General features: G+C 37.8%; 2 protein-coding genes across 2 annotated transcripts; one reads left to right on the forward strand and one right to left on the reverse strand.

Moving 5' to 3' along the window:
* Positions 1-23,463: 23,463 nt before the first annotated feature.
* On the forward strand, positions 23,464-35,608 carry AZI2 (5-azacytidine induced 2; the record flags this gene model as incomplete). The annotated part of the gene is made up of 7 exons (XM_079537948.1): positions 23,464-23,688; positions 24,465-24,590; positions 24,890-24,989; positions 25,727-25,878; positions 29,139-29,200; positions 32,442-32,557; positions 35,223-35,608. The coding sequence occupies 7 exons, from the start codon at positions 23,464-23,466 to the stop codon at positions 35,606-35,608; spliced, it is 1,167 nt and encodes a 388-aa protein (XP_079394074.1).
* Positions 35,609-42,270: 6,662 nt separating this feature from the next.
* CMC1 (C-X9-C motif containing 1) lies at positions 42,271-83,947 on the reverse strand (the record flags this gene model as incomplete). Its single annotated transcript, XM_079538110.1, has 4 exons — positions 42,271-42,385; positions 44,276-44,366; positions 74,075-74,167; positions 83,923-83,947. The coding sequence occupies 4 exons, from the start codon at positions 83,945-83,947 to the stop codon at positions 42,271-42,273; spliced, it is 324 nt and encodes a 107-aa protein (XP_079394236.1).
* Positions 83,948-144,179: the final 60,232 nt, after the last annotated feature.

Below are 144,179 nucleotides of genomic sequence, written 5' to 3' on the forward strand. Positions count from 1 at the left end.
AAAAGTGATATACTAGAGATATCACTAGATAGATATCTAGATATATCTAGATAAGTGAAATACTAAGATAAGGTCTCTTGATACCAGTCATTCCAGAAAGATGAGAGGCAGAGGGACAAGGAACCGCAGAAGTCTTTCTAGTCCTGACTGGACAGTAAAATCCAATGTAAACTCAGAACAAATTCAGTGTAAATCCAAAGCTAAAAAAGTTGTAAATCCGAAAAAGCTCAAATTCACCAGTATGACAGACCCCAAATGGAAATTTGCCACTGAAGCATGACATTAATGTTACAGCAGCTCCATAAAGACATTGGTGCAATTGGCTCAGTGCTTAGTAGCAAGAGTAAACTAGTTAATAGGATTTAAGGATGGAGCAAAAGAAAACATCAGGTCACTGTGCAATTCCACAGTGCTCACAAATCTTAGGTGCTGCATGCATTTTAAGTCCATATCACAGCTCCAGACAACAGTAATGAAAATAGAGGCAACAAGCAATTAACATACAAAATGACTTTCAAGGTAACGTAGAATTCCATAGGTTAGAAAAGGTATTGTTGACATGGTAAAATGGAAACCTACTAAATCTTGATTTGTGTCAAAAGCAAAAATGGAATTATTTCCTGTCTTCCAGCATAAGAACTAAATGGCACCAACTTCTGTGTACTGCAGTCTAAATTACCAAAGGAACATCCTTTACACAACATTACACTGATGAACACCTTGCAACATCAGATAAGAACTTACATAGGATCAAAAGCAAGAATTTCTGGAAAAGAACAAGCCTCAAAGACTTTTACATGTGGATGAAGGCTATACAGCAACAAAATGTTGAAGGCTGGGAGTGTATCCTAGGGAGTCGTTGCTGCATGTTGGCATCGCTTCCATGCTCTTTGCTAGACATTCAATATTAACTGACCAGAAAAGGGACTGTGTGCTAAGTGACACAACAGTCTGACTTTCTACAACTATTTCTACATTATATATGAGTTACATATATATTATTTTTACCACCTTCCCAAATTCATGCTTTTGAGTATTTGTCTATGCATTGCTCTGTTTATTTTTGGAAAGAGTGGAAAAATAGGAAGCCAGGAAAAATGAAAATTTTAGAAATGTGAAGAAATGGATGTACATTATACTACATGAATTAAAAACAGAACATTGATGTATTGGAGTAGCATATATAGGAAACACACTGTTTTTTCAAGAGGTAAGAAAAACTGATAGTAGAAAAGAATTGGTGGGTGAGGTAGATCAGATTTCTTTACAGAAAGAAAGCTTTGGAAAAAGTATTCTGGGTCCAGAAAGAGAATCCTGGCTTGAAGATTAACATCAGGCCTCCAAAGAACTGAGTTATTGGCAAAAGCACAGCTAAGGTAGCAGTCCTTGCAGAAATACATAATCAAAATAGAAGAAACTTCCAGAATTCCTGGTGGTATTTTTTGCTTGTTTCTAAGCTATGATGAATCCAAATCAGCATTTTTCACAAAAAGAACAGCTTAACCAGCAAGTTAGTAAATGGAAAGTAAATACTAAAGGCAACTGAAGAAATAGTTGCCATTAAAAAACTACTCCAAAGACAATATTAGAGTTCTGAAAAAAGACTTCACACGTTGATTATAAAGAAAACAATGAACGCTATTAGCCAGCGTTAGACATTCCAAAATAAGGGCATGACATCTAGTGGTCAGACATTTTAAATGCATTAAAACAATGCTGTAAGAGCACTCGCGTGTTGCACTGCTTAAAGGAAAGACCCTGAAGTCATCATCAGTGATATATATTTACAATTTGGAAACAAATACTGGAGACAGGGAGGGGAATAATAATAAAAAACAAAAAAACAAAAAAACAAAAAACAAAGGTACGTATTACTTGTATTCTGTGAATGCATACATTATTTTTCTGACATTTTAGAAGGGTGTTATTAGTGGGGCGCAGCAGATCTCAAGTCTTAAAATAGCAAGTTCTAGAGTGACGTATGAAAAAAGTAATTCCCATTTCAAATGCGGCCCCACCATTAAAACAGACATGCTTTAACACTGTTAAATAGGATACTTCAAATATGGAGGAAAGCAGACTAAATCACAACCTTTAACTGATCTCGGAAGTATGGAACACCTGGCTGACTGTAGTTCTCCCTCAGCTGTGAATGCAATAGGATTGGAGTTACACTGTGGCACTGTGCTAGCAGAGACAAGGACATAAAGAATCTGGAAGTTCAGTGCCTGGGAAATAAGCCACATCTCCTGTTTCAGAAACTCTTTGCAGAGGTACCTTCATCCTACCCCATATTTTGGCTCCGTACAACTTTCCAGAGCTATTCAGTTCAGCACTGCAGAAATAACTTTAATTTGCATGGCTTGACAGAAAGAGGTACACAGAATTTATTACATCTATAGTATGAGCTCTCAACTACTGCAGATATTTAAATTTGTATTTTTATTCATCTCCCCTTAAATTTGTGGAATGTTCAAACATTATAGAAATAAATATATTCACTAATAGATCTAGTCTAATCTAGAAATAGATTTCCTGCCAAACAATAGTTTCTTATAACCTATGTCCCTCTAGTTGACACTGTACCAGAAAGTGAAACTTCCCTGATGAATCAACTAACAAAAAAAATGTCATCTACTTAAAATCATTTAGATAATTCACCTTCCATGTACGAGTAATATATTTCTGCAAGTCAGAGTGGTTAAGCACACAGCAAAAGACAAAACAAAACAAAAAAAGCATAAACCTAATTATTGACATTACCCTGAGATTCCATGTCAGAAAAGCCATTCTGTTAAGGAACAAAGTATTACTAAGGCCATTCAAAAGTGAGCTCTTAGTTACAAGACTAAGGTAGGTGCAGAGAAGACAGAAGAAACCAGATAGGAGGCCAAAAGGAATCGTCAGTATCTGGTGTACGCTGCAATGAGACAGGAAGTGAGCAGAACCACATTGCTATTCTACAAATATTTTCCCCTGAATTCCCAGATAGAACCTTTACTTACAAAGCCAGCTAAGCTAAGTCATGACCAAGACAAGGATCAGACAAGCTTTTCTAAATTAGCTATACAGAAAAGATATTAGTAAGAGAGGGGACAAAGCATCATTAAAATAGCATTATTCAGAGTTCCAATCAAGTTTCCATTCACCTACTTTTGACAGCAAAAAAATTAGGATAACTTCTATCCAACAAGTTGCAATTCTATCTGTAGATAGATCATCTCACATTTTGAATATACCAAAATATCACAATCCACTTATCTGCTCTTGAAACCTTGAAATAAGCAGTAGAGTTGCTGATGGAGTTTTACCTCTGCTTGGTAAAGCCTGGATCAGAGTTACTTTAAAAAGCTAGATACTAATCCCAAGGAGTTACAGTGACAGTAAATATACTCCTTTACGTTCATTAAAATTCAGCTTATTTGTTTTAGATGCTAAAGATGCATTTCTTACTCAGTTCTGAAGGAAGGACAGGAGAAGGGTCAGAGCCCTAGAATCCTTACATAAAGCTGCATCACTCAACTCAACCTTCTCTGTCAGAGGTGTCTCCAACAGTGAGACCAGATGTATCTGATGATCAGACCAGATGGATGTGAAAATTGAAATAAAGTCCTGAATCGTACTGCCTTGGAGTTCTTGCTGGTGGATGGCTCTGGAGACTTTGAAGGAACACTCTACAGACATTATGTGTAATACACATTGAGTTAATTTTGCTATTAGTACTTCAAGTAATCACCTTCTCAGAAAAGTATTATGGAAAAGTACACAAAAATCATCAGGACTACTGATCATAGGAATAATTTTGCTTCTCTTGTGGGGTGGCCTGGACAGTTTCCTCATAATTGTAGCTGCAAGATACACTTCAGCCAAAGGCAAGAACACGGTAATTCTGTACAATCAATGAACATACAGATGATATAGTATATTCGAGAGCTAATAACTGATGTAGTTATTATACTAGAGCAGAAAAGGACACTCTATCCTGAACTCACGTAGGAAACTCCAGTGGAGTGGATCTCCAGAAGAGATCCTTCCCTACTGGCAGTCAGCCCTTAAATGGGTCTAGGAGAGGTGCAGCCAGGCTCCAGCCCTTCCTGCAGCACAGGAGAATCACCTTCACCTGTGCTCCATGGCTGACTCAGTGCTCGCCTCAGGTGATCAATCAGAGGTTCAGGCCGTGGTTCAGCAGCCCCATACAAATTCCTTTAAGAAAGATTCGACTTCCAAGAACATGCATGTCTTTGAGAGAGAAGGAACTGAAGTCTCTGAAAGTAACAAATACTCTTATTACTAAATCCATGAATAAGTTGGGTGAATTATCAGACGTCATATCAGGCATTTAGCGAATACTTTGTGTCCAGCAGGAAGGCCAAAAAGTTCACAGTGTCTCCATTCGCATACAATTCCTTCATCCATTCTAAATCAATTGGGAAATTATTGAAATTGTCAACACTGCTTCACACTTGAGGGCACATCTGACCACATTTTACACCTCAACTTTAATTTCCCCTATATTCAGCACTAGTGAGGCCGCACCTCGAGTACTGTGTCCAGTTTTGGGCCCCTCACTGCAAGAAAGACATCGAGGCCCTGGAACGTGTTCAGAGGAGGGCAACAAAGCTGGTGAGGGGTCTGGAACACAGGGCTGCTGAGGAGAGGCTGAAGGAGCTGGGAATGTTCAGCCTGGAGAAGAGGAGGCTCAGGGGAGACCTTATTGCTCTCTATAACTTCCTGAAGGGAGGTTGTAGTGAGCTGGGGGTCGGCCTCTTCTCTTGTGTCATTAGTGATAGGACCAGGGGGAATGGTTTCAAGCTACGCCAGGGGAGATTCAGGCTGGACATTAGGAAGTATTACTTTTCAGAAAGGGTGGCCAGGCACTGGAATGGACTGCCCAGGGAGGTGGTGGAGTCACCGAGCCTGGGGGTGTTCAAGGAAAGGCTGGATGTTGTGTTGAGGGACATGGTTTAGTGGGAGCTATTGGGAATAGGTGAACGGTTGGACTGGATGATCTTTTAGGTCTTTTCCAACCTTGGTGATTCTATGATTCTATGATCTTTTGAAGGTACAAAGATAAGTGACTGGGACAACATGTTGTTTTCCCCACCCAGGTACTTATTGGAGACACAACACAGATAGCATTTTCAAGCTTCCCTTAAAATCGTAGTCTAAAAATATTAGAAATTGAAACTTAAGAAGGATAGCTACACTTAGATTAGTTTTTAAAATATCCAGTAACATTTATATGGATTTTTCTTTCTTATTCAATTTTACTAATCTGAAACCAAACTCTGCATACAATATATTTCTCAGGTATACTTTTACTTATTTAAAAGCAACTTTTTGTAATCTCAGCTGTCAAACTTCCAGTTCACTGACACACATCCTTTTATAGTTATTTACCTACACATATGAACAAAGCTATGCTGTGTCTTGAACACTCAAAAATAGCAGCAGTGCAATAGTTTTCAGTGCACACACTGTGCATTGAGGCTTTCCAACCCTTGTGTAGCATTACATTACATTAGCACTCTGCCACTTCCATCAATAAGTAAGCACTAGCTAGACTGAGTAATATAGCAAATGCCATGAAAAGCATTACTGATTTACTGAAAATAAAGTAATAACATCTTTCAGAGAAATGCACATCTTCAAGGAAGAAGTATTAATAAACTTAACTGGAGGAAGAGAAGATTACAGTTGACAACAGACACAGAACATATTCTCAAAGTATCCATAAGTTATTTTGGAATTCTAAATGTAAAATAAGACAATATTTCGTATTTGATTTGCTCTGGCACAAATCTGCATAAACCAGAGTGCAGGACTACCCAACATGAAGTTCTTGAAAGGAAATTACACCCACAGTCTAACTCCTGGCAAGGACTCAAAAGCAGTTGAAGCAACAGTCATGCAATAGCTTTATGGTAAATATCAGACATTTTCATTAGTACAGACTGGCAAAAAAGTGCATACTAATGATCTGAATGCCTATTTAAAAAAAAGCAAAAATAGTATAATCATAAGAATTGAGAAGAAAGATTATTTGAGTTCCTCATATCATTTTTAAGATCCTTTAAGACTGCCAGCAAGGGATACTAGAAAAAAAGATAATTTTTTACTTAAAAATCAAATATTTCACATGGAAGAACTTGGTCTTCCTGTGTCAGCCACAGATCCACCTAGCGCAGCAGTTCAGAATAGTAAACAACACTGCAAAAGGAATGCTTTTTAGGGAGAACACACAAGTCCAGACTGTTTCTCCCAGCGCATTCCTACAGCATCCACTAATGCATCATGAATATCAGAAGATGCTTCTTAAACTACTTCTTGTAATTATAAAATCATCAGCTTGTTTATGACAACAATTCCATTTTGAACCAGCTACTTGAGTTTACAATCTCCAGAAAACTCCAGAAATTCAATACACAAAGCAGCATTTTGTTTTGCATTCACCTCCTACTAATTGGATTGGTGTATAGCCTTAGCAATGCATGATTTTTAAACAGTTCTGTATTCCCGTTATCCACTTCATGATGGCAGAAAAAAAAAAAAAAAAATCAGTCACTCTGCACTTTCGTCCTCCCCTTCAAAATAAAGTCACACTAGTCTATTATACAGCTGCTGTAGATATACAGATGTGTGCAGAGATATTCAAAAAAGGAGGAGATGTTGTATTGAGGGACATGGTTTAGTGAAGGAATACTGGTAGCAGGTGGACAGTTGGACTGGGTTATCTGGGAGATCGTTTCCAACCTTGATGACTCTGTGATAAATATGGCCTGTCTGAAAACATATATTAACTTCAGTTACAGAGCCTACTTTGTATTTATTCTTTTAAAAGGAGTTTGAATCCACTTCTAAAATACAGCTCAACTTCTCAACATTTGAAACAAGAGTTTGGAACAGTCATTAATGATATGTTGCAACCCAAACTCTGGAACAACTAAGGAAATTCAAAACACAGCTGTGAAACCCATACCACATAACAACTATCCATTGCCAAACTAGAGCAAAGTGAGTATCAGAACCTACCCCACAGAAAGCACACCCTCACAAGTAGACTTTTTGAGAGATCTAAGCACATTCCCATCACCATCATCTGTTAGAAGGAATGCATTAGAAAGAAGAAAAGCAATACTTACATTACTTTGAAAGCCCTAAAAATGAATGCAATATATGATAAACATAACACACACACCATCTTAATCCAAGTTTTATAGTAAATCAATGCATCAATATAAAACAATTTCAATCTGTTACATTTAAGAAGTTAATTTTTCAACATCAATTATACTCCTGCAATTACAGGACATTAACTGTTCATTTTTTTGACATCTGGAATTAGCACATTATAATTAAAAAGCAACACCAAAAATATAGACAAAGCTTAAATGATCCTCTCATGATACAATTTCTAACTGCAGTTGTCCCGATAGGCGTTCAGAAATTCTTACAATGAAACTGAAAGACAGGCTAAAATCTAATCATACTGTGATAAGTGTTAGTTACATAATTTTGCTCAACTAAGAATTACCTTGCTTCATCCAATCCTAAATAATGCCATGGAAAGCACAACAAATGAGATCTTGCTCAAACATAACAGCTGTAAAACAGAAGCAAAGACACTACTTACCTTCAGAAGGCATCAGGTATGCAAAGCTTTCCAGTGAAAGAGCCTTGCCTCCACTACCAAACTTTAAGTGAGATCTGGGAAGATCCTGACTCCATTCTTTCTGCTCACTCAGGTGCACTGCTTGCACCTGAGTGCTCCTGGGCTAGCCCTACCAGCCTACCTGCCTGGTGCTCAATCACCACTTCAAGCTGTGACTTAGCATTTCTGCTACACTCCAAAACAAGCAATGGTTACATAATTTCAATGAAAAGAACTTCCATTAGAAATAACAAACAAGATATGTGTTTTGTAATTTCAACACTCGTAATATTACTATAAAAGAAAAATTCACAAAAGAAATTAGAAAGCATTTACATTCCACAGCAAAGACCAATGCATTCTGCTAGCACTACGTTTGGCAATCAAGAGCTAACCAATACTTCAAGAAGTGCCACAGCTGTTTAGAATCAATGCAAACAGGCTTGGTAATTGTAAGGCAGGAGATACAGCCAAGCACTATAAAAAGCAGGGCTGTTGGATCTGTTTCAGAGAGCATAGCGTTTGGTGTGAGCTTCTGTGGAGCAATCAGTAGAATAACTAAGAGCACTGAATGAAGGTAGGGCAGAGTTTAGCAAATTAATCTGCAGATAAGATAACAGTGCATTTTTTCAGAGAGTAAAATAAACAGAAAGCCCAAAGGAATAGAAGACTTTATGAGAAATGAAGGGAGCAGATTTGGGTCTATGGAAAGGATATGATTGTCTTGTACACATCTACTGTTTCTTTATGCTTAAAGAACAAGACCTTCATCATTAGAGAAGTTGCGTTTGCTCAAAGGGGTGCACTAATGTTAAGAGTTTGTTGATGCAGTTTTTTGTTTGTTATTTTCCAACTCTTACTTATCGGGCTAAGGCCTACTTGGGAAAAGAACACAAAGTATTTCTACATGTATAGAGCATATCTCAAGAAGAACAAAGAAAAGCAAACTTGAATTGCGTTATCTGTAGTATTATCTTGGTCATCTGCACAATTTCAACAAAACTATTTCCTAGAGCACCTGGATGAGCGCACTCACTTCCATTGTCATGGAGTTCATCCTTTTCATAGAAACTCATCAAAAGTCAAACATTTATTCCCATATAGCTTAATATTCATACCACAATATCATGCCTGATCTATATAAACTTAGCATTTTCAGACAGAAACTACTGCCAAGTTATAAAGAGTTATATTACAAAAAATACTTAACTCCAATCCCATACTTTGTCTCGATTATCATTTTTTAGCTGAAGGAAAGTCAAGTTTTTGATAACTCTTTAAGACAAGTGTTGAACCATATTATATACTTTAAAAATCACAGTAAGTACAACAGATTTTTATAAGGAAAATTTGCTTGTTAGTAAAGTTATGTTTGAGTACTTTTTATCATTCAAAAATCATATCTTGCAGCAAAATCATTTTATCTCAACGCTAAGCAAGGATACCAAGAAACTGATAGTCACAAGTTGTATAGCAGATTGCTTCAACAACTTCTCTAAAAGCCAAAGAAAATAGAATAAGAAAAATAGCAACGTGGAAGAAAAATAGAATCATGTAAAATGTATGTCTGTTTCTTAATTTTTACATCCAAAAGAGTGTAAAATATTTATAATTTATGTTATGCAAATTCATCTAATTTGGTTTCTCATTTAAGAGAAACTGTTTCAATTTCCTGAGTTGGGAACAAAAGTTGAGCCAGAGGTAAAGTAGAACTGTTGAGAAAGAAGAGTTTTAATTGCACAGAAATGCTCTGGCCAACAGGTTCTACAGCTGTAGCAGTACGTACTGGAAGGCTTTCAATTTAGAACTGCATCCTCCTATTTCTTCAATTCATGCATGACAACAATCAGTAGTTCTGGGAAGAATAAATGTTTTGTCAGCTTTATTCAAGAAAGCTGACTTCCTTTCTTTGAAATACACTGGTCTAGATAGAACTCTACAGCTAATTTAATAATTAAAAAAAAAAAAAAAAAAAAAAACCAAAAAACAGAAACAATCTTTCAGCTTCTGAAACAGGGACAAGGACTCCAATGCCACTTTAATGCTGAGATACTCAAAATCTGGACTAAATTTCAAGAAATATAATAATATTACTACTTAAGTGCTGCAAGATAAGTCCTTAAATTCAAGCACAGAATTCCTCAGGACAGTTGAGAATGTCAGCATTATCCTTTCTCCAGATGAAAAAGATTGAACTCTTCTGATCTTCAAAACAAAGCAGCAAACTGCAAACTCTAACTTATTCATTTTGCAAGAACACAAGTATGACCTGCTGAAGAAAGCTTTATTATGGTCAAGATCTGAACATTCCTCGAAGTTTTTAAGTGCAAGATGATATTATCACCTTCACTGTTGAATTCCAGAATTATCCAAAGATAATTCTGCCCTAAAGGCATGCACTTGCATAGTATCAAGATAAAGCCACTAGAAGATATGGATGCACTCCAGAAAAAACAAACAAACAAACAAAAAAAACCAAAAAAAACTGCCCAGGCTTTTTTGTTTAAGGCTATAGATTTGCAAGTAGATCAAGTGAAAAGGCTCCCTTACACAACATGAACAAGCTGTGGACTTGTGCTGGGTAATCTAAATCTCCAGTAGGAAGAAAGAACTAAGGAATTTGCTGGACTGCAAAGCTACCAGAAGACTATCAGAACACATTTCAGCAGACCACAGACTAATCTGGCAAGTTACCTTGATTATACACTGCTCAAGAGTAACAGTGTTAGAAGTTAACTAGATCAGAGGATCATGAAAATACAGTGATGAAGGATTTAAGACATTATTTTTTGAATTTACAGAAATCAATATTTTCCAAGAGCTACAAGTCTTGAAGATTCTTACCTTGTATTTTACATTTTAATAGAAAATGGTTTAGAAAATAACAATACTCATGCAATGTAAAGACTTATCATAAGGCAGCTTCTAAATAAGATGACAGAAGATACTATACTACTTATTCACAGGTAATTAACCTACAGTAAAATTTCAAAAATAAGAAAACAGCCATACAAATTGTAACTGTGGTGTCAAGCAACAAAAAGAATGAGTTTACAATGAGAAGTTGTCAAAGCAAAATGGGATTTTCATGGACGTATCATTACCTCTTCTTCTGCAGTAATCACTGAAGCTACCAGTAGGAAAACCACAGCCTTATTTTAGGAGACACTTGGCAGACATTAAGCCAGAGTTAATACTACATTGATAATAAAAAATTGACTTCACTTGTGAATTTCTCAAACAAAACAAACATCACAACAAAATCATAAATTGTTACATTTGTTTCTTTATCATAATGAAAATATCAGACTCAGTTTTCTGAGCCATCTGCACCTAATTGAACTGCAGAAAAAAACCTGCATACATACATCAAACAGGTAAGGAAAAAAAGATAAATATTACTTAAAATGATTTGTTATGCTTTAGTTAAATTCTAAACTTAATAAGCCAGTGAAAAAACTCATATGAAATGTGTTCCTCCCCCTGTCCCCAACTCCTTTATAATATAAAACCCACTTCTCTATAAGCTGGACTAAAAGTTTCTAATTACCATATTCAGAAGAGAAGTAGTCTGTATGATCAGTGTTTCCTTCAAGACAATTTGCATTCTAAAGCAGTGTTTACCACCAAATTAGTTCTGGACAAGACCACTTCCTACCTCTTTTCATTCAAATGCATATTTGCTCCTAGCAACACTAAATACATGGAAAAAGTGACTTCTGGAAATCTTCTGAAGTCAGCTGTAGAATTGTATGAAGCTTTAAATAGTCAGTTCTTTCTAGATTTTTGATGCTTAGATCACTTGTGATGGATGCCAGTATTTTAGTTTCATAGAAAGAAAGGTTAGTGAATGTCCCTGCATGCAAATTGAGGGCAATTGTTGGTTTTAACTACCAAGGACAGTGTGAAGTAAAAACAGCTACAAAAATAGGTAAATAAAAATAAAAATTAAATACTCTTAATGTATAGAACAATTGAGCATTTTAACGCATGTAGGTATTATGAGCACAAAATAAACTTATCTCAGTTAAATCCAATCAAAGGCTTGCTATCAACTTTTCAACAATAGCAGAAAAAAAAATCCCTTAAGATATTAATGACAATGAAAGCTATAATTCACATGCTCTCCTAACATAAGTTAATTCTTCATTCACTAAAACAATTTTTTCTTACAAGGATTCAACAGTTGAACTAATAAAGCTTCTAATGCAGTAGTACTTGAACTAAGCTACACATATCGACTTCAATTAAAAACCTCTCCTCAGCCTACAGCCTGAGCAGTTTGTTGCCACGGCTAGTAAACTCATAGCAGGGCATCTTAAAAAGACAGAGGATGAAGTTATAGAAACAAAAAACAAAGAAACAAAAGCCCTCCCAAACACTACATTTTTTATGTGGAACTTCAACTTTTATTAGCTTGCTACAGTTAGGATGAAAGAAAAGATCTAAGGAAAAGAACTGTGAACAAAGCCTTGTGCCTATCTCAGGGCACTCCGCACTACGGTAAATTGCTAGAACTACAAAAGCATATGCAGTACCTGCAGTATTAACGCAGCACCACCTCAAGTAAAACAGCACCCAAGCATAAAAGGCATTGGAGATGGCTACTAGTACCTGAGGAGAGTAAGGTGAGTTGTTACTTTCTTCTCTTAGTTGCTGAGTAGCTTGTCTGTCTACTTAAGTGGCTGTTCTGCTGCCAGTCCTGAGCTTAGTAACTTCTAGCTTTCAGCCAGTTTCTTGAATGGTAGCAGGGCAACAGCTGTTAATACAAACAAGATTCAGTAACCACTTTAGAAATTAATTATAATTTTTTTCAAATATTTTCTTCAACCTCTTAGTCCTTTTGCTACTCTGGAATTAAAATGATTAATGCAGGCTGTAAGGTTCAAAAGCAGGATTTTTGTTTTCTTTTGTTTTGCAAAAGTATTTGTAAAATAATTTTCACTTGAAGCTTGTTTTCTTAAAAGCATCACTTGAGTTCACCCCGCTCTCAGTACTGCACTTTCAGGGCTTTTCTTTCCTTTAGGGATTAACAACATAGTGGAGTTAACAGTGGGAAGTGTTACTGCCTACAACTGGAAAACAAAACGGGCTTTTTTTATTCTTAGTTTTTACACAAGTTTTTGTAGCTATGAAAACATCTAGTCAGGCTTCTTAATTATAATATTTAACAGTAAATCTGACAAAGTATTGAAGTATAGGCATTCTAAATTATTTCCCTAATAACTTATCTTCTAATGTGTATTACTAACATTAAATCTTCCCTTTCGTACACTTCTCAAAATAATGCTAACAAGCTGCCTCAGTCAGCAAAAATGTGAGGATTTAGCTGCCCACATGCTCTGCTAAACCCAAGGTGCTGTTTGGACTTACCTCTCACACCTGTTAAAGGCCTTGGTTTCCTTACAGATCTATCAAAAATGAGCTGAGGAAATCAGGCATTGAGGAGAAGGGTTTAGTTTCTTTCTGCCTTTATTTTTACCCCTGAAGCCAACCCCTGAAGAAAACAAATTCACAGCGCTGAAACCCCAATTTTGCTTAGCACACCTCATGGCTGTAGTTGCCTTACCACCTCCCTCTCTGTAAAACATGCTCTACTGGCAGAACAACTTTTCTATTTCTGCAGCGCCTGAAGAATTAATGGCATGGCCTGATGTTTTGCACAGATCTGTGTATAAGCTATTTCTCTTTGAAGGACTTAAAACAGGAACTCATAGCAAATGAAGTTGAGTAGGCTCACATTTGATGAGTTAATGAAAATATTGTAGAAATAGCTTCACTGCAATGGCTGTTTCAGTAAAAACCATGCCATATTGTTGGAAACTGTTCAGTCTTCAGTTTCAGTAATTTATCTTGAAAAAGAAATGAGTGACTCTTGTAAAGGAGTTTATTATACTTAATGCAGAAGAGTAAACCCATAAGTAAAACTCAGCAAATGCCCTTTGTATTTAAAAGCTACAAATACTTTAACAACAGTTAAGAGAAATACATAGCAAGGATTTAATTTCATATATTAATGTCCTTTCTTCTGCATATTGTAATACACCCTTCTGTCTTACTGTGGTGACACAGAAGGATTGCAAAGACAACAGAAAGTCTGCTAAGGCACTGCCTTTGTGAACAACATGTTCTGTGATCTTGATACTTGACATCTGTATGATATCAAGTGCAGGGAAGCATCTGAGGAGAGTGGCTGAAGCTTATTTTTGTATTTGCAAGGATTTGCACTGAATGAAGAATAAAATTTATTTTGGAGGCTAAGCTAAACTGAATCAACAGATACAAAGCTTAAAGCATCTTTTACATTAGCAAAAGTGAATCTAAATGTTTTTATGAGCATGCTGATTTTTATAGCAAGCTTATTTTATTATAATTATAAAGAAAAACATTCTGCAGCACTCTAATTGTATGTTATTTAAATTCTACATTAATAGGAATAGTCAAGGGAATTTAATAGGGTTCAGGGAATAAGCTGTTCCAGGCAAACATTTCTAATGCATCAGTGTTGCAGTTTAGTTGTCTTCTATGTCCTTAACATTTCTTAATCTTCTATTTATCTTTTTCCTAAAGGAAAATCTGTCATGATTTAGTTTAACTTAGTTTATAGTAAACAACTGTATTTTATTGTTGATTAGTGTTTTCTCATGAAAAAAATAAAAATAATTTTATCTGTTTAAGAATTTACTGGTCTTGACGCAGTCAGAAGAAGTGATTCTCCCTCTCTATTTAGCACTGATTGGGCCTCATCTTGAACACTGTGTGCAGTTCTTGCACAGGATATTAAGGTCCTTGATTGTATCCAGAGGTGGGCAGCAAAGCTGGCAACAGGGCTGGAAGGCATGTCCTATGTGGCGAGGCTGAGGACACTCACGTTACCCACTCTGGCGCAGAAGATGCTGAGGGATGACCTCACTGTTCTCTGCAACTCCATGAGGAGGGGAAGTAGAGCGGGAGGTGCTGGGATCCTCTTCCTAGGAACATAGAATAGGGGAAGGGCACAAAGCTGTGCAATAGAGGCTCAGACTGTTTTAACTTTTGGTAAGCGTTGAAGGGACCATGACTTCAGACTAGATAATCTTTGAATACCCCTTCTTTCAAGACAGTTCTCAGCTGTGGTCTAGGCTGTTTCTTTTCAGTGGTAACAATGAAGTCCTCTTGCAACAAGACCTGAGAAAGTATGATGGTTCTGTGTGGGTTCTGAGTCGGTCGGTCGGTTTTAAGTCTGTCAGTTAGATCAATTGCTCTGAATCAGATGGATGATTGCGTCAGACAGCATTTAGGGAGTTTATAGGACTGCTCTGTATGAGTAAGAGGATTCTATGAGTCAGTCTAAGTGAGTCTGATCAAAGTCTGTTGGATAGATTCTTCTCAGTCAGTTGGTTCTGAGTTAGTTGGATCTGAATTGGTTGAGCGGTCCATTGCAGTTTGTCAGACGATGGGGTCTAGGTGAGATGGTCTGTTACAAGTCAAATGGATGGTGTTGGACAAATAGTTCTAAATTGGACTGATGGTTGTCCAGCATAGTGAATTGAATGGAAGGTTTTGTATGAGCTTGGCAGCTCTACGTGAGTCAGTCAGTTGCTTCTAGATCAGGATGCCAGTTCTGAGTGAATCAGAAGATTTTAAATCAGACAGTTCTATATCAGTCAGTCATTCAGTTCTGGGTTGGTCAGTTCAAAATGCCTCCAACAGATGGTTCCAAGTCTGTCCCTGGGAGAGTTCTATATCAGTTGGTTCTAAATGAGTCGGTTGGTTGGTTCTATGTTGGACTATTCTAAATGTGTCATTAGATTGATTCTAAGTTGGTTCTGTGTCAGCTAGTTCTGAGGGTCCTACAGCCTCTTCTGAATTGGTTGATTTTAAATGAGTCACCGGGATTACTTAGGTGAGTAGGTCACACTGTTCTAGATGAAGCATTTGTTTACTTTCTGAAGATAGCTATCAAAAGGATTTCCATTTTGATGTGTATTTAGACTTAGTGTTGTGACTCCATTGCTGTCTATTTAATATAAACAGGCTGTCACAGCTTTTATCACACTGCCTAACTGGTTTGGAGCAAACTGAATCGAATGTGATAACAGCACCATTATTCATCTTTATCTGCACTACGCAGCTCTTCATAAAGCTGCGGTCTGTGTACCTTTTTGACTGCTAGGAACAGGAAGATAAATGTGACCCACAGAGTTCCCAGACTGCTGATTTCTTCACTTCTTAGTATTGCTAAGCATACTAAGAAGAATACTAGCAAATATCCTAGTCTAATAAGGACATCTAGGCATTTAAAGAGCAAATGCACACAGAGGCAGTAGTTGTGGGTGTGGCTTTTTTCCCACAGAGGTCTGTGTCTGTCGTGCAAAGCTCTGCTCTCTGTTGAAATCACTTTTCCCTTCAACACCAGCTAGCTCCATCACGTTCATTTCTTTCACGCCAACATTCCCGCCGACTTGCTATCAAGCATAAGAAACCAAACCACCCGAGGCACCGCACTGGCGGTCCGGCAGCGCCCTTTCCGGCGCGCTCCGCGCCCCAGCTGCGGGCCGGGCTTCGCGGTCCTCCCGCACACCTCCAGCCCGTCTGCTTCCGGGGCCGGCTCCCGCGTCACGTGACGCGTGTGTTGACTTCCTGGTCGCGCTCCGGGACTTCCCCGCGGTGGCGGAGGCCGGCATTGCGGCCGGGCCGGGACGGCGAGCGAAAGCGATGGGAGCACGAGGGAACCCGAGCGGAGAGCGCGACGGCCCGCGCTGCCCCTCCGCCGAGCTGAGCGGCCGCTGCTGACCGCCTGGCTTGCCCGAGCGGGGGCCGGAGAGGTTGGTGCTGGGGAGGAAGGGCTCCTCGGGGGGAAGCATAGAATGGCCTGGGTTGGAAAGGACAACGACGGTCGTTCAGTTTCAACCCCTTGCTATATGCAGGGTCGCCAACCACCAGACCGGGCTGCCCGGAGCCACAGGGAGGTGGGAGTCGGCCTCGGGTCGGCGTTAAAGCTTGTCAGACAGCTGCCTGCAAAGCCGGGTGGGTTGTTGTGACGGTGGGTTGCGCGGGGCCCTGGGCTGCCTCGTGTGATGGGACGTCCCTGCACGCGGGATGGGGGTTGGGGCTGGATCGGCTTTAAGGTCCCTTCCAACCCCAGCCGTTCTGTGGCTTTGTTCGTACTGAGTGTACTGGTGTAGCAGCACGTAACACTGTCAACTCATGCTTCACCTGGCAGGGAAATTAACCTTCTTAAACAAGTCACTTTTCCATGCCAGGCCTGAAGAGGCCATGACCAAGTGAAGTGCTTGATCTACAGCTCAGCAGCCCTGCCTGGGCCAGGGGGCTTGGATCTTTGAGGTCCTTGAGGTCCCTTCCAGCACAAGCCATTCTATGCTTCTGTGATTCCAGCAGCCTGTGGGTGTGGTGAGCAGGTCAGGCTGAAAGCTGTCCAGTGAGCAGAGCTTTGGCATTTCTTGGAGAACACTTGTTTCCTTTTCTGTCCCATGCTGTGTGTGTGCAGTGACATCAGCATACAAGGAGCCAATTCTGGAAAAGGCAGAGTGAGGACAGAATGTTGTTATAGCTGTCTTCTCTGGGCTTTGGAGGTCAGCTGCTCCCCTGAGACAGAGATTTCTGTGGAATAAGAGAAACATTTAATTTCCTGGATATTGGTGTGCTACTACTGCTAGCAATGCCAGTTATTGGTATGTGTATGCTACAATTTTTTTTTTCAGAGAAATCAGAACAAATCTACTAGTACTACATTTAGCTCCTGAGATGATGTCCAATAGTTTTGTCTTTTGTATATTGTGATGACCAAACCAGTAACCAGTGCTTCAGATGAGGCTGCACAGAGCAGAGTGGGATGACTGCTTTCATCATCTGAAGGCAGTGCTAGGCCATTAATAGTCACATGTCATTCTTACTATAGAAAATAGTTGGTGATGATAAGATGTGACAACACATTCATGGAAGAAAAAATGATGTTTGGGAAGGGAAGTATAAGTAACTTGAATGTTGAAAGTCATCCACTTACAGCTTCCTGTTAGCAAACTGTATTCAGATGATCATGGTTGTTCAAGGTAAATGTAATGAAATGTAAACCTGAAAATGTTAGTGAATTACAGGATGACCAAGAGCTGTCAGTGCAATTCAGTTGAACTCTCCTTTTTATTGCTGCAACAGGTGAGGTGTTTCTGGTTTAGTTAATGCAGTTACACAAGGCTTTCACAATGTCTTATCTCTGAATGTGTGAACTTACCGAGTATGAATTTATCTGACAGTTCAATTGAGCAGGAGGAAACTTATGATTGGGTGCTAGTGCTCATGCTTCACAAAAGGTGACAGTTTTGGAAAGCAAAAGCAAATCGACCAAACAACAACCAAAAAAAGCAACCTTCTTAGTTTACCAAGATGTTGGTGTGTTTGTTTCCTATAAACATTTTTAAATGGGAAGGAAGGAACACCAAAAAATGTCTATTAAAATAATAGATAATGTTAGTGTGAGAACATACAATTCTCTCAGTAACCTTTGAATATATTATGTGTGGTGCTAGAAAAGTTCAACAGCCAAAACGCATATTGCCCTTTCTGGTATTCCTCTGGCGCTGTTGCTTCTGATGAATTTCAAGATGAATCTGATTGCTTAATAGACAGGATTATATGATGGAATGGCCTCAAATGTCAGAGGATAATATTAGAATACAACTCCATTTTCTTTTCCTTTTCTGATAGTTGACAGGGAAAATGGGGAGGGACGGTGTTCATGAAAAGGTGAACTGAATACGTTATGGTGAGGGTGTATAGCACCTGCAAATTAGCAGTGAAGATAATGCCAGCTGAAAACTATATTGCATCCAGATGTGGAGTCTTCAGTACGGGAGAGGTGTGGACCTGTTGAGTGCGTCCAGAGTAGGGCCACAGAAGTGATCCACAGAATGGAACACCTCCCCTACGAGGACAGGCTGAGAGAGCTGGGGCTGTTCAGCCTGGAGAAGAGAAGGCTGTGAGGTGACCTGAGAGCGGCCTTGCAGTATCGAAAGGAGGGGACGGGATCTTTAGTAGGATATGCGGTGATGGAACAAGGGAAGTGGCTTCAAGCTCAAAGAAGGTAGATAGATTTAGGTTAGATATAAGGAAAAATCTCTTTTCAGTGAGAGTGATGAGACACTGAAAGAGGTTGCCCAGTGATGTGGTTGATGCCCCGTCCCTGGAGACTTTCAAGGTGAGGCTGGATCAGGCCCTGGGCAACCTGATCTACCTGTGCGTGTCCCTGTTCATTGCAGGGGAATTGGGCTAGATGACCTTCTGAGGCCCTTCCAACTCTATGGATTCTATGACTAAGAGAAAGTAAAATTTATGGAGTGAGTGCTGTTGTTATAAAATAGGCTTTTGTTATTTCTCTTGCTCTTGTGAGAGTAGATGACTGTTTATTGTGGAAAACTTGAGATCTGAAAAAATTTCTTGTTGTTCCTGAGGAAATCTGGGTGTATGCTCGAGCTCAGGCAGATTTCATGACAGGCAAACTACAGTGATCTGGTTTGAGAGTGTACAGACGATAACTGCATTTCCTGAAGGCAGCAAAGTGAAAGTAACTGGGAGGTCTCACTTAGCTGATGTGGTTGTGAAGAGCATTGAGTGTGCTGAAACTGCAGAGCTGAGTCCTTGTCAGCACGAATTCTCGTGGAGGGCTGTGGACTTTGCCCATACAGAAGGATAAGCAGTGCCCAAAGCTAGCAGCTACTGGGACATGTATATGCAAAGGTTTTGTTTTAAAATTGAAGCAAGTGTCTGTTTAAAAAAAACAAACAAACAAACAAAAAACTGTTTCTGTAGAGCAAACTATTCAGGACTGAAATTGCAGAGAACTTGAGCTCTCAGATGTGAAATGATGGATGCCTGATCTGATGGGTTGGCAGCTCTGCCTATGGAAGGGAGTTGGAACTGAGTGAGATTTAAGGTCCCTTCTGACCCAAGCCATTCTGTGATTTATACTGCATTCATTTCCTCCTCTGTTACGGAGAGAAAGCTAATCCACTTAATTAGTACTGTGAATACACCATACTTATATTTCCATTTATTTTAGCCCTATTTGATGCGTTATTATTGTGATTGTCCTTACTCTTCTTATTTTTGGTGTTTTTATTATGACCTATACTTAATGTATTTTCATAGTTAACGTTCTGCAAGAGCAAATTGATTCTTGCTCATTTTCATTATTGAGCTTTCATTATTTTGTCTTCCTTCCCTGTTATGATACGTTAGCATTAGTAGACTGTTACTAGATTGTGAACATCCACTCTTGACAGCTACTGTTTCAGGAAGCCTTGGAAGTGGTTTCATAGGGTTTTCTTCTGCAAACAAAACTTCAGAAGAGGATTAAAACATTTCATTTTGTCCTTATGTGCCATTTTCCTGCAGAATGTTGATCACTTTGGGTGATCCTTTGTGGAGTCAGAAGTTGGACTTCATGATCCCCTTGGGTCCCCTCCAACTCCGAGTGTTTTGTGATTCTATGCTCAGGGGAGTGGAAGTCTTGCTTGTTTAAGCATATCACATACTGTGTCGAGTTTTGGTGCTAACTGCAGGAATTCTGCAGTTCTTTTTGCTGGGAATTCTTTCAAAAAGAAAAACATTACTAACCTTCCTGAAATTAAAGTAGGGGCTGCAACACACTCGTTCAGGGTTTCTGTGGATCAAATATATCTGTTGAATTAAGTGTTCTATTTTTTATGCCTATGTACACAAACACACCCTTCTATGTGAGGCAGGGTAAACCAGTACAGCAGTATAGTCTATACTGTAGTATGCATATACACAGTACAAAGTCTGGAGTCTGTTCCTAATGCCATTGTGCAGCCAAACTCCTCAAGTCTGAGAGGTAAATGGAGTAGAACAGTTCAGACTCCCAGTGGCCTAGGAAAAGACATCAGGAAAATACCGTCTTTAATTTTCTTTCATTTGACATTTGGAGATAGTTTGGAAACCATTCTGTTCCTCTTCAAAGCACAAAATGGAAATCTGTTGAAACTAGGAAGAATTTCATGTAATCCTGCTTTTACTGTTTCTCCTCCAGTTCCAAGTATGAGGTTGGGGTTTTGAACTACAGAGTCCATGCAGTGCTCTGCTTGCTATTACAGCCTTTGCATCCTAAAATTCATTTAAATGGTGTTCTTCATATATAAAACATGTTTTATATTTAACTACCTCCCATGGTGTTGATGACTAATATTTGTAAAGCTCTACAAAGAGAAGAGCTGCATTTCTGCCTACTATTAGTAAGAAATGGGAAAAGGTTCTTATTCTCAAAATATTGAACATGTTAAATCCTGAAGCTGTAATTGGGATTGTAAAGTTCCTTTAAGTAGGCTGAGATGGACATAAATTCTAATCATAAACATTAATAGCTTGATATTGCATATTTAAATATTTTAGTGGGAAATCTCCCGTGTTTATTGTTTACCATACTGCAGATTATGTCGTGCACTGGAATTCCAGACAGCTCCAAATTCACTCAAGTGCTTTGGGGTGACAGCTGTGTGGCATTTGCAGCGGTGCATACGTGTGTAGCTTTGGGCTGGAGAAACCAAACAGAATAAAAGGCAGAGGTCTGTGCTGCCACTCACCGAGCTGCTCTGCCCTGCAGATCTGGGGAGCCCTCACTTGTGGAATAACCTAATGACATGTAGTGTGTCAGAGACTCTTCTGTTACCCTCCTGCAGTTCATATTTTGTAAATAATGTAGTATAATAGTGGGGAAACCAAATTTTGATTCCTATAATTAAACAACAGAATGAAAGGCTAAGGAGAGGGATTTCCTACATACATAATCCCATTTGTATTAAGTTTTGTTTTTAAGGATTTCTCTCCACTGATTAATCACTAAGAGAACTTTTTCTCCAATTTTCTTCTTTCCCTGTGACAGCACAGCAAAGTTGTGTGAAGAGTTTCACAGTGACCTTTACAGAACTACTCATCTTACTGTTTAATAGCCAGGTTTATTCTTGTATGAGCTTGTATCTTGTTGTCCTTTGAATACGAGCTTAGCAGACACAGGAGAAATAACTTTGGGATTTGTTTTGTGTGGGTTTTTTGTTTTTTTTTTCAGAAATGCACTTTTCTTAGTTTGTTTTATAATTAGGCTTTGATAATTTATTTAGATACGTTTAGCAGTGCTGTTATAAGTTCCTACTGCAACTTCTTTCATGTCTTCATGTTGTTGGCATGACTGCAGTGCTGACTTCATTGTATGCCTTGTAAAGCTGGAACAACTGCACTTTTTTGTCACTGTAGCAGTAAGATATGAAGTGTGGATATTATGGATACTTTATTTTTCCCTGTTTCTGTTGAAGTACATTGTGAATATCTGGTGAGTTTCCATTCTTGACTGCAGCTGTTGAGCTTCCAGTCCAAAGAAGCGTCTTTTGTGATAAAGCCTCTGTTTATTAATTGAAGTTAATGGTCTAAAAATCCCACTGTTCCTTCTGAATATTCGACTTCATGCATTTAAGCATGTGCAGTGTGTGCTGCCTCTCTCCCCTCAAATTTACGTGTTGTCTGATTTCTAAGAGGATGGAAGAAATTGTCTTTCCCAGTCTCACAGGGGAACTTCTGTATGGTGGAGGCTTTGTTTTCTCTTAGCATGCCATAAGAGCAGTCAAAAATGTCTGTAGCAGCTCTTTCTGAAATGTTAAACTTATGCACTGTTGTAGAAGAGCATGTGTTTTAAACCCCTTTGATTGCTGTGGGGGTTGATTATCTGTACTGCAAATAGCTTCCAGCACCAGTTTAGAGAGGAGTATTAGAAGTCTAGAGTTCAGTAATACTGTAAGCTAAATGAGATCTCTTAAGTGAAGATCAGTGTAACTAGTTCTTCTGGTGGGCTCTGTTGAAAGGCATGCTTGGATTTATAAAATATTTGTATATGCTGAGTTTATGACTTAGTTGGAAGGCTTGCTCTTTTAGAATAAACCAGCTGGTTTCATTATGTTCATTTCTTTCATTCCATCATTTATGTTAGCTTGCTATCTAATCAGGAACCAAAGGATATGTTTGGGAGAGCGAAGGAAGTTACTTTTGATGCTGTTATCATCCTTAATTTGCGTAAGGGTTGGGGGAAATGTGCTCAAATACTGTACGGTGTTCATTAATATGGCACGTAAAGGCAAGGAATCTTGGTAACCAAATCAGTATTGAGTGTATTGAGTGGCCTTGAACTTATTTATGATAACGAGTAACATTAAGGGAAATGCTGTTGGGACTTCTGCCTTAAAGCCTGGAGTTGAAGATAGCACAGTATGTGTAATGAAAGCTCAGTGTAATGATTATTTAGTATTTTTCATCCAGGTGGGTTTGCCTAGTGATGGCTGCCAGTTTTTTTTACACAAATGTTGAGATAAATCATGCCACTATGTATGCTTTAATTCACACATTGCAGTTGTATTATAAAACTTGGGAAGAGTATGAATACTTGCATTCAAGAACAGATCTAACTTGATACCTTCCTTTTGGTGTGCCTGTTCCCAAGAAGCATAATTGATTTCCTATAACTGTAACCTTATACTATAGTTCAATACTAGCGTGCAAAAGCTCTGGTGAGACATTGCTTTTTTTTATATTTGTTAACAAAGTTTAATGGATGATGTTACATTTTAATAAAAATGAGAAGGTCGTAAATCTGATGAATGCTCAAAATATTTGTATAAAGTAACAGTGATTTTTTTTCTAAAATTATTTTAAGATATAAAATGGGTCTCAAGATTTTCTGTAGGATTGAGGTGAGACTCGAGGTGAATTTGTCTTTGTGAAAATTTTACTCACATCTGTCTTTTTAAACAGGTGTCATGGAGGAGTTGGTGGAGGATGACATCTGTATTTTGAATCATGAAAAAGCAGACAACAGTCATAAGAGAGATGGGGAGATTCCTGTTTCAGCTTACAGTGGGGATGAGTCTGTTGCTTCACACTTCGCACTTGTCACTGCATATGAAGATATCAAGAAGCGGCTAAAGGAGACAGAGAAGGAGAATTCCTTTCTAAAGAAAAGAGTGAGAATTTTAGAAGAGAAGGTAAGAAGAAAGGCAATTACTGTCTTTACCAAGAAACAAATGGGCTGTTAACCTTTCTGAGTTTCAAATTTCAAAGTGTACACAAAGTCAGAAGGTTTGGTAAGGTACATATTCTATATGAATGCCTATATTTGGAAATACTTTTTCAGGGGGCAGGGAAAAAATGAGTAGAGGGCAAAATGAGTAGTAAGTGTACTTTTGAGGGCCAGTACAAAAGTGAAGGGCAGAGATGCGCTATTCTTATGATTTGGTTTCTCATTCTTTCTTTAAATTAAGACCTAGAAGAGGAAATACTCAAGGTTTTGGTTTTGTGTTTGTCTTATAAAGCTCTTAATTTTTAAGGAAATATTTATGAATCCTTCATGAACGTCTATGGCAGTTATATTGAATGCTTTCAAATGCCTGAATACTTTTAAAACATATGCGCAGGAGAAACAAAATGCTAGTGTGATAGTCAAAACAAGAGCCTTCTACACAAGCAGGTGTGATTTGAACTTGGAAAAAATATGGTTAAGGAATTGTCAGTAATCGTGACTTGTGGAGTGCTTTCAGTACGTAGCAGTGAGCTAGCAGGCACTATGTATGGCTCAAGATACCAGAGTTCATGGATGGCTTTTGGTGTGCTTTCACATTAGAAAAATAAATAAGTAAAAATCATCCATATCAAGTTATTCCAGTAATTTCTAATTTTAAAAAAAATGTAATTACTGAATTTTGGTTTTTTTTTATGTCTAATAATAAAAACTTTTATTTCTCATCTCATCTTAAACTTGCAGTTGCTTGGCTCTCGTCTGGAGGAGGAATGCAGTTCAGTTGGACGTGAACAAGTCAATAGGGCGTACCAAGCCTACCGAGAGGCCTGCATTGACAGAGATAATCTGAAAAGCAAACTGGATAAAGTGGTATGTCTTTTTAAGTAAGGATCTAAACACAGGTGAATACAACATAGTTTGTAGATGTTATCTGTGGAATGAATTTTTATCTGTTGATTATCTGAGGTAGTTGTTTTATCACTCTTTCAGGTGTATACTTGGTGATGCTATATGTTGGAGAATTAATACTCTTAAGTATCTTTATTTTCATACAGGGCTAGACTAAAAAAAGTCAAAGCAGTATTTATTTGGCATCTAGAAAAAAAAAAAGTTGAATTGTCAGACATGATAGAAGAAAACTTTCTCTATGTTTTCTTTTCTGAAAATAGATGAAAGAAACTGCAGAATCCTTGAAAAACTTGAATGAACAGTTGCAGTCCAAAGAAGTAGAGCTCTTACAACTAAAAACTGAAGTGGAAACACAGCAAGGTACTCAGTTACTCTGTCTTGGTATACTCTGACTATTTTAGTGATTATATTACAAACCAAGGGCATTAAGAATTTTAATTCTCTATAGTGGTTAGGTAAAGAAGGTGAAATACTGTACTTTGAGTTTGTGTTGTCTTGTAAATGATGACATGCATGTTAAATTATGGGGAGACAAGGGGCTCCATGGTAAAGACCTGAGGCTATTTTGGCAATATTACAGTGCTTAAATTGCATTACTTTCCAAGCATGTGATGTACTACTTCCACTGCATGATTTTATGCAGTTGAACACTGGGGGTTTTCTTTCTGTTGTTCTGCCTTCTCTAACTAGCCATCTAAGACTGGTGAGATGCTAGGATCATGCTAGCTTGCTTCTTAATAGTAACTACCTGATATTATTTCTGTCTAATGAAGACTTATCTAACTTCTACACTGTCCTTTTCTTTTGATTGCATCTTTTGTTTTTTCTATTCGGAATTTCTTGAGATGCAAACTTGGGAAAAAAACATGGGTAAATTGTGCAACAGTATAAAGAGGAGGAGAAGAGGCTCATGTTTGCAAAGCATTGGAAGAAGTGGAAGTTGGTATATACCATATTTTTGTCATTAACTGATTTTTATATTTGCCAGGATTAGGCTGTCACACAAGGTATGGACTGGTTGAGGTGAAACCGTATGTTTATGGGAGTTCTTGAACTGGGACTAAAATCTAATTTTGTCTTTTTTTTTTTTTTTTCAGTTATGAAAAGTCTGAATTGTTGTACTCAGACCAGCTGGGAAATAGAGAAGCTGAACAGTGACCTGAAAGTGCACAGTCTGGAACAGGATCTAGAGAACCTCAAGCAAGAGTGCAATAGTCTCAGAAAGGAATTGCAGAAATATAAACAGAAGGTACTTCCATTTTTAAATATTTTTTGTATGAATAGTTTTGATTTCATTACAGCATTACTTTGAAAACCCTTTTCAAGCAAAATAAGAGGTAAATAAATAGAAGAAAAGAATCTCATCCCTAGCACATGAAATAATTTAAGGCTTTGTCTGCATGAGGAAGTCTCAGCTTGCTGGATAATCTTTTAGGTCTGGCATATCTTCAAGGGTAATTGAGCCCAGTCTTTCACAGTTACAGGGGACAAGGCTGATGCTGTAAGCTGGTTGCCCTGGATGAGGTTACGGGTGAGACCTGGATTTGGTAGCTGGAGGTCTTACCTTGAGTTGTCCATAGGAGTGGTGAAATAGAGGGCACAATAGGATCTGAACGTCTGAGGCTAGAGGAGACTGTCATAGTGCCTGAAGAAAATTAAGAATTGAAAGAACTTGAAAATCTAAAGTGCTAGAAGAGAATGGAACTGGTTGTGCAAGTAGCTGAAAAGTGAGAGAACCAGTAAAACTGTTCAGTTGCTTTGTCTTATACCTAAGAACTCATTCAGACATGGAGGCAAAGATTTGTTAAGCCTAAGATAGGATGATGAATTTAAGATGATAAAGCAGGAACTAATGGGGTGGAGTTGATAGTTTGCATAAGAAAATTAAGGAAAGATCTGAGACAGAAAAGGCAAATAGCAAGTACAGTTAAAGATAAGCATCAGTGTCTGCTCTTTCCCTCTCTTGTTCACTCCTGTTCGTCTTACGAACAGTAAAAAGGACTGCAGTAAAAAGGAGAGGAGGGGAATGGTTGTGGAAGAGGGATTGTTTGGAGAAAATGGCAAAATAAAATTTTTTACCAGTACGTTTTCCATCAGGACTTGAAATAAAATACAGGTTTTCAGAATTTTGCCACTGCCTCTTTGATGTTCTTCTCCCCTGTTTTATGGGCAGGTAGCTGTTGTGAGGAAATCACTGCATAATGTAGATGTGGTTAGGATCTCAGAAAAGAAACACTGAGTTACCCTAACAGTAATAAAATACAGTAAAGAAAATAATTCAAAAACACAAAAACTGGTGCATACTTAATACTTTACGTTTTATAGTGGCAGTCTCTAGGACTCTGCAGTCACAATGAACATATACAATAGATTTAAAGGAGTTAAATGTGATTGTTTCAAGAGGCTGGCTTATTTAGACTCCGTGATCATAAATGAATAAATTTTGTTTCACGTGGTACTTTTGAGTCATGTTCACGGTACATGAGACTTAGAAGCAGAATCCTTGCATGGCCGTTATCGTGCTTTCCAATAGGATTTGTTTTAATGTGGAAATGTTTCTTTAGCTCTTTTTCTCATGGGCACATGTACATTACTACAGAAATTTACTTCTGAAGCAAATCTCCTAATCATCACTGCCTTCTGTGCCTTGCATTATGGAGCAGCCTGGAGTATGGGAATTAGATTCCTTTTTGATGAAACTAAGAAGATGCACCCCAACTTCTTCTGGGTGTTCAAAGACGAGGCATAGCTAGATTCAATTGATGTCCTTCTCCCTTGCTGCCCTCAAAGCACGTATAGTTGGAGCACTGGATTCTCATCAGAACAAGTCTCTAAAGATCTGCTGCCATCAGCAGCTTACACAGATGCATACATACACCAGTTGTCTCAGTTTTAGTCTGTTTGTTCCACTAGGTGGGGGTAAAACATTATGTGGAAGGTATGCAAGGTGTTTCGTTAAGCTTCATTGCTGTTGGTTGTTTTCACCTAAATCTGGCATTATTTTAGATATTTTCAGTAACTTGTAAGTTCAGAAGGTGTACTTAAATTTCTGTGCACTTTTAATGTCCTCCGGTCGTTTTATAGAAATGAAGATTGTAGATTTCAGTGTAAGAATTAATGTTCCTGGAATGAACAGAGTAAAACAGCATTTGTGAGGAATACTAGACATAACTCTGAAATAATGCTTATGCTAGCAGCTTTTGTTTTAGAGAATAAACTGAAGGAAAAATCTCTCTCTTTTAATATCATTTCTACTCAATCCTTTTAACTACTTAATATAGAAACCAAAAACGTTTTCAAATGTAGGTAACATAGTATAAATGTAGTAATATAGTTTTCAAAAACTGAGTTTTTGGAATAGAATCTCTAATGAGCAGTAAGAAAGTCTTTAGAAGCAGGGAGAGGGGAAATTCTCAGGGGAAATACAGAAATATAATGGTAATCACAGGTCAGCATTTTTTTCAAAGTGAGGTGCTACTTTCCTTTTTAGTGTTTTAATTCATTAACATTTTCAGATGCTTTCTTTTCAAAGTAGATATACTGCCTATATTTTTTCTATGTAAATATTCTCATTCAGGTTTTGCATTGTGGTTGATGCAACGCGTTGTATGTCATATTGATGAGTTTCTTGAAGTTTTAATGGACTGTCATAAAACCACAGTAACTGGTGCCAGATTCATTACAGCTTTGGCTAGAAGGAATAGTAGAAAGGGAATGTGAAGAAAAGGGGTTTGAGTGAGAACTCATCTCAGATGAGCATCTAATAGAAACATAACTGATGAAGCAAGATGCACGTTTGATTTGTTAAACACTCCTGTTAACTTCCACGAGGCTGCTTGTATCGCAGATCAAAGCAGTGGTAAGGCTGGGCAGGACCCCTGGAGGTCATCAGCCCCCCTTGCTCAGTCAGTGACACCTAGACACCAGGACCGTGAATTTGTGTTATAATTTTAAGCAGTTTCAGACTTGAGGGATAAACTGTGTTTTATGATAAAAGTAATGTGTGGAACTAAATCTACACTGAAAGACTTTGCTCTGATTTCAAGGTCTTTTTATATGAATGCAAGGAAAGAAAACTAATAACTGTTCTCATATCTAGACAGCAGACTCTTTGGAAATCAAGCTTTTTTGTTAAGTCTTTCTCTTCAAAGCACAAATCCAAGGACTCAGCTGTAACAGTAAATACTGAAAGTATAGTGGTAGTTGATCTGAAGCTTTTTTTCTAGTCATGTAGAATCAGCGTGTTGTAAGATTACCTTTGCTGTTTTATTAATGAATTCATGCAGTCATGAATGAGGAATGCTGTCACATAAGTAGATTGTTTAGGCATTTTAAGTGGAAATTCTTAGTAAAACTCTTTATGCTTGCTTTGACAATTGCTGTAGCCAACACAAATGAAAACTACTTGTGATGTTTAATATTAGCTAACTTGTAGGTTTATTGCAGTATTTTCCAATAGATTTGAGCTCATCTGTTAATTTTCTTTCCTTTCTTCATTCTGTTATGCAGGACCAGGACCAAGATGAAAATCCATTAAATGGAGACATTCTTCAAAGGCAAGCTGTTCAGAGGTATGAAAATTAAGTAGCTTTCATGTTTCATGTTTAGTTTACTGAGAGACAGTTAAATGAGTGAGTAGATAGCTTACAGCCTCTTCAAATGTGTTAATTCAAACAATATAATCTAATTTAAAGTCCAGGCAATACTCGTTTAGAAAAACCATTGTCTTTTTTTTTTTTTTTTTTTCCCCTCACTGCCTGTGAAGAGTGAATGTTGTCTATGAAGTCTAGAATGATGAAAATATTTACATCTTCAGACTCTTGTGAAATGAAAATTTCTCTTGAGGAAGATGAAACTCTCTCAGATTTAAAACTCAACTTTTTAATGATTTGTTCAGTTGAGGAGTTGGTAGATTATTTTCCAAGTCTCATTTCATTTTTCAAGAATTTCTTCATTCTCTGTATGAGGAAGTTTCTATGTTTGCTTGTGTGGTGGCTTTAAATTTCTTGCTTAGTACTGGAATGTATATTTCTATTAGGAGCCATGTTAAAGGATTTTTTTAACTGAGGTGCCATTATATGAGCTACACAAAAAGAAATGGCAGCTTTCCTGGTAATTGCTAACGTAATAGAAAGCATTGTTCTTATTTTACAGCCATTTAAATAAGGAAAAATTGTGCTTATGATAGTGTCCTCTGTTATCCTGTGTTCAGTGTGTGTGCCATATTGGAAAGTAAATATATCACAGAATCTGAATCTTAGGGATTGAAAGAGACCTCTGGACACTCCAACTCCTGCTGCTAAAACAGGTTCCCTAGAATAGGTTACACAGGTGGTTTTTGAGTATCTCCACAGAAAGAGTCTCCACATCCTCTCTGGGCAGCCTGTTCCAATGCTCTGTCAATCTCACAGTAAGGAAGTTTTTCCCTGTTTGTATGGAACTTCCCGTGTTCCAGTTTGTGCCCGTTGGCCCTCGTTCTGCTGCTGGACCCTTGTACTGCTGGAAGGAGCATGGCCCCAGTCTCTTGTCTTCTGCTCTTTAGATATTTATGAGCATAGATAAGATGCCACATCAGTCTCCACCAGTCTAAACAGTCCCATGTCTCTCAGCCATTCCTAATAAGGGACATGCTCCAGGCCTTGCACCATTTTTGTGGTCCTTTCTCTGGAAGTTCCCTGTCTTTCTGGAACCGAGGAGTCCAGAACTGGATGTGGTAATACCCTTTATGCAAACAAACAAATGACTGCCTGGAAGTTTCCAGGTATTCTGCCTCAAATAAATGACATATTACCTCCATCTCTTATACCCAGTTATGCCTATTCATGTACTTCCCTAGTTTTCCACAAGAGGGTAGAGTGTTCCCTCCTAATGTCAGGCTGTTCAGAAGAATATCATCTTGCTTACTGGGCTACTGAAGAGATGAGAGAGGAAATCGGTCACTGAGAAAGAACACTGTAGTGTATCTGTAGATATTTCTTTCATATGTTCTCTGGTGAAATTATGATAACACTGTGCACACTATGCCATTTGCACTCTCACTTTCTCTTGTGGTTTCTGCTGGAGCTTCATAGTCTTACATGTCTGAAAAAAGGTGTTAGTTCAAGGTAAAATTCTCAAGGCTCTCTCTTTGTTCCTACAAAGAAAATTTATTTCAAGTCAGGTGACAGCTGTCAGAACTCACATATGTGCGGCATAGTGTTTATTGTAATGTGATATATATAATGAGCATGTTGTGCTTTTGGAATACATAAGTCCATCTGAAAATCTGCGGGGCAAAGAAAAAAGAAGAGAAAACCCTGAAAAAAACTCCTATGTGAAACATTTGTTGTAGCAAGCAATCACAATGTTTATGAGGGAAAAAGGTATTTGCAGTTTGTTAACATTGTGGAAAGTGGTTATTTCACATTTGTCAGCAGCCATCTAATACATCTTTAAATTTTCAGTTTGCAAACCTAGTTTACTGTACACTGAATTATAGTAGTTCTAAAATCTTACATAACATCTTTTAATTTTTTAAGGTGATTATATTATTACCATTTTCAGGCTGGGGACTGTTGGCAAAATATTGGAAACTTGTTTCTGAGAGGCGCACAATTCATACATTCTTTTGCTTTTACTCTAGTAATAAAAATAATAAAAAAGAAGGGAAGAAAAGATCAACTTGATTAGATTCAGCTGTGTATTAAAAAAATCTAGCTTTGTATTAAAAGAAAAGCAAGAACAACAACAACAAAAAAAGTATTGCTTTCTAATAAAGTGTAGAGTGGACAGAACACACAAGCACATACAGGAAGAGAAATTATGATGTTCAAGGTTTATACTATGTGTTTGAAGGCAGTACAGGGTAAACATCCAAACACATAGAAGTTCTTTGTAATCAGTCTGCAGCGAGGTTCTTGGTCTTCCCTTTGCAAGGTTCTTTAAAGAAGCTGAACTTATGTTAGAAAAATCCTTCCAGATGGTGCTGTTGTATACTTAACAATTTTATGTATAAATATAAGTATTGGGTAGTTTTGATATAACTGATGTTTGGTCTTATTTTTGGTGCTTTTTAAAATGTGATTTTTCTTATTAAACATTCAGTGCCAAAAGGATTCTGCAGTTAAAGACGTGAGGTTTCATTAAACTTCTTAAAGTATAATGATGGATTTTCTGGATTTCTGTTCATCTTCACTTTCTTACTAGCTAATTATTTTAAATTTCAGCACTGGAACAGTGTTATTGTTGCTAAATATTTCCTATTGTTTCCTATTCAGATAATGAAATTAATCTCTAATTTTTATCCTTTCTGATAAAGCAGTATATTATATAAATTAGGTGACTTGAATCAGAAACACTGCTGGATTATTTTAGTTTGATCTGTGTGTGTGTGCACTCTCTGTATCTCTGTTATTGAGTCTGAAATCATTATACAGAAGTTAATGGTGTAAAAACCCCCAATATCCATTTCTTACTGAATGTTTAACATGGCCAGGATCACAACTATGATGGTATGTAAGGTCATTTGTCAAAAGCCATTCAGAGTTAATAGTCTACTTCTGCAATTTAGTGTTCATTTAATAGGTGATGTGTATATCATTTAATGTACGTATTTATAAAGGTCATAATATACAAAGTTTGTTCACTTTATGGTGATCATCAGAAGTGCTTGGTTCCTTTTGAATTCTGGTGCTGTAGTAAAATAAGCAATATATATCAGGCAAAACCAATTAACAGTTAACATTCAATGAGCCTTGGAAATGTTAGTAAGTATGGGAGTGCTCCAGAGATGGCAAGTATTTAATGTTGAATTTTTTTGTTTTGTTTTGAAAGTGTGCAGCAAGCATATTGGGAACTGAAGAGAGAAATGTCTAATTTGCAGCTAGTGACTGAAGTGCAAACTGAGGTTCTACGAAAATTGAAAACAAACATAACAGCGACCAAGAAAGGCAAGTCAGTGTTTGCAGTAGCAGACCTTACAAAAACAAATCGTAGATCCAAGCTGTACCATTTAAAAAAGAAGCTAGCTATCATATCTTATCAGAATCTCATCAATTGAAGTTGATAAGCTAGGCTATATTATGGTTCCAGCCTAGCCATTTTCTGCTTTTGCTTCTGTCTTATACTGGTCAACTTCACACATAAAGGTGTTGCTGATGTGTTTTTCCTTCAGTACTGTATTCTGTTCCCCTTGTGGCTTTTTTCTCAGTCAAGTGTTGCTTATGTGCACAAGGCTGAGGTGTTAAGTTTACTTGTATTTGACCTTTTACCACAACTACTTCATATTAAAAATATATATATTTCAATTGCTGTCTTATTTTCCCAGTTCAGTATTTTCCCGATATAGTATTAATCTGGCAGCATATTAGACTTCAATAGACTGAAATTCTATTATGCTTGTATAATTTTGTTAGCATTCTGAAAAGTTGCACTTTCTAGCAAACTGCTGTGCAAGGTGGCTTTTTCTGACTGATAGTACAGAACGGTCTTACTTCTGCTGCCTTGTGAACAGTTTAGGGGAGAATAACTTCTGTGAGCAGTTTATCAGATGTTTTTTCTGTTTCGTGCGTATGTTTCTCGTGAGCCAAATGCTTTACAGGAAGGTTCTTATTTGGTGAGGCATGACTTATCAGTCTACTAGAGTATCTCAGTGTTTTTCCCTTGCTTGAGCAGTGGTATTTACTGTGTTCAGAATACAGAAGATGCTGGTCAGAGAAACTGAACTTGGTTATAGTACTTTTGTGACAGTCTTGAGCGTCCCTTTTTTGTTTCTAAACAGCTTTGGGCTCAATGACCCAAAGACAGAATTCACCTCCGGTCACCTCCAGATAAATGGCTGGCTGACTTATCTGTAGTCCACAGTGTTTGATGATAATTCTCTGGTACTTGGCTGATAAATTGTCAGCGTTTTCAGAAGTGTGTAAGAGTAGGTGGACAACTTCAGTGGAAATGAGAACTTTTTTTTTGTATGCGTTGCTCGTAAATGTAGATACACTTATGCAGGTATTTGTAGAAAAATATCGGCTTACGCTGAGCAGGGGTAGTATTTGCTTAAAACATCTTTGCAGTGCTAGGTATTTTACCATAAGCAAACCACTTGCTGCTATTGGAATATATATTAGGGATGAGGGAAGCTTTATATTATTTATTATTACTGATCGACATCTTTCAAGGTGTGTAATGTGTGCAGAACAGTTCGTTGCTGTGTTTTTGATGTTAACATTCAGATTCTAATTGCCTCCCTACTAAACAACAGCTAACATCAACAAATGTGTTTCTGCTGATGGATTTTTGCTGTGTTTTTGAAGGCCTTTTCTACAGAGCACGTGAAGCTCAGCCTTTATTTTTGCCCAATGCCTTGGAGAGTACCTGATAGTAGGCATAACATGAGCAGATTTAAGATTAAAAACTGAAGTTTCTCCCCTGCTGAGTAATGTGTCTGTTAAAGTGTTTCAGGTATCTCAAAAATTGAGAGTGTAGAGGGATTTTCAAAGAACTTCTCAAAGGTACCAGCCCTGAGGTGGTATGTTGGTCACTGAAGTACTGTAGTAGTACTTGAGATGTGCTGCAGTAGATTCCATTCTCCTTAAGCTTCTAAAGGTTACCGAAATTTGAATGGCCTTTTAGACCTGGCAGGATGAAGAGGCTAAATCCAATTTATCACCATCTCTTTCAGATACAGTGTCTCTACTGTTGGCAAGTGCCTTTGGCTGACATTTGCAAGTTGGGTAACATCCTGTAATTTTTAGTGACAAGTAGCAGTTGCATACTTTGACCAAGATAGTGGCTCTTATTTTTGTTCCTTCAAGAACTAAAGACACAAATCGCAGTTCCTACTCCAAATTCACAACTATTCCGGAAAACTCTCTGTGAGTTTCTTCAACTATAGGAATCAATTATCTACTCCATTGAAGTAGCACTACAAAAACATGACCTGAGCATTTTCATCTGTCTGAAGAGACAGATGTGTATTGTTGCAGCTCTTTCATTTCAGGTAAACACTGTCCTATTTCAATCCTTCCCTTTTTAATGTAATTAAAAGCTTGACAGGGAACTTCAGATGACTGAACGTTGCAGTCTGTGGCTTTACTTTCCAAAGTCAGACAATACTGGAGTACAGGGAACCTGTGAACATGCATTTCCTCCTTCTGCTTCATGGACTGGGAGAATTCAGGTTCTTGGCAGCCTGAGAACACAACCTGTTAAAAGAATCAGTAAAGTAGGAAGAAGTGTCCTCCTGCGTAAGCAATATTCTGGATCTGGTAAATTTTTCCAAGTGCATGGAAGTCCTCTGTTGCAGCATTCATTCCAGTCTTGTCAAAAAAATTATTCAGTCTGCTGGTGTTGAAGTGGGGAATGGATTTGGTGTTGGGTATATTTACACATTGTGATTTGAGGATCTCTGATTCATCTTGCAAACTCTGACTGAATAAGTTAGTATATTCGGTTTGTAACATTTAATTAGTAGTTACTAAATCAAAAGATGATTCGAAAATCTGTCTGTTGAAAACCCAGGCTTTAACATATCTGCTATACTGTTGTACATTTTAGAGTACATGAAAAATGCTCTAAATAATCCAATGTAATTTTAAAACCTTTTAAAATCTTTTTCAGTTGCCTCTTCTGCACCAGTACAATGTCTTGAGTTGAAGAATATTACAAGGCAGAACTTGATGTCTGGGGTAGTGTATAAAAAACTCTCACAAAGTGATAAAGTACTCTGCAATGCTGCACCACCCCCTCTGCCGGGAGATGTGGAGATCCCATCTGAAAGGGTGATTCTACAAGCATGGACAGATGAGAGACCCATTCCAGTTGATGGTAAAACATTTCAGGAACACCATTCTTATGGAAAGAGCTCTCTGGAAGATAATTCCTGGGTATTCCCAAGTCCTCCAAAACCTAATGAGAATGTGTTTTGGGAAACAAATAAGATTTTGTCAAACTGTCCGGCAGATTACCTGGATCAGTGTAATCAAAACTGTCTGCACAAGAACTAAGCAATTTTTAGAATGAACTGTGGCATTTTAGAATGATTCTGAATAGGCACCTTACTGCTTGAACTTTTGAAGAGGTACTTAAATTGGTTGAAGTGTTTTTTTTTTGTTTTGTTTTTTTAAATATTCTATTTCTAAAACAGAAAACCCTGTCTTCCTCTGCTGTAAATCAGGAGCAAGTTCCTTGAAGTTAAAGCTCTGATGGTATAATGTGAACGAATCTAGCATGGGGCTTAGACAGCCTTGATTGCAAATGGCATCTGTTTCCAAAAGATTACAGCAAATAGTTCTTGAAATAAAAGAAAATTTCATTCTGTATTTGTTTGCTATTTGTATGTTTTCAAGAAGATATTTAGTGGTGTTCAACCTGTAACAGCTCTAAGCTTGTTTTTGTCAGGTTTTTTTTTTTTTTTTTGCAGGTTAAGATACTAAATGAAGATTGAATTATCTCCCTCTCTCCTTTCAATTAACTTTCTTCCTCCTATGGTTTAGAAATGCTTTTTTATGTGATTTTCATCAAAAAGGTGAGATTTTTGTTAAAATGTATTTATGTGAGATAGTGTCAAAGGAAGAATCCCTTGTAGGCTCTCCTGTTTAGGTCACGCAGTTTGGGGCATTATGAGTTAAAAAGGATCATACGTAACACTGCTGAACGCAGTGATTCCTAACAGCTCAATTCCCCCTGTGTGTTCTGGCTGTGGGAAACTGCCTGAGCTGTGCACGCAGTGTTACCTGCCACAGAATCATCCTATTCACGGGGCCGTTATCCTTACCGTGCCTCCTTTGCACACCACCAGAACCTTGACTTTTTATTTGTGTGGTTGTTAAAGCTACTAATTTTCCTTATATTAAAGAAATAAAGCCTTAATTTAATTGGACTAGATGTTGATAGAATAATTGTTTTGGTATCCTTAGTACTCCATTGAGAACTGAAGATACTAGATCATGGCTGCCTGCTTTGTAGACTGTGTGTCCTAGTACTTTCTTGCGGGTTTCATCTTAAGGCCAAGAACTGTTTTTGGACAAATACTATGTATGCCTTGTTTTTTAGAAACTTTTGCTTCTTTATCTGAGTTTAGTACAACAAGGTTTAGTAAATGATTTGACCGCTCAATACTTTGCAGGAAAATGCTTTGTATTTTAGATCCATGAAGCTTTTAACCTGTAATGAGTGGGAAGGTGGTACTAAAGATGTTATTTACAGGTCTGTGTGGGGATTTAAGTATTCAACTTCACAGGTCCTACTTAAGATCAGTATGATTGGAAAAAATAATAATTCCACAGCTGTTTAGTAGCAAATTACTTAAAATTGCCTGAAAAAGCAAGGGGAAGCTATGACTATGGCATAACCATTGTAATGACAGGCTGTAAAGGTGTTACTTAGGCAATTGCTACAGGATCTGTGTGGTTCCAGTCACTGCAGTCACTTTCTTCCCTGTGGAATAAATGCTTCACATGATGCCCATCTTCTCCTGTTTCAGTTTGTCTATTAAAGTTGAAAGAATGCCTTTCAGATATCTTCTACTGTATTAGTGAACAGCATACATAAATAATGTTTCCCATTCACCAGATACTGTTTTTTTTATCTTTCTATTATCTTGCTCACGTATAGTGGCTTGTCTGTGATTAATGGAAATGGTGTCAGATGCTGGAATTTATTCTGACCAATGAACACATCTGACTCGGGGGAGTACAATCTCTTGGAAAGTAATAGAACAAAAGCCAATCTGCATAAAACAAACCCAAGTCACTAGGCTTTAGCAGATAGAACCAACTACCTGTGTAATAACAATGCAGCAGGAAGCATTTCTCATGTGGCTGCATAAAGTACGCAGTGTCTAGTTCCAATGTAGCTTGCTTTTTGGGGTTCCCCCAGCCTGTCTTCATGAGATTTTTTATTTTAAGAGGTGTATTATTCTGCAACCATCATGAGCACTTTTTGATTTCTGCGATGAAGGAATTCTGTGTGAGGTTTTGAACTAAATTTATTTTTGATTGAAATTGATTTAACTTACAAATCTCTTCTAGTGTTCAGAGTAAAAACTTTTTATTTGGCTTTAAACACTTGATTTTATATAAAGGCCATTCCAAACGTATGGAAGGAATTAATTTGAGATTAGTTCTCTTCCATTCAGGACTAATACAGCCCACTGAGTGCTTTGGTGTGTTGTGGGAGATGTGTTCCCTTTGATGCTGAAGCCTGAAGGAGTCAATTACTTTTAGTTGCAATACATTATTGGGGTTCCACTGCTGTGTCAAAAGGTGCCCCAGCAGCCTGTAACAGCGAAACTTAAAAATGAAGCTTTGCTGGGTGATGTGAAAGAATTACCAGGCTTTACTTCCAGCTCTTGGTTTACCAGTGTGGCTTCTCATGCTGGAGAAGGGGCCAGAAAAGAAAGGGATGTTTGCTGAGAGGAACTTGAGAAGTGCTGACATCTGAGAGAGGAGGGTGAGATTACAGAGCTTACTTTAGGCTGTATTTCCAATGCGGTCACTCATTGCTGTGGTGAACATTTGAAAGCAAGTGCCAGATCTGAAGTCATCTGCGAGCTAGCTTACTTGAGAAGCACCTGTTGGTCTGAAACTTTTCCATCTTGAGTCAAAATCTGATTGTTGTTTAATCCAAGTCACTGGTGGCTTAAGGTACTTTTTTCCATTTTCAGAAGTAAAAGCTTTTCATCACAGTGACAGCAAATCAAATGCAGAAGTAGCAGTAGGAAATGGGTTCTGGTGTTTAGTGTGCATTTGTTGCATCAAGCAGTAAAATTGAGATAAGGACCAACACCTTCAAATAAGCACAGAAATTGACAAAAATTCATTTGAAGGAAAACTGAACACTTAGAAACTTCACCTAAACCACAGGTTTGACAATTTTTAATTTAAGAAAGCACTGATTCCAGAAATGAAAGACAGCTTTTGGGCAGGTGGTGGTTGTTGCCTTGCATGTTTATGTGAGCATATGGCAAGCTGATGAATATGTATTTGAATGAGCCGGACTAACCTTCTAATAGTGCATATGTAAACTTCCATGTTTGCTTGATTCCTTTTAAGTAATTTTAAAATCTCATCCCTGCCAGTTTTATTGTGTTTACGACAGATTGGTTTTCTTCCCATATGAAATATCCATACTAAAGAAAAGCAAATTCTCAAATGAGCTGTAATGTGCTGTTGAACTTCTACAGCTGGAATAAGGCAAGCTCTATAGTAGACATGTGGTGGAGGTACAGTAAAACAAAAGCCATTACAAATAATAGAGTATGAGCTGTACTAGAGATGTAAAGCAGATATGATTAAATCTTAAACTCTTTGCAGTACACTTTGGAAATCTTAGGCACCTGTATTTTTAATGGCAATGTGGCCTAATAAAGGAAGACTGAGATGCTGCAGTAGCTGACCGACTCGCCTGCATTTTCTTCTCATCTTCAGCTAGGTTCTATGAAAAAAAAAAAAGTGGTGGAGAAGAGCTGTTTCCCTGTTACTTTGTGTAGCACTGCTACAAAAATAATTGTTTTTAAGAATCGGACTTTACCCCTCTTTGCAGGGGAAAAGCATGCTATTTGGAGTTGTATGAGCTTTAGGCAGTAGATAAATGTATTTAATATTGTTGACACTAATTGTAAACTCATTTGAATTGCACTGCATATTCCCAAGTCTGATAAGGATTTGAACTATTTTTCTTAAAAATCTGTTGTCCTTAGAAAGTGTTGTGGCATGAACTGAAATTGGGGCCCCTCAATTTGCTCCTTTTAGCAGCACGGGCTTCATTTCATTGCATTTTGAAATCAAAGAGATCAAGTGTTAAAAACAGCAAGGTGGAAGAGGATGCTGTAGTTGATGGTGGTTTTGTGTATGAAGTTTGATCTGGGGGAGAAGCATGAAAAATAACCAGCACTTATTGTTACTGAACTGCAAGTGGACAGAACACTTGTTTCAAGTGTATGTTTTTAATTTTTTTTTTTTTTTTTTTTACCTACACTGATAGTTATTGACACTGATAGAATACTGTCTTCAGTGCCACATGGTGGATGGTTTTAAACTGGTGGGTCTGCTTAAAAGTAGTTACAGTGTAAGCTTCAAACTTGCTGTAAGCTTCTGCTTGTTAGAGGTAGTGCAACTCCCTCATCACCCGCATCTGACTACCCTCAGTTGGAACAGGACAGCTGAATGTGCTTAGTGTTCTGTTTTGAAATCAGAATAACAAGGCTGGCTCTCACCCTTCTTGACTAGCTTTTGACACAGTAAAGTGTGTTTTTGTTGCTTATTTTTATTTTTTTAAGTTGTATTTAAAAAAAAACTTAGAGTTAATTGATGAAGTATAGCTTAAGGCTTTACCAGTACTACTGATGCTTTACTACCTGTATTAGAATAAACTGAGAAGGAAGGAGAAGTTGCTGCTGAGATGAAAACAAGCAGTTTTAAACTTTAAACTGAAGCAGTTTACTGGTATGTGCGTGTCACTGCACAGCACTTCCACTTTCATTTCAACTTTAAAAGATGTAAATGCAATTAAGATACTAAAAGCATGGAAGGTGTGAAATCAAGAATTCAAAACTAGGGAAAAATCAAATTAAGGCCTTAAGTGTAAAGAGTAGGCTGATCCCAAAGATAAGGGCTGAGCCCAGTTCTGAATGCCACAGCAAACAAGAAAGAAGGTGTCAGTACTCAGTTCTTAAACAAGTGTCGGTAAAGAGAAGTGAATGGTGTACAGTGAATGATTTATGGCAATTTCAGGCTCGATAGCAAAGTGAGCTTGCTTACTTACTGTCAGCTCAAAGGGATTGGTTACAGCCCTGCACATAAAGCGTGTAACAGAATGGCAGAGGAGTGACACCCGCAGGTTAAATAGGACTTTGTCCCATTATCCATATTATTTATACCACTGGTACCAATCAGTGCACTGGGGTTATTGCCACCTGCTGAATGTAGGTCCTGCTAACCCACAAAAGAACGACTGCATTGCTGTGCTATTATCTGTACTGACTGGCTGTAGTGTGAGCTGGAGACAGATTCTCATGAGCCCTTAGGGCTGGCACCTACCTACCAGAGTCAGTGCACCACACTGCCTCTAACAGCATGCTTACCCCACAGCCAATCTCTGTTAGAGCCTTTGATAAAAATGACAAACAAGCAGGCTTTCTTTCCAGAGACTTCTAAGTGTAGCAAGTTTTCATACTGAAATAACAGAACTGCTGTCTTGAAAAAATAATAAACTTTTAAAAGTCATCATCTACCTTCATTTTCCTCTATTTAAGTACAACTGGCGGAAAAAAAATTATTTTCTATTTTCTATTACTTGATGTTAAGTATTTGTTTTCCAAAATACTTTAACTCATGATACAAAACCAAGTATGTGTGTAGGAAATCTAAGTTAAGTTAGTTAATTAAATAGCTGAGTACTACTTGACTACTAACCTAGAATGCTGTACATCTTCTAGCCTCTCTTTCTGAAGCATCCCCTCATCTTCCAGTCAACATGCTGCCTAATAGCAGAAGTGATATTACTGGTTATTCCATTACAACACACAGACTAAAAAGCAAGGAGTAACCTTCAAAGTTAACTTCAGCTCATATATATGTAATAGTTTTGTGGTGAAATAGTACCAAAGTTAAATGCAAATTTTATCACTTAGGCAAAGGATATTTTTATTTCATTTTTTATATTGTGACATGAAGGTTACCACGTGAACAGATATCCTATGTGGCCTTTCCATACTCATACATTTTAGAGTTCTATGATTATGCAGCTTTAAGTATCTGTATGCAAGAAATACTTTGTGTACCCCTTTCCCATAAGAACTTGTTTACACTAAGTTTTTGCAACAGCATTAATAGATGTTTAAAAACTGACCTGCATCTTAAGTACGTAGTTTAGTTGTTTGTTCATCCATAATCATTTTGCAAGTGTGGTCACACCTGAAGTATGGAAGTGTATTTAATCACCTTCATGCTGAAAAAATGACAGTAGGGGAAGACATTCCTCTCAGTGATTTTTCTTGCCCTCATTGTGCCTCTTCCTATTCTCAAGGAAAGTCTGTATGGGACAACTCTTGAGTTCTTCTCCAGAGCTGAAGCAGTCAGTTGTGCCTCACAAGGGCGTGGAACATTCATCTCTTGATATTGCAAACTCAAAATTTAAGTCACAAAGCAGGCAGAATAAATATTGAGCTCTTACAACTCAGCATTTTCATGAAAAAGATGAAGAAAATTGGCCCAGGGTCTTTTCTGCATTTGCCACCCTTCTAGCAAAAGCATCAAAAACATTTCCATATACTCTCAACTTCAGGTGACAAAAAGACCAGTTTAAGTATATACCCAATTTATGATTTGGTAATATAGCTTACATTTTTTCACCCTTAAATTTTTATGTAGTTTGCCACATATAACTAGATGCAAGCTTTAAAATTCAAAAGGCTGTTGTTAATTGGTAATAATCATCATCTCTGGATGGAGGAGCAGGCTTTTGCTGTCAAAGTTTGCAAGAGAAATTGCATGCATTATAAACTTCAGTACAGAAAATGAGAAATGTTGATCTTCAGCTTCAGAGAGATTTCTTTTACTGACTTGCTGCTAAATTTTACCAGGAGATACTGATGATTTAAAAGAAGTCTGTTTAAATCAAGTCAAATTATTAAGTTGGATATAAAACTGTTAACAGTTGATTTGAACTATACATTTGAAGTAATCTTTTGCCTTTTTTTCTTAATCCCAGTTGCTCTGTATTCTTCTCTTTGCTTCAAATATTCTGCTTTGCATTCTTCATTGAATGATGGATCAGTATAGCTAAAAGAAAGACAAACATTATTAGAATAATAGAATAGAAACTGTATAAACAGCACTCAAAACTGATCTGCAGTCCTTCCCATAGCATCCCACCCAAAGTTATCTTAAACTCTAAATACTGAATTGGGCTGTGTTCTCTTCTGAGACCACTCTTTCTTGAGGCATAGTTCTGATTCTTCAGGCCTATGCATGAAACCGTAATGAGAAAAGCAGAAAAAGTGACAGCCAAATTATTCTTTTTTATTTGCAGTTAGGTTCCTATGTATAAGCATCTCTGAAGCACTGATCTTCATGCACCTGAGAACCTATCACGAATTTAATGGGAACAATTTCAGGTTTGTTGCTTGAACAGTAAACATGTATGTAGGTAGCTCCAAAAGTCATTTCTCCTATTTATTTCCAGGGAAACTACAACTACAACAGATATAAAGACCACAATAACACTATTTGATAGTGTTTTGTAGCTTAGAATTTTCTCTATCTTGCAATGTAGTCACCTCTCTTAGCTGTGTATTTTATCCAGAGATGAACAAGAGCCTGCACATCATACTTGTAAAAGTCTGATGGCAAATTTTCCAGTGATATTCCAATGTTGCCACCATCATTTCCAATGCACTAAAACCAATATTCAGCTCTATACACGTTTCCCTGGTCATGATTCATGTGGATGGGCTCTTTATTTCATGGTGCACAGCCCTCTAGATGCGGCCTTTCACATCCCTGTCACCACTGCTGAAACACAGCACGCCTGCCTCACTGTGCTCACGTCCACTGTTTAGTCTCCATAACTATGAATTCAATGTTTGCCATTTTTTTCTGCATGGAGGAATTCACTTCCACCCCTTTGCATCATACACCCTTCCATGTCAGATGCCATTCTGTCAGACTGCCCCTCTGCTGCCATCTGTCACATGGCAATAACACGTAATGGAATACTGGTGGCAAGGTTCAGCCTCTGCCATATTGCCACCATCTGCATCTGACCTTGTGGGCCATCATAACTTAGGAGGCATTACTTTCAGAGCAGTACTCATAGTATCGTGATCATTAATTTTGTCACCTTACTTGTAATTTTAAGAATAATGATTCAAGCACTAAATATTTTTCCATAGCACATATTTTTTGTGCAGTCTGTTTTTGTTTGTTTCTTTGTCTAAAAAAAGGTAGAATTTAAGGTATGGAGTTACAGACGAATGGAACTGAATAACTTTGAGTTCCCACTGCAGTTAGGCTTGAACTCTTGTGTAGCTGCATCTTTTTAAGTTAATTCTCAAACTTCAAACTCCACCTATCACTACGTTAAAGGCTTTTAACATTAAGCTCTGATTTAGCAGGGTATGTATGACATGCATTCTATCACAACCCAACCCACCCACATCAAGGTCAGAGAACACCAACTCCACACTAAGAAATCCAAGAATAACTTCAGCCTAGTGACACCGTGGGTATATCAGACTTCAAAAAGAGAAATTTAAATCCATAAAATATCCATAAGCATTTAAAGACAGTTCAAGAAGCAAAACCAGAATGAACTTATCCTGTTTCTATAACAGAATTTGCTTCTACTGTTCACCCACATCCTCAATTCAGCACACTGAGTACAGGGCTGCATTTCACTCGGGCTGAAATTCTGGATCCATTAGCAATATTTAAATGCAAGAAAGCATTTTTAGCCATAGGACAGCTTTCTTAATGAAATTAAGCAAGTCTTGTCAGGTAGAGCCCTGACCACCATCCTTTCTTCTAAAGCAAAGACATGATTTTCAGAACAAAAACCATCAAAGTCACAAGGTTAGCAAAACCCTTCTTAGAAATACTAAATTTTCTATTCGATTCTACATTAGTACAGCCAAAAACAGGGAGTGAAACAAAGGCTCAGAAAGGACTTACTAGCCAACGAGGCAATCTTTCAGCGCCGTGTTCTCTTTCCGACACTTTACCACCATAAGGAAACCAGTTTCTTTGCAGCACTTAGTAAATGCTACAGAAAAACAAAAAGATTAGAATTAGAAAAACAACAGTTAAAAAAAAAAAAACCCATGTGTATGCTTTTCCACAGGAAAAATAAAAAATAAAACAACCTCACAAATCAGACCTGATTTATTATTAACATAGCCGTAGTTGGCCTGGAGCCTCATACTGTTTATAAGGTTTTCGTGGCTTGTTTAGACAGAAGATTTTAATTAGGATTCTCCCCTGATATCGTATAATGTGTGCACCCACTGCTATGGCTAACACTAACAAATTTATGAAGCTACTCTTGCAGCAAATCCATGATTCTTAGACTGCTTTTCATATTGACTATTCAAGGCTACCGCAGCAAAACAAAAGGAAGCATGAAGAATTAGGTAAGCCAAGATTGTCAGCATTTCCTCTTCAATGAAGAATTATTTTGAATAATTAACATACATTTATATCTACAAATTAAGAGCGCAGTAATGTTGACACCAACTACTGTCTCAAAGAAATGTCACTGCCAATCCCCTCTTGAGAAGGCATCTTTGAGATACGAGACAAGAAACTGTGAGGTCGTGGTTCTCTCCTGGAGTGCAGGGAGAAAGTCAGCAGTTAGTTAATCAGCTGGGATTGCCAGGTGGTACTCAGTGCACTGCACTGCTCCACGGGGGACTGGCATCTCCTCTGTGTCATGTGGCAGCCTTTGGGTGTTCTTCAATATTGAAGTCCAAATGGCCAAGAAAGGAGCACTGTCCCTGAAAATACTGACCACCTTCAAAGTTCTTGGAATCACAATCTTTGGAACAAGAGAATATAAAAGGGAGGAGAGACAATCATCAGTCTCTTCCCAGGAAAAGTGATGCTGCACCTATTTGCTCAATGAAATGTAAACAGGCAGACAGTCTCATGGGCCTTGAGACTTAAAGAACGAGTCAGTGAGATACAGAGACAGAAACAGATTTGGGGACTAGAGAAGAAGCCAAGTAATGTGTAAGGCTGTTTGTTTGTATATATATATTTTTTAATCTGGGAGTAACTCAAATTATGTCCTGTTACCAGCATTCTTTACAGATGTTTCAATAAATAATAAACCAGTTAGTAATTAGCTGTTACTCCATATTGGGAGATTTCAAACTATTTTCTTATGAGGACTCTAGGTTAGCAACAACTTGCATTTAACAGGTGGAAAAAGTACAAAGTCAAACATCAACCAGCAGCCAAATGAAAAACAAAGCTCTTTCCAGAATTCCTTCTATTTCTTCATACCCAAGATTTTCTTGGTAATTATTTGAAATGCAACAAATTTAGGTCATACAAAAATTGTTACGCTCAAACATCTTTAGTAAAACTTACAGTTAATCCGGTAACATCAAAACTTAATGCAAAGGGTAAGCTGTATCTATACTCAATATATATTTACACTGTGTTTACGTATACTCTACCTAATGTGAATATACATGCTCAATGCATTGCTCTTCCTGCTTTGTCCAAAAGCTTCTATTTCATCCAGTCAAACGAGAATATTCCACTTTTTATGCACAATGATCAGTTTCATGGCTTTAGCTGGGAGAGAGTTAATTTTTGCCATAGAGGCTCACTTGATGCTGCATTTTGGATTTTTGACGAAAACAGTGGTGGAAAGAGAGGGATGTTTTAGTTGTTGCAGAGCAGTGCTCACAGAGCCAGGGACTTTCAGCTCCTCCTGCTGTGCTGCCAGCAAAGGGCTGAGGGTGCACAAGCAGCTGGGAGGGGACACAGCCAGGACTGCTGACTTGGTGCTGTGCTCAGCAACAGCTAAGGGTACAGAAAAAGGAAGGAGGGACGTTCAGAGCGATGGTATTTGTTTTCCCAATTAACCCTATGTGAGGAGCCCTGCTTTCCTGGAAGTGCTGCCTGCCAATGGGACGCAGCAAGCTATTCCCTTGTTTTGCTTCGCTTGCATACACAGCCTTTGCTTTTCCTAGTAAGGTGCCCTTATCTGAACTCAGAAGTCCTCACATTTTCAGATTCTCTTCTCTGTACCACCTGAAGAGAGTGAGCAAGTGGCTGCTTGGTGCTGAGCTGCTGCCAGGGCTAAACCACAACAATCAGACAGGTATCACTGCCATTCTTTGAACTGTGTGTATAAATACACCTTCTCTATTTGTGCTGAAAATCAAGAAGAGCCCTCCAACACCTGCAAGTTATCAACCATACGTACATGAATGTAAAACTGTAGTGTAGCCTTGTACTTGCCTTTCTGTATTTTCTAGACATTTAGTTGAGGTTTTGGATTTGCCTAGTAATTGTTCATCCTGTACAATAATTCTGCAAATCAAAACTTAGATAGAATCACAGAATCGCTCAGGCTGGAAAAGACCTTAAAGTTCATCAAGTCCAATCGCAACCTAGCCATAGTACCCTAACTCTATCTCCGCTCAGTCATGTCCCTGAGTACCACATCCAAAAGGTTTTTAGACACATCCAGGGTTGGTGACTCAAGCACCTCCCTGGGCAGCCTATTCCAGTGCTTAACAACTGTAAAGATGTTTTTTCCTGATACCCAACATAAAGTCATCCTGGCACAACTTAAGGCCACTTCCCCTCATCCAGTCAGCTGTCAGCAGTGAGAAGAGACCAACCCCGCTCTTGCTGTAAGCACCTTTCAGATACTGAAGAGAACAATAATCAGCCTCCTCTTCCCCAGACTAAACAGCCTAAGTTCCTTCAGTTGCTCCTCGTAGGATGTATTCTCCAAGCCCTTCACAAGTCAGAGATTACCGCCTATAAAAACCAGCAGGATAAAATCCTACCTTTTGCTCAAACCTTTGTCCTTTTCCCTCTAAAGCAGATATCAATCTATCTGTGAAGTCAGTGGGGCAAAGCGCACCTCCTAGCATCATGGACACCAATGACTTGGAAGTGACCCAACAGAGGCAAGCAACCCCAGGCCGTAGAAGGCTTTTCATAATTAACCTACAAAAACAGAAAATTAAATAAATAAAAAAAAAAGACCCACAACACTTCTCCTGCTCCAAGTGTCAATGACAGTGGTGTCGATATCCTCCCGAAATTAAATCCACCTTTGCAAAACGTTGCAAATAACTGGCATCTTACCCATTTGAACAGCTACTGGTGAACGTTTAAATAAACACAACTCCTAACATTATATGCTGGTTCTATAACCACATTCTACTTGAAAATGTACCAGATGAAAGTATGCCACAAAACTGCAATTAACTAGTTACTAATTACTTAATTGGAAAGACACAGTAACTTGTGCTCAAAGATACGTAGTAACAACGAGGCTCAATTTCTCAGCTCTCATGTGATGTGTGCTTTAGCTTCAGACCCCAAATCACCCAATGCACATGCACAACTTTGAGGAAACTCTGAACAGCTAAAGCTTATGAAGCAGCACAAGCTCACAGCAGTATAAGAAGCATACTGTTAGATTATCAAAATGTTCTTTAGCTTTTACAGGTGACTGTTTTTTCTTTTGTTTCCTGGAGTGCCTACACTGAATGTCCCTACATAAGCATCTCAGAAAATTCGTACCTATTATCACATTTCTAAAAATGCCCTGTTTTTCCGCAAAACATCAGAAAGCTTACAGTTCATGTAGTGACCAGTTTGATTTCTACTCTCCACAGGCACTGCCCTAAGTGCTGTGCAATTTTTCTGTAGTAATCATTCCTCCTGGAAACTGTGAAGTAAAAAAACCACTGTAGACAACAGGAGGTCCCTCTCACTTGTTAGCCCACCCGTCTTGATTGGCTACAGGCGCAACGTCCTGGTGAACAGAACCTGAGCTACAACTGCAAGCACTGCCTGCCTTTAGGAGCCCCACATGCAACTACGGCCAGGCAACCACGAAGCACTGCTACCAAGTTGTAACCCTGCTTCCTGCATCCATTCCACAGACCTGCAACAACAGAGGCAAAGAAAGAGCAGGTTGAAAGGTATCAGGCATTCCCACATGAGCACACAAAACTTAGCTCTCTTTTCCTCTGATTTCCAGTGCTTCAAAATTCCTTTAGCAGCCACTTAAGGCCTGTGGTTCAAGACAGGTCTAGTTCAAGTGTTTACCAGAAACCTCGCCAGATTCTGGAGAATGCTGTTTTGATTATGCTCTGTCTTGCTCACAATTCTTTCATTGACCAAAACATCTCAGTGTTGGTCAGCACAAGGAGTGCTAACGCTGTGGTATCTGGAACCATTGTGTACAATCTCAAATCAAGAAGTCATCTCCATCTCTGTCATCTGACAATGGACACACTCCTCACTCAAGCACTGTCTGCACTGCAGATCAAAGCTTCGGGTGCACACCATAGGACAAAGGGAGCAGATAGCACAGGATCTAATGACAACCCCAGTTCGACATGTTAACAGCCACAAGGACAACTCAGACCTGCACGAACACCAACCTCGTGCTCCAGACGAGCCCACTTCCTGACACTGCTGCATGTCACACAAAAAACAACTGCTCTCTCAGAGCAGAACTGATCTCTTAAAAATCTTACATGCGGTCCCATTTTTACCATTTTGGCAAATGACTTTCCGTGACTTTGCAAATTTGTGCAAGGAAACAGTGTTTTCTTTCTGAATGCAAGCAGCAACCTACCACAATAGAACCTCAGGCAGCAGTGAAACTAGACGCAAATTCAGGTCATCTGCAAATTCAGCGCAGGTTGTAACAAAGCAAAGAAATAGAATGTTTCAAACAAACAAGAGTTTTCAGACATATTTAGGAAATGGGGTTTTAACTTCTAGTTGCAATATAGCTGTACTGAAATTGAGCTATAAGGAAATGAAAAATAAAGACAAAGAGAGATACTGTATCAAAGCTGGCAGCGTTTGGTTGAGGAGTAGAACAGGACAGAATGTGAGCTAAAGGAAATGAGGTGTGGAGTGAAAATGCCTTAGAAGGGGAAAAACAAGCTTGTGCTCCAAAAAATGAACCCTGATAAGGCTCTACCATGACATCTACATATGTCCATCACTGAAAGCTCTATGCACAGGTTAAGGACAGATCCTGCAGGTACCTGGCACTTATAACGGAAACTGGCTGTGATCACCAAGTCCAACCATCAACCCATCACCACCACACACACTGTGCCCCTCAGCACCACATCTACATGTTTATTGCACACCTTCAGGACTTTCTTGTCCTATTGCCAAAGAAAAAAAAGGCCAACCCCCACCTTGCCACAGCCTCACTACTAAAAATCATTAGTTTTTTAAAGGAATGTTTTTCTTAATTATTTTTGGCTAGTTTCCCCTCCTCTAGTTCTATTGCTCGACTACAAACTAACATGGGAAACTGATGGAAATGGAAGTGAAACTGAGTAATTCTCATTTATATTGGACTGAAGACAGACTGGATGAGTGATTTTCCCATCTATCCCAACAGATACCGACGCACACGCAGTATCTGCCATATTAAAGACATAATTTTCAAAGTTTAAAAGATCAGATACATTACCAGAGGGTTAGTTACAACAAAGTTGGTGAAATTCCACTGGCACCTGTCCTGGGACATAATTCAACAAAAAAAGAAAACAATAATCGAGGGCACTGCTCATTTTTACCTTAGAAGATATTTGTAGGTTCAAGAAATATTTGCTTCTAAATGATGAGAATCAAAACTTCAAGGATTTTAACTTAAAGGACAAATCAACACCTGGCGTAACTTGTCCCAGCTCTGCAACATAATGATTTTCTTCCACACCATTAAACCAGATTGAAGGTTAAATTTAACATTCTTAATCCCAGTGTCTGTAGATATATAAACAGTGCACCACAAAAATAAAGCACAATTCTTAAAATGCAAGTTTTTTTTTTATGCAGCTATCAACACCACCCCCATTCCAGCCTCAAATAAAGGTAGAAAAATCTCTTCTCTGTGCTGCATGCAAAATGAGCTGGCAGAATCTGTGTCAGACTGTAGCAAAAGTTTCAGTTACTTATAAAGATTTAATAGAAAAAAAAAAAAAATCATTGCTCCGACCCAAGCATCAAAACATAATGAGAAAGTTTCGATTTTCTGTAGTGTTAAGGATAACAGATTATATTCGTGGGGATTTTTTAACACAGTATTTCTTATTTTATTTATTTAGACTTTTCTAAAGCTCAAATAGCTTTTTTAAAAAACATAATCATTTCTTCAGGTGCACATGAAAGGCTTTCCATACACAAAGCAAGAAAAGAACAAAAACTAACTGTGACATCTGTAGGCAGTGAGCAGAGTGGAGAACGGGTTGAAAATAAAACACTGAGGGATCATCATTATTTTTATTTTATCGCATGAACTGTCATTGAAGGCCATTCTGGAAGGTCCATTTATTGCAGACTTGTAACATTACCCACGCGTTCATATTGCAAAATATTGTGTGATTAGAATAATATCAAAATGGTCCTTTATCAGCCATCATTATGTATCCCTCTTGCAGATGTTCTTGTACATAAAACAAATGAAATATTCTGCATTATAGAGATAAATTGATCCTCTCGGGTCTGGCTTCGGTTTATTTAAAGATTTTACAATTTTACTACTTAAGAGAAAGTCCTACAGAGGTGTTATCTCACCATTTATATTTTCTCAACACTTATGATACTGTTATCACACTCTTAAAATAATTTAGAAAAAAAAAAAAAAAAAAAAAAAAAAAAAGCTTGTATCATGATCCATACCAGGCTTATGTTCTATTCCTGGGGTGGGCTTCTTCCCTTGCGAAAAAGAGGGAATAATTATGCCCAAGATCAGGATGGATCAGTCCTTAAGCTCTACCACTGGGAGGAGAAAAGGTGTCCAAGTAAGAAGGGGGATTTGGGAGTCAGTGGTAGAAAGACAGGGAAAACAATTCTGCTACAGTGGAAACAAGGACAAAATTTTAAATATGTTTGTGAAATGTCCACAAAATCATTAAAATGACAAAACTTCATCAGCAGCATTTTATGGTGAAGTTGTTATGCTTTTAATTTTGTATTAAATCGTGATTTATTAGCTTGTTACTTTGAAGATTACTCAGTATGCACAGAATAGATTACTGGCGTATTTAATGAGCCAGAGGAAGAAGTAGGATGAACATGAAAAGATTGCTTTACATAGTAGAGTACAAGCTATTTGATATTTCTAACACAGTACAAAAGAAAGCTTCTCTGTAGATTGATCATGGTTCAGTTAACATCACTGAATATCTAATACCTCCAACTCAATTAATTCTCACCTGATTAAGATCAGTCTGATATTCAAAGTAAATCATCTCTCCAGTCAAGTAGAAATCAATATTTATGATTTTACTTTTAAATTACAATAACAAATAAAATATGTGCATCGTCAGTATGCTGGGAGTAGCTTTCCTGTTCTAGTTTACTACGGCATGCCTAACACAGCTGATTAAAGAATTATTCTAATTTGACCAACAATATATATAAGACTCAGATTAATTTGAATAGTGGAAGATAGCAAGAAATAATTAAATGCACCTTATATAGGGTAAACAGAAAATTGACATAAAATAACTTTGATTCTTTCAAGTGAACCTCTGTTATCAGATCAAATATATTATGTTTCCACAAGTATTTGATAAAAAATACAAATAAATAAAAATACAAATACATATACTTTTTGTTATCCTGCTCATCACCACCTCCCCAAAAACCTGCTCCATTTCAGTTCCTACAGCTCCAGCATGCTGCCAACTCTACACTGGGGCAGATGATCCATCAGTAGCACCACATGCTGCAGGACTTGGGAGGAGACACGACTGCAGGAGCCAAGGCATTTCAGAGAAGGGATAGTGATCACGTGAATGATCACTCTGACCAATCTTCTTCACAGTGCTCACTGTGGAAAACACCAGTTCTGCCTTAAAATACACTATGCAAACAGGATCCTCCATTACATTACAGCGTACCTTGCTTTGTTGAAAAGTTGCTCACCTAGCGATTAAGTAAACATACCTCAAAGAGAACTGCCACGAAGGCAGACAGCACAACTGGTACATAGAAGGCAAGTATTTTCCCCCAAATGAGAAACTGTTTCTCTAAACACACTGCCCTGGGGTAAAGAAGATGTGTTAGCAATATCCTAGAAACAAATCTGAAGATTTAGCTCTAGGGGACATTTACAATTAAAGATGAGAAAATGACATACTGGATCAGACAAAGGCCCCATTTGTCCTGCTTGCCATCTTTCTCAGAAGTCAGTAACAGCTGCTGCTACAGGGGAAAAAAAAAAAAAGTGCCAGTAAGTCTACATTATGGAATAGCATTTCCTCAAGTGAAGTTTGTTCCTAACCCCTATCAACTGTAAGCTAGGCTTATACCTTGAAGCAAAAACTTCTCACATGCCTTTCAAAACACTTACAATCACTTGCACAGTAGGAAACTTGTCAGTTCAGACCAAGATAAGAGGAGGAGGAAAGAGGAAAAAACCACCCCAGTACCAAAAAGGCATACACTAGCTTGAATTCCTTCAATGTCTATCTGCCCCTGGCTTGCTTCAAGTCAGTGTCTCAGATACTGAGTCACAACTGTAGAAGTCACAACTACTGCAACTGTGGTTATTTGTCATACCACAGATGCCTTTTTCATTAGCAAGTTTTCAAAATCCTGCTGCAAAAATTAATTGGCCTCAAAGTATCCCTTGGCTGGATGTATAAGACCTGCCTGTACAGCCACTCTCGCTCTGACAATTCTTTGGCGTAGCTGCAATAGGACGAAGCAGAAGGCAGGAAAGGCACTCTGTGTACATCAGAAATGTTTGATTTTGTTGTCTTGTTCCCCTTTGCCTCAAATAATCCACCTACTTGCTCTTAGAAGCACTGTGACAGCAGGTCAACTGTAGCTGCAACACTAAGAGATTATCTGTGCAGTTAACTAAGAGAAATGGTTCTCCAAAACAAGAATCCAGGCTGGCTCTGCAGACAGAGCAAACAAAGCTGCGTGAATGACCAAGGTAACCCCAAAAGCAGCAAGCCCCAAAGTCTCACAGAACAGCTGAAAAAATGGTCCCTAACCTAGTATAGGAAGTGCTGCAAATTTTCATCTCTTCAACACATATAAGTTCCATGGTATGGTCATTCAAGAGAGAGTTTCTTTTCTTAATTTAAGGCCTGTAAAGAGCTTTTCAAATGAACACAGGAAATCAATGTCTTAAATTATTTTTAAACCTATCCAAAAGTTATGTATTTAAAAAAAAAAACAACCCTTCCATGTCAATTCTGAAAATACATGCAGAGCATGTAGGGATTCTCCACTATGTCCTCAATCCAAACAGATGTCTTTGCTTTTGTCACAGAATTTTAACAGGGCTTTTGTTATTTTTGAGCCTAACAATCATTAAAGACTGAATTTCTGGGAGAGAGAAATAAAAAGAGTTTAAGAAACTAGCACCACAGAATCATAAATAAATCAATGAAGCAGTGAATGACAAGGCCATATGCCCATTCCCACATGATGCAGAGGCTTGCACTGAGGGAACCTCTCTCACTGGACTCACTATCCATGTTGTGACATCTAAAATTTGCTCACATTCAGACTGAGAATTGTGGTTGTTTGTCAGAGGCATAGCCAGAAACCCCAAAGCAAGGGAATGCCCCAGGCAGCAGCAGGGAAGAACTTCTGTCTGCACCAATTAACCCACACTAGCCCACAGAAGACTGCTGGAATCTCTTCTTTCTAATATCATAGTGAGCAATAAGAGACGGTGAATCAAAATAAAAAGTAACAAGTGTAAGAAAGGTGGGAATTGTTTCACTTTGAACAAAAAGGCCAACAAGGAGCCAAACACAGTAACTCAAGCCAGCACAATTAATACAACAAAAAGTATACAAATCATCCTCCAACTGATAGCAAAAAATATGCCAGGCTGAAGCAATTTGGGTTAAAATCAGAGTTCTGGAAGAAAAAATAAGATATATACACATGCAACCTCATGGCATTTTCTGGAGCTCTTAGTCCCAATGCTTGGACAAGGACAAGTCAGCTTTTCTGTGTCAGTACTAACACATGAGGTCTGATCAAAATGACTCTTGTGGTATGAGGGGTGGAAACATTAAAGTTAGTTTTTAGTTTAATAAGAATTCTGAATGCACAAATGAAGGTTAACCAGAGAAAATGTTTTCCTAAGTAATCACACAGCCAGAAAAGAAGGTTAAAAAAAAAAAAGTACCTTCAAATTTCAGGTAATACTTTTTGTTGCTGAATGTTGACAAAATACTGTTGCAAACATAAAATTCATCAGTAATATGCATTTATCTCAAGGGAATATGGAGTCAAACAGCAAAGAGAGCTTTGGTAGAGATGGTGCAGTAAAATACCTACTGGTAACTTTAGGGTACTGGGTGCAACCTGATCTGATCTCTCATCCTGGATTAACAGCTTTGTCAGCATTATTTTCATATGTGTACACACACACACTGCTGTAAGTGCATATATGTACACGTGCATATATACACACACATCTATTAGTGTATATACATGCATAGCTATAAGTTTATGTATATACACAAAATACGCATGTGTGTTCTACACCAAACACAGAAACAGTCAGATATTTCCTCCCACCCCTGACTAAGCAACACACCCAGAGCACAGCATTACAGAGATGAGGGTTACGCCCTCACAAGAAAAAAAGACAGAAGAAATCACAAGGGCACAACTATTCTGTGTAAGGCTTTACAGTGACTGTGCTATCTCAGGCAAGGGAGATTTAAGTGCTCACAGATGACAACCCACTGGGCTATTTAGGTAGATCTATCAAGACAAAACTAACCCTTTTGTCCTCCCCTTGAAAATAATTTAAAAAACCATAAATCCTTTTAAGCAGAGTAAATATATTGCTGCAAAACAGTTTATGTGGGTAAATCATGATTTTTCTGCTAAAGACAGTTGCTTTAGGAATGTTCCCGTCAGGTACAAGTATTGCCTTATACTTAAGGTTTCAGGTAAACCATGCCCAGCAAGCACAGCCACCCAGTTAAACTACATTTGCCCAGAGAGGTTGTGGATGCCCCGTCCTTGGAGGTGTTCAAGGCCAGGTTGGATGGGGCCCTGGGCAGCCTGGTTTAGCATTAAACGTGGAGGTTGGTGGCCCTGCATGTGGCAAGGGGGGTTGGAGATCCATGTTCCTTGAGGTCCCTCCCAACCCTGGCCATTCTGTGATTCTGCAATACATTGTTTTTAAACAACTGCTTCTTTTAAGACTGACTTGATCTAATGTTCCTCCCAGCCTGCAGTAAGTATCCCTGACATCAAGCGTTACCATACCAGACGCTGGAAGAGGCAGAACTGGAACAAATGCAAGTTCCCCCATGGCTACTGTCTGTCACTGCCTGCTCCTATATAAACAAGTGCATCTAGCTTGAGCAGCACAGAGTCGCCTTGCCGCTGCTCATCCTCCCAGCTCCTTCAGGAGCAGCTGAGCCACTCGGGGACAGCTGAGAAGTTAGCACACCAGATGATTCAAAGCAACAACACACCCCACAATGACTGACTCCTCAGCTGAACTCTGAATTTAAATAAAAAGATCTATTTATAAATACGCCAGATTGACTGCGAGTGGCACGAATAGCAGTAGTGTCTTTCTACCACACGGTGGAGATAGAGCAGGTTATTTACGTAACTCTCAAGGAGGCAATTACAGTTACTCCACCGTAACACCAGCTCTACATCACAGCCTGATCTTTCAGAGATGCATTTATCCCCCTCAGTTCAATTCCCTGCATTTCCAAAAACACCATTCTAACTCAAAGATCTTTTTTATTTATTATTATTATCATTATTTATTTTCCTCCGCTCTTCGAATGAAACAAAATATCCCTTAAACAAAAGTGAACTCTCAGCTGGGAGGGTACAGAACAGGGCCAAAAACACAGGTCAGCTGAACTCCCACAAGGTACCGTACTGAAGAGCAATACGCTCACCCTCCTCAGAAGTGACCTTTCCTTACAGGTGACAGTTCTTCCTACAATCTTCCTATAGTCTCAACCATCACTCCAGCATCTCCAGAACATGCTACCCTGTACTCAACCTTGGCTTACAGTACATGTTTATAGTCTCCCTCTCTTCTTTTTTCTTTCTTTTTTTCTCTTTTTAATTAGTAGTCTTCAGTGCATACAGGTGTGAAGGTGTGGGAAGCATTTGTGCTGAATAAGGCACTATTCAGCATTTTTTAAGGACAACTTAACTAGAAGCATAATTTTAGTGGAAAAAAGGTTTAGAGGTGCATCTGCATTCTGAATTTTATACTGAAGATCCTTTGCAATGGTGGCCAGAGTGTCAGTTCTCTTTCAAAAGAGAAATCATTGACCAGGTAGGCAGCCAGAACATTACGCTTCCCTATTCATGTCATGCTTTTAAAGAGATTTTTTAATGATGACAAGAAAACACATTCTGAAAATTTAGCAAGATCAGATGTTTTTAATATACCAGTTTTATAAATCTGATAGTAACCGTTTAATGCATATTTCTCATTTTCTGTATATCAGTACTTGTTTTAAGCAAGCTGACTGCGATAAGTAGAATATTAGAAACAATTTAATACCAGAAAATAATCCAGTCACCATACACTCCCTGTATCTTTGAAAGTGTTGCACAAAGGACTTCTGAAATGAGAACACATTGCAAACTCTGGTTTTTGTGGAGTTCTGATAAACTCTCTGCAAGCACTGAAGCTGTGCTCAGCCCTCAGCTACTCCGCACTTCCAGATCAACACAGATGTTCACAAGGTTCCTGCCACAGAGTGACTGCATCTCCTGTGCTAAGCCAACCCCATCACTGGTCTGCCCGGTTACTGCACTGCGCAGTAGCTATGCACGTCTTCTATAACTGAGACCTGCTACACACTTTGTAAGACATCGAGTTCTGGGGTTAAAAGGTGCTCACTAAGCTACCTTTTGACTGATCTCAGGTAGCCAAGGCAAACTACCCAGCTGCTATACAACTAGTTTCCCACTTGCCTTACATGAACAGAGCAATCACAATTCTCCACTTCAGAAACATCCCCTTGGCACAAATTCTACCAATGCATACTATCTTCAAACCTTTCAGAGATACTACCCTGAACAGATGAAGCTAATGCTACTTAGAATAATGCAAGATATGCAATTTATTACAATCCTACTTGGAGAGCAGTTGGCCATGTTGGAGCAAAAACTTGTAAAAAGAAGGCAAACACCTCGGGTGTTCCTACTCACAGATTGAAACTGACAAAGGCAAGGGAGGAAAACTAACCAAAATACAAACACCACCCACACCCTGACGTATCTCATGGTCTGATGTGTGTCTTCCAGAAATCACTGACTGCACAGTTTGGGCATGGACCAGAAATGAAGATGAAAACAGTGGATGACAAAGCTCTGCTCACGAATTTGTTTTGACAAGGAATAAGACAGAAGCCGCGATACCCAACCACATGGCAGAGAGAGCCAGGATGCTACGTCTGTGATGCTGCTGGCTGTCATAAATGGCACCAGGGTAAAGAATTCTGCATGTGTCAGGGGCTTAGATTGGATTGTAAGGAAAAACTAAGAGACATAGCCACTTCTCTACAGCTATGTTTATAATTTCAAAGCCGATTAAAAATATATATATATTTGAGAGCAGAGGATTTACAAGTAAGCATCGACAAAAATGCTGTGTGAAAAAAACAGAACCATGAATTGCCAGCTGTGGAAGTCTCTCTGAAGGAGAAACCATCCTTCAGTGTAAGGCTTTCTGGGCAAATGGCATAAAAATCGGTGTAATACCATAAACCATAATCTAGACTTGGGTATAGCGAAGCCCTGGGGACATCCAACTTGCAACAACTGACTACACTGTGTTCCTCCAGCTGCATGCACAGGTGCTCAAGCTTGGAAGAGGCTGCTTAAGTCCACCTATTCTGCCCGGTCAAAGTATCTTGCTTTTGATGCAAAAACGTTTTAGGGTAATACAGTCTCATTACTGTTATGAAAGAAACAGCAAAAATCACAAATGTGGTTTCCATACTTAGAAATACAACTGCACTTTGAAGATAGCATTGAGCAAGGTTATTTTTTAAATACTGGTTAGCAATGGATCCACTACAAAATCATTGGCAAATGGGATACTGAAAGTTCAGATGAGAAAAATAAAATGGCTTCAGCTTAGAAGTCATTTTAGTTCCATTTCTTCTCATGGCATGATGACTCTACCCATGACATACACGCTACCCAAAGAAACAGAAAATACTCAGTTTTTGTTAATTGCTTGCTAAGAAACATGACAAAGTCCGTAACAGTGACGAGAGAAAGGGAAGTCAGAGCTCTAACATCAGTCACAGGATCCACAAGCATGATTCACATCCTGCCAAGAGCAGATATGGCAGGAGGCCTCTGTGCACTGGACAGTGGAGGCAGCAGACACCAAGAACTCAAACAGCAGCAGCATTCAGGCTGGGATACAAGCAGGAATTGAAAGTTGTTGTGACCTTCCCAGCAGTAGCATTAGATCTCTATGCAACTTCTTTTTGTCTCCCAGGTCTACCTAGGACCTTTTTTTTTTTTTCTTTTTCTTGGGAATGCATTTTGACTCCCACGTGGGGACCTTTCCTGGCTAGGATCCAAGACATGATGACCACGTGTAGCTTCTCTACTGATCTGAAATTCTAAGAGCACAATCTGACCAAAGATCTTTTCTCCATTTTCCAGGTTCTGAACAAAATGAGCTTTTCTTGCTGAATGCAGATGCACACATGCCTCCACCACCACAGATTTGTCAGTATGGAAGTTTTTCCAAAGATTTCTTCTCACCTTTATTCTGAAAGAAAAAAAATCACCCAAAAGCTAGCATATGCCGTATTAACGTAAAACCCCTAGAGGGCAACTAAGCGTCAATTTCAACCTGCATAAATATTCAGCTCCTTAACTAGTTTACAGATTATGTAAACTATTTCCTTCAACCTTGTCTTTTTCCCCTCATTTAGAAGAAATGAATCCTTTTCATTCTCAAATCACATTACTGCTGCCTATTTAGTGTAAGTTAATCACAACGGCCCAACCAGAGACTGAGTGCTCAACCCAACAAAGCTCAAATGTGCACAGAAAAAGAATAAAGGAAAGAAAACACATGCAAGGGCCTCCTTTAAACAAAGAGAAAACAAGCATATGAAAGTCTGAAATCACTTTCTTTGCATTAAAGCCCTTTATTACTCAGCCTAGTATTAATTTATTGCATGGCATCTGCTTTCTTGTACAGCAGGTTGGTTGTGAGTCCCACATTTATGAATTTAAGTATAATGTAAGGATTATTTGCTTGTTTACCCCTACATACTATGGTTTCAACCTTCCATTCGGTAAGTATTTATGGGCAAACAGGGAAAAAAAGTAATAAAGCAGGAAATAAGATAGCAAATTAGTCTGGCTCCAGTAAACAGTTTCACTTGCTCTTCAATCTTTAAGTAAAGTCCAGGTCTGCTGATAGCAGTGAAAGAAAAAAAGAGGAAAGTAATTAGTGCCATGAAAGTCACAAACCTTCATCCAATTCCAACAGTTCTCAAATTTTGAAGTGGTAACTCCTGTGTCCAGCTGAGTCTGTTTGTAATTACTTAGCAGGCATCAACTCTCTCCCTTTCTTCCCACCAAATCTTGGTGTGAGCTGAAGGATGCTGCTCAGCCTGTCCACACGTGCAAAGAACATGCAGACATTCATATCGCTACAGAAGACACTAACAAACCGGTGGGATTCTCAAGCTATATGGAAACAATCTGAAACAAGGAGGAAAAAATAGCTCAAAGGAATTTTTAGCAAATGCTCACAGAGATCAAGGGTTTCTACATAGTTTCTTTCAGAAGAACAAACACCCTCACGAACTGGCAGCAGAACCGTCCATGTTTTACGCATAATAATGCCAGGTTACTTCATTCGTTTGTCAGTGTATTTACAGACCACAACAGTCCTTCAAAAAGAAACTATAATCATTGTTACAATTTATCCTTGATGTGAAATGCATCTTGCACTCCTTACCAGGGTGACAGAATTTGTTTTCAGACAAGTCAGGCTACTGCAACTCAAACATCAGGATAATGGACACGAGCAATAGCAAGTCTGCAACGTAGTGCAGCTCTGCACTGAGACCACAGCTTATTCATCAGAGTGAAAATATGCTTCTGAATGGTAAGCCTTGATTAAGAGAATGAGATCAGAATTAGGTTGCTCTTGTGGTTTAACCCAGCAGGCAACTCAGCATCACACAGCCTTTCACTCACTCGCCCCTGCCAGCAGGATGAGGGAGAGAATCGGAAACAAAAGTAGAACTCATAGGTTGAGGTAAAGGCTATTTACTAAAAGAGAAATGGAAGACAAACATAAAGAACAGTTATATATTATATATGTTTATAAAACAAGTGACGCACAATTTCTCACCACTCTCTGACTGACACCCTACCAGTTCCAAAACAGAAGCAGCACCCCAGCCAACCTCCTCCGTTTTAATAGCTCAGCAGGATGCCATATGGTATGGAATGTCCCTTTGGTCAGTTTGGGCCAGTTGTCCTGGTTCTGTCCCCTTACAGCAACTTGTGCCTTTCTCAGCATCCTTGATGGCAGGGCAGTACGAGAAGGTGAAACGTCCTTTGCTCTGTAAAGAACTGCTCAGCAACAACTACAACATCAATGTTTTATGAGCACTGTTCTTCTAAAGCTGTAACACAGAGTCACACCAGCCACTATGGAGAAGAAAACTCCATCCCAGCTGGAACCAGGACAGCTGCAGTAAGAGAACTCCCTTTGAAATGATGTAACAGTTTCCCATGCTCAACTAATTATTACTCAGAAGAGAATTTTATTCTGTAGCCATGCCAATCAGCATTTTCTATCATAGAAACAAATAATATATTTTTGTATTAATACTTTCAACTGTGCACACCCTTCATTGGCCATAGCAGTAGTGAGATACTAATTACATGGAACTAGCATATTTAACTTCAAAAAACAAAAAGTTGTATCACATGTCATGTATTCCTGCACTGATGGATGGTTAAGCAGCCAGGATGAGAAGAGAAAAAGCTGAAATCACAGCAATTAGCCTGATTTACTATTATGCTGGGAGAATGTAGGCAAAGCAAACATTACCACTCTGTTAAATACCTTCCTTCTACAGAATTGTAGAAATTATTTTGGGGGAGTTTTAATTAAATGAGTATTCACTGCCCAACAATGAATGTCTCAAAGTTTATGCACAATCAGTAACCAGTGTTTATACAAACTTGATAAAGTGAACAAGACAGTTACCCAAAACAAAGAGTGACTGTAATATACTGATTTAAAAACTGCTTGTTTCATAGTTACTGAGCAAAACGTATCGTAATGTTACGTATCAAAATAAATTGACAAGACAGCTTTTGCTAAAAGGAGGTGAATTCTCTTCCTCCACCATTCTCACTCCCCACAAAGGACTTAAAAGTTTCTCAAGCTATTTTCAATGTATAAAATTCAAAAATACTTCACATGAAAATATAGATGTTTTTTATTTCCTGATGAGTTACATCAGAACAGCTTTCAAAAGGATAAGATGAGGACACTTGTTACAAAGCTCTCCAGAGAACTGAAGATTCCTTTGCATTGTTATTCAACAGTAATGACACGCTATCACATGTAGATAATACAAAATATTTTAAACTTAGAATACCGAATAGAGACATTGAAGACAGCACAGAATCTCTGAGTTTGGACCTACCCTGTTTAAAACACGAATAATTAAATCTTAGATTACAAAACCCAAACACCATACATTCTCTGATCCTATAAAAAACAGTGGTAAATTTCCTTTCATTAACAAAACACATGCTGCACATCAAGGTAATAAGGCAGAACAGTGCCTTAAAATAATGTAAGAACATTTGTAAGCATTATGTGCTGCCAGAATTTTATCCTAAACTTCCTGTCAGGCAAAAGGATACGTCTCTTCGAATCCATAACAATCTATCTGCACTACAGGCTTGTTCAGCATGCCAAATATTTTCTATCAGTTGACTTTTGCTTCCAAATATCTTTCTCATTGAGCTGTTGGAAAGAAATAGAAGGAATATTTTCTGGCACGTCTGAAATAAAGTATAATGAGACTCAACCTTTGTGCAAGCTGCATTGGCAGGGGTCAGAGATGAGATGGCACACAAATCAAGCACAATCCTGTAGATGTAATTATTCCATAAGCATACCCACGGTTATATCATGGATAAAACAATGTTTGTGTAAATCCTGCAACACACAGATTTTCCATACTGAAGAGTATGTTTAGACTATGTTTTTGTTACGCTTGTAAATAATGAACAGAAGGCATACTGTAAGTTGTGCACATTACGAAGCCTTACTAAGAAAAACACATTGAAAACATAGAGCAAAGAAACAAGAGAAAGAAATCAGAACAGATGAAGAATGACAAAGATTATTTATACCAGAAAAAATAAAAGGTATTTTTCATCACTGGCCTTATGAATTATTTTGACTTGGCTGTCAGATTCACTGTAGAAAATCCGAAGGCAGAAAAAAGAAGTGGGGCAATGAAGTACAACATTTGAAGCTGTTGACTGTGGTGGCACTTTTAGTGGGTATCATTTTCTTCAACTTAAAAGTTCTCCCTATAAATCTGAACATCACTTTTAATCTGGAGATACCAATGATTTTTTGGGCTGTCTTCATTTTGCAGTGCTCCTGAAAACAACTCATAAACCTTAGGTTTCACCATCTTCCCTAAGCAATCTTAACGACTCCATGGTAGAAATCGTTCTGCAGGACAGTTACTGAAAAGGCTGTGCCCCCCCCTTCCCCCCCTCTTCTCCCCCCCCCTTTTTTTTTTCCCCCTTTTCACCCTTTTTGCCTTTTCTGGATAAGCAGATTGTCTTATTTCTTCCATTCAAAGTGCTGCTTTTATTCAGATCACCACCAAGAATCTGTCCAATGTCTGAAGGTCTACATGAGGATATCAGCATTTCAATAGCAGTCTGGTGGGTTTTTTTTTTTCTGTTTAGGGTAGGTTTTTTGTTGCTTGTTTTTTAATAACATAAAAAACACCTTTTCAACTCAGTTCACTTCAACTCTGCTCCTTCAACTGCAGATTTCATAAAGCATACACTGGTATTGATGAGGTGCCGTGGATCAGGAGCAGGACACAATGCAAAGAATAGAAAAACTTCCTCTTAAAACACGTAGCAAAGCTTTTAAAATTATCTACTTGTAAAATCCATACATGCAGCAGGCATACAGTGAAGATGTTTAATGTCATACAGAAATGCTATATTTAGTAAGGCTTTATGTCATTCTGTGAGCAACTGAATGTTCTGAGTGACAGTATTGACAGTACACTGAAGGACAGCATGAGTATTCACAAGGCTCTTGATAGATTTGATCTGGAAAAACAGTGCAGTTCAGCAAGAACAAAAATTCTTTAACTGTAATAGTTTATATATGATATACACGTTTTAGTATGAATGTCATAGACAAAAACACTCTTCCCAGGAACAATCAAAAGCACAAATACACAGTGGACAGTTTCATTTTCTCTGTGCCTATTTGTAACTGACACTGAGAACATCAATGCCTTGACATACAAGGGAAAGTTGGACATCCTAAAATAAATACCTTTGAAAACAAACAAACCAATCGCTGAACGGTAAGAAGTAACTATGTGAGCAATCTGTCTCTACAAGCTGCATCATTAACGGGATTACAGATATACCAAACATGAGCACAAGAGAAGTCTTACAAGTCCAATTCAGCCCGGCATTCCTCACAGTGTTGGTAAGTATATCCAAGGGAAACCAACAGTTAAGCTTCAAGAAATCATCATGTAAACTCTTTTTTTAGGAAAGAAGTAAAAAGGCAGAACCCTAAATACTACAGATGATGTCTAAATGCCTACAACTTTTTCAATTCTTTCCCAGTACTGTGGATTTCAAGAGAAAAATCTATTTACCCCATTCCAAGTGCACACCTTGGAATCATCCACACCTCCAATGCTCTGTGTGTGTATAGCTCTAATACTCCTTGTCCATCCCCCTCCACATTTTCTGACCCGTTGTGAAGCTTTTGATTCCTCACCCCAAACACTTCTCACCTTCTGACATATGATCATATTTCATGTGAAGGTATCTATTCTGATCTTAGGCAGCACACATTCCAAGCTCTTTTTTTCAGCACGATCTTTCTTCTTTTTTTTGGACAGTGTTAAAATGTTACAAATAAAATTCAGAGGAATTATAATAAAGCACAAGTATTTTAAGGCCTTTTGTTTTGTAGCCTTTATTCCTCTCTCAATCAGACCTGCAAATGGAACACTCTTCAGAGCAGAAATCTCTACCCTTTTTCTATGCAGCACCATGTAGACAATTACTGGAAAACAATTACAATAACAACAAAATTAAATTAAATTTTGCAGCAGGGAAGAGGGATTATTTTTGTTGCCATTACTGAAAGTACCAGAACAACAACAAGCAGAAACACTGTTTTACTCAGCAACAGATAAAAGAGTTACTACTTAAAGCTGCTTATTGTCAGTGTTGTTACCACAACTGTATATACTTAAAAAAAAGGACCTGAAGAACATCTCACTCCATTTAAACAACCTTTAGATTTAGATTCCACACTGAAAAAGTTTAGAATGTTTAGCCCAAAAGGAGGATGAAAATTAGAGATTTCATTAACCACCTTCTGATGTTTTCAAACAAAAAAGCATGAAGAACAGTCAGACCACCACATCTTAAGAGTATGCCTACTCACTCAGCTACATTTCAACTTTATCTTGCTTTCTCCTGATGCCTGACAAGGTTTATCCTTCCTGTCCTTTGTTGGAATTTGATTTAGGGGTTGGTTTTTTTGGGACTGCTCAGCTGATTCATAGTATTCTATGTAAATGCATTCCACAGATACAGCTCTCCAGTCTACAGGAAATGGAGATCAAAACTACAACTCTAATAATGCACTGCCTTCTGACATCAAAGCCTGTTAGATGAATTTGCAATTATTGTTCTGAATCCCATTTAGCACAGCAATAATTAGAATTTTTCCCCACTACCTTTCCCTGAATGTAATGCCCTCCTTAGAACACCAAAACACTGCCTGCAGTCCATTTGAAAGCTCGCTATTTATTTGGTTCCAAATACACAGTAGCTGCTTTTTGACAAAACTAAGTTCTGTTTTCCACTGCTGCACCTAATGCTATCTATACAACACGTTCTGATGTCAGCAGTTGAAAAATAACCTATTTTCTGTGTGAAAGTAACCCCAGGGTAACATTCATAATTCATACACAATTAAAATATTTATATATGTGCACAGAGAATATAGCACGACCTCTTAAAGCATTAGATTTATTTACACCAAGTGCTGAATGTCTTGTTGAGTGCAATTCTACAGCAATTCTAAGAGGGGTTTACAATCCAAAACTGCAAAGCCATTGCTGAAGTACATCATTAAGAAAACACAGTTAATATGAAAGTTACAATTAGTCACATGTACTACTATTAACAATATGTGCAACTTTGTCACAGTAATATAATACTGTAGTACTCTAATACATAAACTACTGTGTTTGTAGTTTATCACCACCACCAATGATGAGACAGTAAAAAAAAAAAAAAAAAAAAACCCTACAGAATTCATTCTCATTTGTTGGCAGTAACAAGAACTGAAAGGGAAGAATCACAATGTATCAACTAGGAAAGAAAACTGAGGATCAGTAAATAGCACATCTAGCATCTAATAGAAGATATAAACATGGTCTTATTAAGAGGCTGCAATCATAACCTCTCTTTTTTGGGATGATTCAAAAAGAACTTGACTATGTCTCTCCTAACCCTGCCAAATCAGTCAGCCAACAAAAGCATTCCTGTAAAGTTGATCCAAACACAACCAAACAGCATAACATTGATGTCAAGGGAAGTTTGTCCTTCCGTCTTCGTAGCTTGCACCAAACCAATCTCTGACATGGAATCAGCTATTCAACCTAACAGTATGGAACTTACCAGTAAGAGAACTCACAATAATTTGATCACATCAAGGCAATCTTAGCCTTAAAGAGCTAAACACAAAAGATAACCCAAACAGATACAACTGTTTCAAAGTCAGAGGATGCACATCAGTGTTAGTGTGCTTCCCAAAAGAAAAAAGTCCAAAGAAAGAGTATCAAAGAAGAGACTGACACACTTTTCACTACTGGGCAAGGAACCTCCAGGTACACAAGCAGTAGCAACGGAGACACATGCAGTGAGATAGATTTGACAGGCAGTTTGTCAGCATACAGTGACATGACTAAAAAGTGGAAACAACTGCTGAGGAGGATTTGGGCCTTGGTTCCAAGTCCGACACTTCCAATGATCCAAGAAAGGTACAAAAAAGATGATTGTTTTTATACCTCCCTTGCGCACATATATATTTCACACTATAAATACAAGGTCCGAAAGAACAGTTTTTCTCCTGTAATGCGATAATCAGCACCACAATGCAATACTTTCTCTACTCTGACGATTTGCAGAAGCAGCTATCCTGTTGTTCAAACGTCAGCAGTTCACTTGGTCAGTGCTTATCATGGGTAGTACTGCTCGTGCATTACTGTAATGCAAATCCACACAGGCATCCCCTATTTAAACAAGCATTTGTTAATATCCTGTATTAATATATTTACGCTGGGATGGGAAAACAATTTGAAATTTGGGATCTTTAATGGAAACCAATGACATCTTTAATTTAAGAAAACCAAGAGTGGACACATAGACAACCTATCAAGGTATGAACTCCAAGCCATCGCCATCACTTTAGTGTCTACGCATAACATTTTGTAACAGGTAAGAGAAACAAAATTAAGACAGTGCTTGTAGGATGTGGCAACCTGGCTGAAATTGATATTCATTAGAGTACTCTTTGCATGAATAGGAGCATTTGGACTCTGTGGTCTTTATCAGAGCCCCAGCTGGTAATGGTTGAAGGTTAATGCCTTACTCCATTCTGTTCAATTTTCTTTCCTAATTAGTCCTCCAAATCTATAGCTGTGAGCACCAAGTGTCTGTGCTCAAAAGAAACTAATTAATGCTAGCAAATTAGATCAAGTCCAAAGATCCAACAGCCAAACTCTTAAATGCTCCTTGTTAATAGGAAGTGTAGCTGTCAATAACTGCTGTTGGTGGCTATAATGAGGCCTCTTTCTTTCACTGAAAGTGATTTCATTTCTCTTTGTCCCTGTAAAAGCTGTTCCATTCCCTAATAAAAAAATAAAAAAAGACCCTACACAACTAAGTTGCAATGGTAAAGCTAGCAGTATGACCCACTTCTTGTGATCAGCTGGATTGAAATGACATGAAGGGGAGAAGGAAAAAAAAAAAATAATCCCTCCCCAAACATTTTATTGGAAGTCCTAACACTAGTCAGAATACTTACTATTTCCATCACCAAGCAACACAATATGCTCTCATATTTCTTTTCTATGAAACCTTCTAAATCACCTTTGTTTAGTTAATACTGTAAGTATCACTCAAAAAAAAAAAAAAAAAATCTATGATCTCATTTCTTCAAATTGTAATTTACATATAGCTGTTCTCTCTGCTCAGTTTGTTGGAGCAAGGCTCAATGTAACATAATCCCTCTAGAGATTGTATTAATTCACTCACATGCTTAAATGTGATGAGAGTAAATGTTTGTTGGAAATATATCAACCTGAATCTTTTCCTAAAATAAAAGCTATAGTGCACAGACAAAAACATCATGAAAATTCAGCATCTTATCCTCAGGAAGACCAAGCAGGTGAAAACACCTACCAATTCATTACCAGTACTAAATATAGCTGTAGCACTATCAAAACTATCCATACTGTTTAAATAGCTGACAACTACACGGTGTGTCAAACAGAAATCTCAATATCTTCATACAAGGTGAGAGGTTTGCACAATATGACTATACTGTACTTCAATAAGCAGAAAATAAACACAGCAGAGGATAACGTTTCTCCTCTTTTCTATCTGCAATTTTGTCACTCGGTTTTCTCTGACAAAATGAAGTTGTAGGCAACAAGGCAGCATTGTTTTGCTCCTCCCATAGAAAAAGGGTATTCCAGTTAAAGTTTATGACTCCTCCCATGCAACCTTTTAGGCTTTCCATCAAATTCTCATCAGTGAACAAAAGCACGTGTAAGAAATCTGCAGTCACAGCAGCTCAATAAAAATACTACCAGGAAATGCCATGCTATCTCACTGATTGTTATCAGTTACTTGATCTTTTTGCTTCGGTCAATTAGCAGCTGATTATATTTATATACATTCCTTACATACGTGAATTCCAAAAAGATTATATTTTCCACTGTGTAGTTCAGCAGGTGAGCAAAATTCAGTTATCTTTAGTTTCAATTTGCTTCAAGAAAATAAGTTTGATCAATATTTTTAAATATGAGCTGCCATTTAATTTCCTGACGCCACCAGCCTTAGCACCTGCCAGTGTTAACCTCAGAACAGATTATAGATACCAATAGGTTAATTGTCTGCATCAGTTAAGGAAAGTGAGCAATACCATTGAGTAGCATATCAAGCTGAAATTCACTGCTTTGTATATTTCAGTATTTGCATTTCTTATAAAAGAACATATGTACACCTACATATACACACACACACGTTTTTTTGGAAGGACAACTACCTAGGCATGTACGTAGGCATTTTAATGTGCAGCATCAAATATACCTCAATCAGAAATTTCTTCCTTTTTATGGAGTTTGATTTGTCAGGTGTAAGGGTCACGGTCGAGAGCAGGTGGCCCCTACGGGGACAGAGATAATGTCAGTGACAGGACTGTTGAGTAACTGCACATTATCAAAACTCTGGTTGACACTGGTCATGCTCTACTGTAGAGAAGCCTGCAGTAGTGTTGCGTCCAATCATTTTCACTAAGTATCAACACGAGCCCTGAGGAGGAGAGGGCTAATGGGGAACATGGAGAATGGGAGGAGGGTGACTGCCTGGAAATGTCCTTTTCCAGCCACACTTTCCAAAGCAATTTCTAAAGCATTGCCAAGTATCTTAAGAGATTTTTCAGGGCAAATGGATTCACATTGCTAATTACTTCCTACAGACACCAGAACCAACGTACGTATGCTTCAGAGAAGATTCCCAACTCACCACAGGAGGAAAACCATCTTCCTTTTGTCTCCCTCTTATACTAAAAAAAAGTACAGAACATCCTGTCCTCTTGGCCAAATTAATTCCTCCCATAACAAACTTCAAACAAGAAACAGCCGCATCCTTATCTGCAGAGTTGTAGGCAGGATCAAGTGTTGAATAATCCAAACTGTTTCCTTTACCTCACTGCCTTCCTAATAGCAGAATCAAGCTAATCTGATGTAGCTATTCCTGTACTCACTGTGAAAAGCATATAGTTCAGTTACCAAAACAAATCCTGGGAACCTGACAGAAGACATCTGCAAGTCTCTCTTGCTGTGAAAGGCCCAAACCCACTCATCAGTAGCAGTCGCCAAAATGAAAAAGACAAAAAAGAAGTTTAGACCAAAATCTTGTCACAAGAAAAAAAAAAGTTTGTGGGGCTTGGGAAGGGAGGGAGAAGTATTTTCTAACACAACAAATACACATCACTTTGAAAAAAGTAAACAAAATTTAAGTCCCATGACTGACTCAATGACCAGAGTACTTTCTTTTGGGGATCTAAACCTAAGACAACTTTAAAACCAAAATCTGTAACTTCTAAAAGCATTTCTGCTTGTTCCAAGACAAGCTATTAACAACCAAAATTAACTCAATGTACAATACTTACAGTACTATGGTTTATATATTTCTGTCCTGATGGGTTCTTCTCTACCTCACCCCGAGGAGTTAAAAATTTCAACATCAGTAACTCTGAACTGCAGAATAAGTACTCTTAAGAAATGGAACAAACATTTATTATGTACATAGAATCAAAACCAACCAAAGCTCTTGCAGTTTTTTGGTGAATGTTCTTGGTTTCACAGCAGAGAGAAGTCATGGAAAGAAGAGCACAGGAAGCTGAAACAGCAGATGTTTCAGAAAGCTTAAGACAACCTTTCCAAGATAAGAGATGAATTGAGATTCCTGATATTTACCGATTTAAGAAATCTACTCAAAATTTAGATATTATAATTGCAAATTAAAACTAGAAACTTTCAAAGTAACACAGCTTAATAAATTATTTTATAAAAGGAATGGATTCAGCAACAGCAGATAAGCACTCCTGTTAGCTACTTAAGTTTGTAATCACCTCTATTATATGCCAAGAATACACTGACTGAATTACAGGGGTATAACATGAGGCATGCTAGCATCTGCATAAATACTCTGAAAAGTTCCTGCATGACAATGTAACGTGGTTGTTTTGTTTGTTTGACAACATTTAAGAAAAGTACTGCTCTCTGTATGATACTTTAACAGTTTCATGTATATATATTTAATGGAAATTAAGACAATAAGGCATGTTGGCATCCTGGTCATGACAAATTCATCTCTGTTCTTCAAAAAGCATGTTTATTTTCTTACCAAAACTATTAACACAGTAATTTTCACTAAGAGTGCTTGAATCTTAAGCACGGGGCAGAGAAATTTCTGCAATTCAGATGTCCTAAATTCTCAAGGAACATGCAGCACTTACAAGCATTGTACTGCAACAATTTGAAAAAAAAAATCAAAATAAATTTCAACAAGTATAATGAAATATGGCTGGTTTACTTACTTGTTTTTAAAAATTATCTTTAAAATGGACACATTTTCATGATTATGTCATCCCTAAGCTACTCTGCTAAGCTAACACAACCCAGCACAGCAACGGGTCACCCATGTAATCATGCTGGCATAGCAATATCACCTCTTGAGTTAACAAAACCTTTTCTTATTTATTCTTTTTTATCGTTAACCCTTGGGGTTTCTTTTCTCTGGATGCCTCCTGAACACGTGCTGGACAGGCTGTCGCTGCTCACATTATTAGCTCTGATAAGCACACATCTCTAGGTGGTATAGCTGCAGGCTAAGGTAACGGCCTGTATACAGATGGACCCCATGCTCATGCAGAGAACTACTGAATGTACAGGGGCTCCCTGTAGGGACAGACAGGAAGCTAGCACGACCAACAAGACTGTAAAAGCCCATTTGAAGAATAGCTTTTTCTCCTATACTAACAATATATTTATCACAATTCCCTGGAGACAAAATGAAACAAAGGTATACTAAAAGAAGTTGGTCAAACAAAATTAACACAGAGTAGAAAAAACAAGAACAAGTTAAACAAGTAGCTGTGCTACTTAACGTAAACAGCACCAGTTCATACATGCTATCTTCTATAGCACAGAAACTGGCTGTCAGGAGTTCTGACTACTTAATTACACAGCTTATGCTCCTAGTTTGTAATTGTTTACAGGCAATTTTTTTTATGCTATTTCCCATGATTAACACTATCCTCCTGTACTAACAAGACACATTCATTCCGGCAATCATTTCACAGTGGATTTGAAATTCTCCTGACAAAACTGTTTAACCTTCATTTCCCATGAGTTGCTCTCCATGCCTGTATGGATTGAAAGGAGTGCAACAAAATAGAAGTGATACCTTTTTTCAGAAGAAATATGAATGTAGATTTTGTTCATTCATTTAATTTAAAAAATGCACTGGAAACACTCAGCTTCCACCTCTAACTTTCAAGAAATTTCATCAAAACTGGCTTAGAGCTAAGAGAGAGACAGGATTATTTTCAGGATTTTTAACTCACATCCCCTTTCAATGATCCACATCACTAATATTACCAATAAGTAATACACAGCTTGATGTTGGTGCCTTCCTTTGGTCCAAACGGTATCAGAAGGACACACAGGATAAATGAGGTGTCTCAGGGCAACAGTGAGTGATCCACAAGGTAAAAGGGGTGACAGCAGTACCCTCAGTCGTCTGCTTGTTTTCAATACGCTGTGATGCACAGCAGTTTGCGTGTGCCTGGTTAAGTTGATTTATGGATTATACTATATGGTTGTAACTAAATCTAATTCTCAGAAAACAGATGTGTGGTTCAAAAAAAACTTCCATAAAGAAACTGCGAAGATTGTGAAAACAACACAATCACAACCAAACACAAAAATGGCAGAGTTGATACTTACTCTAGCCCTAGTTAGAGCTTGTTGTCCAGACACCTCACAAGGTACAAACAATAACAATCTAATCAGTGTTATTTAAAGTCACAATACCAAATCCAGTACTTCACTTTCCTACTAGGCCTCATAATTGAAGTCTACTAGACTATTCTAATAGCAAAAGACTAAAAGCCACACACCTTCAGGGAAACACCCGTGCTTAAAAACCAATGACTTGGGGAAGAACTGTGCAAGTGTAACCACTGACAGAGCAGCTGCTTTCATGGGAATAAAAAAAAAGGATTCCTGAAAAAGGTTACAGGCAACACCAAGCATTCAACTTTTCCAAGGCACTACTCATCGTCAGGTGTTTGCAGCAAAGATGTTGGAGCCAGAAGAGCACAAAGTGCAGCAGGATGTCAGCAGTGTAGTTATCTCTATCAAAAACAACCAGCAGAATCCATACAGGACTATGCAGTGAGACACAGAATACCATGAAAATCTTTCACACCATGGGGAGGTTTGCTGGTTATCTTGCAACAGAGTGCTTAAAAGAGTTGTCAAACTTCAAGCATTCTTTTTTTTCTTGGCTTTTGTTTTATTTTTATTATTTTTTGTCTTTTTGTGTAAAAGAAATAAGTGTTGCAGATTTGCTGACCTTTTCTCTGATGACAGGTGGCTGTGAGTAGTTTGCAGCCTGGCAGACATATTCAAAAGAAATAAATAAACCCACTTGATGTGTCCCTTCAAGGTGAAGTTGACGCTTCAGCAAAGAGGGAGAAAGTAACTGCTTTTCAAAAGACACTTGTGCTATGGAGAGATCATTTTGAAAATGGATGTTTAAAAATGCATCCACTGTTATTGACTGTTTCTGAAAACAATGCAAGTGTCTCACCTATAAAACCCTCTGATATATCTGTATGGAAACCAAATTTTCCAACCTATTTAAAAATCACAGAAGAAGTTTCAGCAGGATTTGAACCCATTTGTTAAAGATATAAATGTGTAACACAATCTGATTAGCTGATTCTATCTTTATTGCATTCTTTTTTAATTTCTATTTTTGCACGTTTCATAATGTACACAATACACTATATAGGGAACATATTTATAATTAATTACTAAGTCCACATATTTTGGGTACAGTGTGCTCACACTTTTTTTTTTAACCAGTAATGTTTAAAAGAAACTAAAGAATACCAAAGCAGAACGCATCAGCCTAAAAGAAATTCTGTCTAATGAGGTATCTCTGTGCACATACGTCACTAAAGCACTGATGAGGGAAAGGATACACTTTGTTAATAAATATATAATAATAAAGGAGGCCTAACCTGTAGGGTCACACAAAGCAATTTCATCTACACAAGCATCAAATAATACAGACAAGTAACTCTTGCGTTTCCCCTCATGGCACAATCCAAATCAAAACATGGAAAGTTTTCTATCAATCAGAACCAATCAAGTACAAAGTTCTTTTGATAAACACTCCACACTACCAAGCAGCCAAGGCCAACATGGCAGATCTAGATACACACTGCATTATTGGTTTCACAGCAAGCATTAAGATGCTGACCATACGTATTCATTCTCTGACTACTTGTCTCCAAAAACAAGGATTATGTTCAGGGCACAGAAGTGAATACATCAGATCTCCTGATGTATATTTGACTCTTACCTTGCACTTTATCTGAACACAGCTCCTTAGCTCGCTCTCTCATTATTTGTGGAATCAAGACATCTTTTTCTACATGTCTCAGCTTAGAATTCTCTGCAAGAGAGACAGAAACAAAAATAAAAGGAAGATGTTATTTTTTAAGAGAGAAAAATCAGTCTACGAAAATAACGCAACACTGTTTATAGAACAGATACTAAGATATAAAATCTGTCACAAACCAACAGCAGAAAATACCATGGAAGAACTACACGTAAAAGCAGGAAAGTCCCAAGATTTGAAATGACTCATATACAGGCAAGCATATACACCCAAGCATTATCCTGAACATTTTCTGTTGTGCTCAATGTGCAAGATGAACCAAAAATAATGAAAGAAATTAAAAAAATCTGGTGGCACTTTCTCCTTTGTACCTTACTAAATGAAACATCTGCATAAAGACAGCACAGAGATTTAGAGTTATGTTTAATTCAAGATATTAACATTTTTCTATCTGTGTTATCTAAACAATTCACAGCTTTTTACCTCATGTAATAAAGCAAAGAAATAAAGCATGTTGAAGCAGAATCTAAACTTGTATTACTACATGGAAGACTTCGGTTCTTTGAAAAGAAACACAAATATCCATTCCCTTAAACACAGCATCAGTGAGTTTCCTCACTGAGAAAATCAACGTGAGAAAACACTGATGCCTGAATTCTGGATTTAAACGTAGAGCTGTGGTTTGCATGCAGTTGCCTCTGAACAGAATTCAGTTCTATGGATGAGAAGTACAACTACTCATAACAGAGATCACTTGGAACTGCAATAATTTGTTTCTAGATCAAGTCTTCAGAACAAAGGGGTAAGAATTTACCGAGCACAGCTTTCTCCTTCTTAGCTTCTGATTTAAAAGCCCTTTACAGAACATTTGTTCAGAACACTGTAGAGCTCAACATCATTATACCAAATACCTGATTTTCCTCCTCAAACACACTATTTATTTACCTTTTGATGTTGATACAATTCTTCAACACAGAATCAGCTGTGATGCTCTCATTATGAAACCTCTCAGATACGCTGTTATACTGAGCGACAATCATCATTTTAAAATAACATTGAGATATTTAGATTAGATGGAAGAAAAAGTGTGATGTAATAAGACAAGGAAATGAGAAAAATTTAAGTTATCTACCTCATTTCAAACACACTAATTTTCAGAGCATCTGCAGTTATCTCTAGATCAAAAAGAAACAGATTGACGTTTCTCTAGTCATTTCTAATGCCTCACCTTTTAAAGCTTAGTAACATTATGAAGCTGCATGGTGAGGTTTTGCAGCATTTTATCTGTGATACTGCTGGGTGACTCTGGTCACGAAACAGAATGCTATAATGACCAATCCCCAGAATTAGAACTAAAACCTTCTCTTTCATCTGAAAAATTTCTTGTTCAAAACTTCTACAGCAAAAGAAAGGAAATAAAGTCTCTTATGCAGCAAAAATTCTAAACACAAATTAATTTCCTTTTATGCTCTGATTCTCATGACTGAGAACAGAATTATAATTAAATACAATTCTGACAGTTCTTCAGAGTATCAGTACAAGTACTGTACAGAGCATTTGTACAGTAAAATGTAAGGTGTCATAGAGCTTTAAAGCACATCTCCTAAGAAGCAGGACAAATAAGTTCAGCCAAATGGTAAGGCAGAAACAGCACCGCTGAACTACATGCCTCAGCTCTACTTTGAGCAACTTCAGCCAAAACAAGCTGGCACTCCTACAGTCCTGCCCTATCCCAGGGCCTGCAATGCTCTTCCCTCTGCACCCACAGATGTTCTCTGCAGGCCTGCGGACTGAAAAGGGAAGTGAATTTGATTGGACACTGAATAAATTTCTTGTCATGCAATTGTTCAGCTAGATAAATTCCCCAGTCTATTTCACCATGAAACTTCAGCGGTCCATGAGAAAGAACTGTGCAAGAGCAGGAACAAGGGGAGGGAAGCTTACAGCTACCACAAGCACCACTGGCTCAAACTACAGCCTATGCCTTTATTTTTTCTTTGTTAATGGGACATCAGCTGCCACCAAAGCAGAGAATTAGGCAGCCCCCAGTTGGCACTGTGCACCCTCATCACATCAGCACCTGTGGGCAACTCAGGACATGGGGCAGTGTCCTGTAAGAAGAACCAGAAGAGAGCAATGACAGTCATTTAAAGGCAATTAAGGAACAGTAAAAAAGAAACAAGAATGAAGACCACTCATGGTCTCATATACAGAAGTGTTTTTCTTCAAAGTTTTATTGGTATCAGCTTTTAAACCATAGGAAGCACAGGCAATTCAAATCATTTTATACAGCCAAGGTGGTAGATTTCTGCACCCACATGCATCTGTATCTCCAAACAGGTCGAAAGGAGATGTTCAGCTTGAGCAGCGCTGTATTTACTCATGATTTTCAACTGCATTGTCTAAAGCATTTTAATATTCTTCTTTGATTTTAAACTATTCATTATATCATATGAATGGCAATTTTCAGTCAGGGACTTCAAAACGCGTTCCTGAAGTTGGTATCCCTAGCATTTATACAGAACATCAAACAAAAATAAGGTGCAAATATTAACAATATCAGATACCAGATAGAAAGAGTTTGTGTGTGGAATAATCATATTTCTGGATAGCAACCTGTAAGCGCTTGCAAAGAGTTCAACATCAACCTAACTACATCAGCTCTGCAGCTAACATTACATGGCAAGAACTTTCAAAGAAATAACACCTTAGAAGCAAGACTTCATCAAAAAACATGAGACAGTCATGATGTGAAGCTACCAATTCCTTTTGCCTTTTTTCAACTGTATTAGATTTCCTAGAATAATAAGTAGTGTTTTCCCTTTAGATAGTTCACTAGCCTGCACTAAGAAATATATTTCTTATTCTAATACCAGATTTGCTGCCAACTAGTCCCAATGCAATCTGCATTACAATACACCTGCTATGTTTCCTGCCTACTGTTTTATTTTTTCTTCAAAATATTAATAGAATTATCAAAGAATAATAGAATTATTCCTAAAAAGAATAATAGAATTATTCCTAGGCTTTCTTACAGCTTGCTCTTCTTGTTAGAGAGTTGATACCTTTGGTTCCTATCTACCACCTTCTGCACTCTGCCTGGTCTTCTGCACAGGCTGCTTGAGATGTTCTCAGCATCTGGCTACAAAACGTAACAAGAACAAATCTGGCTACAAAATGTAACAAGCAATTGGTGCAATAAAGCTACCAGACAAAACTGCATCAGCGCACTCCAGAACGCTGCTGCTTCTCACAGGGACATGGAACACAACGGCTCAAAGATCTAAGCTTGCAGTTGCCAGAATAAAAGACACAAGGACAAAATCTATAGAAAACTAAGTATCCCTCTGAAAGGGAAACTATTTTCCATGCCACTTCAGGGTACTGTAAAGAATTAAGGGTAGAGATTACAAAACTATGAGATGCTCCTATTCGGTGAAATATTGAGAACAATTTTAAAGCATTTCTTTTCTTAACACAAATAAAATCTGGGGGTTTTGGTAAATTTCAATGCCTGAAACAGCTCTGATTGTATACAATACATAGGGCACAAGGCTACATTTGCTATAGTTTTCTGTGGTTGATTAAACCCTCAGTTGCAAAAGCTATCTAGTGCCATGGAAAGCCAAGGATGCAACCATTCCGTTTAACGGTTTTCATTATTTTTCTATAAATGACAAAAAAGCGAGGAAATATGTGCATCAGTAGGATGCAAGCACTAGAAGAGTAGAGAATACACGTTGTTCCCTCTGCATTGAAGCTGGGAAACCAGGAGATGACTGAAACGCTCTCTTTGCCTTCTAGCCTCCAGCTATAGGATCCAGGGAGGCCTGGAGAGAAGACCACAGCACAGGCCTGTGTAATGGACAGCACGCCTTTAAGAGGACAAGAGACAGAAGGAATATGAAGCTGCTTTACAGTCTTAATAATGAAAGGAACTCTAGCAGCTTGTCATACTGAATAGAGGGCTATTACAGAAAGGAGATACCAAGATGAAATCTTTCCTTGAACAACGACACAGTGTAAGTTTTATTACCTCCCTGCCTCACATCTATAGCATCCAACAGGAACTGCGTTAAGCAATTCCAACAGAAGTTTTTGGAACATGCATTTCTGGTTACTCTGCTTGTAATTTGGATGCCCTTGGTTGTTCATCTAGTGACTTTAAAAAAAAAATAATAGTACTAACTCAAGCTAATACTAGTACTACATTAGGTGATTCAGTAAGAAACAATAAGGCCTTTCAATACGAAAGTATAAATGATGAGCTAAGCAATGAGTAACAAGTTAACAAAATGCATTAAATTCAGGGGTTTAATCTTTTTTTGTATCCCTCGACAAAAACAATCCATACACTGTAAAGACAGCATACAACTATTGTGTTTTACGAAGCTCATGGCTTCCTATGAGCTTATTACAAAGCTGACTGGAAAGTATACTTTTCTTAATAAAAGAAACAGCAGTGCAGTGTTAATTGTATGCTTACAGGCAAATGTTTCTTTCATCAGACTACTGGCTCCAAAGCCCACGTCAGACTTACTTTAGTTGCATGTCAGCTGCATTTAGAATGGGCAAAGAGCTACGGCTTATAACTCCTTCAGGAAAAGAATGCACTCAAGACTTTCATCGCTGCTACTCTGCCTAGCTTCTCCAACCTGGATTAAACAACAAGTTAGCATGAATTCATATAAGATCTGTAAGTCATGAGCGTATATGTGCACCATAAAAATAGTCATCAAAAAAGGTCTATATCACTGAGTATGTTACCAATTACCTGAAGCCTCTATTCTATATCAAAGTCACACATCATCACAAGAAATTTAGAGAGAGATCTATTAAAACCACAGGCAGAAAAAAAGCAGGTGCTTCCAAAAATCTTGGAAGATTTTTTCCTGCAATTGTAGTTTTTAAAAAACGCCTCTTGAAGATGAAATTAATACTCCCTATACAGCCCTATAACCCGTGAAGGAACTCCTGCGCCCTTATTCCAAGAAGTTCACAGGGCCAAAATGACAAAACAGTTTCAGTATACTCCTTTAAAATTCTGTCCCACAGAAACATTTGGGATCCAGCTAAAGGCAGTGAATTTCACCAGTCTGAAACATCCAGTGTGAACCAGCTCACGATGGACCAGGAGCGAACATTTTCCCGCATACCTGAAACGCCACCGCATCTGGTAACTTCATTTGCACGTCAGTGTTCGCAGAGGAATTGGGAGTCTTAAGTACTTTGCTTTCTACCAAGGTTTTAAAGTACAGAAGGACAACATAAAGTGAGGGAAGTGTTATAATCCAAGCAAAGTAATGTATGTGATACCCTGAAATCCTGATTGAAAAGCAAAAGAGGCTGATCAGCTCAGTTTCTTTATACAGTAGCCTTTTTTTTAAGCTGTATATGAATAAATTTATTTGTATTTAAAAAGTTACAGATTTTGAGATTTTTCTATCTAATATTCACATCATTTTAAATTAAGATGGAGTACAGGGATGACAACACCAGGGAAAATTTCCAAAGCTTTAACTTCTCACCATTCTATCATCACCTCAAAGTCAATTTTCACCTTTTTCACTGGCTGAATTTGTTATCTTACGTTTTGCTTTGGGGCTCGTGTGTTCTAGCAGTATGGCAGTACTCGATTGCAAGAATACTGTTCACTAAAAATGAGCAATGGCTGTATTACAGTCTGTAATATCTAGAAAGAAAAGGACAAACAAACCTGACAGAGCACACTTATTTGTTAATTACATGTGGCTTCCAAATGCTCATACATCAACAGTAAAGCCAAGCCTGGAGTTGCACTTGTGGAGATTTTTGACACAGGGGTGGTTTGGCTGTTGCTTTTTTTCCACTCCTTATCACATAACATAGCCAGGACTCAAAGAATCAAATGCAGATCGGGGATTAGTATTTACTATGCTGGTTCATTCATGCTGTCTTAACTACTGCACAGAAATAGCAGAGCTGCCAGTTAGGAAAACTTAGGGTGTGAGCTACTTAAAAGGAAACCAACCCAAATCCCTTCAGACAACTGTAGATGAGAATTCCAGCAAAATACACAAAATAAGAAGGCAGTAACAACAACGCATGTTACTACTTAGAATTCTGCTTGTTCTGAATTCTATTCCTTCTGCATTATTCACTTGTTAAACTGATGTAAAATTTCTCTAAACACAACTTCCCATCACTTGAACAAAGACACTAGGCAGCAATTATTTCAGAATCAAAATACACATTTTGTACTTCCTGAGACAGCAAAAACTGACATTGCCACAATGCAGCTGGATTCCTACATACAAGGCTTCATGCTTTTTACGTGAAGCCCAAACTTTTGAGCACTCCTGGTCTAATCTGGTCACAAAGGTCACTCCTACTGGTCACTGGTCACTCCTACTACCCCACACCCTACCTAAGAAGGGATGTTGTCAAGAACGTGCTGCTCACTTCCACCTGGAAAACGAAACAGAGGAAGGTCCACAAACATCACAGACTATCAAAAGAACATAAGCCAAAACAAACACATCACATAAAGTAGACCTAACCGGCACATTACAGAACTCTGTATCCATTCAAAACTGAACCAAGAAATCAGTAACCAAGTGCAAAGTAACCTGCATTTCGATGAAGACGAGGCACAGGAAAATCTATAAACCATTGAAACCCCCAGTCACTAACAGAGGAGATGCCAATGACATTAAGAATGGCAAGAGTATGACACACTCCTCTCTTCTTTCATGCAAGCCTTGAATATAAAAGTTTCATTAAGAAATCCTGCCTAACATCTTTAAGGAATTGAGTATTTAGCTCTTCAATCACTTTTTTCAAGACATAGTTGAATAGTTTATCTGGCTGTGCAGTTTACATCTTTCATTTCAGACAACAAAGACCACACACAAATTAAGACAAAGTATTTCGAATATCAGGACAAAACACCATTTTTTTTGTTGTTGTTGTTTTTTTTTTTCTAATGAAAGTGAGGATTAAAAAAGAAGACAAAACAATGCCTACCTTATCCATCATGATTTCTGCACTAACAGATTTAATGAACAATCAGCACACAGCAAATGAATCAATGGAGACCTTAAAAACTAATATCGCATACATATGATCCAAAAACACAAGTAATCATTCAGTTTGCCAAAAGTTGCACAGCATGAGGCGCTTTGACATGGAGAGAAAACTGAGAGCCTTTTGGTTACATTAACAAAATTACTGAAGATGTTTTTCTGGATTTTAAACTCTAAAGGATCCTTTCAAACTATTCAGCTGGAGAGTCCCAATATATCATCCATGTCTTAGTTCTTTTCCCATAAAAGTTCTCTATAATGGGCAGTTAAACAACTTCAGTGCATCACTATTATCCTTTCCATCCACATTTCCGACACAGGCCAAAGAAAGGTCAATCTGATGTAACACCCTTCTCGATGGTAACTTACGTTCTTGATCACCAGTGTTATTTAAGGACATTTTTGTAATTACAAGGTGAAACTATTCTTCCTTTCACTTGTAGAATTTTCTCCTTTTAATACGACATTGTTGTTTCTCCCATTATTTCTCCCTATCTTTTGAACCTATGAATACATAGCCATAATTCTTCTATTTCTGTTTTACTGTCCATGGCATTTCAAAACAAGCCCCAACCATTCTAGGCCAGTTCAGTCCTTTCACTGATACATTATTACTGTATTTAACCACCCTGATTTTCAAATGACAAGACACTCAGACACTTCAAGCAACTTAAGATTAAGTCCCTACGTTTTTAAAGCCCCTAAAAATATCCAGGGTAGGTGCCAAACCTTGCATTGCTTATCCAAACTACTATCAGAAACCTCACTTTTCTCTTTAAGCATTTGTGAGTTCTCAGAAAGGGATTCAGACATCATTATTAAAAAAAAATGACATCTACAACCAAATGCATGTTAAAAAGAAAATGTGCCTTCCAATAACCCATGGCTCCTACTACTGAAAGTCACATATTAACAATGACAATTTTGGAAGTGGTGCACACACACACACACACAAAAAAAAAAAAAAGCCAATAAATAAAACTCCCACTTTGGGCTGTAGCACATTCATTCTTAAGAAGGATAACACAAAATCATGTTAATGCATAGTTTTCTCAAATGATTTATCTACTAATTCATTTACTGGCCAGCCTGCATGGGACCTTGGGCAGCCTGATCTATTGGGTGGCATCCCACCAGCAGGGAGCTCAAACTAGATGATCTTTAAAGTCACTTCCAATCCAAGCCATTCTATGAATGGAATCACCTACTAACAGAGCCACAGCTTCTTTCCAAACCAGGGTTGTCAAAAAGCCTCCTTCCATAAAAATTGTGACATGATTCACAGCTTCTACATTCTGAACCTTAGAGGACTCCCTGACACTCACTCTCTACTGCCTGGCAAAGGCACGAGAACATTTGTGTGTTTTGTAACCATAAATGGAGCATCACTCATGGTAACTATTTATTCAACTGTGATTTTTCCTCTTTTTTTTTCTCATACGTGAGCCAAGAAGCAGTTAATGATGACAACCGCACCAGGGTATCTGAGTTAACACCTTACTGATACAAACAGAGCATCTCACACCTCTTGCAGCTATTGTTCCACTCTCTCCACAATCTCACGTAGACATCTCTGCTTTCAGTACAGGTTCTGAGGTTTTCAGCAGAGTTGTAACAGCTAGGGACTGACGGCAGGGCTAGTGGGGAGATAAGCTAGAGGAAAACAAGGTCGCAGATTGAGCGAGGTGTTAGTAAGCAATGCTGCTGCTTAGCAGATCAATCTCAGTACCGGTGTAGGAGTATATATCTAAAGTACCTGCTCAGGACTACCACTACAGATAAAAAAAAATACAGTACAGGGTGGGAGGCACATGTCATGTAACAGCAGGAACAAACGTGGATGCAAAACATTGCTGCTATATGTCAGAATCTGGAATCATCCTCTTTGTCATACAAAGAATGAATGATAGCTTAATTTCAGCCATTGTAATTACTATAAACTTCTTTTAAAGGATAACTGACAGCAAAACTGTGCTGTTGACAACTACCACCAGCTGTTACACAGCAGAAGTTTTATGTTATTTTCTTAACTCTACCACTCCAACACTTAGATGTGCCATCCACAAAACAAGAGCTTGAGCACCACAGCAGTGCCTTATCAGCAGGGTCTGGAAAGCCAGACTTAAGCCATTGCCATCAGGAGCAAGAAATGGCCAGCGCCCTTTGGTTCCTGAGGCCAGTGCCTCATCAAGCAAGGCACAGGCAAGACAGGCAATGTGAATGCCCTGGCAGCTTTCACCTTGCTGAAAGCCTGACCTTGTAACACAGGTGTGCCTGCAAAAGGGAGAAGCCTCAGGAACGTAGTGCTCATATGCACCTCGTGCTACCGCTAGGCCACAGGTTAGAACTCAGCAATGGGACACAGCCACGAGCCACCGGGACACTTGTGCACACGAGGCCCAGGACAGCTCGCTGCTTCACTCCCAGGCAGGCGGGCAGGCACGGCGAAGCTCCCGGGGCACGCAGATCTCGCTGTCCCGGGGCTCAGGCCGAGTTCTGCCGCTGATGGGAGCCTGAGGCCCGCGCCGCGCTCACAGCGCTGAGGCAGAGGCCGGAGGCGGGCAACGGAGCCCCCGCACCGCGAGCACCCGGGGGCAGCCCGAGCCCGCCGAGCCTCCCGCGGCCATCCTCCTCCACGCCCAGCGGGGAGAAGAAGCGGGGACTTCCCACAGGAAACCGTGGCGAGGCGCCGACGAGAAGAGGAGGCGCAGGGGTGAGCGCTCCGCGGCGGGCGGCCGCCCCTACCTGCTGCTCTGGGGGGAGGCTCCATCTGCGGCTCCACGCTACGCCCGCAGCTGCGCACCCTACGTGGCCGGCCCCGAGCCGCTGCCGCGCAGGCGCGGCCCAACCCTCTGCACAGCCTCGATGCGGGCAGAGGGCGGCGGCGGCGCGCGCTTAGGGGAAGGCGGGAAGGGATGAGGGAGCGTGCGGGAACTTGCCGGAACTTGCCTTGGAGCGCGGGTTTGGGTTCGCCTGTCCGCTGGGACGAGGGGCTGTGAGCGGTGCTGAGGTGGTTTAGACGCTCGTCCCTGGAAGTCTCCTGGAGCAGACGATATCAGCTTCTCCAGGAGCTCTAGGCAGTGAGAAGATGAGAATTACGGGAGTGGCTACGTTCGTTGGTTAGTTGTTTTGCACCCTCTAAGAAAGAGCTTCCTGTATAAGTACGGTTGCTTAGGACAAATCACACGTTAGGAGGTCTGCAGAAAGAACGCGCAGTGCTTTTTGCATGACCATCACTATGAGTTCATTGCACTTCAGTCCGATCTGCGTGTCCTCGTGGTTTGCCTCTTTATTGAGACGTATCTGAAGCATGCTTTAAGAGCAGAGGTATAATTCTGGTCTTGTAAGCCTCTAGAATTTTTAACTGACCGGCCTATCTGTTAATGATACGGTCAACCCCTTTGAGAGGCAAAACACAGAATGAAAATCTGTAAGAAGGTACTTAGGGCACTCTGAAACTAATACATAGTTCAGACATGATGAGAGCTGAAAGTCGAGACTTTTTTAACAGATAGAATTCAGTCTCCAAAGAGTCTCTTTGCCCACTAGCCTCTTCAGCTATTTTGGCAGATGAGTGGTATGAAAAATCAGTCTATTTAAACACCAGCCTCTTATATGAGGTGGCAAAAATTCTTCCTCAGTGTAGCATTTCCTCTGTAATCCTGTACTGTTACTTCCTGCTCAGTGCAAATGAGCTGAGCGTTAAACATTACATTCTCAGGTAAGTGGGAAGTCCAGGACTGTCTCAAACACTGCATAAACCTTGTGTGCCTCTGGTAGATAACAACAGAAGCGATTTAGAAAAACTCAATGGGATCACAAAATCAGGTTATTTATTTGTAAAAATAATTATCATTCAGATAGAGATCTGACTTTCAAATTCAGCTTTTTGTTTGCTTAGTAGTTTGGTTTTTTTTTTGGTTTTTTTTTTTCAGATATGTACGATTTCCCCATATGATAATTCAGTGCTTTTATTTGAAAATGGATTATTTTAACTTGAGGCCACACTAAAAGCTAAGTTCTTCATGCCAAAGCATTCACGGAAATTAGTAGAGCGTGATGTAGGCAAAATCTTCCACACGATTGCCTTTGGCCTTACTGATTTAGAGTACTTCTGTTACAGAGCCTTAAGTGTCTTCGTGATATTTTGTTTTTATACCACACGTTTTTTCTCATTTCTTATTGTAGAATATGGATATTATAATTGTTTTTGGTAATATTAACCTATACCACTTTCAGTTGTTTTTTATAATTTGATACTTTTTGAATAAGGCTGTGAAAATACAGCATATTTTTTATTATTATTTTATTTTAAAGGCTTTTGGCGTATGCTTCTTCTGCAATGAATGCAAGTGTTGGGAAGGAAAAAAAAAAAAAAAAAAAAAGCCAATCTGCAAAGAGTTACTCTGCAACAGGAAAATACAAAACAAAAGCCCCACATGATACAAAAAGGAGCTTACAACACGAGATCCGAACACTTAAAACAGTAAGTTGAAATCAATACAAATTAAATAATTGAAGTAAGTCTTTGCCAATCTTAGGCTTTTGGTTGTTGGTATCTACAGATGCCCTGCAGAATGAGAACTACAAAGATTTATTTAAATTTAAGACCTTTGAACTTCAAAATTGTGTTAATTTGATTGTTTTAGACACGGGATACTAGGCTAGAGACAATCTCTCTTTGGAATGGTATTTCTGTTTTTTGATGAAGACAATAGATGCAAATATCCATCAACTTTGTAACTTGGGCAACCTGCCCTACCCTGCTGCAGAAGTGCTGTCAGGTCTGGAAAGCAACAAAAAATTGCTACAAATTCTGCAATTCTATTTTTCACATATGACAGAAGAAAATGTTGAATGCTAAGAAAAAGCGAGGTCTTTCCGAATGAGAAACAAATAGAAATGGAAAAATAATTATAGAAAATCTTTCTTCTGGACGTTTGAGGGGCAGAAATAATAGGTTTTGAGTGAGAGAATATACAAGCGTGGATCTGAAAATAGACTTATTCTATTTGGAACTATTATAAACTATTGGAAATGAGAAAGCATCAGAAAAAAATATAAAATGTATTAGAAATCCTGACAAATAATTGAATGAGACTGACATTATGGGTAACAGAAACAACATAGCTAAGACACTAAGATATACACCATCTAAAAAGAAGCTTTAAATTAAAAGAAATAGACTTGGGAGTCTGTGGTGGTGGCTGGATATGGTTGGCACAGTGACTGAGTTGAATATGAACAGAACAATTTTTGCAAACAGAAAAGAGGAGATTACAATGTAAGAAATGTGATAAAAGCCACATCAAGAATTTTAGTAGATGGATAAACAAGGTAAATGCTTTGTAAATACATGTTTTGCACATTTTTATATGCAGAGTAGATGTAAGTAAGATCAGCACTGTATATATAGAGAAAAGATTTACCGCCATCCTTCAGGTGGAAGTGCTGGTTACATGAGCTTCATTCTGTAGGAGCACCCAAGAGTAAAATGAGACAGTTCCATTACTACAACAACAACAAAAAAGATGGGAAGTGAATATCACTGGATATCACATAAACAAGAAACCCTCTTGCACCTTATCTCTAGGGAGAGTTTTGAAATGATATTCAGAGAATATAATTTGTGTTTAGTCAGATCTTTCAAAGTATGAATCTTGCATTTGTTCTGCAATCCTGTGAAGTTACGATGACATGCATCGGACCTTTTCTTTGCAGTACACTGATGGATGTTAGTACTATAAGCTTAACTTCATTACCATGCTGGTATCAGCTCCTGTTTATTCTGTGCTGCATGCATCATTTCTTCAATACTGTCTCCCACACTTTATGTCTACAAGGAAAACTGCCTTGTAATCTTTCATGCAGTTAATTCCCTGAGAGTAAAATATTGGGTACTCTGGTGAAGAATCCAGTGATTGTGGTCACAGTTTTCTGCATTGATTACTACAGTGGGGAAACTCCTGTAATTCCCATTATAGTCCTGAAGGATGCAAGAGGTGATGGGGATGCTTGATTTTCAGCAGTCCTCAAGAAATTAAAAACAGTCATAAGTAGTGCTGGATTGCAGTCAGTTCTGTGTTCCTGAGATTCATCTTGTCATTTGATTAGTTAATCGCCCATTTTCAAAGGTGTGAACGTATTTTCACACATCAACCAAGACTGTGTTAACAATGAAACTATAAATAACAATAGAGATGAAATATCTATTGCACGAGTCTCTGCACCACGTTCTTACCAGATAAAGAGCCTCTATCTGTCTGCACACAGGTGTGATTTTTTTTTTAAACTCCGAACAGTAGCCTTGTCATATTAGTTCAAATGAATATTTTCAAATGGCACCTCTTCAATGTGTTTGCTGTTAACATTTTTGATCTTGTTCCATGAAATGTAACTTCCAGTAAAAGGCTGTGATTCTTTGCTATGCTTACTTGTGTGAAATAAATATTCACTGATAGGTGAGTGAGGGAGTTTTAAATGAGTTAACGTCTAGAATAAAAGGAAACATTTTCTTCTCTGCTTAAGGGAGGTAGACTTTTACAAAAGCCACTATAAGGTTGTTCAAGGTCTTATTGGCAATTGCATTCTGAGATTTTTCATTCATTGGAGAAATCTACTCCAGGAGAGAAAAAGAGATAAAGGATAAGTTTGTAGTCTCTTTTGTAGTGCGTATTCCAGTGTTGTAAAGCTGTTCACCCACAGAAAAGTCGTATTTATGTGCTTGCTTTCTAAAAGTTTAAAGTCAGAGATCTCAGCAGAATATGCTATTGAAGGAGGAGGAAGCAGTAGGAGTTTTGAGTTACTTCTATCCTATCCAATTAATCTGTAATTTTGCTTGTTCTAGAAGCTTGCAGACCTCCAAGCCTACAGGCCCGTGAAGTTACACATGAGACTCTTGAACGATATCTTCACAGTGCAAGCATTAGCACTGTGTTACTTTGGCTTCTCTCTCGACATGTCAACTGCAGTTTTCAGAGCATCAGGTGGCAAGCTCCCCAGTGGCACTATTTCTAGGCCTCTGTGCCTTGTCTCTTATCACTTCTTCAAAAATGAAACCTGTTCCTTTGTGAGGCAGGCCTTTCTACTCATGTTTTAGGGAAGTTGGAAGCATCTTGTCAGGGTGACTACTTCCCATCATTCCTGTTGTCCTAGCAAGAAGTCACTGAAGTAGTATCTAGGGAACTGGCCATCTGCTCAACTAGAAAGAATGCATCAAATAATAATTACATTTTCCAGTTACTACTAGATACAGTTGCCATAGAGAAAAACACTTTGATTCCCTTCCTTCTGCAAAGTCTGCATAGAACAGCACAGTCCTTCATTGGCTTTTGTTTCCTTAAAATTTCCTTTTACCTCAACAAATTCAGATATAACCCGAAGCTAAAAAACATATACCAGATACAAAGGACTGGATCAACATCTAAATTTTCAAATAACAGTAGTTCAGTTCTATGAGAAGGAATTGAAGTTCCACTACTAAAATGATAGTCTTTATAATCTGTCATCATTTGATCTATCCTATTTACAAGAACAATGACTTTCCAGAGTGTGGACAGAGTGTGTTTTTTTTTTGTCTGAATACATTCAGGTCAATTATAGGGCAACTCTCAATTGCACTGGAGGTTTAATTTAGACATGTTTGTTACTTTGTTTTCCTTCCTTCCTGCTAAGTTCTCTTTCTGTTCATTACTTTCTTTAAAAAGCTACTTAGCAGTTCTTTTGCTTTATACTTCCACTTTTTTTTTTCTTTTTTTTTTTTTTTTTTTAATGCCCTAGAAAGAAGAGCTACTTACTGATGTTAAATGTTTGAAAGGCTGAATTCAGCATGGTTTCTGGGCAGCAGTAGACACTACCTGGCATAGTTCCTTGTATTTGAGCTGGCAGTTGAGCCATCTAACTTTCTTTTTATTCGTACTAGCCTGAACATTTGCTAATCCCTCCCCAAAATGATTTTAGTTTGTTTGTGCCACAGAGGAGAATATCTTTACGTGGGTGAGCTCTGAAGTTCAAAGCTGCTTTCCAATCTATTCATCAGCATCCATGTGATGGATGACTCCATCATTGGTGTCGGGATTTGTTAGTGGCAGAGTGAAGAAACAAGACCATGAATAGCTGAAAGATACTGTGATTGAATTTTCTTAATGTTTATAATAATTAAATATATTCAGTACACTTTCTTTTTACAAATTCCAGCTTGACATTTAAAGACAGATAAACAGGATGTGAGTAGAAGATGCATTTCCTTCCATGACTGATATAATCAAAACATGTTGTTTTTACAGAAGATTTTTTGCTCCCTTTAGTTTTCAGGTGTTTAAGGATGATGCAACGATAATAACGCTGAACACTTAGCATCTCCATTATTCACCAGTCTGGAAAATTCAATCTGACTTAAACTGCTGTGCTAGAGAACCTCAACTGACCAGCACTGATTCTGTGATTTGTACTTAGTGAGATAGGGACATTATCAAAAAATAGTATTGGCAGTCACAGAACTCTATAACCTGATGTTCAGTAAGGATAAAAATGTCTCATGCCCTTCTTTGTGTTCATTCATTGCTTTGGAAATAAACTTTTTAGTTCACAGTATCTTATCTATGTTGGGCACTTAGGCACTTGCCTATTTACAAGTATAAGTGTACTGCTGAAGACAAGGTAATTATTCCATCACACGTTTTTGAGCAGTGAAATAATTTCTCATTGCAGTTGCAAATGAATGTGATGTCTGTCCCTTCCTAATGTTCTTTATGTTCCTGAGTATGGTTTTATATCTGCTGTACTTTTTTATCTTCTGACATTTATTTCAGTGTTAAGAGATCACAGTTCAGAGAGGGAAGGTCTGATTTCAAAACTCAGCTCTCAACTTATATTTCCCCATAATATGATTCTGGCATGTTTAGTAGATATTTTGGACAACTCCAGTTCTGATGGTTTGTTGGTAAGGTGGCAGCAAGGGTTAACTGCAGTTAATGTGACAAACTGTACTGCGATTTTTAGAATCTTCTGATATTTTTCAAACTGATTAATGTTACATTGTAATATACAGAATCCAACTGAAAGCTGGGAAGACATATCCCAGTTAACTCCAGTTGTTTTTAGGAGATTGTTAAGAGCCTGACAACTTCAACTTGAGTCAAATTGATTCAAGTTGATTTCAAATCATTTGCTCCAAAGCCATTTGATTAACCAAGTCTTAGACTTGACAAAAAAAGCTTCAACCTTTGCTCACAACTGGGAGATGTATGAGGTTGTATAATGTAATGAAGCTGTGAACAAAAATGGATACTCACTGGAAAACCTTGGCAAAGTTTGTAAACAAATCTTATGAGATCTTGGAAGTGCTGGGCAGTTCTGAAATCTCAGTAGCAATGAATGGCAATTTTAACTTTTGCCAAAGGGCAGCTGGCAGTTGAATGCAAATAGTATGATTTAGGATATCACAGTCAGTCTGTTTGCTCAGTTAATAAAAGTTTAAGGTATTACTTGTATTTCTTGACTTCATAGCAAGCTCCAATTTGGAATTATAGATTTTTCATAAATACTTCTATTATTTGCCTATACTCTGCATTAGTGTGATCACTGCACGTTACTAATGTATCAATTTGTCAAAATCAGAGTTTGGGCTCTGTTTCTTCAGGCATCTGCGTATCTATTTGAGAAATCTCACTGTGTAAATGATTGAGAAGACAACAGGTGGCAAAAAAAAGAAAAGCATTACAAATTCTGTATTCAATATGAACAAGTCTTCTGCTTCTCTTTTAACATTATGTGTATGTAATACAGGTCAAAAGTAATTTATATGCCTTACGTATAGGTATGTAATTCTTTTTTGTACATATCCCATAGAATTGGTGAAGGAGCGTGGCACCAAAGAAGATGCAATTGTACAGAAACGTGTAAAAGAAAGTGTAACTAAGGTTCAGCTTTCTGTCATGTTTTTACAAAGCCAAGTCTAAGTGTTAATCAACTCAGAAGTACAGGGATTTTTGGTCAGGCTATTTCAAACTGATGCTTCTTGACAGTTTTTTTACCCCACTTTTTATAACACCTTTTATTTAGTTTAAGTGACTAATCCAGATTTTAGAGAAAAGAATACCCAGTGCTCTAACCTCTCAGTAAGGTTCAGAAAACAGCTCTGAGACTTCCCAGAAGTTCTACAACGAAATTATGGGGGGAAAAGAATTCATATTTCTGGTAAGTCAAAGGCTCAAAACAAAAATAAAATTATTCCGTAAAAATTGTTAATTATATAAATTAACATAGAGAAGATGTAACCAAAGAAAACACCCATACTCCAAATCCTTCCGTGTTTTACTTTGAATGGGAATTTGGAACTACAACTAAATCCACTTTAGAGATAAATCTTTTTTTTCCCAAGCACTGTGTTCTATAACATAAACATTAAATCTCCCTCAGTATTGTAATTTATATTCAGTAAAATAAATAAATAAATAAATAAATAAATATGATGGAAGAATGTGATGAATCAATCCCCATAAGCTGTAGAAAGGGGAAGATGATGTTTGAATTTTGAAATGGAACAGCAGGTAATGATTTATGAACAAGATTTTAACCCTTGTGTTCTAAAAAAAAAAAATTGCAGTTGTAATTTCAGCATAATTCTTTTTCACTTGTCTGTGCTGAATGATGTTGGTAGAATGCATAGAAAAAAAGGTTTCATTTGTTTTGATGTTTCTTTCTGTTTAGAAAAGGAGATTTTACACTGTGGAAATTTGCTTAGCTCAGTGTTTATTTCCTCAGCTAGAAAATCATAGCAAAATTGAGACAGTCAAGTTAGCTAGAGAAATTAGCACTTTTTTTTTTTTTAATCATTACCTCTTTATGGATTCCTTATTCATCTTTCTTCCATTGCTATTTCATGCATAAAAATGTTTATTACTCTTTTCCTTTCTGTTGCGTCTGTGACAACTTGGCACTTTGTAATGCATAAGGATCACTTTTTGCCAGTTTTAGTGGGAGAAGCAGCAGTATGTTGCAAAACTTAATCTAACATCTCTGGCAAATGTTATTATTGTTATGGTTCCAATTTCCACTGCGTTGGTTCAGTTGTAACTGAGAGTAAATAAGTGATTTTGTCATTCAGCTCCTGCGTTCCCTGAATTGACTAGAAATTAAGAGTAGATCATGAAAAAAAGATGGGAAAATTTGGGATTTACTTTTTTACTATTATTTTAAGCTCATGCTGTGGTTTGTACAAGCAGAAATATATAGAATCATAAAATCATAGAATCCTTAGAGATGGAAGGGCTCTTCAGAGGTCATCTAGTCCACTCTCCTGCAGTGATCAGGGTTTCCCACAGCTAGATCAGGAGCTCAGAGCCCTGTCCATCCTGACCTTGAATTTCTCCAGGGAAGGAGCATAGACTTCCTGTCTGAGGAATCAGTTCCAGTGCTTCATCACCTGCACTGTAAAAGACTTTTTCCTTACGTCCAACCTAAATATCCCCTCTCTTAGTTTGAAACTACTTCCCTTAGTCCTATCACCACAGACTTTGCTAAAGAGTCTGTGCTCTTCTTTCTTGTAGTTCCATTTGGATACTGAAAGGCCTCTCTCAGGTCACCTCAGAGCCTTTTCTTCTGCAGGCTGAACAGCTCCAGTGCTCTCAGCCTGTCTTCATAAGAGAGGTGTTCCATCCCTTGGATCATTTTTATGGCCCTCTTCTGGAGATGCTCCAGCAGGTCTGTGTCTCCTGTACCGAGGACTCCACATTTGGTTGCTACATATTTAAACGTCCAGAATATCGTGATGCTCTAGCATGTTTCATACTAATTTCAGATGTAGACTTCTTTGAAAGACAGAGCTATTAGCTCTATCCTGCGTAAGTGCAAGCAAAGACATTGTAGGAAGATGTAACTAGTTTTCTTGGCAGTTTAAGCCCCATGCATGTTCTTACCTTGTCTGCAACAGAAACAGAAATAAAAAGAATTGTTCCAAAGATAATACTACTGCACGTAGATTTTTATAATTAAGATTGTTTTGAATAATTTAGTGTTAAAATTAAAATGACTTTTCAGGTGTTAATGAAGATGTCTATCTACTGAATACAATTTGCACTGAATTCTGTCTTACATAGCTGAAGATCCGCCTGAGCTAAAGCCCAGTTAGAACATAAGAACAGAACAAACTTAATTATTTTTCTATCAGTGAACATGTACTGTTCAGTTTATTAATTTTCTATTCAGCAGCCCATGTTCTTTGAGCCTAAAGAATTCAAAATGCCCACTTATGCTTAATGTTTTCTCATCATTTCTTTCTATTGATGTAGCAAAAAAAAGCCCCACAGCATACTGCCGCCTGCAGAATCTGAGTACCAACTAGGTTAGGCCCCTGCAGGCTTCTAGCTGAGGAGCTCTGGTTTCTTGACAGAGGCCTCTAGAGTGAAGGCCATGGAAGATACCTCAGGGAGACCTCCTGCTGGTGGTGAACCAGTGCTACGAAGCCGAGAAGCAGCTGCAGCGAGTGCTGCTCGCCAGCCTACCTGCTGGAGGTACGGGGCTGTGGTAGCACAGAGCCAGGGTGGAGGAAAGTGGCAGAATCTCTGCAGCGCAGTCCTTGCCAGGTTAGGGAATGTGTAACAGAGCAGCTGTTGGATATGCAGTGACAGTTACCACAACCACCATGGCTTTGCTGGCTGACAGCATGTCTCCCAAAGGGGGGTAAAGCATGGGCTACTCTAATCAGATGTTCAGTCGGAGAAAAATGAACTTTCTGTCATTCAAGTCCTTGTGGGTACTGCAAGAGAACAAAAGAGTACAGCCATTAAAAAAAGTCACTGGCTACTGACCTGCCTGTCAATATGCATTAAAGAAATTTGATGCTGCTGCTGAGAAAGTATCAAATTTGCTTTGAGAAGCAATGCTAATGCCAATACGAAGTCAGAAGGTGTTGATTTGTAACAATCATGTTGGAAATGAAGAGATGATTTTGCTAGTTATTGCAAAAGATACCTGTGTTAATGAGAGAGAGAATCTGATGCTGAAATAGGGAGAGAACAGAGAAGGGAAAAATTGGTGATTGTTGGTTTCAGGCTTATTCTCAATGTAATATATTCCTTACAGTGCACAAGAGCAATTAGGCTCTGAAAATTGCATTAAACCCTGAGAAAGGATGAACTTACTGTCTCAATAGTTGTTGCAAAGAGGTGCATTCAGTCTGACTCAGAAAGAAGCTGGAGTCCACTGTGAAGAGAGAGTGGCAAACACTAGCGTATCTTAGGCTTTGATTTACTGCATCTCATTGGAATTAGAAGCTGCATACCGTAAACAAACTTTCTTTTTCTAGGAAGCATCTTCAAGGCCCCCCTTAGAAGACATGCACACACCAGTTACATTTCTGCAGACTTAAATTCATATCCTGTTTCAGCAAAAAGTCTTTGTGGTCTCAGTTCAGCTTTTACTGTGTTTGATGTACATCAGAAATACCCTTTTTCTTCCCAGCTTCTCACACATGATCAGTCAGAGGACAACAGTAATTCTGTAAGTGCTGTACTATTCTGGCAAGATGTTTTTGCCATAAACTTCTTTAGCACCTTTTCCTTTTACTTCTCTCTGTTCCATCACTTAATTCAGGCCACTTCTGAATTTCAGCAGTAAAAAACTTGTAGCGTTTGTAAACATGAACAATATTTGCTTAAAGCAAGAGTCTTTTACTTCTTTCAATTCCTTAGTCATGTATGAAACTTCTACGTCTTTCTTGGTTTTTGACCATTAGTTGGAAAGCCATTATAGACACTGGGGCCTTTGGGAGAGATTCTTCCTGTTTCTCACATGAAAGCAGGTCACTGCTCTTACTGATTTCTGAACTGTGGTATGTATCAGTGTCAAGTTTTAGGTCTCTTCCTGGGTTGGTGTTGGTGTTGAAGAACCCAGTATTTGGGTTGTGCGGGGCAGAGGTTGGTGATTTTGCCATTAGAAGAGATCCAGAAGCACTCTCCTGTTTTTAAGTAACCAGACTTAGCATTGTTCAAATACGTCTAGAAAGTAGAAAGTTCACTCATATAGTGTTTTTTTTCTTCTTTTTGATATTTCCAACAGAAACTCAATAAAGAACTTTTTTTTTCTTTTGCTATTTTATTATAGTTGGGATAATTCCTGGAATGTTGGTAGTAGTGTTACACATCTTAGAGAAAAAAAAATGAAGTTAAGAGAGAGAAGATTATTTTCTTGCGAAAATGCTGATGACTGATGAGAAAAATGTCCCCAGGAAGTATGTAAAACTGTTAAGGTCTGTAAGAATTAAATGATATTTTCTTTAATATTTGTGTAAATAAATCAGAACTGTAGAAAACTTTGAAGATTTAGTGAAAAGCTTTTATCTAAAACTGTATGAATTTCTGTCCAAATCTCATTGTAAGAGTTAAAGTTCTCAACCATATCCACAAGGAAATACGTTATATGCTGCTAAATTGGTGCTATTTTTATATTACTGGAGAAACAAAATGATGAAGTTCATAAAACATTTTAGCTATTGAAAACTTAATAAAGGGTTTTAAGGTACCATGGATGGATTTAAAATGCAGCACTTGAGTCAGTTGGGTCTGTTACTCTTTCAAATTTTACTGCTAAAGATTGACAATGTAATTGGTCACATGCTTACATTTGTTGTGTGAATGGAACCTCAAATTCATTTCAGTTGAGTTAACTCCCTTGCGTAACAGCACAAGCTGGCACTATGGATGCTTTTCTGCTATTACATTTGGTGGTTAAAAAAGTACAGTTATCGCATGACTTTCAAACTCAGTTCTTTCTGATCTGGGTCTGTGCCCTGCAAGGGCAAGTCAAGGCACCTTTGAGTTTCCCATTGGTTTTTTTAGGAAATACTCTTCTTGTTGGCATGCTGTATTGAGGCATTTAAATGAAGCTACTTAAAGGCGCCAGAAATGATGTTCAGGTTTGTGTTGATGTTTGGTTTATTAAAAGTTATGGAGAATCACAGCCTATGGGAAGAGAGACAATATAAACTCAACTGTCTCACAGGTCTAGTAATAAATCTGAACTGAACTTCACTACAGGAACTGGGGTACGAAAGAAGTGCTGCAGTCCTATGGAAAAAAATAGAAAGAAAACCAACAGATGCCCAATAATAGCCACCACATTGTGTAGCACTGAATGCCATTCTGGCTGGGAAAACTATCTCCTCTCCACTGAACAGCATGGGATATTTTGCAAATCCAGAAGTGCAGATCAGCAAGTGTCTCTTTGACAAGAGGATCTCAGAAGAATGAGATCCTTTAAAACTACTCAAACCTTGCTAGGAAACTTAAGAATACAACCCGCAGAATAAAGTAGGTATGTTTATTAATGGCATTCTTTTTTTCAAGTCTTCATCTTAGTTAGTGGAGAATTCAGCAGCAAAACAAAAAAGTACTGTAAACAATCCCAAATGGGACAGGTATATTGTATTTCATCAAAACATAAATTAATACATTGTAAAAAGAAAAAGTATACTAAACCCAGGGCTTGTATGTATAAAATTGAAAAGGGAATCCTTTTAAACAATCTATGGAACTGATCATTCATCTGACCAGGTTTTTGTTTGAAGTCATCATGTAAGATGTAATGTTGGATGTCTAGTTCAAAGTTCAGACACAAAAGAAATTTGTTCAATAATTGCATTCATGTTTGGTGAAAGAAACGGATGAAAATAAAGTTGCCAAACGTATATTATGTAAGCCATCACTATATAGATTTATTTATTATTTTATCATAGTAAAGCCCCTTTCTTGACTGCTTGAGAAAAAGGTCTGACAACACCTTGTCCAGAGAGTCCAACAGCAAGGCAAACTGCCCATCTTTAGCAGCTGTCTAGGTTCTTTCATTTATTCTTATTAAGGACAGTCTTTACTGCATGTAAAATGTAGATCTAAAATCTAGAATATGCCAAGGCAAGTGTATTCACGAAGCTGCAAAAGCTACTCTTAAATGGTATGTTGCTTGAATATAAAATGTTGTCACTGCTCTTAAGACCCCACAGCATCTCTGTGCTTTGCCGGAAATGACTAGGCGATCACACCATTTGTCCTGACAATATGTCCCTGCCCCTCTCCTCCTTTAGCTTCAAAAATGTTTTAAACCTGATATGTAGCAAGAACAACTGGAGTTGCTCAGAACTACAGAGAAATGGCCATTCATCTTTGGAAAGCTCTGTGCCTCTTGATTATTTTCTCAGATTTATTATGCAGTCAGATTCCACTGCTAAATGCTTCCATCACAGGCTTGGGAATGTCCCCATCGTGCATGAAGCTGGTTGCTGTGTACCTGTAGTCTTGTATGCATTCTTCATTCCTATTGCTTTTTCATTCTCACTGTTTGCTAACAATATCTAAAGCTTTTCAAATACAGAATAGTTGAATGTACTGTCTTTAAGCCTGAAAAAGAGAATTCTACCTGGCAGGTCAGGAGAATGGCTGAGAGGATTTAATAAAATAAACTATTTTTTGAATGCAATAGGAAGTTACAGAATGGAAAGAAGCTGTTTCAGGTTTTTCTACTTCCCTGAGTCGAGGGCTAGTAACCTGCACTGCCTTGGGAAAACATTACGACAAGTAGTGGAATGACCTCAGGAGTCAGGGGCACTTGAGATAAACACTCCAGCTTCTTTCTCTCAGATCCTTTGACATAAATACGGACATGCTGCATTGGTACAGAGAGTGAACATTTCATGCACTCTAGTGAGCTTATAATGATCATGGCTGTTTGCCAGCATAAATGCAGCAGTAATTTATTACTATTTTTTTTTAAATTTAACACTATTTTGGTGTTGGTTTCTTTTTCACTCATAGTTACTCACTGAAAGCCTTAGTGATGGAAACACTCAGACTTGAAAGAGAGGTTATGTAATCTGATCAGTCATTTTGTGTTTACAGTGGATACTATAAGTTTAATTTTAGTAATTTGAATTATTTATAGTCAGTTAGCCAAAGTGCAGGGTTCCTATCAAAGTTAAATGATAATTTTTTGCAAAAATTATACAGTTGCATGAAACTGTTTAGCAAATCTGGTGGAAGAGAAGTGGTAAGAGGTTAGTTTAGGACATGTTTTATGGGCTTGTCCAGAGACAGCATTTTTCTGGAGAACGATAATTAAGGTAGTTATAAAAAATTATAAGTAATTCAGGCTGTTTATGTTGAGTGGCAGCATGGGAGTAAACAGTGTCTGATGAAAGATGATACAATTTTTGTTCTTGCTTTAGTTGTATGAAACTGTCTTTATATTGATTCAGGATAAAAATATAGGAGGCTAACAGATTTTATTTGGTGCAAAGGGAGAGAGGTAGAGAAATAAGAAGAAACAAATAATGAAAAAATCCCATAAATAGTGAAGTATTGGCAGAAAATAATATTTAGCATCATGAAATCAGGTAATGTAGAAACCTCCTCGTTTGGATAAGTGCACAATATTTTCATAAGCTAACCATTTCAAAAGTTTGCGTTGAAGAGCGTCTTGAGAATGATTGTTATATTTATCTGGCAATCCATGTTCTTATTTTTTCCATGTTTGTGTTATGCATGCTATCCGAACTTTGGAAAGTGTACCTAAAGTGTGGTGACAATGGCTTGCTGAAATTACTTAAATTCCGCACCCTATGGATAAGATCATTTTTTGTCTCATTTTTGGAATATTTACCTATTTTCAAAAAATGCTGAATAGCAATTCTGATCTCCAGTGCAACAACAGCACCTGATTTGTGACCACTGATTTGTCATTCAGTCGGGAGCAGAATCTGTTTCTATACGTTAAGTCATCTGTTGCCATTCCTTCATATTTTCTGTTATTTATTTGGCAGCATGATAGATAGAAGTCTTATAAACTGGTCATTTAAGAAGAGGCAGTGTGTTTGGTGAGGAAATTACTATTTCTAATCTGAGGATCCTAACCGTCCCAAGGTGAGTCCCCAGCAGTTGGTTGCATTACGCATGAATACCCAGTAGAAAAGGAGTCGGTACTGCAGATAGTTACATCAGAAACAATTCTAAACTGCAAGAAAAAGAAGAAAAATAACTGAAACTCCAGATGAATTGGCAGACTGGACTGTGTAAATAAAATGGCTGGTTAATTGTATTCCCTGGTGAATCCAGTCCAAATGGACCAGACGGGTTGAGTGCATAATAGAACACATGCACCACAGTTTGAAAATCTCTGGGAATACTGAGCTGTCTTGTGCCACCCCTGATGGAGCTGAAATTGTAGTGAACAGAATGCTGGAACCATGTTGTATTATCAGAGGACGTGGAACCACTTATTTGAACTAAACACTTAGTGCTGTCATGCTGGTGTGACAGAAAATGGCACTAAAGCACAGCTGAGTGGCTATTTTTGTCTGGATAAATACTCCAGTTTGTCAGGCTCTGTCTTCAGATCTGCTAAAGCACACAGGTAGAGATCAAAATTAAACATTAACAACTGTATGCTAACTTAAGAAGAAGTAAGAAGAATCCTCTTTTTTTTTTCTTTTTTTTTTTCTCTCTTTTTTTGCCATCTATGTGCATTCCAAATGTGGAGTAAAGTAACTGTGTTCAAGTTATTCACAGAGGCTTCATGTATTCCATAAACTCAAATTTTGTATAAATTTACTTCTTTCTCATTTCTTTACTTAAGTTCATCAGTTTCTGGCATTGCTGCCAGTGGATATAGTTTCCAATGTAAAAAGCATTCCATGTAAGAGGTGATCTTAACTTGGTTAAGTATGAGCATAGCACCCACTGATACAATTATACACACTATGCTGGAGCACCTTATTTACTTCTGTGCCTCTGAGCTAAGTACAAACTGTAAGAGTTACAATTATCAAGGTTAGAGTCCTCCGGGCTGACAAGCTTGGCTTCAGATAAAAGTGGGAGTTCAAGCTTCCGTTCTTGAACTATAAGTATGAATTTAATATTTGCTTAATAATTTTGGGGAGGCTTTTTGTCATTAAATGTGGCAAAAGTTGAGGGTCAGATGAATGAGGAGAAAAATCATACATTTACAATTCTTGATTTCTCTGAAACATTTTCTTCAAATATGTGGAGATGGGCCATTATCCCAAAACACGTTTGTGGCAAGTTGCACTTAAGGAGTGTTCTGGGAAGCTGAAGAGGGTCAGCATGAAGCTGTTGCCAGTGTTGGGTAGGAGATGCAAGAAACAGTCGATAGATGATAGAGAAGTACTTCAGGGAAATGTTAAGGTGCTGCAAGGGTACAGCTGTTAGTACACAAGACTGAGTAGGGAACCTACTGACTATGGGCACAGAAGGACTGTGCTTCTCTGCAAGATACCTCCTGGCTTTCCAGCAGGGCTGTTGCAGTGGAAGTGATAATTTTTAATTATGGGATGTACAGCATAGAACTATGAGAAAGGCTAAGTAACGGTGCCTTGAGTATTGTTAATGGGCATTCCTGCATGCCTTGTGATTGAGTTCTGCCCATGTTGCCTTGCAGCCAGGAGCACTATGCCCTGAGAGAACAACGGGAAAAGATTAAACAATGTTTTCTCTCTCTCATCCCCTACAAGACAGTGCTCTCAAACTTTCACTATGCTCTTACTTCCTTTGGAAATGAAAGTGATGTGGTCGATCATTTTTCATTTGTTTTCTTTATTTTTAGTTGAACTCTTCTTATGTGTAGGGTAAACAGCAATATCCAAGATGACAAAGTTAAGAGTTGAGTATTACTTTAAAAATATTGCTCATTCAAAGCCTCTAACAATCAAAATTTTAAGGATTTTTATAACCCATTTTTAAATTCCTCATGACGTTTATACTGATTCACAAGCGTTGTTTCTGAATTTTGTGGTTAAAACATACAGAGAGGTTGGGTGTCTTCTGAATGAGGCATACATTGAACAGCAAATTGTGAATAGCTGTAGGGAAATTTTGACTTCTACTAAGATAGTAAGACTTGAGATGACTTCTGGGAAATCTCTAGCTCATTGTCTGGTAAAATATTACCAGGCAGAAATTAAATAACATATAAATTTGAAATGACTAGATATAATATAGTAACATATTAGCAAGGATTCAGGAGTAGGGGATTTTCTTGAGTTGTGTTTCCCTAGTTTGATTTAAAACAGGATTAATAGCTAAGGCCAAGATCTCCCAAGTATTTTGAAGTGGATTTGGTTGGTGAATTTATATTATATTGCGTGGCTATCTACTACAATTATTAAATACAACTATTCCATGCAACACTTCGCCATCCTACTAGCTGGAAAATGTGCAGTGAAATACTGAATTATTACAGGTGTGGAATCATTTTTGTTTGTGGTGTTGTTCATGGCATAGACAAAAAAAAAACAGGAAGATGGAAAGATAGAAGGGAGTGAAGAGATGGTGTGATAGAGAATCTGGATAGCTTGTGTCCATTTTACCTGTCAGTATTTTTTAATATTAACAACTGGAGAGGATTTTTAAAAGTCAGAATTAGATTTGAAATGAACAGCAACTATTTCATAATGGTGGTAATGAATACTTTGATGTATTCATCTTATCAGAAAAAGAAGACCCAGAGGTTAGTAGATAATATAAAATGATTCATGCTATATGTGCCCACTGGAGAAATTCATTACAAGATTCACAGGCTAAAAGCTAAAGTAAGCCAAATGAAAATGAACAATGTGCTCCAGTTCTTAACAAGCTAAGGAATGGATTCAGCATCGATCAGTTTTCAATCATAGCAGTAATTCTCTTATTTCATATTCTGTAGTTCAAACAGAAGTTGTAGTCTTTTTGTGTAGAAAGTCAGCCACATTAGTCAGAACAATTCCTTCAATATATACATATAAATATATTAAACTGATGAAGGATGTGTATAACCAGCAGTTATTCAGTATTCAGTATAAGTCAGTATTACTTACACACCTTGCTCGTGAGATCTGACAATACTAATATAAGTAGAGGTGGATCTCCAACTCTCCAATTATAGTCTTATCTACATTTTATGTGGGCACAATATCTTTTCTAAAGTCTTTAACATTTTTCCAGGTTAATATAAATGTTATTTATACTACGCTCACAGAGAAATGTGCTGCATGTAGTATTTTTGTCACTGTGCAGATGTGCTTCCATTTAGGATGACATGCCTTTAGCTTTGAGATACAGGAAGCCATACATTTTGAAATCCTCCGTGTTAGAGACATCTTTAAGGCTTGCTTTTTAAAACAAGTTGCAAAACAAACAAAATCCATCTGTTTTCTGGAAAAAGACTTAGGAAAAATATGTTGTTTTCACTGTGTTTAATGTGTCTGTTTGCTTAACTGTTGCTTTGGCGAGAAATCTATTACCTCAAAGTTTGTGAACAGCACTTTGCAATTTTCAAAGGTTTTGCAGTGTACAAATCTGTTAAAGCTAGGTGGCATTTAGTTGGTGCATGCATCCAAGGAATGTGTACTTTAAACAGATATGTCTTAATATTTCACTTTTTTTTTGGTATGTTCTATTTCCAACAACCAGATTGGTAAAGCAATACCAATTTTGGGGGTATTTTTGTTTGTTGGGTGTATTCAGCCCTGCCTCTGCACACAGTTCTAGTTGGTACAAGTCAGAAAATACTGTGCAGTTCTTTGGGCAAATCAGGATACAAGACCATCATGAATTTAGCATCGCTCACTCCTATGATCAGAACAAGTGGTCTCAGGCTGAGAATATAGCATGTGCACACATTAAAATCAAATTGAAAAGCACTGATTTCATTGTGATTTTTTTTTTTCTTTTTTTTTGTCCTGACATGTAGTTTCATAGTATCATATAATTTTTAAGTTGGAAACGACTTCTATGATCATCTAGTCCAACCATTTGCATGTCACCATCATGCCCACTAAACCATGTCCAAAATTGCCACGTAGACCCTTTTCTTGAAAACCTCCCAGGACTCCACCACTTCCCTGGGCAGCCTGTTCCAATGCCTTAGCACTCTTTCTGAGAAGAAATCTTTCCTAATACCCATTCTGAGTTTGAATATCCATATAATAACTGTTTGGTTTTCCTTTACTCAGATAATGCGGTTACTTATTTATTTTCAAGGAGAACCAAATGCTAATATTTTGAGTTATCTGACTTGTAACTATCTATTTAACTTAAGCTTTTGTTTCCACCTTTGATGTGGAAATAAATTCCTCTGCTGCTAGGCTGCATCTTGTAACACTGACAGATACCATGTCAGAATTGCTGTATGTTCCTCAGGACAAACCCAAAGCAAGTGTAAACTTCATTATACATTGTGCTTTGTACACAGTTTTACAGAGCTTTTCCACAGGCTACACAGACATTTCCAAATGGATTTGTTGAGATGGTTCACTCTTGAATTACACGATGCCAACCTAGATAATTGACAGATTCTTCTAAATTTTTAATTTTTAAAGCACATTGTTATGTATTTCCCTACTAGATAGGGTAAAGCATTTTCTTGGCAATACTGGAATGCCCTGAGGATCCCCAAAAGCCTTTTAGAAAATATTTTATTTACTGTGAGGAGGACTTGAGATAAACCTTTTAGGTGTCTGCAAGATTTGTAAAGTATGGTGAGAACAGATTGGCAGTGGATGCCTGCATCTCAAACTTTACTGCATGAGATTTACTGTGTATGGTTTCAGGCCAATGGCGATACTGTGAGGATTGAGTGTCTGTAAAAATAATGTTGATGATGTGACAGCAAGTGTGAAGGGCTGAGACTGATTCCAATAGATGCTGACCCATGCAAAACTCAGAAGTAAATTTCTTTACTGCTTTGCTGTGGTACCTAAGAATCTTGTTTTACGAGATTTTAAATCTAAAGAGGAGGCGCTAGTAAAGGCTTAGTGGGATGCTACTGGTCTGACGTGGTGCTATGGTTCGAGTTGGAGATGGTACTGCTTCAAAGGTGCAGCAAGTTTTCCCTCTTTTCCAAAGCATAACTGAACAGTGAAACAACTTTAAGAAAAATAAAATATAAAATAAAATAAAAATATGTTTTATTTAACACATTTAATCAATCACTGCTACATGAAATTTAATTGTGCAATATAAATGAAAAAAGATTTTGAAAAAAAGTTATGGTTTATCTATCAGAATGTGGTTAAAAAAATAACTTTGTTCATGTTGTGTTCTTCTCAGCACATTAGATTGACACTATTAAGTAAGAGATTGACACTATTAAGTAAGAAGCCCTTCTGTAGATCTCCTCTCTTGCTTCTAACCTGGACAAAAATCCATTTCTAATCTTCCCACATAAGTTTTCTGTGCTAGATCTCATGCTGATGAACCGTCAGGGTATTTACACAATGTGTAGATTTGGGTACGTCTGATCATTGTCTGCCCTTCCTGTGTATATCTAGGCTGTATCTGAATTAAATGCACAGAGGATTGGCTGAAAGTTTCAAGGTGTAGCTAAAAATATAAATGAAGATATAATCAATAAGCTTAAAATTCCTTTCCATTGTGAAGCTCAGTGTTTATATGCATCAAACAGCAAGGTTAGGAATCAGTCTTAGCACACAGATCTCAACAGACAAAATGCACCAGGCAAAAGACTAAATGAATGAAGAGTATGAAACATCCACATCCCCACAAACCCGCAAGAAATATATCCCAAATTGAAGCTAGTGGGAAAGAACCATGATGCTGATGAGAGATTTCTTCTACATATGTGGCTGTACACTCCATTAGAGAGTTTGAAACCTTTTATCTTGCAGATCAGTTCTGCCTCAACTTCAAGATTTTTTTCAGTCTGCTCATGTGACCCCATATCACATACCACCTGCCTCAGAATCACCAGCAGATCAAAGGAGGTGATCTTTTTCCTTTACCCAGCACCTGTGAGGCCACAGCTGGAGTACTAGGTCCAGTTCTGGGTTCCCCTGTATAAGAGAGACAAGAAGATGAAGAGAGTCCAGAAAAGGGCCACCAAGATGATGAAGGCAGTGGAACATCTAAGAGGAGAGGCTGAGAAAGATGCAACTATTGAGCCTGGAGCAGAGGAGGCTCAGGGGGATATTTATCAGTGCATGCAAACAACTGACATAACAGTGTGAAGAGGACAGAGCCACGCTCTTTTCAGTGGTGTCCAGAGACAGAACAAGAAGCAATGGGCACAAACTGAAACACAAGAGCACAAGTAGTTCCCACTGAATATCCAGAAGCACTCCTTTACTATGTGGGTTACTGGCACGGGTTTCCCAAAGAGGTTGCAGGGTCTCCTCCTCAGAGATCTGCAAAAAAGCCACCTAGAGTTGGTCCCAGGCATCTTGCTGTCGGTGTCCCTGCTTGAGAGAGGGTTGGACCACGTGGTTTGTAGAGGTCCCTTCCAACTCAACCACTCTGCGATTCCGTTTTCTAATACACTTTTTGTTGGAAGTCATATAAAATTCCATGAAGATTTCCCCCCACTCTTTCAACCAGAGTTAGCTATAATAATGATACAAGTGGTTCTAGACTGCTGCACTAATATATATTCAGGTTCTACCTTATTTCAGATACATTATTTCGCTGCCTAGTTTTCAAATGCACATATACATACACTTGTGCTTTAACATAAAAAAATATATTCTTCCCTGTTCACTGCATTAATATTGCCAATATATTCCTTCATAGAAGATGATAGCAAACATCTTTCTTTTCCATATTACTGTATCCAAAGATTTCTTGAATTATGTTTAAGTATGCTCAGGGTAATTATGGTGATCAACTGAATAAAACATTTCTTTATCTCTGAAATTTTATTTCAGCTGGCTTACATGTACCATCTGAGTCAGATTTAAAATAAAAAATAATAAAAAAAGGGACGTGCAAGTTCTCTGACTCAAGCTGTACAGCATATGATTGAAGTAGAGAACATCATCTCCTTTGTTCACCAGGTTTTTTTTTTATTATTATTTCTTTCTGGTCTTCTACTTTTCTGCTCCTCAAATAAGGCTAATTACAAAGGAAAAAAGTTGAAACTGGTGGAGAGAGATCCTTTAAAGCCATTTCTTTTGCAGAATGGAACAAAAGAAAGTACCAAGGGCATGGATAGGCCTTGAAAAAAAGAAAAGAGAAAAACCATCTAATGAGGGTGTTGAGATAAGTGCTTGTGAAGAAAACTGGCAAAAAAAGGGCTTTTAGTCTAAATCCATAAATAAGTGGGCATTAGATGGGTACTAGAACATTTTTAACAAGAGAGGCCACCAAACTGTATCATCCTATGCAGGAGCTACAACCCTAAAAACTCTCTTTCTTAACAAGATAAGGGCTTTTCTCTTTGAAATATTAATTTGAAAAAGAAATACTTGAAAATTAAGGAGTATTATTCATGTCTGTGAATCCATTATAGAGGAAGACATCATCAAAGCTGCTTTAGATGTAATTATGAATGCTGTAGACTTTCTAAAGGTCAAAGATCCTAAATAGTCTGAAGAAATTGTTCACAGTACATGATGGTTCAGGCGGGATTTGACCTTCAGTCTCTCTTTGGGTCTTCTAGGCTGTGCTAAAGAAGCAGCACGTACAGCGTCAACTACAGAAGAGTTTAAGAAGCAAATCATTTGCCCATCCTCCAAACCTATTTCTTAATACTCCTGTGTAATTGGGCACTCAGACGTGCTTGATATCCATAGATGTGCAGGTCAGGTGTTTGAGACTCAGTCTAATTACCAGGGAATGACTGCCAGCTAAGCATTGTCCATTTCAGCTCTCAGTGATGCTCTTGTAACACATAAAGGAGAAAAACAAATCTGAAAGGGAGAGAAGATAAAAGGAGGGAGAAAAATAAACTATAGTACCTGATCCAAAGACTGTAGAAGTTAATGGAAAGTCCCATTAGCTTCAGTGAAGTTCAGATTAATCCCCATTTTTAACAAGACTGGCAGTTTTTTATCCCATCATGCATTAGAGCTCCTCTCTCTCATGTGCACCAGGAAGTTTGCATGCACACCGATCTGATTTTTGAACGCGTTCTGACAGATTTAATATTTGTGAATCATTTAGGGAATTATTCGCTTTAGCTTTGCTTTTTCATAAGTTTCTCTTATTGTGAAATTTTAAGGGTTTTGAGAAAAGTACAATAACATTAGTCTCCAAAACATAACAATAATTACAATACTTTCGCTTCTAAATCCCTTTGGCCACGAACAAAAGTTTTGACAGTCACGTACCGTTGCCTGCGGTACGTTTTGATTGTGAATAAGAAAAGTAATGAAATTCTTAGCGGAAATCTGTAAACACACGATGTGTTCCTTCCTTATTCATCTTTAGTGAAACTTGTGGCACCTGTTCTGTGCCGCAGATGGTCACATGGACCTTGTGATCAGGTGTTTGAACTCGATGCCTGCTCGCAGCTTTTGGTGGATTCACCCACAGGTGTCCTACACGTGAGAGGGTAATCTTTTGGCACTAACATTTCACAGCAGGTTACCTGTGTGGCTGATAGCCATTGGCTTATGTGGCTTGCTGCAGCATTTCCCAAATTCTGGATCAATGATGAGCAAATACAGTAGCATAATGCTAAATGGTTTCTTATTTCCTGCAATTAACTAGGGTTTATTTATTACAATTTCTATTCTGATTTACTGAATAGGTAGGCTGGATTAACTTGAATTTTTGATGGCTTTCTCTCTATCAGTGATTTTCTTTCTATTAGGGTTTTTCCTGAAAAATCATTTGTCAGACTGATATTTTACGAGTTTTTGAGAGCACAGATTCTGTGATAGGTAGTATCTGCTCTACGCTGAAGCTACGTATGAAATGGTCACAACATTTCTGTGCTAGATCCAGGCCAGAGATGTGATAATTCCTTGTTAGATGGTCATTTATTTCACGTTATATGACGAAGTCAGTATCAATGGAGCATCATAAGCAATTCCATAATTTAATCCTGCCGATATTTGCTTTAAAACGAATTCTGTTTTACACACTGAAGGCTGAATTCAGTCTCCAAATGACACAGTAACTCAGCAGAGGAGACTTCAGTTTTCTTTATCACATTTTAAGAAAAATATTTACTGACTGTGGCAGAGGAAGTGGTATAAATGCACTCTTATTGACATTTGGCACATTTTTCTCACATATCTTTGAGTTCACTTAGCTAAATGACCACAATTATCCGAAACCACAGCCTTCATAGACTCAAACTGTGTTTTAAAAGTAAGATGCTTTTGAATTTTGAAAACTGGATATGCAGAGCTATTTCTCTTCTGCACTTGTAACCTATGTGAGTTCAGCCAGAGCTGGGCAATGGACCTACTGAGAATCCTTGGGGAAAAAAACCTGAAACTTGGAAATAAAAATACAATCTTACTTGGCTTTTGTTCATCAAGATGCTATAGATCCTGTTCTTCAAGATGTAATGGAGTTGAATCCCATCTCAGTGACTGTTGTGTGTAGCAGAAGCCTTAGGTGAATGTTGTTTGTCTGACACTAATTTAATAGAATTATAAATTTTATTCCTCTATAAAATATAATTGAATAAAGAATGAACCTAAAAGCATATTGATAATGAGCTAAGTAATTTAGTTGTTTATTTTTTCATAATTTGTGTGCCCAAATGTAATTTTTGTGCTACATGCAGTAAATGTTTTTTTTGGTTGAAATGCTGTGTTTGCTCTCCTGAACATATTTCTTGACACAGGGGAATACAGAAGGCTGGACTGAGATCATTTATTGTTTTGAGCCTTTTTCTCCTGTGATGGGGGAAAAAACAAGGAGTTTTTTATTCCAACCCCTCTGCCTATACATTTTTTTCTTCAGTAAAGATAATTACGTTCTTTTAATATATTAGTTGAGACTAATATATTAAAAGGAAAGGAGGGTGGAAACATGCTATGAGTTGTGAAATAAAAATATTCTGAAATACACATGTAACCAATTACCTGAGCATTTCTCAGTGAACTTGAAACATGCTTTCTCGTAAGTTTCATCTGCTGATTAAAAACAGGTATAGAATTCTGATCTATTCACTGTGGCATTTGTTGTCTTATTTGTATGTACTGTGTCATATCACATTTCATTCACTTCCGTCATCACTGTGAGCAAATTATTTGTACCTGGTATAAACCAGGCCAACATGTCAAATAAATAAAAAGGCATTGCTTTGTTGTTAGACAGCTGTGTCACTAAAAGAGAGTCAGCAAACGCTCTTGTATTGTCTTCCTCATATTCAGTCATTCAAAGCTTATATGCAAAGATACTCAACTTACTGTCTTATGGCTTCCAGTATCAGCTAAGAAAGAACAAATAATATCTTCTATTTTTATTATTATTGCCATTTCAATTGCATTTCAAAAAAGTAGACAGAAATGGCTGGTCATTGCAGCAATAGTAGTTTTCTTTTGATTTTAGCTTTGTATAAACTTTGGATGGAATAATTCTACATAACAAATTACTTATCTCTGATTTTTCTTTAAAGATCTCCTTCATATTTACATTTACCTACTTACAAGTGCCAAATATAGATATAGCCATCTTTACTCACCTCATCAAAACCCTTCCCACGTTCGTCATAAGAGATTCTACTCACAGTAGTCCTCCTCAATTGCCTGCCTACATCAGTAAAGCAGTGCCATCCATGTCTTGAATTATTGCAACCCAGTGGCTATAAGTTTTGAAAAGGCTTCTCCCTTCGGTTTCCAGCCTGTGCTCATTTGGAAATTCACCCAAATAAGGAGAAAGCAGACATTTGGGATCATTATTTCTGTTTTTCTCTGCAGAAGAGAAAGTAAGAGGAGATGAGATTGCATTTCTTACGCCTTTTGTTTATTAATCTTAGTGAGATTTATAATTCTACTGTATTTTAGCCTCTTTAAATAGTCCTGTTCAGGATCCGTCAGTGTTATGTTGTGAATACCAATACAGAACTCAGAACAGCTTCATTAGGTTTTGTCTTTTCTTGAGTGTGTTTTGTAATACTAACCTTTTACCTTGGTAATTTGGGAAACTGGTATTTCCTTGTCCCCTCTGTGTTGCTTTCATTATATTTCAAGTCATTGGCACTCTAAGTAATTGTCTTCACCTGCAGGATTAATTTCATTTTGCATGCTCAGGAGAAACAAGTCTTGAGACTAATACTAGCAGGAGTGATGCCAGCAATGATACAAGTTTAAGCACATTTGACTACTTTTTCATAGACAAAGGCCCAGTCCAACAAAATATATCCCTTAATTGGAAATGGTGTATGGCCGATATGTGAATGCACAGGATTTCCTAATTTCACAACTTCAAGGGACCATTAGGGATACCTGAGAGACTTGGACAAATTCCTCTGAATAAGTAACAGACAAATATGAAATGAATTAAGTGAAGTTTTTGTGAGCCAACAATTTGCTTGTATTTCCGGGTGAATTGTTAATGTGTTGTAATGTCAGTATGACCCTGCTCATGTGAATTAGTAAACTGATTTCTGCTTCTTAGCACATCAGAGATCCTTTGTTTTGTTACTATATGCACCTTGCCTGACTGCTTACTGAAAACAAGCACTTCTTGTGACCGCTGGAAAGCTTCCTGTTGACTGGAACTTTGTGATGTTTTTGGTTTCCCACCATTTAATACTGAAATGATGACGTCTTGAAAAACTAATTAAAAGATATATTGAATTGGCTTTAAATAAATATTTGACAATAACACTCATGGAACATAGTGGCAGCAATCCATACTTGTCACAAAGAGAAAATTCAAAAGCAGTGCAGAACCTGATTCTCTGCTATAATTAGTGGAGAACAGTAGTACTTAGCATAAACACCTTTAAAATAATTTATGAATTACTATTAAGAATCAAGAGTATTTTAATAGCACAGTTGTCTAGGGAATAGAATACCCATATAAGAAAATGAGTGCCAGGATATGGTGGGTCCATTAGTATCTAATATTATGAATTTGTGTTAATTGAATCAGCAGTCAACTCAAGTGCAAGTTTGGTGACAGGTAAAATCAATCAAAACACTTTTTTCACTGTTCTTTTAAATTGTTCTTTCTACTCCCACCCCTTTTGTCCAGTTAACCACTATCTGTATTAATTATATTAAATTATATGCATTATAATAAATTTTCAGTAGTAGTTCTTCTAGAAAATACGCAGTATGTGTGGTATTGAAATGCATGTCAAAATTGTTGTCTAAACCAGAATGCCCAACTATTTCTTCAATGTGTTTGCAACAAAAATGATAATGTATAATTGAATGGTTGCGTGACAAAAGTGACCATGGTGGAAGCTTGGTTTGGTTCTTTGGTTCTGGAAATGGATAAACCAAGCATGTCCAACCCTTGGCCTGCAGGCTGCCCGCACTGCGGCTCTGCTCTGCCAGTCATTCTGACCAGCTCTGAGTGCACCCCCATCACTCACAACAACCACGCAGGAGTGTACGACCAGCATGGTCTGAGCTGAGATCAGGACAAGAGGAGCATGAAGTGCTAATGGCAAATAATTGTATGCATTTTGATACACTGGGTAAACAGTCCTGTGAACAGTGAGAAATATGCAGCCATGCTTTGCGTTTTCATGAAAGAATTTAAGGATAGACTTCAATAATACTGAAAAAAGTCTTTTTTTTTTTTTTTTGTATATTCACAACTCCTTTTTCAGTTGATAGAAACACGTGACCTGCAAATTTTCAAATGAAATGTATGGAGTTGCAATCAGATGTTCAACTCGAAGAAAAATTTGATGCTGTCTCTTTAACTAGACTTTTATAAGCCCTCTCTTATCAAACACCCCTCACTTCACAATCACACCTTGTTCATGTCATCACCTTTTGGCAGTACGTACATTTGTGAACAACTGTTTTCAAGGATGAATCAGAGGAAGAGTAAAGTTTCATCAAAAATCTCTGATGAACACCTTGAGAGCTCATTAACCATTGCAGCCTCTTCCACTGAACCAAACTGATGTATTATTTTCACAAAAACAAGGTAAGATATCCTACTAGTTCTATGTTTTCATTGCTTTTTTTTTTTCTTTTTACTGCTGCTCTGTCATTGGCCCTCTCAGCCCTATCTCAGAAGATGTCCCTTCTTCTGCCTCAATACAGTGACCTCCCCATTTGATAGGCAGATGACTCATAAAATACCTCTGCTCTGAAACCAGTCAGGCAGTGAACTTTACTGAGCTGTGGAAATGACTTGGTATTTTCAGAATATGAGCCCGAGGTAAAGGTAGGATGAGGCAAGCAGGCAATGCAGCGTCCAGATCCCACCACGGCACTTTCACGTGGCAGCAGATTTGGGGGATGGGGAATCTCTTTCCCAAACTCTCCTGAAGGGTCTTCTACCTTCAGAGCTTCTACTAAAACAGAATAATTTTGTTTTGACAGTTGAAGAGCTTTTGCAAGCAAGTAGTATAGTATATCTTTCATGTGCAAAGAAGCATAAGTGGTGCTAAGCCTTTTGGTCAACAGCTAGTGACTGGATTCCCCATGTTGGCATACATTTTTGGCCCTGCTGTGGAATTTGATAAGAAAACTTAGCACAGGTGTTATCTGGCTCCTTCTCAGCTCAGTTTTGAAAAGGATAGCAGAAAACTGAAGTTAGCCTTTATACCATGCAACAACTATGTATTGCTTTCCCCCTTTTCTCACTGTCATTACCCAGTACCCAGTTAGTTCTCAATGTTACTACTCAAAGAAGTAGGTATCTAGGGATGAGATCAGGTTTCTGCCACCTACCAAGCTCATGCTTATTTAATAGCAACTGTTCTACCAATGACATCCAGAACTTCTCTCTCACAACGTTTTCAAGACACCCACTGCAGACTTATTTAACATGGCAAAGGCCATGCAAAGTGACACTACAGACCTGTGGTTTGGCACCTGAGCTAATCTTTGCTGAATCCTGATTACTTATGTCACTGTCTTTATCTTCAGCAGGATCCAGAGATATATGTGTCATCACATACCTAGGCATGTGTGAGGATGATGAGATCTCAGTAACACATACTGATTTTTCTCCTAAAGCAAGTTTATGCAGGTGCTTTAAAAAGCCACTGCTAATGCAATCTATCTAGGTTTGGACAAATGTGGAAGCAACCTCCTTGCTGGGACCTAGACCTAGCAAGATCAGAGTGACGACCAAAGAAATACTGGGTTCTGTAATTCCAGGGGTGTTGACTTCAAGGCAGAGGAGCTAAATGGCCCTGAAGCCTCTTACATCATGTAGACTGCATCAGTTCTGTCAGCTACACAACTGTGTAGGAAGTTCTGTCCCAAATGAGTCAAACTGGAGCTGAGGCGCCAGTCAGTCTGAAGCTGAGATTCTCATGGAGTTTGCTGGGAGACCAGAAGGCATCATAAGAATCTCTCTACGTTCAGTCCTGGAGAGGCCTCTCATTGCTGAATGAAAAAGCAGTTGAGATAACTTCTGAGCCTAGCAAGCTTTTTAAGGTGCATTGAATACAACAGGCATCAGTTGTACAGTTGTAAGTGAATATGGGATAACAATATGGACACAATTGTCTTTAGCCATTTGGCATTGTGGCACTGTGAGTTTGAACGTGATAACCATGAGCTCATAGGCATATCCATAAAATACATAAAAAAGATGTGAGATCACTAGCCAGCTTTTTCTTTTTCTTGATGATGCAACATGTTTACAGTGGTATACTGGAACAGATTCATTGTGTGATAAAGAAAATCAAGATATGTTGTGAATTACATTCATAAAATTGCATTCAAAGATGAGTCCACTTCATTATAATTCTATTTAGTAAAAGGATCTAAATTGTAGAACACATGTAAGATCGTTAGCATGCATCTGGAAAGACACCTGCAGTTTTTATAACCTAAGCAGAGTTTTGGACCTGAGTTTCACATTTCAGCTAATGCTAAACTGTTGCAACAAATGCTGCTTTATCAGCATTCAGATTGAGAGCTAAAGTAGAAATAGGAAAAAAAAATGAAGGAAAAAAGCTAAAACTTGAGGTGGAAAAGCCAAGCAAAGGGGAAGACTCAACAGGTCTCTTTCTAGTGGTGCCACAAAACTTTCATCATCATTGTGTTGAGTCTTTCCTTCTGATAAAAGTTGGATGGGATGAGGTATTCAGATTTAGGACTGTTGTACTTCTTTTAGCCAACTATGCTGCTGGCACTGCAAAGAATCATGTGAGTAAACATCATTTGTGAAAACAAACAGCACTCATATACACAATGCTGTTGGACCTAAGGTATGATGTGAACAGCTACGCAGCATTTCTAGTAAATGAAACAGAAACAAGGATAATAGGAAATATTTTCTGAATGATATTTGGCTGAAGATGCCAGGAGATGTATTTGCTACATATGGCACTAAATAATTATAAAGTATCTTTCCAGTATATTATTCTATATTTGTCCACAAGTGTTTACAAAAAAAAAAAAAAAAAAAAAAAAAAAAAAAAAAAAAAAAAAGTTTACTAAAATTATTTTATACTTTAATATACATTTTTTAATTTTTAATTTTTTAAATTGTTCTGTCTTCAAGTTTACAAACACCACAGAGCCAAAAGTATGTATACAGTTATATAGGATGTGAGTTGCACTTGCAGCCAGTGAATCATAGCGTAAATTAGACCAATGTGTAGCTGAAGTTTTGTGCTTATACTGCCAAAGGGTCTAAGAATATAATCATTTTGGCACAGCATATTTTCAGTGACCACCCAAAACTTTGAAAACGGAGTGATTCACACCAACATCCAAAATTACACAACACTTTAGGACAGAAAATGAAAGAATTGCTCCGTTCAATGGGTCTGAAGAACTTTCTCTTTTAAAATTTACTGTGTATTAATTATGTATGATGTTTCAGAGAGTAAGAGTTGTTTGTAGCCTATGGCAATGAGGTATGAAATGAGACATTACTGAGATACAAAACAAATATGTGTCAGCATATCAAATTACGTGGATATTGGTAGCCTAGATGTATTTCCTTGTTTGGAAAGCTATGATTGATACTGTGAAATTAAATCTCTGCATACTGGTCTTAGTTAGCAGTACCATATTTCTATTAAAATAACAACACTGAGGTGGTTGGATGAAAAGAAGTGGAATTTTCATCTTGTGGCTTCATAGGAAAGAAAAACTACAAACAAAATATCTTTAACTATTCTGCAGCTAATAATGATTGTGCTACTGAAGTGCATTTCAAAAGCCAAAAATCTGAGCAACACCCTATTCATTTGACAAAATAAGTGAGACAAAATGCTGCATATAAATATTTTATTTTTTTTCCACCTTGTTTGAAAGACTGCATTTTTCTAGTAGTGCACTTGTATGGGAACTGCTGAGTCACGGCCTGAACCTCTGATTAATCACCTGAGGTGAGCCATGAGTCAGCCAGAGGAGCACAGGTGAAGGCAATTCACCTGTGCTGCCGGAAGGGGTGGAGCCTGGCTCCAGCCCTCCTAGACCTATTTAAGAGCTGGCTACCAGAGGGGAAGGATCTCTTCTGGAGATCCCCTCTCTTGGTGTCTTCTGGTGAGCTCAGCCGAAGGGTAAGCTCTTCCGCTTATTCTCTTTGTGATCATTGTCTACCTTGCTTGATTCTCTCGATTATATTGTGATTACAACATCTTGATATCTGTTGATTAAACAACTATATTGCAATTATAGCATCTTCATTATACAGCACTAAACTACAAAATTCAGAGGGAATTCCTTCTTTGACACTGGGGAAAGAAGGGTCTCCAACTTTCTGGCAATTAGTTTCTGTTTTGATTTAATGATGCCCTTTATTAGCTGTATTTTTACAGCCTGTAGGTTGTTCTTTTTTTATATTTTGATCCCATGGAAAGAGAAGCTGTCTTTCTTACAGCCAAAGACAAGCTGTTGAAATGGCTGCCAGCAGAATTGTGGTGTTAAAAAAAATTGCCTTGCAAACTTGAAATGGTTGAGTCAGAGGGAAGACTTTAAAGTCTTCTACTCTACCCACTTGGATGCCTGTCTCCCTCCCTCCTGAGCGTCAGCTTTGCGAGTATTAAAACAGTCACTTTACCAATAATAACTGAAAAATATTTGCCTTCTAGCACCTCTACTATTTTAAATATTTAATGTTTCAACTCCTCCTTTATACTGCTTTAAATTGTGTGTTGTGAGATTTGGACAGCAATTCCTCAAACCCTCAGGGCTCACTGCTGTACTATGCAAGTACTCGATACACGTGATGCTTAGTGGACTTAACGTTGTAATTTATCAAATGGAAGAGAAACAGCCCTTATCTTAGCAAGGATAATTTATGGTGGGAGTAGCTGTTCCCACAATACATGTGCAGTATGGTTATCAGCTGGAACATCAGTATCCATCTGCACACCTTACAGAATTTTGTTTTCACTGATGCCCCTGCCCATAGTGCTCTTAATTGTGCTGTTCATATTCAGGACTGCCAGAACTTCTGTATTCACTATTCTCAGGAGAGGCTTTGAAATTTATGGGAAAATGCCATTAGATTTCACCCTTGCTGATTTCTTTTTCTAGATTTTTTAGAATCTTCTAGCTCAGACTTCTTACACATTCTTTAAAAATAAATGTTAAAAAAAGAAAAGCACTAAGATTTTAATTATTTTTACAGTTTCCAAAGTACTTCATGTCTATCTTCTTAAAGCAGCATATACTGTACTGTCATACATATAATGATCCAGTACTGAGACCACATGTTTTACTGTGGTAAGGTGACTGCAAACACTTTTAATTTCAGTGACTGATTGTATTTTACACTCAAACAACATTTGCAAAGGTTTCTCCATCCTTATCTTCTACAGTGCTGGTGAAAGTCAATTATACTGATGTATTCTGTTCTCCTCTTCATACTTTTTACCACTGCGTCCATTCACCTTCCATCAGGATGTTAAGCAGCGTGCAGATGACTAATGTCTGCTGTGCTTCTTCTTGGATTCCAGAGTGGCAGCATTGCTTTCAGGAAGGTTAAAAAATACAACCTTCATTTTGAAAAGGTTGTACTAGAGGAGGAAGCTCAGAAGTATATACTCTGTCTTGATTAGGCACAGATGAGGTATCTGATGATCTCAACAGTGAACAGGCACTCCAAAATCTGCATCTTACACGTGGACAGAACTTTGCTGTTATTGAAAGCTCTGGTGAGCCAAGCAGAAAACTGTTGTCAAAAATCATCGTCACTGGTGTGAATTGGGCTGTCTTTCAGAGTAATATTCGTTGTGTCAGCAACCAAATTCTCTAACTTTTGGTTTTGTTGGCAAAAAAGAACAAGGGGTCAATGGATAGGTTTGATGCACCTGATACACAGTCACTGAGAAGGCACACTTCAGTGTTTTGTATTGGTTATGTCATACATATTTTATCATATTTCTATAGCAGGCTGACAACCACATGGCAAATGCAATTTTGGAAAACAAGCGATGGCTTAACAGGGTTGAAAAGTCATTTTGCCAACTGAAGATATTATTCAAATGCTTCTATAGAAAAAGTTAATGTTAGCTTGTTGAACCACACACGAAACTTGTCAACTGTATGATACAAGTCCTCAAGTGTCTGGCTGTAGAAATAATGGTTTCTTTTATGGCATAAAATTTTACAAAATGTTTCTATTCCGTGATTCTCTCTGAAAAAAAAAAAAGAATTAACTACAGAATTCCACTTCCTTCTTAACACCTCAAATGAACAAGAGGAATTGTAGTAATGGAAGAACTAATTGTAAGAGCAGCCAACAGTTAAAATGCTTTTATTTTGTAATAAGTTTGAGCGCATGCTAAAATTAACTGACAGCAAACGATTTAGTACAGTTGTTGCTCTTAAATGTGAAAATCGTGGTAAAACATAAAACGTTGGTTCTTTTTTGAAGGTCTAAAATTTCTCATCCGTTTTTAGTTAATATGAAAAAAAATGGAAATTCAAATGAAAAATTAAAGGAAAAGGGACTGCATGCTAGGTGTTTATAATGCATTAATCTTTGTCATATAAAACTGTTACTGTGTTCTCTACTGCACGTAATAAATAAAAAAAACATAGCCTGGTTTTGACAAAACTGGGAAATATCTGTGAGGATTGTTTCTTGACACTGAAAAGTGGCTCTTAGTTAGTATTCCTAGTCCTTTATGTCTACAAGGACATGCATTACTTCTCTCATGTTTCCATGTTATCTTCCTCTTCAGTCCCTGTTAATATCTTCTCCTGGTCTTATCCTGCTGTGACTGAGCATTACAAAGTTTTTCACGCCTCCATGCGCAAGTCCATCAACCAATTAGTTTTAAGAGCACATGATACAGATAGATGGCATGGCAGTGGGTTCAGACCTAGGTCAGCATCCTCCAAGCTTTCAGTCAATATGAAAAAAGTATGGGCCTACATTATCAGTTGTATCGATTTAGAGAGTAGATTTTTCATTGTTATTTCTTTTCCAAACTTACTTCCAGCTGTGATCACTGTTGTTATTCTTCTTTTCATTTTGGCATTTGCCGCGGAATTTCTCACTGGGACAAACACTTTTAAACAAGAGCTGGAAGTGCATTTAAGTATGGGTCTCATACTGACACTTCATAGCTTTTTCTTGCACATCTTGCATACACGTGCTTTAAAACACTCCAGTAGAATTACAGTTTTTACATCTCATCAGCTTCTGTTTTCTTCTTAAAAAGCTTGGAAGGTTCGTGAGGAAATCTTTTGTTGGCCAGTGCCTTCTGTGTTAGTCTGCCTTAAAAACATATCTTACTTGTAAAGAAACATAGAACACGATGGGCATTGTATTTTAATTGATCTACAATGTCAGCTTTTCTAAGTCCAAATCAAATAATAAGGGACTAATTATTACTGATTATATTTAACATAAATTGAAACAAATGTGAGTAAAACAGTGAGATGTGCATTAGAATGAACGCACCCTGGCATTTTGGTGATTGAGGATTTGAGGATCACATGCATCTCTGTTGGCAGAAAAATGGGAAAGTGCTTTTCTGAAAAATTTAGTGTCTTTTTTTTTTTTTTTTTTCCCTCCATTGCTGTCTCAAATAGGATAAACTTTTATGCTGAGAATTTTGTCTCTTAATTTACAGCAAAGAGGGAGATTATACCAGCATCATCTCTTTAACTTTACTTAGTATGCTGATGCTTAAATTTGACTGTCTGGATGCAATCTACCTCTGTCTTACATTAACTTGGTATCTTATTCTTTTATAATTACTATTTTGTCATTTATGATCACAGTAAAATTATAAAACCATCATTATAGCTAAAAAGACAAGTAAGCTAAAGATTTTAAAACAAATACAGCTTGATATTATTACAAACTTTTCAGAATATAAAATGACAAGCTAGTAATGATTGTTAAAGCAACATAAATCTGGAAGCAGCTCCGTTCTGGATCTGCATCTAGAAGGTAGTACTTATGTGCAAACCACTGTCCCTTCCTTCTCTTTCACTTCTACTTCATTCCTTCACTCTTGTGAGGTGAGATAATGAGCTCTATTGAAATCTATAAAATCATGATGACATATTATTTCCGAAAAATTTTTCTTCAGTCATTGGAATACACTGGTATCAAAGCTACCCAAAGGAGGTAAAAATATGATATTAATTTGTTTCTCTAACATTATCCATGTGATTCTGAAGATCTGATGGTGAAATCCATGTTTATGTTATATAAATATGTTATTACTTATTTCAGCTAAGATTTCAAAACCTTTTGGAAGTCTGCTTTACTTATGGGTTTTAGTTAATCATGCTCATATTTACTAATGGCACATATCTCCCTTTGAACTATCAGAAGTGTTGAGATCAAAATTATTCAAAATGGTTAGTAGTTACTGGGTCAACACAAGTGTGGTTGTACGCTACAGCAGGCTTTGTTTCAAAAGGACACTAAAATCCTCCTGGGGGACTCTGCAGCCACAAGTGCATTTTTGAATACTGAACAGCACAGGATATCATTAGTAAGAAATGGAAGGTTTTACATACCTTTATTTTCTGTTGGTATGTAATTATGTCTACACCCATCACTCACTTTGTCAGTGTGGTGCTTTAAGCTCATTTCCAGCAGTGTCTTATGGCCCAGACCTTAATATCTAAAGTCTTGGATAATTCTACTAGTATCAGGTGGCAATATTAATTTGCTTAAGATTAAGCACATGCCTGAACACAACAAAATCATATTTTGGAAGAGCTTTTACAAGGTGTTATCACAGAACTGAATTGCCATTATACCAATTACAACATAGGAAGACTTTTCTTTGGTTTTAGATTGACATCCAGAATATTCTGTTCTCAAATATGCACTTCTTTTTGTACATTCTGTGGAGATCTATATGATAAGGATTCTTGTGCTGAGACAGTCCCTGTGAATTTAAATTCAAAACTATAAGCATCTTCTTGCAGATGTTAGGTAGTTTGATGGATCATGCATATATGTATAAAGGATTCTATCTTTTTTTGTTGCTGTTCACAAGAAAACAAGAAGTTGCAAAAATGTGAAGCTCTCTGATATATATATATATCATGCTCTGAATTCAAAGTTTCATGAAATTATCAGAGCTTTTACTTGTCCAAAGAATTTCAAAATATCTTTATAGTCAATAAGCAGAGCTGATCTCAGGAGGAATGCAAAGTTGCTGTTATAGCTCTTGAAAAAAGCCTAGTTAGGCTCCCACATAAATTTCAGAAGTTCCTCAAACCTCTCACATATCTATATTTGTACAGCAGCCATTAGTGAAGATATCTCCAAAGGAAAGAACAAAATAAAAGCCACAATCACTCCACCTCCAAACCCAGACAGCTGCATTTCATAGCAGAGTCTGAATCAGAGGATTGACTGTCTAAACAGAACTAAAAAGTTCTATTTAGCCCCAGTCAGACACACAGCCAACAACTCACAATACACCTAGAGAGCTTTTCAGTTTCAATGGCATTACCTTTTATACATACTGAACTGTCATTGTATGAGTAGCTTCAAGAGATAAGAGCTTGAAAAAATAATTCAAACTATAGATAAATTGTTGACTTCAATGTATATTTTAGGAGTTCAAATTTACCAGTAATACTGAATAAAAATCAGGCCATAAGTTTTCACATCCTAAAATCAATCTAAAAAATCAACAGATTTCCATCTTTTCTGAAGAAATTGCTTCTGTTGTTTCTACTTTCATTGAAGGAGGTTGATATTATTGTAACCATATATAATATAATAAATACATGTACTGTAATACATAACTCATTTTGAGATAGTTCTGATTCTAAAAAAAAAATTTAAAACGTGATCTACTTATCCATCCTCTTCTCCAGGAATGTTGATTACCTGTGACTGGTAGAATGGAGGCTTTTAAAATGTATTTCCTCTGTAAGTTAAAACAAGTACTATCCACGACAAAAACCTCAATCTATGTTTACGTATCCAAATGACTTGATATTTTAGAAGTAATAACTACTGTGGATAAAGGAATCTCCTGAATAACTAACAGTATTGATTATGAGTCTTCCAGGTGATTATTTCAGTATAAAATACAGGCATTTTATCAATCAAAGCTAAAAAAAGCCTGTTCTGCTTTTCCTTTATTATCAAATTTGGTGAACCAGATTGTTGTTAAAGGTCATCTCCAACCTGTGTTAACATAAACAAGCTTGGATGGTTTTTTTTGAAAAAAAAAAAAAAAAAAAGGAGATATTTTGCCCAGTTGAGTACAAATTGAGGAACTCTGAGCTAGGTGGAGTAGTACTGTGGAAAGAGACAATTCACAAAAGTCTTTTTTCAGTTTTGCTTTACTTTAATTGAACTATTGACCTTGCAAAAAATATTCAGCTTTTTATGAGGGGTTTTTTTTTTTTTTTGGAATGCCTTTTTGTGCCTGGGCTTTGAAACATGTATGATCAGACTCAGCTTCTCTCAGAGGCTGCTAGGTTTTCTAACTCACCGTGCTGGAAAACACACCAATCTTGGGAAATCAAGCTAATGTCTCTCAGCTGTGCAGAAGAAGTGTGAACAGCTCTGTCAAATGAGCTACCCCCATCTTCTTTTTTTCAGGCAGCATCTTATACTTGAGCAGTCACTTCACATTTGCCATTTGAGCAGTTGTGATATAACTGCTGTTTTATTGCCGGTAGGAGAGTTTCTGTGAGGGATCAGAAGCTGGTCTTTCAGCTACCCTGGCCAAAAAGGGTTTTAGTCACAGGACTCCATTACTGGTGAATGAGTAAAGAGTCCTGACAGGATAACAAGAGAATATGAACACATAGCTCTGGCCTAAAGGTTGCTAATTGACCAAGTGGTAATACGAGGGGAAGTATTTTTCAGCCTTGAAACTCTTTACCTCCAGATAAGTATATTAAATGCCATCAGTTAACCCTTTGAGTGCAATGACCCAGTGCTGCCAGGGACATGTCTGGTAGGATAGATCCTCATGCTTCCTAATCATCTGTGACGTATGGAGTACAGTTATAGGTCCAGATCGGTGTTCCTTTGTTGGTTGCTAAGATGTCTCTGGGCATTTAAAGGTTAGACACTAAATTGCAAGTGTACAGCAGCTCTGGCTTAAAAGCACATGAAGAAATATAATAAATCAAAAGAGCAGTCAAGAAATAAATTATAACAATGTAAGGTGAAGAAAAATAAAATCTGAAGGATTTTTCTTTGAAATCAAGTAGATATTTGTTGTTGTTTTATTAGATCTCTTCTATCCAGATTGTTTCCTAAAGAGTAAATATAAGCTGGAGTTTTCTCAGAAAATATTTCCTTCTCACACTTGCATCATAAATATTACTAAATTTGTGGAGAAATGTTAAAGCTGCTACGTCAAGTGGGGATAAATTTATGAATAACAAATGGGACTTCATTTAAAAAAAAAAAAAAATTCCAGTCCTACAAGTTTAATTTTTGTACATTATTTTTTTCTGTGGCATCTTAGTCATTAATTTATAGGCAGAGTAGTTCTGTTTTATTCTTAATCAGTGCTTGTCCTCTGGTCAAACAAACAGAAATAACCAACAGTGGAAGGTTCTGTACCAATCTATGTGAGCAGAAAAAGATATTAAAGATTTCACTTTTGCTGTCCTGAGAGATATTTGAAGTCAAAATTGTCCATTCTGAGAGGTAGCAACTGCTTAGCAGAAACTAGAATCTTCTTTGTGCTTACATTACGTAGGACTTTACCTCTCGTCTAATTTCACTGAAATTACTGGGATTACTCATCTGATAGCAGTCAGAAGATTCATTGATGGCAAACTCAGCCATGTGGAAGCTGTAATCATTTGACAAAGTAGTCATTTTACTACTTCACTTTGTCTTCACTGATAGAGAATTGCATCATGTATTGCATCATGACTAGTTCTCATGTTCAGGGAGGGCATCTTACAAATAGCGTGTATTTGGCCACCAGAAAACATTTCAATTGCCTTGAGGCACCTCCTATTATTACATTAATGAAAATTTACAAACTAATTGTTTCTTATCCTAAGCTGTCCAGAAATTACCTTTAGGGAAATAATACAAACTTGTAGCATCATAAATAATAACACAGTGTTAGGAGTGAGTATAAAATTGAAGATCATTTTGTTTGCAACAGGGGAGATATAGGGAGAAAATATCTCACTTTCATAATTTCGGAGTTTTTTTTTTTTTTTTGTAGGATAACATCAAGACTTATAAACATAGAAAGCAGCAACTTACGAGATATATAGTTGAGTCTCAAATGTGAGATGTGTTACACAGGCATACCAAAACCAACACTCCCCATCTGAACTATTTCAGAGAGCCACGTGCTGGTTCTTTGGGTAAATCCAAAAAGCTGAGTTAAAAGGCAGGGGTCCCCCTGAGATTTGCAGTCGTGAGACATCATGGGCTCTGCACATTGTCTTTGAACTTGAAAATCTGGTACAGTAATGAATATAGCACTGTCTCTTAAAAAGGAACATCAAAAATGTAGGGGAGAGAAAGAGAGATTTGAGCAGTGAATCAGTGACTGCATTACATAGCAGTGAACATCATCAATTGTATAATATATACTGTATTTAAACTTCTCCTTCTTTCAAAGCATCATTCACTCCTTCGTTGAACATCCTACACTATATTAACTCAGACTGGAGCAACGTAATTCTGTGCACCCACCGCTGTCTCCAGCATCCACACTGTATGACTGTAACCTGATCTACAAATACTAAGTGGCAATCTAGCAGGGGATATTCTAAAAGAGGTCCCTTGGTTATATTCCAGTTGAATATATTGCAGGCCTGTATGTACTGTATGACCCAAACTAAAAGGCAGCATGAACCTGAAGTCTTCTCCGTACAGTTGACAAATTGAGATTTGAGTGCTTGGCCAAACACTGGAGAGTCTGTATTGTCCAGTTTCCTGCCTGTGTTCATTTTGGTTTCTTGTAGCTCGGTATTGACACTCAAAAAAAGTTTTAGTCTGCCTGGAAGTGGGAAAGAAGCATTGCAGGTGGATATCCGCATGTGAGAGCTCACCAACAGCAGCTGAGTTGCCACCACTACTTATTTCAGAGATACATGATGGTCTACAGAATGCAGAAAGCTGTATATGTACCAAATGAAAACTGGATGTCCCACTTACAAGGCAACATTTTTGCTACTATTTCACTCTTTTCATTTACAATGTTGCACCTTACAAGTGTAGATTGATGAGACATGTAGTTTCCTGCCATACAGGTGCTAGACGTGGTTGACTCAGAAACATGCTGAAGATGCAAATGAATGATAGCATATCAGTATCCAGCTTGCTTTTAATCTCTAAAAAGGGTACATCTCATGTCTTTAGATTGCTAAGAATCAATAGTCATATTGACCTGGTCATTAAATCCTAAAATATACCACTGCTTTAAATGTAACTGAAACGACTGTTACAGCGGGTATTTTCTAGGAGGAATAAAAGCACTCCCATTTTGAAATGTCAAGATTTAAGAAGAATCAGTTTGGTTTGTCTCGGTTTGTCTTGCGTACTCTGAACTCCAGAGTTGCCTGAGGGCTGTGTCTTGCCTTCCCCAATGGGCATTCACTTCCAAGGTCCCTTTCTTCTGTGAGACGTCAGAGCAGGTCAGTCGGAAGTCATATTTTTTATATTTGTTTTAATCGGTTTTGGTTTCTGCATTATAATAAATTTAATCAGATTATGGGTACTTGATCCCTAGGGGCTCAACTCTAATTTGCTCCTACTGCCTGGTCTTTGGTTAACTAGATATAGACATGAACCATTCCTGGCAGCGTTCCCTACACATTAGTTTGAGAAGCCATCATTTTTGTAACCGTCACTCTTGCCTTCATTCAATCACACCTTTGAGATTTCCCAGTTATACAAGAGGTAGAAATTCCTCATATCAAATTCCACTTTCCTGTGTATGCCATCTTTATCCCATCATGTAGTGCACATCATTCTGAACTTGCTCATTACTCCTGTGGGTAGTGATGTGTGTGCTCATGCAGATGCCAGTGAAATCTTTATGCCTGTATCGTGCTCTCACTATAGAGCTCTTTGTCCATCACTTCTTTGAATTTTTTTAACACAGACACAACTGCCATCAAATAGATGAAGTAGGAACTTTCAGATCTGTTGGTTTTTTTTTTTTACATCTTTCTTTTAGCCTTTTTTTCGGAGCGAACAAGACTGTCAAGGTTTCTCAGGGAATATGTATGTGCATTTGTCTCCCTCCCCTGAATCTGTTGACCCACTTCAACCAAATCTTATGGAAAAGGCTCAAACTGTATAGTTCGCTTTGCCTGAAACAAGGCATCTGGGAGGTGTGAAAGACCATCAGTGATCTACAAGACAAAAACTGCAGTGTGAATTCAACTGAGATTGTATCCCAGAGGATTCATTCAGGGAAGATTATTTAGAAAGACTCAACATAGGCTAGCTTTAATTTCTGATAATGTGCAATACAAAGACAATTCAGGAGATATTATTTCTACTTTACGTGAAACTACCCATTATTTCTTCATGTAAGTAACATACTTTACTATTCAGAATGAAAGTGTGTGGGTGATAAGTAGAGTATAATCCTCAGCTTTACTATAGACTTTGCAACATAGGAAGTAACATAAAGATGACATAAAAAGTGAAAGAATATTTCCTTAGCTTTTTTTATCCTCTCATGTTAAGAACATTGTACTAGAAAGAAGCACTTGACTGCTGGGTCTGATCCCTACTAACAGTGGAGATCACGCTGTGTAATCCTTTTAAGGAACTGGCCAAGCTCCACATATGGAATAACACTGTTTCCTGCCACGCGTTTTGCTCTGCACTGGACACACCTGATGCATAGCAAGATCTAGCTGAGAAAGTGAGAAAATACTATTTGGTAAGACTTCTAAATGCTTGGTATCTGTTTACCAGTAATATCAATTTAGACCAAACATTTAAGATGGAGGTTTGTTCTGTGGCGCATTTCATACTTCATTTCAGGGCTGAAGTTCAGTCCCTTAGTAAACATGGAGCTGCATGAATAATGGAGATGCTTATGAGGCACAAAACAAATACTCAAAATATTTAGAACTCTGTATGTAAGGATAATGCAGAGATTAGAAAATAAAGAGAAGAATATATGATTAAGGAGGAAGAAAAGAGTTAAATGTCACTTTACATGTAATATGATAAAATAATTATATCTTAATTCCTTGCTTTTTCTGCAATCTCAGTATTCAGAAAAAGAAGTCCCAATGTTAAGAACTGTTTCTTATTTTCATCACTTCTTTTTTTGTGCTTTTGTTTATCACACAAGTTTAATTTTTTCATGATATATTTTAATGTTTCCTAAACCGAATGTAATAAGCAAACATGAGATGCTTTGTTCATTAGTTTTCTTTCCCCAAATAAATGAAGAAAAAAAACATTCCTTTTTCTCTTAGCACGGCCTGATTCCATTGACTTAATTAGTGCTATTCCAGATTTATAGGTGTTAATGTGTTTATTTTCTGATAGTGTTTAGAATAGATGTTAACACAGCAGTCACCATTTTCCTCTGTATTTAATATGTCTGATTTTGTAGTCAGAAGTTGACTTTTCAATCTCACTTTACTCACTGTGGAACCTTTCATAATGTTCTCTCTCTTTTCTCCTCAAGTGTCTTTCTTCACAAATTATAAGTCCACCAAACTTTTTGAAGTTTATTTACATCTTCTATCTGTCATTTCTTCATTTCTCTTACTACTTTGCCAAATTTGTTCCTGATTTTCCAGGTTTCAATAAACAGATTTCCAGGCATACACAACTGAAAACTGTACACAGGGAATTCTATTCTGTTCAGCCTGTATTATCATCAAATCTCAGCTTGTTTGTTCCCCTGAATACATAAAGCGAATTCAGATTCTCATAGAAAATAATAATAATAGCAATAATCAAGTGATTCAAGAATCATCTACTATTCATAGGTAGAAGGATGAAATAGCCCACATGAGGAAATACAAAATGGAGTTAAACACTCGAATGTTGCCCAGGATCTTTCAGAAGCCTGGGGTTTATTTAATGTACGAGAGAAGACAAAAGACTCATGTGTTTGTTTTTTCCTTATCTTACTGCATAGAATGCAAAAGGACTTTCAAAGCATTAAGATCTCTCCAGACTGCACAGCATGAGAGATGACTGTTATAACTGCCTTGCCTCTTTGGTATTATTATAAAATTCAGAACTCAAGAAGATGTGGTTTTCTGAAAAGGTCTGCTGCATTAGACGTCCAGTTCATATTTGAGGCAGACTGAGTAAGCTGGAAGTTCTCCAGTTTGTCTGTGAATTTGTTCAGATCAAAACAATGGTCATAGAAAGGGAAAGTCACTGAGAGAGATGATTTAATTTGCTTAACTATTAAAATAATGTAAATAATGATATTGTTACACATAATTTCCGTTCAGTGACCCCTCACATGTGTTTGGAAGATACCGGTATCTTACTAACCTCAAGAGACACTGTAGTTACTTTGGGCTGTTATCAAAGAATGTTTAAAAAGTTTATGAATGCTAATTCAAGGCTCTACTTTAACTTTTATTGCCAATTTTAAGACACAAACTATTCATTAATGTAGTTAAATTGGTCTTAGCTGTACAAGGTATTGACAGTCCAACACTCTTATGCCTATTCATTCACTGAGCACTCAATCCAAAGCCAAACAAGAATAAATAATAGACTCAAAGGAAAACCATGAGGATGTGAGGGACAATTTAATCACAAGGCCCAATCTCATTACCCTTTGACATGTTTTGATTCTTAAACATGCAGGTAGACCTGTGGTACTATCATTTGCATGTTTCACCAAATAACTGCATTTGTCAAATAAACCTTTTCTGTGACTCCGTTACACGAGAAATTAATAAAAGTACATTGACTCTATTAGCAACGTGTTTCTCTTCCTTGAGCTTTATCGAGAGTTATCGCGCATTATAGTTTGGTGACAGTGCTAGAGAAAAGTGAAGACAGAACTGACCTCTCATAGCATTTTTGTGACCATGGGGCTCACACAAGCAGCTTGGCATCTGCCGGCACATCTTTAGCGAGTTGGCAGCCCCAGCGCCCTTTGCAGGTTGCAATCAAACCTGCCTTCTACAGCAGCCTCTTTCTGGCTGATTAAGTTTAATGTAATTTTAATTAAAAACCACAGTGTCAAAGGGTTTAGCTGCTCGAGAAATGAGCACAGATTGTGGCACAGTGGCAGCAGTCACTTGGAAAATGGAAATGCATCCTGACAATATTGTGTAGGGGCCAGATAAACAAAGCTGCAGCTACTGTACCTTGCAAAAAGCTGGGAGAGACCATCATTGCAAGGAACCTTATTCAAAAATAAAGTATAGAGCAGTTCTGGTTCTTGTCTTTTAGCAATTTTAAAGCACATCTCAGCGACTCGTAGAGTAATAACTGCCAAGAATTAAAGTCAACCTTTCCTCTACATTTTTTTGTTTGTACAGTGAGATATATAAATCTAGGTTTCATTTTCAGTCCTTATTTATTTTGAACTGCAAAAGATTTACTTCATGCAGTAGACTAATACAACTTTTCTCCTTAGGCTATAATGAAGAAAACAATCCTGAAACGAGAAATTTTACCAATGCTGAAAGCAGGGAGTGTTTTGTTTTTATCTGCTTCCAGCCTTTCTTGTCCCTTGAAGCAGATCACAAGGAGATTTTAATACTTTACATATTGCAGATATTGAGCAACATTTGGAGCATGACCAAAAAAATCACTCCACTGACAAAAGGTTGCATCGTATTTGCAATGTTCAATTTCAGCAAGTCCAAGCATACATAGAGATATTGTTAATAGTAGTTTCCCAAATAAGTATATTTTATTTTCTTAGCTGCCATATTTCTAAGCAAAGAAAATTGCTTGGAAGTTATTAAACACCCTTATCTTGGCAGAAAGTCTTAGTTTTGAAACCTGTCCTTTGAGTCATATATTTGTGAAATGAAGATTTGATCCAAAGTCCACTGAGATCAGTGGAAAATCCCCAATGAGTTAGGCTTTGGATCAGGTCCTGAGAAGTATACAAGAAAATAGGTAGGTACTGCAGCAATATTATTCACAGGAATTCCTTTCAGCAAGAAGCCTTTTTATTATTTGTAAATGCTACCGATTCTCCGGGGCCAGAACCCCAGGAGAATTCCATCTAGTGACGTCAATTCTGTAGAGGAGAACTTCCTCCGTCCCCTTTTAGGTTTGTGGGACATTTTTGAACAGATGGAGCCTATATAGGTGGGATGGGTTCCATCTGAACAGAAGGGTCACAAATGCACCGACTGAGAGGATAGACAGAGCTATGGGGGAGAGTTTAAAGGAGTGGACAGGGGGATGGGAAGTCTGTACAGAATCCAGCAGAGAGGAAGAAGCAGCTAAAATAAGCAGATGGGTAGACAAGGGGAAATATTATTAAGGACTGAAATATGTAACACACCTGCAGAAAAGAAAAGAAGGTTGAAAGAGAAAATCAGAATATGAAACTTCTGTTGCAATACATTTAGGAGTCATAGAAGAGACTTAAGTAATGTGCAAAAGAGATCAAACAAATAAAGACCATTTTAAAAACAGTAATATTTTATTGTAATATTTTATGAGGACAGTGTAGTGTAGTTGATGCTGGTACTAGAATGTATTTATGGACATTGAAATTGCTTTGATACCTAGGGGGCAACATGATAGAAAGCTCAGTGAAGGCCTGAATTAGGCCTCATCTATTACAATTTACTGACAAGTGAAACACACAGGACATGAATATATGAAAGTATGATGCACCTTCTGCCCCCAAAGAAGACAATGGGAGCACTGAGGAGAAAAAAGATACAGAAAGAAACCGAAAGTACATCACATCACAGAATCTTAAATTCAGAACACTTTAGGACAAACAAGCTGGTGGAAGGACATAGAAAAACAACTGAGTATAATTAAATTTAATAGGAGATAATTTGCATAGTTTGATTGAAAAACAAAAACTGAACTTCATCAGTACAACTGAAGACATGTTTCACTTCCAGTTACGTTGGCCTTGGCTCTAGATGGAAGGGATTATTGAATATATTTCCATTGACCTATGTGTTTACATACTTGTTTAAAGAGGACTTTCTCTCACCTTTAGCCTAGCATCACTGTTATCTCAAATAAAATTTAAATAAATGTACCAGCTTTTATTTAGTAGTGGTTATGATGTGATGATAAGATTAACTTTTTAGTACAATTTTATCAAATAGAGCACATCTCCCATAAAGTAGCCATTAAATCTCAAGCTGTTTCGTATTAAGCAATGCTACTGTCCCCAACACCTACTACTGTCACTTTATAAATAACAGGAAATATTTTGTTTGGTTTTAAATACTTTCTGCTAAAAGTATTTATAACTTGTCATTACAGATGATTCTGAATTATTGAAACTTCAATCAAGCCCTAATGTAATACTTGACCTTACAATGGATGAGAAGAAACCCAGATCAAAGCACTGCCAAGAATTCAAGAAAGGTAAGATATCTTCAGTCATTTGTAACACATTGCTATGTGCCTATGAACCTTTTCCATGTGGTTATTATCTCAAAAATTCTTAGGACACCAGAAACACTCAGCTTTGCTTCTCAATTCTCTCTGTGCTTGTGAACAAAGTTCTAAGGATATTCCGTACGGAAACATGCAAGTGGTGCTTTTATGATCACCAAGGGAAGATGTTTCCCTGAAGCCTTTATATGTTTTCAGGAAAATTCTGAGCATCTGCCTGGAGCCTACTTGAATCATACATGCAGTTCACCTCTACAATAAAATCTGACTATGAATCTAAAGGAAAATGCCCAAAGGGTTACATGGCACAATATCAGGATACGTAAAGCATTTCACTGGCATGCATATAATCTCGTTATTTAAGAATCTAGATTTAGATGCTTACATGCAATTGTTCAAATAACTAGTTATATGGAATGAAGCAGTGAGATAATTAATAACCACAATAGGTATTTTCAAATTCAGAAATGTCAAAATATTTGACCTTTAAATCATGATACTATTACCTCATAAAGAATGCTGCGATAAAAATAGATATTTAATATCCTTTTTCATCTTGTTATTATGGCTAAACAAACACAAGATGTAACTACTAACATAGGATCCAAAGAGGATTAGTTGTATAGCTTTCTCTCTTTCTACAACGATAACAAAAAGTTGGTAGAAGACTAAAAAAGTGCTTACTATATACCATTTTTACAGGCTTTCTAAATTAAATTAAAGCCACTCAACATAGCAAAAGAGCCCTCAGGCATACTACTACATACTACTTATTTTTCAGTATTAAATATTCAGTGTTTTTCTTTTTAAAAGCACATTTTTTACAATTGTAATAAACTTCCATGCTAAATCATATTTGGGGTTGCATATAACCTTGTTTTTATCTAGGTTGTCAAAACTATGCTTTTCATATTCATCTCTCTTTGCAATATGTAAAAAGACTGAGTAGATCTGGAAGGAATTTTCTGAGCAGTGTTTTCTTCCTTTATTGACTCAACATGTAAATTTTCTATTCACAAGTAGAAGAGTGAATAAATGGATATATTAGTCCAGGTAGTTGCTTTAGTCTCCTGAGCGTTCACAGTACTACTCAGCCATTAGATATCTATTTCTGTTTGTCTGATCTATATGTTACACATATTCTCAGCAGGCCGACAATCATTCCAGTTTTCATAGTGGAACCTAACACAGGTACATAGAAGTGTAAAAACCTTTAAATACTAATATTAGGACAGTACAGTGACAAGATAATACGGATTCCTAAGTTTTTGAGTCAAAATTGACCTTTGTGTGCACAGTGGCTAATTTCAGTGAGGACGTTATGGATCAGTTTGCCTTCTGATTTCCTCTAATTATCTCACAGATACTGTACCTGTGGGACTCTTAGGAGCAGTCAGTAGTATACTAATTACCATCTTTAAATCAAAAGGCTTCTAAACAAGCAAATGTCTTGGTTATAATTGCACATATGTTTATTACAGATTGTGTACTCTCTTTACAGTTGGAACAAGCAAGGATTTCAGTAGTGCAGCTCTGCTGTCTTTTGCAAGGACGTGAGTCCTGAATTTTGAAGGTTTAATGTATATCTGAATAAATTAATAGTACTGCATAAAGAACCTGGTGAAACTGAAAAATTTCAGTTGCCAGATGCAAGAAGCAGAATGCTTCAATGAAAGCTCTTTCAATACTTGTATGGCTATTTTATTTTCAACTTTCAAGTTATTGAAAAATCCTGCCACTATTCTATTCAATCAGAAAATAAGTTTTCTCATTAATTATTTATTCATTACTTCAAAGGTGCATTTTTAAAACTTACATGATACTGAGTTCCAGCTTTCATGGAGCAGCAAAAGCCAAGGTACTGCAGGCCAGCAAAGCAGTGACTATTTCAGCCAAGGCCTATCCCACTGCTCCCACTGAAGCTCCAAAACAATGGTCAGGTCAAGAGCTGAGATCACCAAGCAAGTTCACAGAGATGAGGAAGGTCTGAGGACAAGCCAGTTAGTTAAAAGGCAGGACAAGTTCAGGTCCTGTGGTTGCCTAAGAGGTCTTAGGTCAGGTAGAGAAGTCCACAGACCAGGACCCACTGTCATAGGTCCCGTGGCTGTGGCTAAACCACTGTTCCATCGCAGATCAAACCTTAGATCATGAGTGCATGTGGAAACAACATTTGATGCAGATCAAGGCCATTAAGTCCTTCTAGAGTTCTAGAGTGCCCTCATACATAGATCTGTACCTGTACAGAAGTAGCTATGAAGCTCTCAGTTTCATATGAGCTGAAATTTAGCTAGATATATAAAGCAGGTTCACTTAAAACCCTGTCAACTGCATCTTCCTCTTGCATTTCCTGCTTAGGCCTCTCTCCTGTTTATCTTTGTCCATTTACCCTGAGCATTTTTCCATCAGTGCAAAAGATAAAGGGAGACCAAAGTACGTGACTTTTCTCATTTGCTGTTGATTTTACTTACAAGGTTGCAAATTTAGTGGATAACGATGACTGTTGGAGACATAAGGCGTTGAAAAGAGCTACACTGGAGTTGTGTAGTGAGCTTTGGGGGCTTGATGCTTTTGGAGATTTTGGAATCTACAAAGAACAGAAAAGATCCAGAGAGCATCACAAAGTTTCAGTGTGCAGTAAAAGAACAGATGTTCCTAATCAAACATTAGCCTAAGCAGGAAGCAATTTATGCTGCTGCAGTGGATTGAAGGAGACTAAGGGCAAGAGAATTGCCTATAGATCATAACAAGAAATACAAAGGCAGAGCTGCTCTCTACAGCACTGGCACGTGGATCCAATCCTCCATGGTATTTTAATAAACTAGATATTGTTAACCTGTGTTAACATTTACCTTACACTATTCTGGCAACTGGGTACAAAATATTGTTGATTTTCATATATAACTACTGGTTTTACTTGGAAGATACATTTTCAGTGCTGTTCAGTGGTAAACTTATCCTTTCTCAAGAAAGAAAAATACTCTGGCTTGTCATCCTCAAAAGACTGTTGACGTTAGGCCTTCTATCCATTTGCAGCAAGGAGGGAGAAATTGCATCATCCCACTAGAAAATGAATATGGTTATTTAAATCTTTCTTCACTACTCGCTTACTCTGAAATTATGATTAATTTGTTTTTTGCAAATTCACGAAGATAAGGAAAGACATGGACACTTTTATGAATACGTAAAGCCAAGCTCTCATTCACAAGTTCATATCTATCTTAATTTCCTTACCACAAAAGAAGTTGTATAGAGGATAAATCAGTACAATGATTTTATTTGGTGAATGTGTTTTTTGACCACTTCTCATTTTGGAGTGAAATAACATTTGGAATCAGAATCCTCTGGAAGGGTGGAATTTTATTATAGTAGCAAGCATTGAACAATATAATTGCTGTATAAAGTAAAGAACCTCTCCAAGGATCTTTTATCAGAATTTTGATCTGCAGTGTTGGCTCTCACGCTGTCCGGTTCAATTCATCTATATCCTGCCATGATCTTGATATGCTCTGAAATTGCACCAAAGTATAGCTGGTCACAAATTTCACACTTACCACTTCAGACAAGTGAAAGGTCAAGGGCTTACAACAGTTGTGCAGCTCCTTATCAGTACCACAAAGCACAAATATCATGGAAGTGACTGCAGGTCAGATCAGCTGTAATCTATACTAACTATAGTGAGCCTATACAGATCTCTCTGAATTATATAGTGAAATATGTATGTTTGAACATTTAACAATTGTTTTTCTTCTTAAAGTTCCATTAGAACTAGCAAAATATAATGTTTTTATATATTTTCAGGAATATAACAGTTTTAAAATACTGTTGAGTATTTTAATCTTTTAAATTCTTTAAAAATCTTTTAAAAGTGGGATAGTTCATTTTCCAGTTTTGAAATGTTGTTTGTCTCTTAAATTAACTGCCATGTTTTAAGAGTTATTTAAATATATGATGATCATCAAAAAGATCATAAAAAGCATCATCTTTGAGTATACTACACATTTTGTTTTCTAAAATTGAGACTCAAATTAAACATCTGATTTTCTTCCTCATATTGTTTACCCAACAGTACAGTTCAGCACGAATTTATTCTTGATTAAAAGAATTTGTTTTGTGAATATGAAAGGCTTTACTTTGAATATCATAGAATGAATGAGAGAATGGCTTAGATTGGAGGGACGGCAAAGCTCACCTAGTTGCAACCCCCCTGTCATGTGCAGGATTGCCACTCGTTAACCAAGCTGCCCAGGATCGCACCCAACCTGACTTTGAAGATTACCAGGGAAGGGGCATCTACTGCTCTCATATTCCTGTGATCGTCTCTGTGTGCCTCCTCTGGACAGCTTTGCATCCTTCCTGTTCTGAGGGCCCCAGACATGGACACTGTACTCCAGATAGGGCCTCACAATGGCAAAGCAGATGGAACAATCATCTCCCACACCTTGCTGGCCATCTTCCTTTGGTGTAGGCCAGGGTGCAGTTGGCCTTCTGCTCTGCCAGAGCACACTGCTGGTTCATGTCCAGCTTTTTGTCCATCAGGACCTCCAAGTCCTTCTCAGCAGGGCTCCTCTCAAGGAGCTCTTCTCGCACTGTGTGCTCATATCTGAGATATTCTTGTTTTCACTTCTAGCGGCTGATTAGAATTAGTTTGTTAGTCTAGTAGAGATTATTCCTTTCATGCAAGCAGTTTTGTAGCTCTTGTTATAGAATCACAGAATCATAGAATTGCTCAGGTTGGAAAAGACCTTCAAAATCATCAAGTCTAACCACAACCTAGCCATACTACCCTAACTCTAACAACTCTCCGCTCAGTCACTTCCCTAAGCCCATCCCCAGACTGCTTTTAAACACATTCAGGGATGTTAGCTCAACTACCTTCCTGGGGAGCCTGTTCCAGTGCTTAACAGCCCTTTCAATAAAGAAGTTTTCTGTTTTATCCAACCTAAACCTCCCTTGGCTCAGCTTGAGGACATTTCCCCTCTCCCTGTCAGCTGTCATTGAGAAGAGAACAACCCCACTCTCGCTGCAATCACCTTTGAGGTATTTAAAGAGAGCAATAACGTCTCCTCTCAGCCTCCTCTTCCCCAGACGAAACAGTCCCAGTTCCTTTACTTACTCCTTGTAGGGCATATTCTCCAAGCCCTTCACAAGACTTCTTTGCCCTTCTTTGTACCTGCTCCAGCATCTCAATGTCTTTTCTGCATTGAGGTGCCCAAAACTGAACACTGTACTCAAGGTTTATCGTATACTAGAAAATATATGAAAGTTTCTTTGGAATAGATTTTAATCATACAGTACAGCAAGAAGCTAATTTTTACACACACCATGCAAAAAGCACTTCAGTTCTTTCTAAAATTAGAACCCATCAATTCCTTGCATCCAAAGTAACTCTGTTTTCAGATAGCAAAGGCACCTTAAGTTTCTAATTCCCCATTCTGGGGCTAGGGGGAGGGGGGGAAAAGAGCTTTGGGGTCAGTGAGAATTACTGAATTAGTAGGCACCACATCTAGCCTGTTCAATGCATAATACTTCAGAAGTTTCTTCAAACAAAATACTTTTTTTTTCTCTTGGAAAATAAAAATATTTTATCATTTCTTCAGGTGTGATGGTGGCACAAATTGCCTTTGGACTATTGCAGTACAAATCAATAATAATGAAACTTGTCCTATTACACCTTCAGATACATCTGATGGAACATGGAAGATCACTTGCAATGTATTGAGCTGAAATAGCTGCTTGAACTCATATTAACAGAAAACAAGCAGAAGTCATCATGAAAAGTAAATCAAAATGAGCTAATTATCTGATATTGGTCTTTGGAATTCAAGAAGAACTGGACCTTTTGAATGTATCTGCCTATCTTTCACATCAAAATGTTGGCTACATGTAGGAAAACATTTCCTAAGAGAGAAAGCAAAGAGTTGCCTCCGGTTCTTGCTTTACTCAGTGTAAGCTTAGCTGAAACTCAAACTCTGAAATAATACATCTGACAGAAATTAATAGTTTATTCTTTACAGTGTGTGCAGCATCTTAAAGCAAAACACCAACAAACAAATTGGCAGCTGGCATTTCAGATTGCAAAGTGTTAGCCATCTGGTCCCATAAAATAAAATATTTATTTGATTTTTCTTAAGTATCTAAGTTAGCAGACTACTAAGAGATTTCAAGACCTTTGTTTCAGGAACACTTTTTGCTTGGAATTCCATCAATAAATACTATACTATGTATTTGTTTACTTTATATTTGTCTTTGTTAAGTCAGATAAGGAACTTCAGAATTGAAGTTGTCTTCAGAACCTCCCATATGTTTTCGAGTAACAGTTGCTGTAGCATAAGCCAAGTGGTTCACTCAGCTTTATATAACACTGCCTACATTACGTTTTATGTTACAAGGTTCCGTTCACTTGTTCCCTCTTCTACAACAAGTATGCTGATCCCATTAGTTAGAATACACAGAGGAATTTCATTTTCACAAAACTACATTACTAATGGTTTCTACTGTATTCCTAATGTCTTGTGACATTAAATTCTTATTTGAAAAGTTTACCGTTACTGATTTTGGCTTCAGCAACAACATGATTTGAAGATACTACCACTGTATCTACTCTTCTGTTTAACACTGAAATTGTTGAAAAGCAACTTCATACTGACAAGGTGATAACAGAAATGTGCCAGTAACATTTAATTTTGCTCTGTCTGGAACAAACTACTTGCTAGAAGTTGCTCAACACTTGGTGGTAAAACTAAAATCAATAATCCAAAATGCAATTTAAAACAGTAGCAATCTCTTCTTTGACACAATCCAACAGTACTCCACATTTCTATTCATGTTGATTAGGAATTTTTTTGTGCACAGAACATCAGTGTTACCATTGTTTTATAACATGAAGACTTTACCAGAAAGCAGCAGAAAGGGTTTCTTACCATTCCTTTTCACTTCTTGAGATTCTGTTGAAAGCTAAGTCTTAGATGCTCAGATTCATGCAAGTTATGCCCACAGGCATAGAAATGTTTTCTGAGATAGTGCTGTTCTCTTATGCTTATTGGCATGAAGTCATCCAGTCCTAGCCAGGATTTTTTCTACTACTGTGGATTTTCAATCAATAAAAATACCTCATGCATTTTGCATATGCAGAACACAGTACTTTAAGTTCCTCATGGGCAACAAACAAGTATATATTTGAACACCATTGGGAAAAAATCTAAGAGTAAATACCATCTTCAGTACACTTATGATTCAATTCCCTGTAACTGGCAATTGCGAATATCCAAAGAGTAGAAGGGATGCAGAAAAGGAAAGACAAAAGGAAAGAGAGAAGGTAAGGTGGTGGGAAGGAGAAAAGGAAGAGGGAGAGGAAGGGGAGATGAAGAGGAAGAGGGAGAAGAATAGGAAGAGAAAAGAGGAAGAGGAGAAGAGGAAAAAGGAGGAGAGGAGAGGAGAGGAGAGGAGAGGAGAGGAGAGGAGAGGAGAGGAGAGGAGAGGAGAGGAGAGGAGAGGAGAGGAGAGGAGAGGAGAGGAGAGGAGAGGAGAGGAGAGGAGAGGAGAGGAGAGGAGAGGAGAGGAGAGGAGAGGAGAGGAGAGGAGAGGAGAGGAGAGGAGAGGAGAGGAGAGGAGAGGAGAGGAGAGGAGAGGAGAGGAGAGGAGAGGAGAGGAGAGGAGAGGAGAGGAGAGGAGAGGAGAGGAGAGGAGAGGAGAGGAGAGGAGAGGAGAGGAGAGGAGAGGAGAGGAGAGGAGGAGAAGAATAAGAAAAAAGGAAAAAGGAAAAAGGAAAAAGGAAAAGCTAGTCCTACCCCCCAAAAAGCATTACAAAATCAAAAGGACTCCAAGAAAGGAATCAAATCTGCTAATATTAGTTTAAGTTCCACATTTCCACATTTTGGGGGACTATCACTTATCACAACATGGTAGAATATAACAAGGCACTGCAGGGAGACTATGTTGAAAGACCTGCTCAATTCCTCTGTTTGAATGAGCAGTAAAATGCTACAGACTGGAAGGCTGGGATTAGAAATAGACACTACCAGACAGAAGCAGTTGTAAGTCTTGGACTGACTCTAAAGGTAGGATTCAACTGTCTAAATGCAAATACTTTCTGTTTGAGGTGCCCTACAGTATCAAAGACATCCACACATATGATCTTTGCCAACAGGCTTTAAACCAGGTATATCAGGATATAGTGATGACAGCTCACATATAAGCAAGAGAAGAGCAGTTGGGGTGGTAAATATATGAAATAGGATGATGGTTGTAACAAAACCCTCAGGAAGGATAAGAGAGGTTAAAAGGTTTGCCTCAAGTGCTTGTGCACAGATGCACACAGTCTGGGAAGCAAACAGGAAGATCTAGAGCACTGTGTGCAAGCACAGAACAAAGACACACAAGAATGAAATGTGGTGACATAGTTCACATTGCTGGAACTCTGTGCTGTTTGGATATGGGTTTTTAGGAAAAACAGGCAAAGCAGACAAAGAAGGGGGAGGTGCTGTCTATGGGAGGGAGTAGCCTGGATGTGTGGAGATCTTTTAGGTGAGAGAAAACTGACTGACAGAGAGCTTACTGGTCATGATTAAAGGAGAGGCTGGTAAGGGTGACAGTATAGTGGGAATCTGCTATAGATCATGCAGTCAGTATTATGAAATAGATCAAGTCTTCTTTAAACAACTGAAGGAAGTGACTAGATCACAAACCCTGATTCTTATAGATTGCCACACTAGAGTTGGCAGATTCTATTGAGAAGGTCCTGGGAATATTGGTAGGCTGTATACTAAGCACGTCGGTAGCATGAGCTTTGCATACTGATGTGTATCAACTGACCTACGGCCAGGAGATCAAAGGCAACTATTACTCTCTTCTCTTTGCCACTTGCCAGAATGCATCTGGAATCCTGCCTTTAGTCCCCCACTACACGAAAGATACTGGTAAATATGAGCAGGTCTAGCAGAGGGCAACAAAGGTGATCAAGAAACTGCAGTCTTGCATAGTATGGGTGTTGTCAGAGAGCAAGATTTTTTAGAGAAGAAATGCAGGGACCTAACAGCAGCTTTCTGACACCTAAGAGAAGGTTGTCAGGAAGGCAATTTCTTTACTAAGAAGTACTTTGGAAGAAGAAAGGCTGTAAATAGAAACACTGGAAATGAAAACCAAACAAGCAAACAAAAGAAGCATTCCATTATGAAGATACTTAAACATTGGAACAGGGGCCCAAAGAAACTACAGAATCCACAGAATCTCCACCCTTGGAAGTTTCCAAGACTCAACTAGGTAAAGCCTGATATAACTTTATCTGAATTCAGTGTTGACCCTTCTGTAAGTAGTGCTGGACTGAAGAACTCTGAAGATTCTTTCTCCATAATAATTAGGTCATTTTATTATACATGGGAAATACATGGTTCAGAAACTCTAGGAGACTGTAACTGTTCTGGAATGATGGATAGAAATCCCATGGAAAACTCAAGGGCACTTCAAGTGGCTTCAGGGACTTGTATTAAGGCAACTGAAAGCCTGCTTTTACTTCGTAAAGTACTGAAGTGACACATGATTATGATCTCTTTTCTCACCACAAGTGCAGTGTATACACAGGACTATATTGGTGCCTCTTCTTTTTCCAACTCCAGTTGGCTGTTGTGTCATTTTAGAATTCATTTTGAGGGAGTTTATCATCACAGTCTTTTGATCAGATGGAAAGACATTTCTGGCAATTCCTGACAAGTAAAAATCTCTTTCCAATATGCCATCCAGTCTAAGGATCATGCTTCAAGGTTGAATCAGCACATTTTTAACATATTTCAAATTCATGTTATAACAGACATCACTGAAGCTAAAATTAGAGACAGGAGTAAAATAGATTTAAAATGTCTAATAAAATAAGTAGTAATACAGTGAAAATGGTCAGACAACCAAATCTTTATTCTGCTTTTATCACATGCCAATAGGCCTGTGTCATATGTCACTTCATTAAGTGTGACATATGACACGCAGCTTCTCTGCCACAGGTCTTGTGAAGGCTGAGATTTCATGTTCACATACCAGAATATACCAGTGAGATGGATTATTGCATCCAACTGATTTTTGCTATTTATAAAGGCACAAGAGAAATAAAATGCAGAGCACAGATTTTTCAACTATATTTTTTCAATTTAATACATCTCAGAGCAGAGCAAAGGGTTGTTTTCTTTACCTATACATTATATTGCAGTGTTGTCTGTTAAACTCAAACAAAGCAGAACAAAAGGATACATTTGCATATTCCTTTCCTTTCAAGTTTTGGAGTTTTAAATCCATGTTGCTTGTATTTACAGACTAATGATGCGCCATGATGGAGGTAGCTTAGTATGTCACTTGGCATGATTTTTACTCAGCATATAATATTTTGAGAGCCATTTTTTTCAAGCATAGCGTAATAGGCTTTAACTTTGCTAAGCTTTTCTGCCAGGCCTCCAGTGCCCTGCTGTTCTATTATATTGAACTTGTAAGCAGGACGCTCTGCCAGGCTCACCCAGATTACTGCTGCAATAAGGGCCCTGCTGAGTGACTAGTGTCATGATAAGTGCTAGGGAGGGAGTTCACCATCTTGGCATACTGTTCTCATCTTATTAAATTCAGCTTTGTGGAAGCAGGGAGTCTGCCTCTCGGCCTCACTGGCTCTGGCTCAGTCCAACTGCTACTGTCAGACAATATGAAAATAGGAACCACCACAGCTAATGGCAGGTGCTGCACCACAGCTGAGGGAAAAAAAAGAGCTTGCTCTCTCTTTCTCTCTCTCCTTTTCCCTTTGGATTTATAGGCACTGATTTGAAAACATATAGCTTTTTAATATTATTATAGCTCTCATACTCAGAGATACTTGCTGAGTCACTGTTCTTTTTGAACATCTTTATTCTGTTCACTTTATCCAGCCTCTTTTGTTCTTATCTATTTGTATTTGAGAATTGCAGTGCAGTGAACAAGTCCTTGTCAGATCAGGTCTGCTACCACCCAGATTTGGAAAAGCAAGGTATTCTAAGGATCCAGTCCTAAAATCCCTATTCATGCAAAACTTCCTACTGAGTGTTTACTGAGGAAAATTCTCCAAATTCCAGACCTGAGGTTGTACTGAGGGTGAAACAAATTAGCCATTCAAGTCACCCCAAACTCAGTGGCATTTGCTTCCTGAATTCTTGTTTGCCATGTTAAAATCTAACCCGAAGATCTGGGTGGAGGATTCAGGCAGGTGATTCTTTCCAAAGCCCCAAAATGACCAGCTGTCATGTCTGTGTGTAAGCTGTGCTGCTGAATGCAGCAGGAAAAGTGCAACATTCAAAGAGGAGAGAGAGAACAGACAGAGAACTATGTATTTGCAAGACATCCCTTGGAAAGGAAGAAAATAAAAATCACTCGTTTTATGGGATGAATTTGCACATATTTAAGGCATGGCTCTGTTCTGAATATTGGTTTCTAAAAGAGTATGTGCCCTTTATTTTTAAGCCATAGGCTTTTCTCAGCTAAGAATAAAAAAACACTTCTCAAGGGCTTGAGAAAGGATAGATAAATTACTTCTGCACTTGCTGGTATCTCTGCACTTCCAGTGTCTTCCCTGACATCAGCAAATACATTATTTCTCATTGTTGAGTGATAAACTTTCAGATAATCCAACTACTGTCACTTCAGCATTTTGTAAACTGGACCTAAGCAACAGAGGCAGTATAACCCTTCTGACAGAAATATTGATGTGGCCCAGTCACTGTATAGCAAAACCAAGTTGGGATCAATAGAAAACCCAGATTTTCAAATGCACTTATGGCAGGAGCTGCTAGGTCTGGCAGGTTGCAGTTCAGCAGCACACTTGTTGGCCACGTCTGTCTTCATAAGTGTGACAGATTTGATTAAGCTCTTTGAGAGAGACTAATGTAAAAATTCAGAGAAAATCAGACCTCTCTGCCAATTTGCAGTATCACATTGACAATTCATTACAGGCTCATCAAAGGTAAGGAATAAAGGACTTAACATTTTAATCCCCCAAGAGAAAATGAATAAGGAAATTATATTTCAAAAAACTGATTTTTTTCTTGAAAACCAATAGTGGAGAACTGTTATTGAAGCTGACTATCATGAATATTGTGTCACAGATTTCTCAAAACCTAAGCAATTTGCATGCAAGGGAATTCTTGTGAAAATTCAAGAGCAGATGAAAGGATAAAACAAATCTATCTGGTCAAATTCATTAGTTGGGTGAATCCAATTTGTTTTTGCCCATTCTTCATTTCTGTATGACATACATGAGCTTGCATTTGCAAAGGTTTTAAAATGTTCCTTCAAAGCCATAGTTTTTTATATTTGGTTGTTGGGGTTTTTTTTGTTTGGTTGGTTTGTTACTTTGTTGGATTTTTTGTTTTTGTTTTGTTTTTGTTTTGTTTTGTTTTGTCCTTCCCATATGTGTGTGGCTTATTTGTTTTTCTTTTGTTTTCCTTAAATCTCTTGTTATCCTGATTCACTGTGATGGTACTGGGGGGATGGGCAAGAGGAGGGTAGGTTAAGGTAGGCGGGTTTTTTTGTTCAGGTCACTGTGTAGTTTACAGAAAGAAAATATTGCTTAGAAAAACATGGTTGTTTTAGAAGAGGTTTTAACTTTAAGTTTTCTTTTTGTCCAATTATTTCTCTATAGACTTAGAAAAGTTTGCCTGCAGTTGAGAGCCTTGCAGCTGATTAGTGGGTTATGGTGGAATAGTTGCAGGAAATTGTTTGAGTAGTAAAAAAAAACCTAACAAACTCAAGCAAAGTTCTTTATCATGTGAAATTGCTTATATTTTGTTTTGCTTTGAGATCTTTGCCGCTGAATCCAGGCTTGAAATCAATAGGAAGGGGAATCATTGTGCCTTGATTCAGACTGTATTTATGAGGAGTACATGGAGTCTGCTCCAATCCAGAGGTGACACTGATATCTACCTCATGCCTGCAAATATGGAGCAAAAAATGTGATTGGTGGGTTTAATGAGAGTTCCGTCAGATTCTAAGAGATTAAAAGGCCTTTGGATGTGACTGCAAGAACCCTTTCTTTGCGAGGAGAAACATCAATTTAGGTTTCACTTGTTTCAGATTTTTAATCATTTTAACATGGAAGAAGAATGCCTCAAGGTATTTCGATTGGACAGCATTTTTTGACAGGATAGCAGAGCTGGAACTGGCGTTTCCTGTAGTAAA

The sequence above is a fragment of the Tetrao urogallus genome, assembly GCF_951394365.1.
Source record: "Tetrao urogallus genome assembly, chromosome: 7".
Classification (NCBI taxonomy): Eukaryota; Metazoa; Chordata; class Aves; order Galliformes; family Phasianidae; genus Tetrao; species Tetrao urogallus.